At 41.3% G+C, this 144,179-nt stretch overlaps 7 protein-coding genes across 9 annotated transcripts in view; 4 read left to right on the top strand and 3 right to left on the bottom strand.

The window, feature by feature from the left end:
• The window catches only part of LOC124146506 (perlucin-like), a 14,231-nt gene extending 6,174 nt beyond the window's left edge, over positions 1-8,057 (bottom strand). Inside the window, exons 1-2 of the mRNA XM_046516820.2 lie at positions 7,690-8,057; positions 6,364-6,543 (exon numbers count right to left, since the gene is read on the bottom strand). Of these exons, the coding sequence (XP_046372776.2) occupies positions 6,364-6,543; positions 7,690-8,041 (532 nt within the window). The 5' untranslated portion in view covers positions 8,042-8,057. The remainder of the gene's footprint in view (positions 1-6,363; positions 6,544-7,689) is intronic.
• A 37,429-nt stretch (positions 8,058-45,486) lies between these two features.
• Positions 45,487-64,297, bottom strand: LOC124146507 (perlucin-like). Of its 3 annotated transcripts, XM_046516824.2 has the most exons (4): positions 63,787-64,297; positions 53,172-53,269; positions 51,996-52,175; positions 45,487-45,812 (listed from the first exon to the last, which is right to left on the bottom strand). In XM_046516824.2, the coding sequence occupies exons 2-4, from the start codon at positions 53,227-53,229 to the stop codon at positions 45,589-45,591; spliced, it is 462 nt and encodes a 153-aa protein (XP_046372780.1). In that variant the 5' UTR covers positions 53,230-53,269; positions 63,787-64,297; the 3' UTR covers positions 45,487-45,588. The 3 variants fall into 3 exon arrangements, with proteins under 3 accessions (XP_046372780.1, XP_046372779.2, XP_046372777.2); XM_046516823.2 differs by lacking the exon at positions 53,172-53,269; XM_046516821.2 differs by lacking the exon at positions 63,787-64,297 and having other exon boundaries at positions 53,172-53,568.
• Positions 64,298-69,085: 4,788 nt separating this feature from the next.
• Positions 69,086-73,467, top strand: LOC124146508 (universal stress protein in QAH/OAS sulfhydrylase 3'region-like). Its single transcript, XM_048401601.1, has 5 exons — positions 69,086-69,173; positions 69,486-69,668; positions 71,623-71,703; positions 72,357-72,454; positions 72,762-73,467. The coding sequence occupies exons 2-5, from the start codon at positions 69,596-69,598 to the stop codon at positions 72,948-72,950; spliced, it is 441 nt and encodes a 146-aa protein (XP_048257558.1). The 5' UTR covers positions 69,086-69,173; positions 69,486-69,595; the 3' UTR covers positions 72,951-73,467.
• A 5,186-nt stretch (positions 73,468-78,653) lies between these two features.
• LOC124146527 (universal stress protein YxiE-like) lies at positions 78,654-90,188 on the top strand. Its single transcript, XM_046516841.2, has 4 exons — positions 78,654-78,861; positions 82,236-82,316; positions 87,736-87,842; positions 89,504-90,188. The coding sequence occupies exons 1-4, from the start codon at positions 78,795-78,797 to the stop codon at positions 89,714-89,716; spliced, it is 468 nt and encodes a 155-aa protein (XP_046372797.1). The 5' UTR covers positions 78,654-78,794; the 3' UTR covers positions 89,717-90,188.
• A 3,516-nt stretch (positions 90,189-93,704) lies between these two features.
• LOC124146526 (universal stress protein Slr1101-like) lies at positions 93,705-97,537 on the top strand. The gene is made up of 4 exons (XM_046516840.2): positions 93,705-93,871; positions 94,903-94,989; positions 96,544-96,656; positions 97,042-97,537. The coding sequence occupies exons 1-4, from the start codon at positions 93,796-93,798 to the stop codon at positions 97,279-97,281; spliced, it is 516 nt and encodes a 171-aa protein (XP_046372796.2). The 5' UTR covers positions 93,705-93,795; the 3' UTR covers positions 97,282-97,537.
• A 10,506-nt stretch (positions 97,538-108,043) lies between these two features.
• Positions 108,044-119,082, top strand: LOC124146528 (universal stress protein A-like protein). The gene is made up of 4 exons (XM_046516842.2): positions 108,044-108,236; positions 112,694-112,774; positions 115,493-115,599; positions 117,252-119,082. Exons 1-4 carry the CDS (start codon positions 108,161-108,163, stop codon positions 117,468-117,470), a joined length of 483 nt encoding a protein of 160 aa, XP_046372798.1. The 5' UTR covers positions 108,044-108,160; the 3' UTR covers positions 117,471-119,082.
• Positions 119,083-127,416: 8,334 nt separating this feature from the next.
• LOC124146531 (1-deoxyxylulose-5-phosphate synthase YajO-like) lies at positions 127,417-140,637 on the bottom strand. The gene is made up of 8 exons (XM_048401748.1): positions 140,467-140,637; positions 136,185-136,333; positions 135,717-135,858; positions 133,833-134,006; positions 132,524-132,621; positions 131,249-131,406; positions 129,390-129,529; positions 127,417-128,337 (listed from the first exon to the last, which is right to left on the bottom strand). The coding sequence occupies exons 1-8, from the start codon at positions 140,572-140,574 to the stop codon at positions 128,218-128,220; spliced, it is 1,089 nt and encodes a 362-aa protein (XP_048257705.1). The 5' UTR covers positions 140,575-140,637; the 3' UTR covers positions 127,417-128,217.
• Between the last annotated feature and the right edge of the window lie 3,542 nt (positions 140,638-144,179).

Genomic DNA, 144,179 nt, shown 5'->3' with positions numbered 1-144,179 from the left:
ATTTGTTTTAGTTTTCGTGTTGAAATAAATTCATTTTCTCTTGTTAACCGCCGAATGTCGTCCCTGACAACTTTCTTATCAAAGGAATCTAACTTTAATTTCCTATCCTGTTTTGAGATGTCCCCTAAGGGATGTGCAGGGGAGCATGTGTTTTTATGAGAGTTCAAAATCTTAACTACGGTTTGTTTGGGAAGCTGTAAAGCATGAATTGTTCTTTTCATGTACTTTTAAATGTCAAAGAAGGGCGAACGTCTTTCACTTTCAGCCTTAAAAAATTAATATATTTTAACAACGAAACCTTTCGCATCAGCGAAAAGATGCTTGCGCTGAGACATCATGAAATCTAATGCTAACACCGTATTCGTGCGTGCGTGATTCCCGTGCAACCTTTCGAGTTAAGATGATTGGTTCAACTGTGTCATATGGCCCTTTGACGCAGGGGTAGCATTATGTAGATGGATGTTACAATGAATGCTCGTTCCACCCGTGACGAACAGGTCTGGTTGTTGATGAAATATAGTGATAGCTTAATAGACAGATTTTTTATTCATGCACCGATTGTCTTTTAATGTTATATCCAGTTATGTATGACTGTTTAATAATCTCATACCAACTTTGACTGGAGTAGGTCTAATAGTTTTCCAGATATTGTAGTAAACGTCGGAACCTTAAATTACCTTCCAGACTATACCTTGTTTTGACTTTGCAAATCGGAGACGATACTCCAATTCGTGTGCACAAAGAAAGAGATCAGCAAGAAAGGGAGCACAGTAAATGCCTACGGGGATACCTACTTCTTGCCCAGATGTCTTATCCCCAAATTTTACGTAGATGTCTTATCCCCACATTTTACGTAGATGTCATCAATGTGGAAGTCCAGCATTTCACCTATTAATTTCTCAGTGAACTTCAAATGGCATTTGCTTCCATTTTTGACAAGTTGACCTAAACGCCTGAAGATAGATACGTAACTGTATCTATGGTCACCACGTTTTGTAGCAACGCCCCATGGATCAACGAATGCATGAAGTCTTCCCTAGAGTTTGTAAATTGGGATAATGGTGTACCGAGTTTTTGAGAATCCACGTGGTATTAATTCCACACGTCTAAGAAAATATGCCGACTTTGGGACCCGGGTTTGAATAGAATATGTCCCGACCATCTCATTGTTGATCGTAAGAGGCGACCGAATGAGACAGTCTGTTTGCCATGGGCCGCGACACTGTGTCGGCAGAGGAAGGGATATTCTAAATATCTTTCATATTTGTCTCAATCTATTACCTTGCGTAGAGCCCAATGCCCAGAAAGCGGTGGCTCGTGGGCCAATCTGACATCCGAAACCGGTGAGTGAGTGAGTTAAAATTAAACGTCGCATCGGCTTTATTTCAGCCATAACGACGAGACAAAGTTGATATGTTTACAATTGAGACATTAATGCAAAGTTATATTTAAAAACAATTTATGAAACATATTTGAACATAACAATATCATGTATACCACCTGAGGCCACCTCAGTGGGGATCATGGGGACTTACAGTACCTCGGCTTCCTGCATGATACCCGTTTAATTTTACGCTACGTTAACCTCCTGGACAGAGCCTTCGATAATGTCAGTTGATAATAGCATCACACCAAATTTAAATACAAGCATTTAATTATTTACACACATATTTAAAACTTATTATACAGACAAATTTCTTTCAAATACCTAATAATGAGATGCCTGCTGACACGGGAAAAGAGATCTTTCACATTTACGCTTTGATAATGTGAATCCCTTGCGATTGCAAAGTCCACACAGTCAAGCAATATATGCTTGACGGTGAATCCTTTCACCACAAGGGATACACTAAGGAGGTTCGTCCTCATCTGTCTTAAGCAGATATTCGTGGGTAACCCGACTGTTGCCAATACATCGTTGTGCAGAGTTGAGTCCCTTGATCACGCAAGAAACCTATGATTGTAGGTTCGAATTCAGCACTAAACCCGTGCTCGTGGGTTTCACCGAAGAGGAAAACGTCTGAGACCTGCATCACTTCGGGCTTTCATCCCACATTAAGCTGACACGCCGCGATATAACTGGAATACTGTGCCCCCCTCTCCGCGGATACCAGGGATACCTTTGGAGATTGCAAATGGGTTCAAATTGATTAGTTCTTCGTTTGAAGCTTTAATAACCAAGAAAAACAAGATATTCGGATCGAGTACGCGTAGTAGTCTCATCAGATTCAATGTGACGTCTTTTTAAACCAGAGTGTTTGGAAGCCATGTCGAAAGGAAAGTAATTCTGCACCCCTTTTCCCCATATTGTCAACAAGGTCAGTCTTATGCTGCAGCGGATCTCCAAGCTGCAAAGTTGGTATGTTGTTTTGTTGTTTAAATAAGCAAATCAACAGAATCGGAGTGTGTTAAATACCTAGTAGGGTATGCAAGCAAATCATGGAAGGTTGTTTCGTTGTTTAACGCCGCACTCAGCAATATTTCAGCTATATGACGGCGCTCTGTAAATTGGTCTTCAGCAACCCATGCTTGCCGTAAAAGGCGACTATGCTTGTCATAAAAGTCGACTAACGGGAACGGGTGGTCAGGCTCGCTAACTTGCTTGATGCATGTCATCGATCCCAATTGAGTGGAGCGATGCTCATGATATCAATCACTCGATTGTCTGGCTTAGACTCGATTATTTACGACCGCTGTCATATAGGAGGAATATTGCTGAGAGTGGCGTTAAACAACAAACAAACAAACATTATATGTTCCACCTTCCTCAACTGTCCATCAATCAGATCTTCAGACTTTGTACGATCAGCTCCCGAATCCCAGCATCATCAGGGGTTATTTAAGCGGTCACAATCCCCGGGGGAAAGGGGGGGGGGGGGGCAACCCGAAATGTCCCTCCTTCGTGGCATAATGCTATAATTTTTCCTATACCAAAGCCTGGACAGAAACATCCAGATCCATCCAATTACCGTCCAATATCATAAACTAGCTGTAAAGCCATGAAGCGCATGGTCAACAATCGATTAATCTGGTCCTGGGAGACCATTGACCTCCTGAGTGACGTCCAGTGTGGATACCAAAAGAACGGAAGTACCACTGACCATTTGGTTGATTTAGAATCATTTCTTTAAATGTCCCTTGTCAACAAGCAAAATACTGTACCAATCTTTTTAGACCAAAAGAAGGCATATGGTACATCAAGGGAACAGGGTATTTTAAAGATTTGCATGAATTTGGAAAGAGTAGCAAAATTATCTCAGTTCATATCTGAATTTTTTAAAAACAGACAATTTCAAGTACGAATCGGCTCTGATCATTTCGATCAAGATCTGGGCGTCCCTCAAGGCAGTTTCGAAATTTGTTCACCACTTGGAATCAGAATTCCACCACACATCACAGCAGCTTAAATGGATCTAAATATATCACCTTACCGTCTTCTCCTCCCTGGCAGATGGTGAAGCCAGAGGTCGACCTTACTCTCATCCAACTCAAAAAGTCCGAAACAAATCCTTTGGTTTATCAACAAGTATATTATCAGCGAGTATATAGTATATAGCCAATTATGGACAAAATACAATTCTACAGACGGATCCAAGGATGGTACCAAAGTTGCAAGTGCCACTATCATTGGATCCAGAACTGTCTCCTCAAGAATCCTAGATAATAGTTTTGGCCTCAGCAGTAAAAAAATAACTCAACAGCTATGACCTATATTAAACAACAAACCCAATCCAAAAACTTCCCCATTTTCTAAGATTCATTGTGTTTCCTTCAGGCACTTAAAAGTGTCTCCTCAAATCATCCAATAATCCTCGACATTTAAAAAAATTTCATGATCTTTCTACTGGCCAATGTGACATCGTCTTTTGCTGGTTTCCAAGTCATGTAGGCATAACAGGTAACTAAAAAGCCGATACTGCAACTAAAACAGCTTTTGACAAACCGTTATCTCAACTACTTATCCCGTACAGTGATTTCAAACCAACCATCAAGATCTCTTGCAGATGAGGTGGGACCCCCATGTAGGAATCAATAAACTTCACGAATTTAAAGCAACTATCGCTCATACCTACTTGGGTCAAGACATGGCAATGTCGTTTTACGACGATGTCGTATCGTCCACAGTCGGGTTACCCACGAATATCTGCTTAAGACAGATAAGGACGAACCTCCTTAAATTAGTGTATCCCTTGTGATGAAAGCTTCACCATGTTCACCGTTAAGCATATATTGCTTGACTGTGTGAACTTTACAATCGCAAAGGATTCACATTATGAAAGCGTAAATCTGAAAGATCTTTCCCGTGTCAGCAGGCATCTCATCTAAAGTTACTTGAAATAAATTGGTCAGCATAATAAATTTGAAATATATATGTGAATAATTTAATGTTTGTTTTTAAATTTGGTAGGATGATTTTGCCAACTGACATTATCGAAGACTGTCCAGGAGTTTAAAGTACCGTAAAATGATTGTCCCCCGGTACAAGTAATTCCTATCATAACCGATGCAAAAACTATCATCAATCCGTTTTAAAAAGCCAACTCTTTGCTGAGTGTATTTTGATATTGGCTAGTACTGTGCACAACCACCAGAGACCGCCTCCGTGGTCTATTGGTAGAGCGTCCGCCCGGAGAGCGGAAGGTCCGGGGTTCGATCCCCGGCCGCGTCATACCAAAAGACGTTAAAAGATGGTACTTGTTGTTACCCTGTCTGGCGCTCGGCATTAAGGGGATAAAACAAGGACTGGTCGGCTCGGAGTCAGTATACTGTGTCTGAGTGGGGTATTCATGTTAAACTGCGGCATGGTATCTCAGTGAGCTAGCACTATAAATCGGCATCAGTCCGGACTAGTACAAGCAGCCACACAAACACACACACGTACATGCACGTCGCTATATAAGTGCAATAATCTTGGACGCGACGTTAAACCCCTTTTCACCTCACCTCACCTCACAACCACCAGAAGCAAAAGTGATGACGTAAATCCTGACTGGGTATCAAGCGTCCCCATGGTCCCCTAGCTTTCGTTACTGATGTCCAATAGCCTGTGTTTTAAACTCTATTAATGATATTGTTATATAAGTCTGATAAAATTTGTTTTCAAATATACATTTGCATTAATGACTCACTTGTGAAAATATCAACTTGGTCTTGTCGCTATGTGGCTGAAATAATGCCGATGCGACGTTAAATTTTAACTCACTCACTCAAAAATTATGAGAATATGAAGCAAATCATCAGAATCGAGATGTGTTGATTACCTAAGGCTGCGAAGAAGCACATTAACAGAATCGGAGTGTGTTAAATACCTAATGTTGTATGAAAGCAAATCATCAGAATCGAGGTGTGTTAATTGCCTAACGTTGTATTAAAGCAAATCACCAGAAGCAAATAATGATTTTGTACGCGAGAAATTAAGAACACATTTCGAAGGCAATGATCAACAAGAGGACAAAGCTATCGATATCCCTCCCAATGATAAATACTTGTGAATAAATATAATCAGGTTGTTGCACTGGAAACTCGAAAACTATCAATGGCACCAGTTTACCACTAGGTCTGTACATGTGCCAACTGTTGTGAGGATATAATATAGGTTTATCAGAACTGCTCGGGAAGAGACCACTACCGGTATTTCCAGCTGAAGTCAGACCCGTGAAGATTCCGGGGTAGACTAGGTCTTCAGCAACCCATGCTTGCCGTAAAAGGCGACTATTCTTGTCGTAAAAGGCGACTAACGGGATCCGGTGGTCAAGCTCCCTGACTTGGATGATGCATGTCATCGATCCCAATTACGTGGATCGATGCTTATGATGTCAATCACTTGATTGCCTGCTCCAGACACGATTATTTACAGACCCCCGCCATATAGCTGGAACATTGTTGAGTGCGGCGTAAAACAAAAACAAATCAAAGCTGTTGCAATGGAAACTCGAAACAGTTTTTTTTTAAATTCCAAAATACCAAATCCATGCGGACAAACCATTGCGGATATGTACAGTGTATATCTGTTACATGCAAGATTGACAAAACGTGTACATGCATCTTGTATGTGCATCTATGGCATTAAGGTTAGAAATGGTGCGTCACAGTTGGCTGTGCAGTGCTGCGTCCACGAGGCGTGTCAGAACCCTGTGGTCGTGTGTTCGAATCCCTGTTCACCCTGGTTATGATTCAGCACCTTAACCATGTGCATGGATTTCACCAAAGTGGTAAACGCCAAAGACTCGCACTAAACTCAGGCCTTCCTGCAACCTCGTGCCGACACGCCTTGATGTAACCGAAATACTGTTCAAAGCCGCGTTAAACCAAACATGCTCATTCGCTCACAGGGAGGCGTGTAGTGAGTCGCGTAATACTGACCTGTTGATGAGTTGACTTGCTTCCATATGTGGTCTTGCTTGGCCTCAGTGTCAATGACAATGAAGTGATCTCCTCTGGAGTTACAATCAGCCACACCACCGACAAAGGTCTTCTCATTTAATTGTAACTGGTAGCAGATGTTAAGCATTCGGTTGTGGACATAGGTCGAGGGACATCCATCTGAAAAGGACAGGACCTCGTGAATACGGGTTCTTTGCACTAAAGCAGCTCTCACACTTTGCCGGGGTGGTTGCCGAGCTTGTCCGAGCCTAACGCCAATAGGAGTCCAATAGGAGTCTATTAAGAGTTGCATTCGAGCACAACGATCTCGATACGAGCTGTACGAGTTTGGTACCTCTTTGATACGAGGTGGCTGCTAAATAATTCGGCGGGAATTACACTCGTACAGCTCGTGTTAGCTTCGGTCAACTCGGAAATAAATTTTGCATACGATCCTCATAACAGTTCTGTACGAGCACAACGAGGTCGCCAAGAGGATACTACGAGTAGGACGTGTGTGTTACGAGTTTACTAGGAGTTGACTGGCGGCCCGACTGTTTTGACCAGTTCCAAAACTCTCGAAGATTAGTACGAGGTATCCCGAGTTACCCCGAGGTTAGTACGACCTCGCTACGAGCTTCATACCAGTACCCTCGAGTCAGCTCGGGTTCATACTCGGGATGCAACTCGGCAAAGTGTGAGAGCCCAAGAATGTCAGTTTGTTTCAGTGAGTGAGCTAGTGAGTATGGTTTTACGCCGCTTTTAGCAATATTTCAGCAATATTACGACGGGGGACACCAGAAATGGGCTTCACACATTGTACCAATGTTAGGAATCGAACCTGGGTCTTCGGCGTGACGAGCGAACGCTTTAATCACTAGGCTACCCGACCGCCCCCTGTTTATTTCAAAACATGTCCTGGGCCAATTCTCTACATCAACTTCGTATGGGTACTATTCGGCAGACACAACGCTAAATATAGTCTTGTTTGTTTGTTGTTTAATGCCGCGCTCAGTAATATACCAGCTATATGGCGGCGTTCTGTAAATAATCGAGTCTGGACCAGGCGATCCACTGATGTCATTAGCATGGATCTACGCAATTGGGATCGATGACACGCATCAACCAAGTCAGCGCGCCTGACCACCCGAAGTTAGTCGCCTCTTACGACAAGCATAGTCGCCTTTTACGGCAAGAATGACCGTATTTGGGGGAGAAGCATTTCTATGTAAAGTTTCTGATACGAGAAATGGAGATGGTACCTTGACTACAATGGTAGCGTCAATATTTGTTGAGTGTCACCATAAAATCATTAAATATCCTCACCTGCAGCAACACTGTAGTACGCTGTACCCATCTCTTGTTCTCCGTCCTGGGGCGACAGGAACAACACGTCATGAAGCTGACACCGTCGGTGTTGCCTTCTGTAGAACGCAGACACGCAAGCAATGTTCTGGAGACACTGAGTCACACAATTAAATTTGTTTCCAATGTCTTGAACTTCTGATATTATGTTGGTTCTTACGATGACATTTGCGAAGTTTATCCATTTGGTTCCATAAGCAGTTTGAATAACAGGCGATGCGTAGTGGACTACAGACGTAAGAATGAGTATAAATAACATGATTTTCGAACTAAGTCCAAGTAGCAACTGTGTATATGTCACTGCCTGAAGCATCGCAAACGTCAGTGGTTTAAAGAGGCCTCTATGAGTTGACGACCATGTAAGCATCGATTAAATCTGTCGTGTTGATCATGGGTTTAGTATTTATATCCATTGGCAACCAACCGGTTCATGATGAATATGGAATACGCCAATGAGAACGATAATAATATCTTGTCTTATAGATACGTAAATTAATCGATTGTTCGAGTTCGAGTAGCCGCTGTACCACGTGACCTATTTTGGAGCGCTGGCCATCGAGTCCAGAGTTCACATCCTTGAAGGAGGATTAAACCTGCTTGAATTAATACTGAGTGTATTGGAATGTTTGGTAACCTGGTGTTTAACGTTCACTGGTCGTGCAAAATTGTTCGATTCTCAACTTAGGAACATTGTGTCCTCCGTCTTGATATTGCTTGAAGCGACGTATGCGACAGTCCTTAGTGATGCAGAAAAATCAAAAGCTACCCGCAAAATAGACGTTGGGGGTAATTAAAATATGAGCAATGTTCAAAGCACAGCAAGAAAATTCGAAACAGACCCTTCTTCAGGTCGTAAGCGACGCTTTGCTCTGCCTCCATATTAAAGTCCGCCTTGGTCTTTAAAAAGTTGTCTTGATGAATGGGATAGAATTTAGCGGGGGAAAGTAGAAAACAGTAGAAAAACATCTAGTTGATTTCCCGACTTTGGCGACACATCAGAAAAGAAATAATTTGACTCGTTTGTGTTTTCCTATTCATAACACTCATTAACATCATAAATTATGAGTCAAATAATTTGCGGTTATTCAAAGGTAAATGGTTTGGAAAACGGGTGTAGGAATATGTCCATTTTATATCCGTACTTTGACTGCAATTTTATGCTTGTAAGACGGATGGAAAACTGGCATCGGAATTGGACATCAGACTTGGACATCGGACTTGGATATCGGACTTGGACATCGGACTTGGATATCGGACTTGGACATCGGACTTGGACATCGGACTTGGACATCGGACTTGGACATCAGACTTGGACATCAGACTTGGACATCGGACTTGGACATCGGACTTGGACATCAGACTTGGATATCAGACTTGGACATCGGACTTGGACATCGGACTTGGACATCAGACTTGGACATCGGACTTGGACATCGGACTTGGACATCAGACTTGGACATCGGACTTGGACATCAGACTTGGATATCAGACTTGGACATCAGACTTGGACATCGGACTTGGATATCAGACTTGGACATCAGACTTGGACATCGGACTTGGACATCAGACTTGGACATCGGACTTGGGCATCAGACTTGGACATCGGACTTGGATATTGGACTTGGGCATCGGACTTGGACATCAGACTTGGACATCGGACTTGGATATCGGACTTGGACATCAGGCTTGGGCATCGGATTTGGATATCGGATTTGGACATCGGACTTGGATATCGGACTTGGGCATCGGACTTGGATATCGGACTTGGGCATCGGACTTGGACATCGGACTTGGACATCGGACTTGGATATCAGACTTGGACATCGGACTTGGACATCGGACTTGGACATCAGACTTGGACATCGGACTTGGATATCGGACTTGGGCATCGGACTTGGATATCGGATTTGGACATCGGACTTGGATATCGGACTTGGGCATCGGACTTGGATATCGGACTTGGGCATCGGACTTGGGCATCAGACTTGGGCATCACACTTGGATATCGGACTTGGGCATCGGACTTGGATATCGGACTTGGGCATCGGACTTGGATATCGGACTTGGGCATCGGACTTGGGCATCAGACTTGGGCATCACACTTGGATATCGGATTTGGACATCGGACTTGGATATCGGACTTGGACATCGGACTTGGATATCGGACTTGGGCATCGGACTTGGACATCGGACTTGGGCATCAGACTTGGACATCGGACTTGGACATCGGACTTGGGCATCGGACTTGGACATCAGATTTGGACATCAGACTTGGACATCGGACTTGGACATCGGTGACTCAAGAAATGATTCGTATCTATGTACAAGACACCAGTAGATGTACAGTGTCAGCGAAGCACAGCAAACCGAGGAAGTCATAGTTGGGATATTGCTATGTATAGCCCTCATAGTATGTTAGGCCATGATCAGTCTTCCGATATTGGAATGCAAACAAAACAAGAAACGCGACACGGAAATATAAAAGTGTGGTTCAATATCTGAACGCATTCACATCTGAACATAAGAAAGAGCTAACATGATTTTGACATTGCTGTTATAACGCGAACGCTAGGGATCGATATGCTCCGTTCCGCTCGCGGTTTCATTTTTTTTATTTTGGCAAATGATTATATCAAAGAGGAGAACCGCGACACGCAATAACATCGTATAGGCATTACTACGCATTAGGATTATTGATGAACTGTGACTTGATTTATATTTGATAGTCAGGGAATATCGTATTCCAGTCAGCTTAGGATTCGTCCATACAGACCACTCACCAACGTGTTCAATAACGCCAATTCTGTACATCGAAACTCTTTCGGGCAAATCTAGTTCCTTGTTTGAAATGGACCCGTGAAGATCAGGGGTACAATAGGCCTTCAGCAAACAATGCTTGCCGTAAAAGGCGACCACCGTGATCAGGTGGTCAGGCTCGCTGACTTGGTTGAAACATGTCATCGATCCTAATTGCGTGGATCGATGCTCATGATGTCCATGACTGGATTGTCTGGCCCACACTCGATTATTTACCGACTGCCGTCATATAGCTGAGTGCGGCGTAAAACAACAAACCAACCAACCTTGTTTGAAATAAACCTCGCACAACAGTCCAATGATGATTGTATCATAAGATGAAAACCACACACAACATGAAGTGAAAAAATAGCGTTATTGTTTTTTTAAATAATGATTAGCAAACGATAATTCAAAGATTTCAAATTTTAAAAACATGGATATATATTGTATAACATCATGTAGTTTCAAATCAGTTTATTAGTTTCATGAAGTTGATTAAAACAGTCTGTCCAATAGAATGAAATGAACCATGACCACTACTAAGTGTTAAACCATGTATTCCTCTACATACGTAAACTCTACGGTTCGTTGAGGTCTCCAGATCTAAGACGGTGTTCGATTGCTTTGTAAATACTATTTAATGTTAGAATACTCCTGTGGAGATTTGGGGTCAGAATAGGGCTACAAAGATTCATCGACTGCAATTACTTGACTGATTGATTGACTCACCCACTTACTTTTGTAGAGATTTCAATATTTGCTCATGGCACATCGCCTGATGGACTGTGAATTGATCAGGCATGGTTGGAGACCAGTCAGTCGAACGCAAAATCTTACTGTGTCTACTCAGGCATACCTGTTGCCGTCAACGATGACACCTGCGTGTATTCTTGGCAGCCATATTGAAAAACCTATTTGTAACAGTACTCGACTATTTGTATTTAACAAAAATAATAAAATACGCCATAATGCATGGTAGGTGTACTCTTACCGAGGGTGGAGCACGGATGGCTCAGTCGTTTAAGGCGCGACTCGCTATGCAGAGTTGCGTCCATGGGCTATGATTGTGGGTTCGAATCCAGGTTCGCCCCGATTATGTTTCTAGGTTTGTCAGCACCATACCCCTGCTCGTTGGTTTCGCCGAAGCGGTAAACTTCCGAAACCTGCATCACTTCGGGATTCCCTCCCACATTAAACTGACCCGCCTCGATATAACTGGAATAATGTTAAAAGCGGCTTTAAACCTAACTCACTCACTCTCACCGAGTGTGTAGTTCAAGACACAGCATTCGACACTGCATTGTCCTTTAGTTGATGGGCGGCGCGTTTTATCTCACCTCTAATTATAAGAAAATTCTCGCATAGCTTATCATTAACCTTCAATGACTGTGCTACAAATAATAACAATTCAGGACGTAGCCATCATCTAAACCATCTACTTCCCTATCATATATTATTTAGTGTCTGGTATGATTCTGCTATTGACCTTTTTCTTCACGTATGTCCACGCCATCAAAGTATCCAACAAACACGACCCTGTTTATAGTTTCACTGCAGTGAAAACTGGATAATGAGATTCCGGTGAACAAATATTGATGAAAGCCACGTCATGTGTGACTTCCTGTGTGTACTTAGTTCCGTGTTAATAGTTTATGATCGAGGAAAGAATCAACAGGGGGAAATCTTTGAAGATATTCTCAGTCTGCCATAGACGTATCAACAGGCAATGGACGAACACTTCCTTATTGACACTATTTGGGCGTTTCAGCAGGTGTTAGAAGAATTATACTGACAACATTTGGTACAAAGTCAAACAAAAATGCACTTCTCAGCTCTATATAGATGAGGTGAAATGGGGTTTTAAGTCGTTTTCAAGATTGTTGCACCTACACAGCGACGTCCAGGTGCGTGCGTGCGTTCTGCTTGCTCTAGTCCGGACTAATGCCGAGTTTATAGTGCTACCCAACTATACTGACTCCGAGGCGACCAGTCCTTGTTTTAGCCCCTTTATGCCGAACGCCATCTATCAACGTCCTTTGATAAGACGCGGCCGCGGATCGAACCCTGGACCTTCCGTTTACCAATGTATGGATCTTAAATGCATGTAGATACTGCTGTACCGGTGGTCTAGAGTTTAAGTCTTAACATTATACATGATTCTCAAACTTTGTAGATTGATGTTTTCCTTGTATTCTGCACACGCGCCGATTTCAATGGTGTATCAATGACCATTGTATACAGTATTTCAAGCAACCCATGCTTGCCGTAAGAGGCGACTATTCTTGTCGTTGAGGCGACTAATGGGATCGGGTGATCAGGCTCGCTGACTTGGTTGAAGCATGTCATCGTATCAGACTGCTGTCATGCATGTGGCATTTTGCTGAGTGCGGCGTTAAACAACAAAGAAAAAAGCAGTATTAATAATATGGCACTTTTCGTGCATATATTTGTTTTATACCGGATTTGGGCAGGAGGCCTTTGCAAATTAATGAAAGAATGAAAGTATAGTATGAGAGGTAACATTATTAAGGAATGCAACTTCGTTCCACAGTATTTTGATGTATAGAAGGATTTCGAAATACATACAACACTGGGACCCTCTTGATATTCAAAGCTTGTGGACATGTATGATGTTAACCCCACCCCACTAGACCCCACCCCACCCCAAGACCCCACCCCAACTCTGCACAGCGAATCGCGGCGCCTTAGACGACAGGGCCACCCGTGCCCCCAACATAGTACAGTATAAATAATGAAATGAATGGGTATAGTATTGTCCTTTACAACTTTAATAAACACAAGTGTACAAAAAAATACAGGTTAGTCACAAGATCACAAATAAAGTACCAGTTTTGTCATTCGAATAACAAGAAGGTTGTTTGACAGTTACTGAACTTTATCAGATCATCGATGTGCCCGAAGCTGAAGTAAAACTTCAACCTGCAAACACTTGGCAACAGCGAGAGGGATGGTGTGGTACCTCCTCGACTACCATGCTAACTGGTATGGTGACTTAACTTTTGTTGCTTGCGATCAACAGCCTGTTTTTACGTTGTAATGTTATAAAATGGTTATAATTCATAATTCTCTAATGCTATTTTTGAATACAATTTGTGATAATCGAGGAATTGTACTGTCAATCGTTGACATATTATTATAATTATTGTATAATATTTTCTCGACACCATTTTCCGCCGATGTGTCTTTAAATCTTGACTCATTGAACTTCACTTGAGGCCAAATTCTCTTGTTTTGATTTTGCCAATCCGAGAAGAAAGTCCGATTCATATGCACAATGAATCAGATCAGCAAGAAGGGGAGCACGATCGGTGGCCTTAATGGCTGATCCTTAAAATTCACATATGTGTTATCACTTAGCAAGTCGAGCACTTCACACTTTGTTTCCTCGATAAAAATCCAGGTCATATTTATTCTTTGTTTACAAGTTTTCAAGAACCTCCGCAAACAGAGATGTAAGTATATATAAATGGTCACCACGTTCACTAACACATGCCCCATTGACCAAGGAATTATGTTTGTCCTCAAGTTTGTCGTGTGGGATAGTGATTTGACAGAATTACACTTTGTTCTTTATGAGATTGCAAAAAATCAAGGAAATTCTTTGAGTTTTGAGAATGGTATTAATTCCACTTGTGGCAAATATCTTCTGTGAATATAAAGAAAGTCCTTTCTTAATTGCATTAAGGATTCTGATTAATCTTTGAGACGAGCATGAACGTATCTTCAGGTATAAAAGCCAAGACAAAAGTTGATAGTACTAACATACTTGCCTCATAGGAGGCATTATTTGACATGTCACTCACCAAGTTCTTTAATCAAACAATTAATGTTGTGATGCCTACAAAGTGATAGTTATGTTGTTTGAGGCCTTGTCAGCAAGAAGTACGAACATTTCATGTAGGACAGCCAGACAGGGGTTTGTTTTTAGTTTGTGCATTCTACCAAATGCAACGACTTAAACCGATTTTTTGGCGCATGTTTCCATTCTCACTTAAATGTGTTTAACTCAGCGCCATTTTGAAGGATCAGCTGGATATGAAGGATGTCAAATATAAACATATGCCATCAAAGCGTCAAAAGGTATGAGTATGTTGACAATGTGATGAACAGGGGAATAACATGTTGTTTTTGCCCATGTCACACTGATTGGATGTAAAAAAGACCACGATTGTGAAAATAAGTCATCAGAAGACGACGACTCAATTGTAAAACTTGTTGCCGTGAAAACAATAAATATATCAATCCCTAAATAATTCTCCCTAAACCTTGTTGCCATGGAAAGGTAAAAAATAAAAAATTCTAACAATAGCAGAGGGCATCAGCCCCTGATTAATACATGTACAAAGTTTGGATTAAACATCTCTGAATAGGTTCATATTTCTGTTCTGGAAACGACACCTGCCCCCGTGTCAGCTTAGTTTAACTTGTTTCCATGGAAACAGGAACAAAAATCAAATTTTTATTTTCCTTATATAGCAAAAGGCACCACTTCATCCCCTGGTTAATAAATGTACCAAGTTTAGATGAAAATTCTTTCACGGTTTTCAAGTTTTGCTCCGGAAACGCAATACGGACGGATGAACACACAGACGGACGGACGGACGGACAGACAGACCAGGTGATGACCATATCTCTCCGCATTATATGCCAGAGGAATACAATGAAAAGTGCAAGAACGAAGGTGATGGAAACAGCTACCCAAAACACAGTTATCGCAATACATTTTGGAGCATATTGGCTTCAATATCAGTGATACGTATTTCCAGAACATTCCAAAGGGCTTTCCAGTATAAAAAGCAAATGTTAGGTCCCCAGGTGGTATTCAATGCAACAACATAGATATGGCATATGCTACTCATTGACGAAAGTCACTGTTACCTGTCTCATGTTTGTATTAAATAATCAAAGTTCGTGAAAGGTCGCTCTGGCGTGACCCTCAATGGGATGTCCTCAGATCTTTGTTCAGGGGTAGCGAGAACTAAGATCTAATTTTAATGAGATTGATAACAATCAATGTTTGTTTGAAGACATCAAAGAAAGCATACAAGAAAAGCAGATTTCTAATATGCGTAGCCCATTTAATAATTAATCAGTATTAAGAAAGGGGAAAGATCAGATAATAACAGAAATATCGCACTCAGCAGCTGTGTAATTAAGTCGATTCAGTCGATCTATCACTATTACTGTCAAAACGTATGTTCAATAACAAATAAGGAAATGTTTATGTCACTATGCGGATTTATAAAAATGTATCTTATAAAGTAAAAACTACGAAAGATATATCACAACCATCTATTTCAAATGTAGGGGTCTGACAAGGGTGCATCATGTCTCCCACGCTTTTCAAACATATTTATCAATGACCTCCCTTCATACTTCATACTTTAATATAGAGTGAGTAAGTGAGTTATGGTTAACGTCGCTTTTAACAGTATTCCAGTTAAATCACGGCGTGTCAGCTTAATGTGGGAGGAAAGCCCGAAGTGATGCAGGTCTTAGTTGATTACCACTTAGGTGAAACCCACGAGCACGGGCATGGTGCTGACAAACATAGAAACATATTCTGGGCGAACCTGGATTCGAACTCACAATCATAGGTTTCTGGCGTGCCCAAGGGACGCAACTCTGCACAGCGAATCGCGCCTTAGACAACTGGGCCACCCGTGCCCCGCTACTTCAGTTCAGACAATTGTGTATAAATACATCGTCTCAATATATCGCTAAATGTTTGCAGATTGCTAGTTATTTTTTGTTCAAATTCACCTGATATGTTACAAGAACTGCTCGATATTCTCAGTACATTCTGCAAAGACAATAAGCTGAAAGTTATCTCTGATAAATAAAATATAGTGGCTAGCTCGAGGCTAGAAATAATTGTAAAAATATCTGGAAAAAAGTTGCTTGTTACAAATAAATACAATTACTTAGGATTTCATTCAGGTGGTAAGTTCAAGTTCTGTGCAATTTCACTTTCTAAAGGGTGAGGAGCATTCTTCAATCTGCTGTTCCTAATAATGATGGTCCAGAAACCCTAGCGTGTCAATTATTTATAAACATCAATACAACCAGTTGTTTTATACAATAGCTATATTGACTCAATTCTAAATGAAGGCATTGATTCATTTATACCAGACAAAAAGTAAACTTCGATTTTTACCAGCATATTTACTCATCAAAGAATATAATACTAAAAATTGCATTCATTGAAAGTAAAGCAATGGTAAAGAAACGGCACACTTTCCTGGATAAACATAACAATAGCCTATCCTCATTGAGTTCAAAATCAATAATCAATACAATTCAGTCTAAATTCCATACCCTATTCCTTAACTCATTTCGGGATACAAATATTTCTAAAGGTACGAGATATAAACTTACAGAGCATATATACTGAACAACAAAAGTTCCTTTGACATTGAGTAAGAATCCGGGGTAGAGTAGGTCTTCAGCAACCCATGCTTGCCGTAAAAGGCGACTATGCTTGTCGTAAAAGGCGACTAACGGGATCGGGTGGTCAGGCTCGCTGACTTGGTTGAAGCATATCATCGATCCCAATTGCGTGGATCGATGCTCATGATATCAACCCATGGATTGTCTTGTCCAGACTCGATTATTTACAGACAGCCGTCATATAGCTGGAATATTGATGAGTGCGGCGTAAAACAACAAACAAACAAACAAACATTGAATAAGATGTTTTTTACCAAATCTGAAACAATTTCGGTTTGCAACAGATAAAAGACTCCTGTAGGTGTTCAAATGGTTTAATTTGCCATACTGACTTTAGAAAATGCGTGATTTCATAAAAAAAACATGAACATGCCAAAATGTAAATTTACAAATCAATAGCGTGTGTGTTCACCTCTGGTTGCGATGCAAGCAACACATCTTCGTCTCATGGAATGGACCAGGCGTCGCACAAGGTCCTGTGGGATATCTGTCCATATCTGCTGGAGCATGTTTCGAAGTTCCTGGAGTGACTGTGGAACACGTGGATGACGTCGAAGGCGCCGATCCATCTCATCCCACATGTGCTCGATTGGTGAGAGATCAGGTGAGCGAGCCGGCCAGGGGATGACATTCACGTTGTTTTGTTGAAGAGATTCCTGAACAAGTCGAACAATATGAGACCGGGCGTTGTCATGTTGAAAGGTAATGCCTGGGCCATGACGACGCAAAAACGGTAGAACAACATGTATCTCGTCGCGGTAGCGCTGTCCATTGAGATTTCCCTCTACCAATATCAAACGGGTCCTCTGTCTTGCTATAATTCTACCCCATACCACCATAAATGTTTACAAAGGAACCCTTGTATGGCGGAATTGTATAAATCTGAAAGAAATCTGAATGTGCTATATTTGGGATGCAGCATTACAATTGCGTTGGTTTGCTTTTAATAATTATATTATGATTTAAAGGCTGTGAGACGGACTCTCTAAAGTCTAAGGCTGCCTCAAGTCCCTGAATGACATTATTTTCTTCAACCATAATCCTACCTGCAATGCTATATTTGCAAATGAAGCAAGTCTAGATTTCTCTCAGGCTCTGGATCTGAATTTCCCAAATTGCGGTGGATCTTATTCAATTAAACCTGTGATTGTTCTTAAAAAAGTATAAATCGTCATCTTTGCTATAAACTATTGATACATCACAATATACAAATGCTACAATGTCTAACATATCAATCATTATCACAAAATCTATTTAAATTACTGTATAAATTCAAGAAACAATACACGGCGACCTCATGTACACGGAGATAAACATGGAGATGAGTCTCAGGGGATGACCACTAGACTTAGGCTTAGTCTCTGAAAATATATAACTCCATTTAAATTGAAAAGGAGCCCCAGTGAGATGGGAGATCCTGAACCTGAGGAAAACCTAGAGTTGCTTCATTTAGCATTTTTAGGGCCTTTGCATTACAGAAATATCTGAGCTGAAGGGAAAATATTGGTTCAGGGACTGTAAGACAGACTAGATGACCACACGCAACTCAATTCAGTGCTTCTCTATCCAACCCGTCCCAACAAATCCCATTACCCCCTCTGCCCTCCCCTATCCTCATCCCCGACCAGATGTGGTCGTTCCGTCATTAAACAAAGTGACAACAACAACAGGTGACCGATACAGCAAAGATAAGGCCTCGTCATGACAGGTTTAGGAAAAAGGGCAGAGATCTTAGGAGCGCACATGGCGAGCGGTTCTAGGGCCATTGGTCCCTGGACTGTTAGGATGACATCTTCCCAGTTTCTTTAACCCACGGAACATACTTCTCGAATCAGTTAATATTTTTTCAAGCTGTGACCTTGATCCTCATCTGACTTAAGAATGTGCCAAAATGACTTCCTTGAAGGAGATATAGATGATATGATATCTCTGAAATATCCAAGCATATCGTGGTTTCAACAACAAATAAGCACGCACTACGTAGGTCACCGTGACCTACTTTTAATGATTGTTATCCCTTGTCAAACATATGTATTCAAACAATATAATCACTACATGTATAAGATTGTAAACAAGTCCACAGAAATAGGTATTTTAGTGAAAATTCACTGACCTTCACTGTGACCTGTCCTTATAAGTTGGCCGTTAGACATTTTTCTATCTGCTGTTGTAAAGTAGCTTGAGGAAAATCTTCTGAGAATTATACATTTATATGTTAAACGAAAACAGTAAGAATCATGATTATTTTGGAGGGTGTCTTTTTTGTTGTGAAAACTGAGCACACAATTTCAGAAAACTATCCCCCCAAAATATTCTATATTCTATAACTGTTTTTGTTTACTATAATAAAGAAGTGGCAAAACACCTCTAGCTTGTCTGTACTATTTGTTTAGTTGTTTCAACGCGGCATTCGGTATTCAAACCATATGAGGGCAGTCGGGTAGCCTAGTGGTTAAAGCGTTCGCTCGTCACGCCGAAGACCCGGGTTCGATTCCCGACATGGGTACAATGTGTGAAGCCCATTTCTGGTGTCCCCCGCGGTGATATTGCTGGAATATTGCTAAAAGCGGCGTAAAACCATACTCACTCACTCACTCAAACCATATGGTGGCAGCCTGTAAATAATCGATCGAGTCTTAACTACGCAGGCCAGGGATGTACACTGTGAGTAGCGAATTCACACGAGCAACCAATTCCAAGTCACTGTGCTTGACCATCCGATCCATTTAGTCGCCTCTTGCGACATGTCTAGGTTGCTGGGGACCAATTCTAACACGGAGGTAGTGTAGAGTAGATGGATGATTACATTTGCCATGTAACGTTATTGAACATTTCCATTATTCCATTGCAACATTAACCTTTACCTTTCACAATCGAAGTCAATGTTTGTAATAAATATTAAATGATTCTAAATTTTGTTGTGTTTTAGTAAATACATTTGTGCATCTGAACAGTCATTAATGTCAATATTTAATCAATCCTTACCAGTGACAAACAATCAATGCGCATTCTAGCACAATATAATTGGAAAACGGTACCATGTATTGGCACTTGTGTGACTCAAAGATATCAGCCTACGAAGCCGTTCTCTCGCTGCCATCCTTGTGGTGGAACCAAAGATGGAAAGGGAAACAATATCTCTGATGATTACTACAAGTCCAGGGGTCGGGTTAAAGCGTGGGCTCGTCACGCCGAAGACCCAGGTTCGATTCCCGACATGGGTACAATGTGTGAAGCCCATTTCTGGTGTCCCCCGCTGTGATACTGCTGGAATATTGCTAAAAACGGCGTAAAACCATACTCACTCACTCACTCACTACAAGTCCAGGAACTCTTCTGAGATACAGAATGATATATGGTCCCCTGTATGTTGCAATGTGATTGGTTGAAACACTTAGGAAAATAGGACCGGATCCGGAAATGTTTGCGTATAAATAATTTCATGATAACGATCATTTTTTTTCTCAATACCAAATTTCGGCTGGAGCAGCTTAAATTAACGTTTTTTATATTTAAAAAATGTCGTAAGGGGCAGTATTATCACTGGTAATATATCGCAGATTTACTTAAAACTAGTTGGAGAACATGAAATCTGACTACAGCAAACTAAGGTTATAACGAACTCAAAGGGACCACTAATTTTAGTTCGTAATAACCGTAGTTCGTTATAGGCATATAAACAGCATTCATACAACAAATGGTCGGGACTAAAAAATAAGTTCGTTATATCGGTAAGTTCGTTATAAGCGCGTTCGTTATAAGCGTACTTTACTGTATTAGACAATGATACAAAATAGAGATCAGGTTATAGATCGCCAGAAATAAAGTTGGATTGATGACAGTTTTATCCGGCAAGTATAAATAATAAATATACCACGAGTAAAAGCGTTAAAGATCTAAATATACTTGGTAGAGGTATTAGATATTTGGTAACACAATATTCCAATAAATAGTTCAATTGTCATATTTCATCAACATATCATTGACAACAATATATCCTTATTCAACAAATTTGTCTTCAGATCAATATATGTTGTTCATCAACATTCCAGTTCTGTAAAGTCTTTCCAGATCAATAAATTAGCATGGCACTGCCCACGCGCAGAATAAACAAAAACACATCTTATAATGAATGTGTAAATTTACTGTCTGGTTACAATTTAGAACTGTTTCTGGTTTGTTTAAGCAGCATACATCAGATGAAGAATACAATTTAAAAAAAGAAACGCATGGGTGATTGTTTTCATCTATTAATAAGTGCAAACATAGGAGTTACATGGCAATAAGAAACAAAGCGCTGTTACCCATGTTGAGATCACAAAGGTAAGCGGCGGTGTACAACAAATGGCATATGAAGAAAGGTCAAGGAGACGGACAGTAAAGGTTATGACCACCATTAGCGGTAATGGTTGCCTGGCATCGTCTTACCATAGACTGAATCAGATTCCGGATAACATGTCTTGGAATGTTCTGATACTCATCCCGCAAAGCCAAAAACGAAGCTGGTAAGGTCTGCGGCCGGGGATGGCGTCGTCGCACACGTCGATCCAGTTCGTCCCATAAATGTTCAGTTGGGTTGAGATCTGGTGGTCTTGATGGCCAAGGAAAAACCTTGTTGTTCTGGACCAGTGAACATGTGGTTATTCTTGCCCCGATTTTGTTTCTGTTTTTGTCAGCACCATACCAGTGCTCGTAGGTTTTATCGATGTGGTAAACGTCTAAGACCTGCATCACTTAGGGCTTTCCTCTCATATTAAGCTGACACTCCGTGATATAACTGGAATACTGTTAAAAGCGTTATTGATAAAAATTGACGTGGTTGCGTTTGGGCGATTGGTAAACGTGAGTGAGTGAGTTACGCCGCCTTTAGCAATATTCCAGCAATATCACGGCGGGGGACACCAGAAATGGGCTTCACACATTGTACCCATGTCGGGAATTGAACCCGGGTCTTCGGCGTGACGAGCGAACGCTTTCACCACTAGGCTAACCGACCGATTGGTAAACAGTGGCAATGGATTCAAACTTGGAAATGTCTCAAGGTCATAATAATTGTACATATACTCCGAATTCGTCTTAGATACATGAGAAGAACATGGTCTATGCGATTCTTTTGAGTTGTATGTATGTGCAGCAGAACAACTACATGTAATTATACTAAATCAACTAAATATCCGAATTCATAAATTGAAAATTGGGGGCACGACTGACCAGCTCGAATTCCGGTTCAGCCCGATTCTGTTTCTGTTTGTCAGCACAAAAGAACACGTGCTCGTTGGTTTCACAAAAGTGGAAACGTCTAAAACATGATCATTTCGGGCTTTCCTCCCACATAAACCAGACATGCTGTGATATAACTTGAGTACTTATAAAAGGCGCAGTTAAACTCAAGTCACTCAATTTACGTATTATTTGTCGGCCAGATTTATACATATTTACGGTACGGAAACAAACCAACATTCAAATAACTAAGCACCTGTATTGGTGTATGAATATCGTCATCGTTTTCATGTATTTCTAAAGTGGGCATTAAAAGTAAATAATTTTCATACGTGACAAGGATTTCAATGCTTGTGAAATCTTATGTGTGTTTGTTGTTTAACGCCGCACTCAGCAATATCTCAGCTGTGTGACGGCAATCTGTAAATAATCGAGTCCAGACCAGACAACCCAGTGATTGATATCATGAACATCCATCTACGCAATTGGGATAGATGACATGCATCATCCAATATTAAGCAAGTCCATGGCGTTTGACGCCTCTTACAAGCATGAGTTCCTGAGCACACAATGCCATTGAGAAAGTGGTCAAATGTAACAACTGTTATATTTGGTTTTAAAACTTCCGCAGTAAGCACAGATTCCAGTACTTGTATGGGTTACACTGCCAGAGTGAGGCACCTAATCACCAGCACACAAAGTCAGCGATCTAACCCGCTCAGCAATGGAGGCATAAACCAAAATGAAAGTCCGACAACTGGTAGTCTAGATCACGTACTTTGTGTACCCCTCAAGTGTAAAAGTCTCCGTGGTCTAGTGGTAGAACGTCATACAAAAAGACGTTAAAATATGGTACTTGTTGTTACCCTGTCTGGCTAAAACAAGGACTGGTCGGCTCGAAGTCAGTATACTGTGTGAGTGGGGTATTCATGTTAAACTGCGGCATGGTATCTCAGTGAGCTGGCACTATAAATCGGCATCAGTCCGGACTAGTACAAGCAGCCACACACACACACACACACACACTAACACACACACACACTAACACACACACACACACACACTAACACACACACACATGCACGTCGCTATATAAGTGCAATAATCTTGGACGTGACGTTAAACCCAATTTCACCTCACCCAACAGATTCTAGTACTATAAATATGGTCATAACTAAAACTGAAAAATTTACAGAGTTACCATTTATTTTAATTGTACGATAATGTACCTGGTTAAGTACGATACAAGCGTGGATTCGTTAGTTTGTAGCAGTTACGCCAGTGACGAAGTGAGGGTAATTAGTAACACATGGCGAGGAGATACACTCTACTGCGCGCTGACCATTACCACACACCATTGACGTTTCCTGAGTACGTTGCGTACTTGCTAACCCACATTTTATCGATGCACTGCATTGAATTGCTGTCAGTTTTTAACTTAAGAACGGATAAGAGGGAGAATAATATAACGCTTGTGAATATGACGGGAGACTTTCAGAATGCTTAACACACGGGGGACGCTCCCAGTGCGTGCATGGTCACGTGGAAGGGCATATGTTTTACTGAACGCTTTTATGCAAATAAATGACTATACAGTTGCAATATGAACAAATATCACTTGTGAAAAATATTTTTTGTCTAAGATATCAAAGTTTTTTTCCGAAGGTAGTTTCTGGGTTATCAATTCTAATTTTATATGTGGAAAAATGGTGTGTCTTTTCACAGGAAACGTTTGTGTGGAAACGTAAATCCTCACATTTGATTGAATACTATTACAAGCTACAGAATAGTATCGCGAAGACGAACTTTCATTATTTGACAGGAATAAACCTATCGCCTGCGTTGTTTCCAGCTTTTCCTCTCAATGAAACCTGTACGCACTTGTCTTAAAGTTTTCTTTTTGTGAAGATCCGGGGTAGAATAGGTCTTCACCAACCCATGCTTTCCGTAAAAGGCGACTATGCTTGTCGTAAGAGGCGACTAACGGGATCGGGTGGTCAGGCTCGCTGACTTGGTTGATGCCTGTCATCGATCCCAATTGCGTGGATCGATGCTCATGTTGTCAATCACTGGACTGTCTGGTCCAGACTCGATTATTTACAAACCGCCGTCATATAGCTGGCATATTGCTGAGTGCGGCATTAAACAACAAACAAACAAACACTTATAAACTGTGCTCTTGTAACATGCTTTTTTGTAAATGTGTTTTCATTAAAGGTTAAGTTCATGTCGCATGTTGATTGTCATGTCTGATCTTCTCGCTTCATTCATAATAGAAATAAGAACAGTTTATTCTCATCCTTCTCATCCTTCGTTGCATACAAGTAGCGAAACAACAATGGTCATATTTCAACGTCCATGAAATATCGACTGCAGATACCGAATAAGAGCATATACACGTAGCTGAGGGAAATGCGTCATATGTTACACGTCAATCATTTCCACAACAAATGTTCCGAAAATAGACGTCGGAATGAACAAGATGAATCTAACTAATTCACAAAAGTGAATATCGTATTTGCATAGTCCAGCCTTTGAAATTACGGTTCAAGGCATTGAATCTTTTGATAATCAAGACTGTCAATTCAAATTGTATTAATAAATCCTGACCGGAATTATTATCACAGCTAATAATTAATGATATATTATGACGCCGAAAACCTCGCCCTTCGCCTTGCATCACAGCGGTAGCCTTTCTTCCACAGTGACTCCGCACAATTGACAATCGCTACTGAGGCTACGACGAACCCAGGGACTGAAATTCAGTCAATCAGAAGAGATATCGACCCAGCTCAAGTAAATACAAAACGACGTCAGAAAAAAATGTAAATAATCGAATGATCAGTCCAATGACTGACATCATGAATATCGATATAAGCAATTTGGATATGGTGATGCGCAATCAAGCAAGTCGCCATTTAGTCTGGCGACAAGCAAATTACTCTTCAGCCACCGATGCTTGTCGAAAAAGGCGACAATACTTGTCATAAGAGGCGACTAAAGGGTTAAACATAAGTAAATTTAGGTGTGAAATAGATAAAAAGCTGTAGTACACTCTATGTATTTAAATTGTGTTAGGCCCCGTGAAGATACGGAATAGAATAGGGTTTCAGCAACCCATGCTTGCCGTAAAAGACGATAATGCTGGTCGTATGAGGCGACTAACGGAATCGAGTGGTCAGGCTCGCTGACTTGGTTGATGCATGTCATCGATCCCATTTGCATGGATCGATGCTCATGATATTAATCACTGGATTGTCTGGTCCGGACTCGATTATTTACAGACCGCCGTCATTCAGCTGGAATATTGCTGAGTGCGGCGTTAAGCAACAAACACTTAAACGCACCCGGAATCCAGACTAGGGTAATGTGAAAAATAAATCTGAATTGTTGAATTATTATTCTGCGATGGTAATGCTGAAGCATTATTAGATGACGTTGATGACCTTTCTGATGTTAACGATAGGGAACGCCCAAATCAAATAGTGGAGAGTGGTGGCCACCTTGTGACGAGGTGAAATAGCATCACGCATGGGGGTGTCTGTTTTTGGTAATCAGAGGACACACGGTCTTGGAGGTCGGTGAAAGTGGTCTTGTTCATCGATGAAGCTTGTCATGTTCATGCGAGGGAAATTGGAGAAGGCCTTTGTATCGCTTGGTTCTTACTTGTGTACAATCCGCATGCAATGCAGCTGTGGCAAGCTCAAGCATATCGTAATCGGTATCGCTGTTGTGTAAATATGTTGTCAAGCATCACTGCGGTATCTTGAGATTTCGTGAGACCCGAGTTGTATGCAACTCGCCGCCGTGTGAATGCCGAATTGTACACGACTTCAGCTCATGCAACTAATTGCATATAACAAGTTGCAATGTGTGATGCCCCTTTAACCGTAATTCCCACCACACCTAAGCGCGTGATATCAGTCACTGAATTTTTTGGTCCAGCCTCGATTATTTACAAACCGCGGTCATATCGCTGGAATATTGCTGAGTGCGGCGTTAAACAACAAACAAACAAACAAACAAACAAACGTAATTCCCAACATTTAAATGTATACTTTCTTTGAGGTAGTCCTGATATGATATTACTGAACATTAACAATATCGTGCCCAAACAGATAAATACACATTTACATCATTAAAAACAACAAATATGTCTACTTTTGTTTCATTTTGTAGCAGCATAAACTACGGGTCCGTTACACAAGGACGTACAAGTTGTACCGAGAAAGTACCTCAGGCAACAATAGTTATTTCATTTTATCAGGAAGTTATAAACAATTTTACTCCCTAGCAGCAGCGTCCTTGCCAACACGGATCAAAAAGTAAAAAGTGAAAATAAATATACCGATTTCCTCGGGGAAAACAGGAATATATCTTCTGAAACTATTCGAAAATAATGCAAACGGGTATCGATTTACAGAATACGATTATGTAAAGCAGGAAGTACTTAACAAGAATATTGAAAAAAATACTCCAGAAGAAATAACTCAATTCATATGAAAGGATAATCTTCAGATCTGAAGCTGAATGGAATGAAAAGGATGAGAAAGCAACAAAATGCATTTTAAAAACATTGGCTGGTTGGTTTGTTGTTTAACGCCGCACTAAGCAATATTCCACCTATATGACGGCGGTCTGTAAATAATCGAGTCTGGACCAGACAATCCAGTGATTGATATCATGAGCATCGATCCACGCAATTGGGATACGATGCCATGCATCAACCAAGTCAGCGAGCCTGACCACCCGATCCCGCTAGTCTCCTTTTACGACAAGCATAGTTACCTTTTACGTCAAAAATGGTTTGCTGAAGACCTATTCTATCCCGGACATTTTTAAAAAAACAATTATAAGGGGCGTCTCGTCAGCCTTGACGTGCAAACTGTCAACAGGAAGGGTCCTAAATAAAATCGACAAAACCATTTCCATAATGATAGGAAATCTCAGTTTAAAGCACAGTCCATTGTGCGATTCCGACCATATCATTACCATGGGTTTGTGAATCACTATCAAACGGTGACGATACAAGGTGCTTGCGAAAAGGTGAGCATACCTTGCCCCTCCGGTTGCACCCGCCACAAACACATGCATCGGCAAGTCACTTGTTCACCTATAAACTACAGCAACATAAAGTCAAACTAGTGAAGTGCTTCGGTCATCATGATTACGTTCCCTTTGCTGGCATCAAATCCTTCTCGTGTCATGCACTGGTTGCAGAATTTCAAGCAGACACGACCTTGTTTTATTGGCGATAATACATCTATCTGTTTAACGGGACATTAGAACAGAAGAAGCTGCATCTCGCACGAAGTTATCTTGTTGTCTTATTTACAACACCATGGTGGTTATAAAGTTACTATTACTACGTCCGAGAACCTAAAAAGGTGGCATTCACAAGAGGAAATGGCGTGAAAGAAAGATCAATTTAGAGGATAAGTGGTCAGAAAGTGTCATTATATAGTTAAAAAGCGTCATGACCATCTGTCATCTATAGTCCCCGAAAAACCAGTGTCAAGTGTGGAGTATCGCTGTGTTAGAGAGTGATTGATCCGAGTACATATCCTGTACCACGTTACAAACGTGTATTAGATTTCACACGAATACAAATCCAACTGGACATTTTTACTGTGACTGGTACACTCATTCACTCGTCGGGTGTCATGAGAATGTTAAAATTGTAACCGAAAACTTTGTTTAATGCCACGCTCGGCAATATTACAGCCACATGACGATCTGTAAATAATCGACGATGTACCAGACAATCCTGTAATCTACATGGTTATCGTTAAGTGACGTGGTACAGGATATGTAATCAGATCAATCACTCTAACTAAGCAGGGGGCACGGGTGGCCCAGTCGTCTAAGGCGCCGCGATTCGTTGTGCAGAGTTGCGTCCCTTGGGCACGCCAGAAACCTATGATTGTGGGTTCGAATCCCGGTTCGCCCCGATTATGTTTCTAGGTTTGTCAGCACCATACCCGTGCTCGCGGGTGTCACCGAAGTGGTAAACGACTGAGACCTGCATCACTTGGGGCTTTCCTCCCACATTAAGCTGACACGCCGTGATATAACTGGAATACTGTTAAAAGCGGCGTTAAACCCAACTCACTCACTCTAATTAAGCAATACTCAGTTCCGGCGCAGCAACTTCAGTGCCTCTTGCAAGCCCGTGCCTCCCTCAATCAGGTCCTCCCACGGTTATAGTTGCTTCCATTTCGGCTTTTCTTCAGCCTTCGAATCTCGAAGGTCTCACCTTTCCCTGTGGACCCGTTGCCAGAGGATGGTTTACTACATCAGCATGCCTCTCCTGCTTCAACCCTATGCAGTTTTAACACTGCTGATCCGGTTACGGTTTTGATTTGGATTGCAGATAAACTTAAGCTCCCAATTGACCGAGGATATCTCATGATCTTTTGTTGTCCCTTCTGCAAATTCGGCAAATATCAAGCTTCCTACCAGACCGGTTCGAATGGATATGGCTACAAATTTGATCAAGCCTTTAGGTTCCTTCGCCAGATACGCAATCGATCACTGTTTCCCCGCTTTATATTGGCAAATACATACACTCATGGTCTGCTGACTACTGCTCCTGAATTGGATAGTGACTTAGTGACTCTGGCAGCCAAAGGTTCTTTGTCCTGCTCTATAGTGGACGAAAGAGCTCTGGTGCATCTTGGCACTCATTTTCTTTGCTTCCCTTAGTGTCGACCAACCTGTCAGCGACGGAAGCTCTTACTTCAGTTTTTGATCACGCATCTATTCCCGAGGAAGCTTGCGTTCGAGGTGATGTACATGTAGGTCTTATTTAGAACAAAGGTAATGCCCATGTTGGATCTCCTTGCTCATCACGCGGTGTCAGTTACTGCCTCAAGACTTGGTGGTTTCCTTCAGCACTGCTCATGGGATGATCCCTTTAACAGTCGCCTATACCATCAACCTTGGTCAATTCCTTCACTTCTTGCTGGACGCATGTACGACATTGCACATGGATGTTGAGCATGACAACTCTCCAGGTGACGGTTGATCTACTTTGTTTATAATGTAACCAACTTAAAGCAAAAGGACCATAAACGACCTGCCTTCATTCCTACTCAGCTAGATCTTGGGGAGTTGATAGGTCGCAGATCCAATTCTTTTCATGGGCGTAGGCGTAATGCCAAGGTCAACAAGGTATCAAATCTGCCGGACGGACCGTGTCTTCCTCAGGACCAAAAGGGAGCGGCGAAGCTCCCAGACCAGAGATGTGAACCCCATGAGACTTGACTGAGGCTCAGACCGACTGGGGCACTTCCGCCCCCGCCCCGAGGCTCATAGGCGAATGATTGGGTCTATAAGCAAGTAATTAGGCCATCTACCCCGCATTGGGGACTTTTCTCACAATTGCCACAGGTATGCTTCTTGCAAAGAACACCACAAAGTGCCTGGGAACACCTCCCACGTTTCTACTCATCAATCAAATTCCTACAGGTTGGAGGCATCGTCTTCGAATCATACATCGACGTCTGCATTCAGGCCAACAAAGATCCAGTCATGGTTCTACTATAACTCAACTTCACGCACCCTCTTCTTCATCAGTGAGTGATCGAGTATTGTTTTACGCCGCTTTTAGCAATATTACAGCAATATCACGGCGGGGTACACCAGAAATGAGCTTCACACATTGTACCCATGTCAGGAATCGAACCCGGGTCTTCGGCGTGACGAGCGAACGCTTTAACCACTAGGCTACCCGACCGCCCCTCTTCTTCATCAACTCGACTGGCTTGTCAACACCAAAACATCCGAGATGACTCCCACAAAATGGCTTTAGTTTATCGGGTCCTTGTTTGACACACGCCCAGCAAGATGTTCGTGCCCCAAGATCGTTGGGTGAAAATTCAACTCCTCGTTCCATTGGCACTCAGAGTCACTCACTGTGCGTCAATACCTACGTTGGTCTACTGACGTCGGTACATGCCCTCATCAGGAGAGGACAACTTCACCTGCGACTACTTAAGTGTTTTCTCAAGCCCTACCTTCAGAACAAAGATTATTAGGTTCTCATTTCCCTACCGAATCACCTACGGCCACATCTCCAAAGGTGGCTCGTTTCGTCGAAAGTCTGAATGAGTATGACTCTCTTTGTCGACGCCTCGACCATGGGTTGGAGAGTTTTCAGGAGTTACAGGTGGCAGGGCAGTGGTCTTTCAAGGACAACCTTCTTCACATCAACAACTTAGAGTTCAAAGCAGTGATCTTGGCAGTGTCACATTGTGCGACACTTCTTTGAGCTTCCAGCCTGATGATCCAGTCAGGCAAGCTATCCATCGTCTGGTACACAAACAAGATAGGCTCCACCAAGTCGATATAACTACTGTCTCTAGTTCTCAACTTCTTTCAGCTGATTGACTCACTCAGCATCCAAGTGCGAACAAGACACAACTCCGGCGTCTCCAACGTCATAGCCGACTCTTTGTCCTGAACCGACGGTCCGTCTCCCACGAAATGGCGCCTCCATTCAGTGATGTTGCAATGGATTTGCCAGTTATGTCCATGTCCCGACGTCGATCTTTCCACAACCCACTTCAAAACTTAGCTATCCCGGTTTGTATCTTCCATCCCCAATCCTCAGTCTTGGGACTATGATGCATTGGCATTCATGCTTCACAATTCGTCTTATCCATTAGCTCCAGAAGAAGAATGAGTTGTTTGGGGAAACCACGTGTTCAGCGCGTGTTAGTAGATCTGCATGAAAAGCGTGCATGACCCAGATTGTTGGGGGTAAGAATGGCGATGCTAAGGTGTGTTGTTTTTTTAAGCTGGAAACCTATGTTTGAGCAAGACTCCACTAAGGATCTAAAGAAGAATGAGAAATGCATAGTGTGAGATAGGATAAGTATATAGATATACAATGTATTGTAATTTTTTTGTTTTGTGATGCTTTTGTAGATTTGCACAACAAAAAGCTAAGACCAAGAACAAGATGAACCTCCGATACTCTTCACATCGTACGATGGCATAACAGCTTATGACACATTGACAGAATAAGTTGTTCTTGTATAAATTTGTGTTTGGTTATGTTTGGGAAAATCAGGGTGTTGATTCCCCAAACTTGTTTATTACTGAATTTGTATCACGTCTAAAATGTATTTATGAACAGGATTGGCATTCAGCAATTTTCGGAAGCTCTTAAATGTACATGTGTGTATCATTATTCATTATTTAAAATGTCATTTTGTGTTGAACCATATATATCTGCTCTAACTATTGGTAAATTTAAATCGACAATAGCACGTTTTCGTTGCAGTTCGCATTCCTTATATATTGAAACGGGAAGATATAACAATGTACCTAGAAACTTGAGGATTTGTAAATTATGTAATATTGGTTTTGTGGAAAATGAATACCACTTTTTGTTAATTTGCAAAGCCTATGATAATTTAAGACAACAAGATATCCATGAAAAGTTTTATGTCTATCCTACCCTGGATAAATTTAATATGTTAATGTCTGACTCTAACCAAACTACAATTCGAAATACCGCAATGTATTTGTATTATGCCTTTATCTACCGTGAGTCAATAATTAATACTGTGGACCAATATATGTACCATGGGCCGTTGGCCTAAACATGTACGAAATAAAGAAACTTGGACAAAGAAACTTGGACTAAGTGTGCGAGGAGTTTTGATGAGTGTCCAACTCACTCACTCACTCACTCACTCACTCACTCACTCACTCACTCTCCTGTTTTCAGGGACAGGATCACTGGAGTCTTAACTCAGTCAAATTCTCGTGTTCTCCCCGAAGCAACATTTTTACCAGCATGTTTGTTACTTTATATTCTGATTTGATTTTTTTTCATGAAAGAACACGCAGAAGAAAACACTCAGAAAGTAAACTAAATGAAAAGAAATCTTTCATTGATGAAGTGACCCAACTAATCATATGCCTTCTTGCATAAAATACTGTTCTTGAGATAAATGAAAGAGACGTCAATATTTCCCAAAGGATTATTTTTTAGGAATGTTTATCATTCAATTCCAATATAAAATTGTGTCCACGAATTCACTGTAAATTGTGTCTAGGAGTTCAGTGTATCCTCAGTCGCTGTCCAATTTCGGCACACATATATGATTAGCGTAAGTCAAAATGTCTTTATTCCGGGATGTGCTTGACAAGATTTGGTTTGGTTTGTTGTTTTACGCCGCACTCAGCAATATTCCAGCTATATGACGGCGGTCTGTAAATAATCGAGTCTGGACCAGACAATCCAGTGGTTGATATCATGAGCATCGATCCTCGCAATTGGGATCGATGACCGCGCATCAACCAAGTCAGCGAGCCTGACCACCCGATCCCGTTAGTCGCCTTTTACGACAAGCATGGGTTGCTGAAGACCTATTCTTTCCCGGAATTTTCACGGGTCCTGACAAGACTCCATGTCAGTTTCAAAACTTTTGTTTCTGTTATTGCTAATATTAACATTTATTACAACATTAATAGTTTCTCTGAATTTCAGATTTCAAAAGCAACCGTGCTCGTAATGGTCCCCACAGCTGTCGTCCTTGATTGTCGGCGGTCATAACACTGACTGTGAAACTTCACAACCGGTTCTAATGCGTTCATTCTTATATAACTACTAGTATTATAAAAAAATGAACATCTCTTATAATTTTGAAAAAAAGATAATTTCTGAGCATATTTAATGAAGCGTACTAGCTTCCTGTGCATAGGGATACAAGTGTGCGAGGTCCGCCGGTAACATGATAGTGTATCACAGGATACATTGATTGTCTTCATTGGAAACATCACATTGATGGCAGCGGAAATGGATGAAAGGATCAGTGTGAGTGTTTACTGCCAGCATTTACATGAATTATCGGATCATTAGCGATAAAAAAAATGCTTTCCCTGAGAGCTAATTTTACAAAGACACATCTAGTTTTTATATTGCCTACACATATAAAGTCTTATTAACACATCAACTACTAGAATGGCGGACGCCCTGCCATTGAAGGCCTGGATATCTCAGGATATCACTGAAGCGTTTAGCTTGTTCAAATAGAAGATGACATTGTATCTCACAATGAGATCAATCGACAAAAAGAATCAAGCTCCTTATATCTCACGTGCTGTGGAAAATGAGGGTCTCAGACGTTTTAATTCATGGAGTCTGACAAAAGAGCAGCAAAAAGATCCTGATTATATATGTATGGGGCCGTTTCGAAGAGCAACTTGATCTACTACAAAAATTGGAGTGGCTAAACTGAAGCGTCATCATTTCTATCATCGGAAGGAAGAAACAGTGAGAGATTTCGGAATAGGCTGTTGAAGCCAAGCACGGAAATGTGAATTCATTACAACAGAACTCAACGAACCCATTATTGAACAAATCATAGCATCAACACTCTCGCGTGAGTACCAGAATGCACTATTAGACTAAGGATCTCAATATTAATTGGACTAAGCACTTAGGCAGGCCAAATGAAGCCACACAGCAAAGAGTTTAAATAAACAAAAAACTACCAATACAGCAAATACCAACACCAACGTCAGTGTTGTACATAAAAAGACCGACCCGTGAAGATCCGGGGTAGAATAGGTTTTCAGCAACCCATGCTTGTCGTAAAAGGCGACTATGCTTGTCGTAAGAAGCGACTAACGGGATCGGGTGGTCAGGCTCGCTGACTTGGTTGATGCGCGGTCATCGATCCCAATTGCGTGGATCGATGCTTATGATATCAATCACTGGATTGTCTGGTCCAGACTCGATTATTTACAGACCGACGTCATATAGCTGGAATATTGCGTTAAACAACAAACCAACCATCTATAATAAGACCCCGCGTGGCGACCCGGAGCTGATTGTGTCCCCAGCACCCCACTGATTGACTAAACTTGGCAACCCGTTTGCCGTGGGCTGCGCCCGTGATTGAGGACACCGGAGTCAGAAACAGATGATCCTTGCCCTACACACCACTTTACTTCACCTACACGGGTGGTACATGTAGAATGGTCCGGCGCAGTTCTATCAGTCGGCTGATCACGCCGCACACTGCGCACATAATTATTTCTGCACATTTTAATTTGTCACATGTATCGTTTTGGATTTGGTATACTAGTTAGTGATGAAGTAAATTGCCTAGAGCCTTATGCCAGAAGGCGGTGGCACATGGACCATTTGGTGATAGAGACCTCTGAGTTAGTGAGTGAGTGAGTTAAAATTGAACCACATCGGCAGTATTTCAGACATATCGTGACTATAAATAGTTTTGGATTAAGAATAAATAAATTCAGAATACAAAAACAATGTAAACAAAGGAAATAAGCCTTTCGCAGAAATATTTTTTTAAAACTGGCAGGTTACTATGAAACGATATCACTAAACATAACAAGGCAACAAGTGAGCCGGACTCTTTAATACCCACAAATTCAACTCCAACATATTTCACATCATGAAAAAAAACCCAATATTTTCTCAGAAAATCCATTGATCGAAATTAAACTTTGCTATGCTGCTCTCCTATTGATATGGTACCTGAAATTTGAAAATAATCCATAAAAGAGTTTTCATGTTATAGGTCGCACAAATGTTGAAAAATCAAATATTAGTTTAAAGCATAAAAAATCATATTTTTCAGAACATACACATATTAAAATCAAATTTTGCACTGCACATCTTCTCATAGTACAGAAAGTGTTTCTTAAATTTGAAAAAGAATAGTAGTTCTTAAGTTTTAAGTCGCACTAATGTTCAAGTTGAAATGTGAATGCACCTCTTCTACAAGTATGGAAACTGTCCGTTAAATTTGAAAACAATCCGTGTAGTAGTTTGCAAGTTATAGGCCGCACGAATGTTTAAGTAAAAATATAAAGAAGTAAAAAAATGAAAAATGGCTGTGTTTGTTTCAGAAAATTAAAATATTTGAAATAAAACATTGAAACTTTAAAAAAAATTGAAATGATTCTACGTAGTAGTTTTTAGGTCGCACAAAAACATTTCCTCGTAAGATTAAGGATTGACGGAATTCCTTGGTATAACTATATTCGCCAACCTTTAGGGACGGAATTCCTTGGTATAACCTTATTCGCCAACCCTTAAAGGTCGGGGCTACTGAACTTTTTTCATACTTCACTACTTCCGGCTTGAAAGCGAGGCTTGGAGTGTAGAAGTTGAAGGCTGGATAGCACATGATACATATGGCGATGTCAACAAAGCACGCAATCGGGAGAAACTGTGACAATTTCACCATTCCGAAACTAAAACATTTATCTTTGAACATTGAACATTATCCTTATCATTGACAAAATATCCTACTGCTATCTGGTCTCCTTACTGATAAAAGTTGATATTTTAGTGAGTCTTGCCGTTCTTTTGTGATTTCAATTTCAAATATCAATGACCACCTGGTAACGCCCAGTGCAGTTTATGGAAGGTGTACACTTAATACAAAACCTACAGGCATCCTGTAAAGAATAATACATTGTTTACACACCACTCACCCAAACTATTTATATATTTGTTTGAGTCAAGCTGTGAGTTGGCGAGTTTTGTTTGAAATCAACTGGATCTTTTGCGAGTAGAAAATATTGACATTTGACCATATCTAGATAGATGTCAGAAACTAACTAAATTGATATATTGATTTTATTTATCTTATTGTAACTTATTAAAAATTTACAATCATAAATAGATCAGAATGTTGCATCGGTTGTGATTTGGTGTAAATTTACATGGACTCAATTACATTCCAATAAAATATTAAACCTCCAGATTTAGCGCTGCTGTGATTTTGAACAGTAGCTATTTTAGTTGCCAATGTTGATAGATTAGATAGCAAGAGGTGAATTATTTCTGCTGAATTATTACATAAAGGGTATGTATATATGTATAGTGAAACACAGTTTGATCTGCAATTTTGTAAACAATTTGCAACTTATTATTGGCCAGTATATGTTTAATCTATATGTGATCTTTATGTACAGAAACAGATAAATCGTAAACAATCTATAAATATATTTCAAATCTAAGAAGATAGATTGAGATTAATGTAAACAGCTTGTCCACAATTGCATGGAATGTGGTCACCAAGAAATCTCAGAAATCCCCACGTCAACAGTCTGCACCCTTTGTGATCAGCCTCCCCTACTTTGGAACAGTTAGCCACAAAATCCAGAGGCTCTTAAAGAAACAGGCCAACATTGATGTAGTTTTCAAGAGAAGTCATACCATTCAGAACACAATTAAAGCCACAGGGAAACCACCATCCAGCCACAAGCTAGAACCATCAGGAGCAGTGTACCACATTCCATGCAATTGTGGACAAGCTTACATAGGAGAAACATCTAGGCCCCTCAAAACCCGAATAAAAGAACATCAAAGCTCAGTCTCCAAAGATGACTCTAAATCAGCTCTATCAGACCACATCCGTGACAACCCAAACCACAGCATCCAGTGGGAGAGAGTCACAACCCTCGCCACCAACCTCAAAGACTTCAAGATCAGGAAACTACAAGAAGCCATCAACATCAAAAGACTCCAGCCCTCATTCAACCGTGACCAAGGCTATAACATACCCCCGGCGTACCATCAACTCAACAAAGACCCCAATCAGCCATAATCCCGTTGTTTATATTACTGGCTTCATCCTTTGTTTATGGCACTGACTTCACCGATGATTGTCATCACTACCCTTGTGTGTACATAACAGGCTTCTCTACTCCAGTATAACAATATCTACTCTACTGTATAAACATTGCCTTCTACTTGTATATATACTTGCCAACCACACTCTGTAAATCACTTGCTTGATAACGGTGTTAGAACCTACACCGAAACGTCGCCCTTAATTGTAATAAGTTGTTCATCCATAAATTCTTATCCTTACTGAATATGCATTGTTTATACAAAAGCGTAGCAGAAATATTATTACAATCTTATTGAAATATTTATTTCGGGCATTGAGTCCAGAGGGTCAACACAATAAATATCTACACAGTCTGCAGAGTCTCCTCTGTTGATTCCCTTGCTTCGTTGAGAAGATGTATGCTTAAACTGAAGACGTATAGATCTACATACGTCTTACCTGAAACTGAAAACATCTCCGGTGATGGAGGTCTGGCGAAGCATTCTGCTGATAGTGACACACTGGTTACAATGTGCTTCATGTCACATTTCACTGAAATAGGACTAGAAGTGAAAAGCCATATTCACTCACTCACCTGACACATGGCCAATATTTATCAGACTTGTGATTTATGAATGAAACTATTCTACAAAATCGCACTGTTCCATTTGCTTAGAAGCAGAAAAAAACAGTTTCTCCTGTGATTCATTTAGGTGCTTTTGACTGACACAGACATCTTGCCCAAGGACATACCATGTTGAGATTTGAAAAGTCTGAATAACTAAAGTCATTGATACACAAGCATATATTGTGAGAAATAAAGACATTTGGTTTGGTTTGCTTTGTTGACTATGAGGAATACGGATGAATTTAGATAGCTGCATGTCAGGGACTCACTAATGTCCAACCATAAGATTAATCAGACTAATTTTATTGAAACACCAAGCATTTGATTTGCCTGTTCTAGATAAAATAATTTAATTAAATTTTTAGATGGTTTTCAGGTGGCCCAAATTAGAATAATAGTGATTCCTTTAATGTATTGTCAGGTTTTGGAAACAGAGAAAAAATATCAATGTTTAGGGATGATATGTCAGATAGTTATTTCCCTGACCTTTTGTTTGTTTGCTTGTTGTTTTGCGCCGCACTCAGCAATATTCCAGCCATATGACGACTGTCTGTAAATAATCGAGTGGGGACCAGACAATCCAGTGATTAACATCATGAGCTTCGATCCACGCGATTGGGATCGATGACATGCATCAACCCGATCCCCTTAGTCGCCTCAATACTAACAATATACCAGTGCACATGTCAACCCGGAAGTTGGTAGGTAGCAACTCCCATTTTGTCACTGGACATTATGCACCGAAGGGCTTCTGGACCATTATCGTTATCGTTTTTATATAGATACTCAATAAAAAGTTCGATATTTTTATCTTTACTTTTGATGTCACCTGGCGCGATAGGTGCTTTTCAGCGTGACAACGACATTATCAATTCATACCAGCCTGTTTTTGTGTCAGTTTTAGCTTTAATAGGCTATTTTAAGATTTGTATCAATGTCTGGGTAGTTACTGTAAGAATGTTATATTGATTTGAACAGATAACACAGCAGGGACATTGATGAAAACTATCCTTGTTGAAGACATTTTTAGGACTTTTTGTTAGCCAATGTATTCCCTTATAGCATTTTAACTACGCTGTTTTGGTCGCAAATAGCTACAAACTTCCTCATGTGGCGTTAAGAAATAACGCATTCACTCTCCTGTTGAAAATAAGCGACAACAAAACGACTTTTCCAAAATCATAAAACATCATTGATCATAAGTATGTGCTTATGAATCAATATTACAGTGATGAAAATAGTTCGCCAAAGGATGAGCGTATTCTTCCGCACCGTTGGTATTCGTCACAAACACATGCAAAGGTAAATATGAAAAAAAAAACACATTGTAAAAATCAAAGGGAATTGCATCGGACATCATTGTTGTCACCGATGGTCAACGTTTGAGATGTCCTCAACATATTTTAACCTTGGTCAAACAACTTTTGAAAAAGAGTCAAATGACAATCTTGGAAATCGTGGTCGAAGGAGTATGCTAGATTGTACCTCAAAAGTTGTGTTATGTAGACACCAATGGCTTGAGCTGCTGGAATATTACTCGACTTAAAGAGAAAGGGAAAGTTGACGTTCGCTCGTCCCGCCGAAGACCTTGGTTCTGTTCCCGACATGGGTACAATGTGTGAAACCAAATTCTGGTGTCCCCCTCCGTGATATTGCTGGAATATTGCGGCGTAAAACCATACTCACTCACTCTGAAATGAGTCAGTTGCACTGGTATCTTATTTCTGGTTCACGTGGAGAAATCAGTGACAATCTGACCATTTTTGAACGATATCCGATCACTTGTTTTGATTTTGCCAATCCTAGCTGAAATTCAGATTCGTATGCATAAAGATACGAGTTCAGTCAGAAGGGGAGCACAATTGGTGCCCATTCGGATGCCAAATTCTTGCCTCAAAGCCTTATCCTTAAATCCCACATCGATGTTATCAATTAGGTAGTCCGGCATTTCAAAACCTGTTTTCTCGGTAAACTTCAGATGACATTTGCTTTAAGTTTGGAAAATTTGTCCTGAACCTCTGAAGATGGCGATGTAACTATGGTCACCACGTTAAGTAACAAATTCATGGTCATGTTTGTCATTTAACACCAGTCAAATAGCTTCAAGCACTCACGTCAAAGCGCAAACATGATTTAGTCTGAAGACGTACAAATCTAAATACAGTAAAGTACGTTTATAACGAACTGACCGATATAACGAACATATTTTTTAGTCCCGGCCATTTGTTGCATATATGTTGTATATATGCTTATAACGAACTACGGTTATTAGGAACTAGAATAAGTGGTCCCTTTGAGTTCGTTATAGCCGTAGTTCACTGTATGTGGATTCACATCTTCCCGAGGCAAGAGAGTTAACTGACTTTAAAAGACCAGTTTCCACCCTTGCCGAACTAGGCTGGAAGTATGAGCTATGTCCCTTCTAAGCCTCTCCTATGGACCAATCCGATTCCATCACTTGCATTTGATTCAAACAAAATGGCGGCGTTCAGTCAAGACGATCTGATCGATAATCAAGATCTATAGCGTGATAAAATGGGTCTTACATCGCGAAGTGCATCAAATCACACGAGCACTTTGAATAAAAACATGAAAAGATTTGGAAAATATCTGTTGACAACGAGTTGGAGGTGCACATGCTTTGCAAATCCTGCAATCGACCGTAATCTGCACGACAGTTTACGAACCGGATTTCGATTTCGTTGCGAGATTTTGATTGGACTATGCATAGACTCGTTAGTCCTGCCAAAATGTAACGCCATAATACCAGCCTAGTTCGGCAAGGGTGGAAACTGGACTTTTATAGTCAGTTAACTCTCTTGCCTCGGGAAGATGGTGAATTCACTGTCATCAGTTACAGCAATGAGAAATGGCTTCAATCATTCCTAGAAGGATAAGTATCCCCATGGTCTCATTTTTGGCTCATCGGCAATTTGAAAAGCAGGAACATGGTATAAATCAAGCAACAACTACCACGACAGTCAGCTTATAAAGTAAATCAACAACCTAGACAGTGATAAACCAACTACCATCAACTCGTACAGTTTCTGTTTTGTTCAGTATCTCAGAACATATTCATCGCACAAAGTTATGCATTAATATTATTACCAAAATAGCCTAATAAAGCTAAAACTGACACAAAGGTTCTCTAGTATGAATTAATAATGTCGTTTCACGCTGAACTTTTTTTTTTATAGTTTTCGACAAATAACATCAAAGGTAAAGTAAGAAATATAGATCCCATGATCGAGTGTTGTATGTGAAAAACGATAATGGTCCGGAGGATCTTCTGTGCGTGATGTATGTAAGATTTAGTTAAAAATAATTATTAACATTTGTTGAAAACTTGCCTTAATCATGCGTCATGTGCTCGAGATGAATTCACATTTTTTTACTAACCATCGAGAAAATGATGGTTGCTACCTACCAACTTCCGGTTTGGCATGGACAGCGCTTACCCCCTATCTGAATACGATCGGCTATTTCCAGTGAAAATAGGGGCGGTCGGGTAGCCTAGTGGTTAAAGCGTTCGCTCTTCACGCCGAAGACCCGGGTTCGATTCCCGACATGGGTACAATGTGCAAAGCCCATTCCTGGTATCCCCCGCCGTGATATTGCTGCAATATTGCTACAAGCGGCACAAAACCATACTCACCCACTCACCAGTGGAAATAGGCCTCTTGGGTGACTCGTATACAATGTAAGCCGGAACTTTATTTGACCTCTTGACCGTCACGTGATGGAAACATCCTCTCATGCAGACGACAGTAATGAATGGCCTGTCAGAAGTTAAAAAAAACTGCATCTTATGTGGCGAAAGCGGCCGTTTGCATAATTTATGTGACTCAACTTACGTTTACGGTAGTTTTGTTTAGTTATTTACGCTTACTTAGGTCCCGGCCCGGACCCCGACCAATTCACATCAACATTTTGGAACTATATTTTCAAAACGTTGCTGTATACGAGTATATTTGGAATATATTTAGTATCATTTCTTCTAAATAAGTAGCTAAGTACATATAAGACTATTGAAAATTAAACAGATGAATCGTTTACGCGCAGAAAATGTGCATCCGCGATCGTGTTTAGGCGGAAGCCTGTTTACTGATGGGGCAGCAGTCGCCCCATTTCCTTCAGTCACAGCCGAGTCTTCTTTGAGATTACGGAAAGTGACGGAAAGGGACGAGGTTGGCCAAAAGCGCTTACCTCCTGTGTGGTAGTGTGCAGAAGCGATATAGTTCAAAGGTGAAAGCACACTTGGCTGACTTCCTTGTTATACCCGACACTATGTAGACAAGCTTGATGCACCGAGTTGTCACTACCTTATAATATGCTAAAGGATTCTCTTCAGGAACTTTCAGAGAAACTAAGGCAAGGGACAATGAGACACTTTGATTGGACAATTGTTGGGCAAGCATGGCGTGCAGGGAGAAACAAATACATTACGTCGTATCATAGAAAGTTCTAGCTGCAGCAATGGTTAGGCCATGCTTGATGTCACTTCAAGCTTTTAACCATTGGTGGTGTCATTTCGTGCAAACCTTTAATGAATGAAACGAATAATTCTTTAGTTGGGAGCACAATCAAAACTTGGCAGACTAATGCATGTTTAGTTGATGTTTGTGTAAAGGTGTGACTTCGTGGCTTTAACTGAGGTGTTTACTGGCAAAATATGCAAGATCATGATATCAAATACTAAGAAACTCTTATCAGTGTCGGCTGTGGGATGGTGCCAGGCCTGGTAAGTTCTGGCTTCCAAGCAAGCCATGCTGTAGTGAAATGCGACTAAATGGATTGGGTGGTCAGGCTCGGTGACATCACATCACATCCGAAACATAATTTGTGGATGGATGCTCGAGATGTCAGTCACCGGATGTCTGGTCCAAACTAGTATTTACAGACCGCCATCATTTTGCGATAATATTGCGCAGTGCATCAAATGTGTTCTGTTAACATGTTGCCGTCGCTTGACTAACTCCTACGGAAGTCAATACCTGGGCAGAATATGTGGCAGTTAGGCCTAAACAACTCGACAACAGAAGTACTTTTAGACTAAAAGGAAAGTATACGTATCATTTTACAGAAGCTTCGTACAGTATATGTACTTCATTCCCCGTGGGGTTGTCATGTACTGAAGTAATGTACACTTAATATCAAAGCATTGTTTCAGTCCACTTGGGGACACTTCCTCTGTATCTTGATGAGGTGATCTTCACATCCAGTTGTGGCTTCTTCCGTGGAGTTGAGGGTCCCTGTGTTGGATGTCTTGGTTGTGTTCACTTATCTCCTTATGTAGTCTGGGAGGTACTTCTTCCTTACGTTCAATCGGTGCTTCAATCCTACTTACATGTACTTGACCATAAGGATAACCTGACACTATATGATATAAGCAGCTACAGTTACTTAGGTACATGTCAATACATATAACAATACGTCAATACTCCAATTTACATTTCATCGGACCCGTGAAGATCCGGGGTATTATAGGTCTTCAGCAACCTATGCTTGCCGTAAAAGACGACTACGGTTGTCGTAAGAGGAGACTAACGGGATCTGTTGGTCAGGCTCGCTGGCTTGGTTGATGCATGTCATCGATCCCAATTTCGTGGATAGATACTTATGATGTCAATGGATTGTCTGGTCCAGAATCGATTATTTGCAGACTGCCGTCAGTAAGCTGGAATATTGCTGACTACGGCGTTAAACAAGAAACCAACCAACCAACCAACCAACCAACATTTCGCCGAGTAGAACTGATTGTACTTTCATTTTTATTTTGTGAATGGCTTCTCAAACGAATCTAACACCAAACGATATTACCCCAGGGGGTGGGGGTTGCAATTTGCGCGAAGAAGCACGGCGTCTTAATGTGTCCCCATCTGTTATTCACAGACTGTGGTAACGCTTTTAGCAAACAGGAGCAGTGCAGGAACCTCGTCGCCCTGGTCGTCCACGAATCACAAGAGCACAGGATCGACTCATCGTCCCAACGCCAACGCACTGCTAGTGCTCTCAGAATACAGCTTCATAACGTTGCTAACGCTAAAGTTAGTGATCAGATCATTGGGAAAAGGCTTCGAGAGGCAAACTTGAGATCAAGGCATGAAACTATCTGTTTTCGACTTCAGGTGCACAATAGACCTGCACGTTTGATGTGATGTCAGCAGCATCTTCGGTGGAATAGGCACCGGGACAGATGAATCCTGGTTCTGTTTGCAGTTAAATGATGGTGTACCGACATCGTGGTGAGCGTTTTGTTGCTGCTCACGTCAGTGAAAGGCATAGGTTTGGAGGTGGATCAGTAATGATGTTGGGCGGATTCAGTTTCAACCACATAACTCCCCTGTAGCATGTTCAGGGTCATGTGAACGCTCTGCGCTACAGAGACGAGATGTTACAGCCTCTGGTGTTTACAACACTTCCAGTTATTGCTCCACTGGCCAGACTCCCGGACGACAATGCACGTCCACATCGTGCCATTGTTGTCAGGAACTTTCTGCAGCAGAATCGAACTGACAAAATGGACTGGTCAGCTTATTCTCTTGATTTGGCACCAACTAAACATTTCGGGATAACCACCCTAAGCCTGCAAAAGGTGCTCAGTTGTACAATTCTTGTACATCAGACACAGAGGTGGTCACACTCGATATTAACAAACGAACCAGTGTTTCCGCCCTTTGTGAATTTGACAGATGACCCCAGTCCTCTTCAGTGCAGCTTATTGACTTTACCGCTGCCGGGTTTTTTTTGTTCTGACATATCTTTTCTTCATGTAATGGCATGTCTAAAAAAACATTTAATATTATAACACAACGTCAGTCTGGACCCTCGTATGAACAATATACTGATTCTGGCAAATATAATTTACCGTTCTTGAGGATTGAAGATGTATTTGTTGACGTTCATCAGCTGATCAAGACAGTTCCTCACGTGAACAAATTCCATGATACGCGAATCACTTTAAGGTAAATTTACTCACGTGAGGCACTGTCTTCATCAGTTGATGAACGTCTACAAATACAGCTTCAATCCTTATATTGACAGACACATACATAATAACAGAACCATCCTTTGGTACACCAACTTTAATTATTTAAGTGAACTATTTTAACGCGGAGACTTGCTTTTTAACGTGACGTCATTCGTGCCAAACATTCAACGGGAGTTACGTCCCTTTGTTTTACAAAAGACAAGAAATGGCGGCTACGGCAATGTCATTAATTTGAAATAGAAGTTGCACCCAATAAAGCTAGAATTGGAAAGAAATCCTGATCCGGTTGATTCTGAAAATGGATTAATATAAATGTGCTGTGAACATTGGGTGTGTGTTTGAGGCATACTCAGGCTCGATGAGCCGCCGATGACAGAGATTACCGCTTGAGGCGGAGCGGTTTGAAGTCATCCATATTGGCCTATCCGACAGTGTGAAACCTTGTGATTTCTTTCGGTAAGGGGAGCATTCTTGGTGACCAGACATATAATGATCTGTCTGGCTTCAAAGCCTGCATTATTCATAGCCTGAATCGCATGATGATACCGTCCCTATTTGACAGGGCGGTGGGGTAGCCTAGTGGTTAAAGCGTTCGCTCGTCACGCCGAAGATCCGGGATCGATTTCCCACATGGGTTAAATGTGTTCAGTCCATTTCTGATGTCCCCCGCCGTGATATTGCTGGAATATTGCTAAAAGCGGTGTAAACCCATACTCACTCACTCAAATGCGTTTTTCTCACTGAAGCGATAGGTAGACGATGATTTTGGTGAATTCAGTCGGACAGCTCATAAATATCGTTGGGAATACTTAGTGTTAACCTTTTTGAGGTTGCATGATAAGAAAACACATATCGACTTTCACTTGGTTAGCGATGCTCTGATTGGTCGGATGAAAGGTCGTTCTGACGTGTCCCGTAACGGAATGTCCTCCGATCTTTGTTTGAGCGGTAGCGAGAACTACGATCTGACTTTAATGAGACTAACTTGTAGACACAAACGTCATTACATAAAGTCAATAAAACAACATACGGTATGTCTTTTTATTCAGCAGCCATATGTCCACCAAGACTAACAATAGAAAGGAACCATTCAGTTCCACTGCTGATGGACATTGTTTAGGAAGAATATGGTTTCGAATTCAAATGTCTCTCTCACAAATGTAACGTTTTTCTTCAGAACCCTCTTTGTCACTCCACAGAAAGTCCACTTCCGGGTCTGCGACGAGAAAGTTTTTCCCAGAAAAATTCTGTGGGTAACCTGGACCCCATGCAAAGTACGTCATGACACGATCGTCATGGAGCAGCCAACGTCCTTCATTTACCTCATCCGATCCATCGAGGTGAAATTTTCTTGATATGTTATCTGGGGAGATAGAAAGCAATTTGGTCTAAGTTGAACAATGCTACTAGTACTTTCGTTTCAACTTGAGACATCCTGATATATACCTTAAATGCTCTCACGTGACATTCATTAGGATATACCATAATCGATGTTACGAGATAACTGTTAGAATTCTACTAGTCGCATCGGCAATCTCACAGCTATGTAGACGGGGAATTTTTAAATGTATGCAAACCTATGACATATTGGCATGTGAAGGGACAACTGGACATTTTCTTTTCCTACCTTGCCATGGTTTAGAATATTAGTTTGGTTTGGTTTGTTGCTTTAGGCCGCACTCAACAATACTCCAGCTATATGACGGCGGTCTGTAAATAATCGAGTCTGGACCAGACAATCCAGTGATTAATATCCTGAGCATCGAACCACACAATCATGATCGATGACATGCATCAACCAAGTTAGCGAGCCTGACCACCCGATCCCGTTATTCGCCTTTTACGGCAAGCATGGGTTGCTAAAGAACGGTTAAAATGAGTACACAAGAGTCATCAGAAAGATGACATATGCCCCCGGCAGCTGTCTGTAAAGTAACCACAAGTAAATGTGCAATTCTGTATGTAATGAGTCAAGAGTTGAGTGTTCTTGAAGAAGCATACATTGTTTACCCACAAAAGATCAACCATGGTCGCATCCATATGAAATGGAAAGTAAAACAAGTGTGTTTCTGTGGGTTTTTTTTAATGCAAACAAATGACAAATTACAAGAAACAATAACCAAACAAGCGTATTGTCAACGAAGTCGTCTATATCCCCCGCCCATTGTAAAACGTTATGGTCCCAAACCAGGTAACTGACCCAACATTTCTCTTAGCCCATGTAAAAAAAGCTGCAATGGAAATTCTAAAATAAACATTTCTAAAACTCCTTAATATCAAATGGCACCAGTTCAGTATGTGCTTTATATATAGACATGCAATGTTTGACAAGGAAATATTTAACAGTTTATTTGTTATACTCCATAAGTGAACACACCCTATATTAAAACTTAAATCCAACTTGTTGCCATGGAAACGTAAAAAATAAACATTTATAAAATTCCTAAATAGCAAAAGGCACCAGTTCAGTATGTGCCTGGTAGACATGCAAAGTTTTGTAAGAAAGTATTTAACGGTTTTTGTGTTACGCTCGGGAAATGAACACCACCCTTTTGTCGGGTCCATGTAAGTCCATAAAATAAAAATTTATAAAATTCCTAAATAGCAAAAAGCACAACTTCAGTATGTGACTGATAGATTTGCCAAGTTTCGATCAAATACACTGAATTGTTTTCGAGTTCTGCCCCGCAAAAGGAAATGATTACGGACGGACAGACGGACGGACGGACAGACAGACTGGCTGATCGCTATATCCCCCCGCATTATATGCCGGCGGGATAAAAAGGCTGACATTTAGGACGCCATGAACCCGAAGATGATTGTTTTACCATGTCCTTGTACTGTCTTTAACAACATCTTCAAAGAAAATCCGTTCATGTTGAAATATTAGAAACACGCTCACTGAGATCCAAAACAATCACACTTACATTGATACATTTTAACTTTTACTATTCTTTCAGTATTTGTTGTGAATTTATAATCATACCGTCAGGATGCCTTCCAACGTATTATCATACCGTCACGATGCCTTCCAACGTATTATCATACCGTCAGGATGCCTTCCAACGTATTATCATACCGTCAGGATGCCTTCCAACGTATTATCATACCGTCAGGATGCCTTCCAACGTATTATCATACCGTCAGGATGCCTTTCAACGTATTATCATACCGTCAGGAGGTCTTTCAACGTATTATCATACCGACAGGATGCTTTTCAACGTATTATCATACCGTCAGGATGCCTTTCAACGTATTATCATACCGTCAGGATGCCTTCCAACGTATTATCATACCGTCAGGATGCCTTCCAACGTATTATCATACCGTCAGGAGGTCTTTCAACGTATTATCATACCGCCAGGATGCCTTTCAACGTATTATCATACCGTCAGGATGCCTTCCAACGTATTATCATACCGTCAGGATGCCTTCCAACGTATTATCATACCGTCAGGATGCCTTCCAACGTATTATCATACCGTTCGGATGCCTTTCAACGTATTATCATACCGTCAGGATGCCTTCCAACGTATTATCATACCGTCACGATGCCTTCCAACGTATTATCATACCGTCAGGATGCCTTCCAACGTATTATCATACCGTCAGGATGCCTTCCAACGTATTATCATACCGTCAGGATGCCTTTCAACGTATTATCATACCGTCAGGATGCCTTCCAACGTATTATCATACCGTCAGGATGCCTTCCAACGTATTATCATACCGTCAGGAGGTCTTTCAACGTATTATCATACCGTCAGGATGCCTTTCAACGTATTATCATACCGTCAGGATGCCTTTCAACGTATTATCATACCGTCAGGATGCCTTTCAACGTATTATCATACCGTCAGGATGCCTTTCAACGTATTATCATACCGTCAGGATGCCTTTCAACGTATTATCATACCGTCAGGATGCCTTCCAACGTATTATCATACCGTCAGGAGGTCTTTCAACGTATTATCATACCGTCAGGATGCCTTTCAACGTATTATCATACCGTCAGGATGCCTTCCAACGTATTATCATACCGTTAGGATGCCTTCCAACGTATTATCATACCGTCAGGATGCCTTCCAACGTATTATCATACCGTCAGGATGCCTTTCAACGTATTATCATACCGTCAGGAGGCCTTTCAACGTATTATCATACCGTCAGGATGCCTTTCAACGTATTATCATACCGTCAGGATGCCTTCCAACGTATTATCATACCGTCAGGATGCCTTCCAACGTATTATCATACCGTCAGGATGCCTTTCAACGTATTATCATACCGTCAGGATGCCTTCCAACGTATTATCATACCGTCAGGATGCCTTTCAACGTATTATCATACCGTCAGGATGCCTTTCAACGTATTATCATACCGTCAGGAGGCCTTTCAACGTATTATCATACCGTCAGGATGCCTTTCAACATATAATCATACCGTCAGGATGTCTTCCAACGTATTATCATACCGTCAGGATGCCTTCCAACGTATTATCATACCGTTAGGATGCCTTCCAACGTATTATCATACCGTCAGGATGCCTTCCAACGTATTATCATACCGTCAGGATGCCTTTCAACGTATTATCATACCGTCAGGAGGCCTTTCAACGTATTATCATACCGTCAGGATGCCTTTCAACGTATTATCATACCGTCAGGATGCCTTCCAACGTATTATCATACCGTCAGGATGCCTTCCAACGTATTATCATACCGTCAGGAGGCCTTTCAACGTATTATCATACCGTCAGGAGGCCTTTCAACGTATTATCATACCGTCAGGATGCCTTTCAACGTATTATCATACCGTCAGGATGCCTTTCAACGTATTATCATACCGTCAGGATGCCTTTCAACGTATTATCATACCGTCAGGATGCCTTTCAACGTATTATCATACCGTCAGGATGCCTTTCAACGTATTATCATACCGTCAGGATGCCTTCCAACGTATTATCATACCGTCAGGAGGTCTTTCAACGTATTATCATACCGTCAGGATGCCTTTCAACGTATTATCATACCGTCAGGATGCCTTCCAACGTATTATCATACCGTTAGGATGCCTTCCAACGTATTATCATACCGTCAGGATGCCTTCCAACGTATTATCATACCGTCAGGATGCCTTTCAACGTATTATCATACCGTCAGGAGGCCTTTCAACGTATTATCATACCGTCAGGATGCCTTTCAACGTATTATCATACCGTCAGGATGCCTTCCAACGTATTTTCATACCGTCAGGATGCCTTCCAACGTATTATCATACCGTCAGGATGCCTTTCAACGTATTATCATACCGTCAGGAGGCCTTTCAACGTATTATCATACCGTCAGGATGCCTTCCAACGTATTATCATACCGTCAGGATGCCTTCCAACGTATTATCATACCGTCAGGATGCCTTTCAACGTATTATCATACCGTCAGGATGCCTTTCAACGTATTATCATACCGTCAGGAGGCCTTTCAACGTATTATCATACCGTCAGGATGCCTTTCAACATATAATCATACCGTCAGGATGTCTTCCAACGTATTATCATACCGTCAGGATGCCTTCCAACGTATTATCATACCGTTAGGATGCCTTCCAACGTATTATCATACCGTCAGGATGCCTTCCAACGTATTATCATACCGTCAGGATGCCTTTCAACGTATTATCATACCGTCAGGAGGCCTTTCAACGTATTATCATACCGTCAGGATGCCTTTCAACGTATTATCATACCGTCAGGATGCCTTCCAACGTATTATCATACCGTCAGGATGCCTTCCAACGTATTATCATACCGTCAGGATGCCTTTCAACGTATTATCATACCGTCAGGAGGCCTTTCAACGTATTATCATACCGTCAGGATGCCTTTCAACATATAATCATACCGTCAGGATGCCTTTCAACGTATTATCATACCGTCAGGATGCCTTCCAACGTATTATCATACCGTCAGGATGCCTTCCAACGTATTATCATACCGTCAGGATGCCTTTCAACGTATTATCATACCGTCAGGAGGCCTTTCAACGTATTATCATACCGACAGGATGCCTTTCAACGTATTATCATACCGTCAGGATGCCTTCCAACGTATTATCATACCGTCAGGATGCCTTTCAACGTATTATCAAACCGTCAGGATGTCTTTCAACGTATTATCATACCGTCAGGATGCCTTCCAACTTATTATCATACCGTCAGGGGGTCTTTCAACGTATTATCATACCGTCAGGAGGTCTTTCAACGTATAATCATACCGTCAGGATGCCTTTCAACGTATTATCATACCGTCAGGATGCTTTTCAACGTATTATCATACCGTCAGGATGCCTTTCAACGTGGTATTGGTTACTAATCGTATTCTACCAGTTCATAAGGATCGTTAACGTTTTTGCTGACCAAGTATAGAAAGTCAAGTGAGCTCATGTGTGCCGCCTATGGTCAACTCTATTTTGTTATACAATTGGAAGTCCAATGAGGCTGAAACTTTCCAAGAATGGCTCTTGTCATGGTGTCTCTAAATCTGCTCTTAGAAATTTTAAACATGGCGGCTGTGTAAGCCATAATGAAAATATCATTTCTATGTATCATTACGCCGCTTTTCGCAATATTCCAGCAATATCACAGCGGGGGACACCAGAAATGGGCTTCACACATTGTACCCATGTCGGGAATCGAACTAGGGTCTTTGGCGTGACGTGTGAACGCTTTAACCACTAGGCTGCCCGACCGCACCTGACATTTAATATGAAGCAAGTACATGTTGTATATTGTGGCGCATATTTCGATATTTTATCAATCTCTGCGTTTTCTAAATTTTGATTTGAACATATGCAGTTTTCAACAGATCGTTTAGAGATGATACTTTCAATATTTATCCCTTAGTACGCATAAATCCGCACAGACAAGCAAACAGTTCTTGGCCATGATTCTCTGAATAGAAGGGTTACACACTGGAGGATCCTCATCTGTCAATAAATGTTCATGTGTTTATTTGGAGTGGCCGATACGACATCCCCGTACAATGAATGACCTCTTCAAATCCAGACTGACAACCCAAGTAATATAACCAATAGTTAGTGCAATTTCATGTAATCAGTTAATATCTACTTTGGTGACCCACTTCTTTTGCAATAGACCTCTTATGTCACAGATTGAGAGCCCTTGCTACAAAATCAGCCACTGTATAACTGATGATGCAAACAAAATGCAATATCGTCTATTTTCGCCAGAAGCAATATAATCATATATTTTGTTCGTGAAAGGAGATGGTCAATTATATACTTTTCTGACAACACGTTTCGTCTTGACATCTACCTTGTCCATCGAATAATTTATTGTGAGGGTATATCCTGAGGACAAATTATTGTGTTTCCAGATTTATTTAAGTATGTGTATCAGGTCCACGAGGACGGGTGTGTGAAAATCGATAAGAACTACTGCGTTGTATTTATATTAAAGAGTTTCGATGCTGTAGCGTGATGAGAACATTTGCATGGCGTAGAATGAAGACAAGGAGAATTATGCTTACCTGACGAGGAGTTAATTTGCTTCCTGATGTGGTTTTGCTTTTCTGCATTGTCAATGACAATGAAGTGTTCCCCTCTGGAGTTACAGTCAGCCACACCGCTTTGGAAGGTCGTTCCGTTGAGGTGAATCTGGTAGCAGATGTTGAGCATTCTGTACTGGATATAGGTCAAGGGACATCCACCTAAAAAGAACACAAATGGACAGGTTAATGTTTGATATGCAAGAGGGATAAGATGCGATATTTTGAAGTTGTTTTTTTTCGTGTTTTCCCAAAGTTGAACTCTACCGCCACCGCTCAAGAAGATGTTCTCAACAATCCGCTTATGGCAACTGTTGAGAGACACCATAACTGTAGATCGCTTTTATATACAGGAGACAATTTCCTGACAAATAGTAGAATGGATTTGAAGGGCAAGGTTACTCTGACCGCCAAGGGTGCTTGTGAACATGAGTATTGACGACATATAGCTTACATGCATGAATGTCTGTTGTCTGACGCCGCACTCAGCAATATTCCAGCTGTATGATACGATGACATGCATCAACCAAGACAGTGAGCCTGACCATCCGATCCTGTTTGTCGCCTCTTACGACAGCATGTGTTGCTGAAGACCAATTCTAACCCGGATTCTTCACTGGACAGTTTTTAACAATCACCAACGATAAAGTCGAATTAGTTGAATGGCTTTTACATGTCATACAAAGTTGATTCGTGAAGATCCTGGTTAGAATTCGTCTTCAGCTTGTCGTAAGGGCCGATCGTTTCATATTCATTGTGTGTGTGCGCGCGGGGAGGGGAGGGCCTGGGATTCTATCGAAAACAACTGTCCCCGAAATTCTGGAAAATACTTATTTTGCTTCATATTGTTGGCAAAGAAGACATTGTCTGCCAAATAAATTACACAATGTGTTTTTTCGAAAAAACAACATATTAAGGCTCATAGCTATAATAAAACATATCAGGTTTTCCATCTGTTGCTGAAATAATATTGGGTATCAATACAAAACCCTAACATTGATGTCATCGTATCCCAATTGCGTGGATTGATACTCAAGATGTCAATCACTTGACGTCTTGTCCAGATTCGAATAAATTACCGACCACCGTCATAAGGCTGCAGTATTGTTGAGTGTGGCGCTACACAATTAACAAAGAAACAAACGAAAGTATCCTAACCTGTATTAATGCTGTAGTATACTGTACCCATCTCTTGTTCTCCGTCCTGGGACGACATGAACAACACGTCATGGAGCTGACACCGTCGGTATTCGTGTCTGTAGAACACAGACACACAAGCCTCGTTTTGAAGACAAAGACCCAGACAGGTAAATCTGTTTCCAATATTTGAAACTTCAGAGATGATATTGCTTCTAACAATGACGTCTGTGAATGACATCCATTTGGTTCCATAAGCAGTTTCAATAACGCAAGGTGAAGCATAGATGGTTACTGAGATGAGAATGAGTGTGAATAACATATTGTTTACGAAAAAACCCTACGTTAATTGTAAGACCTTGCAGAAGTTGTAGGAGAGTTACTGCCGGAAGCAATGATATTGTCTTGTACTGATAGATCCAGATCCAAAACCTTTTGTGAAAAAGTGGCGCCACCCTGGTTAGGACGATCCCATTTTTTAGACAGGTAGCTTGCGTGATTACACTTTATTATCACTGCTTATATATTCGAAATACTGGTTTTGTATTTTAACAATATCGACATGTACCATGAATTTAATGATACAGGAAAAAACATACCTCCTGCAAATATTGGACCTTACCACTCATTGAAAATTCATGTGGTGGATCATAATGCTCGTCATCCCTACCGTGTATGCAGGTAAGAGAAATCGATTAATTCTAACGTTCTCATAGGTTTGGTATAAATAACCTGTGACAACAAACTGGTTGATGAATATATAATGAGCTAATGGCAACGGTAAAAGTAAGGAGGGGCTGGTCACCCCATCCAGATAAGGAACCGTCGATTTCAGATATTCGGGTTGGGGGGAGGGGGGGGGGGGGGGGGGGGGGGGGTCGTTATCGGAACAATTATTATGTTACAATGTTGCAATTCGTTGCAAAAACTATCTAGGCTAATTGATTTAATTAAAGGTTGTATCTTGATTTGCAGCTAATGTATCTAGTCTCCATCTAAATTCCCGGCCCCAAGATGGAATATCAAATGGCTGAGTCTATTCGAAGGTCAATTATGTGTTACTGGGAACTTATTCTATCCCCGAATCCCCCAGGGAAATGTGTCTATAAATAATAGCAAGTATTCAAAACTACACGAATTACGCTGTCATTACCCTGTCATGCATTGTCACCATCTGTCAAATGACGGTTTGGCGTTTGATCTAAGTATAACAATACCAAACGTACTTCCAACCACCATCAAATACACAACAGATAATACTTAGGTATTAATTTCCTGATTAGATATAATTGATTTTAGATTTTAGTTTTGTCTGTTTTGAGTGATTTAGTTTTAGCCCAATACCTTTTTGACTGCGATGTATGTCCCGGCAGCTAGCGAAGCAGTGTATTTATATAGAGTTTCCCTGTAAGCTGGTGAGATTTCACGGAACAGATATGATAAAAACTTAAACATGTGTTTCCTTCTGAGTGTGCTTTGTTTGATGTAACTGTTAATAATATGGTGCTGAAAGAGATAAGTATTTGTGAGCAAACAGGACGTATGCATTGTTCGTAAATCAGGAATATCCGGTTCTTCAGAGGTATTATTCTCAGTCGGTCATTGACGTATAAACAACAGGCACTTGTAATGGCTCAACACTTCCTTACTAACACTGCTGGGGCGTTACGGTGCAGACACTACAGGTGTAGAGCGTGAAGAGATTTGTTTTGATGTCATAGTATTCGCTTTCACAGGCCAGTCGATGACCCTACTACATGTAGGTGGGCCATGAATAAGGAAAGCGTAGGTGTGAGTACGGACCACATTGGGTGCAAACTCCACTAAAAACCAAAATGCACATGGGAGCTTTTTATTACTATTTTATGTAAGAAGAAAAAAGTTATTACTGTAAAAATATATTATGCATATACATTTACCATATCAATATTAAAAACGTTGTTTATCAAATACCTGGAGAGATTCTTGGTCTTCCTACTTCTGCAAAAGCCATCATCTTTGGCACATAAATACTCATAACCCCCATCAATGATAGGTTCTATTGAGTGTCAAATGCAAGCCCCGGACCACAAAAGCCGCTTGGGACTTGTACCAGAACAAATTTAACAAAACCAAAATTCCTAAGTGAGTGAATTAAGATTTAACGTCTCACAAAATATTCCCAAGTAGCAAAAGGCACCCGTTCATTGCTGGGCTAATTTTTGATCAAGATCATATTGAACGGTCTTTAAATGGTGTTCCAGAACAAAACGTTCTGGAAGGACGTACAAATCGTATACCTAGATTCCTCTCCCACATCGTGGCAACCGATAAATATTGGACATGTCTACTTAAGTTGTCAAGACATTGTGAAGTCAGTGTCGTGCAGGGCACACTCGGTCATCCATGATCATCCGATGTACTAACCAATGTATACTCTGTGAGGAACGGTTCACGTCACAAGCATATTTTGCTTGACTACGTGGATTCGTAATGTAAAGCAGTAAGTGTGTAACATTTGTTTACCCGTCTTAGGAGGCATTTGATTTTTAAGTACTGAAAGAAATCGGTCATTTATCGTGACTATATGTTCACCATTTCATTGTATAAACCTGGAAAAAATAATTAAGCAATCTACTTGCGGCCTAGTGCAAAGTGCGTTCGAGATATTAGTATCCAATGATGTTTATTGCTTATCAGATAATTAATCATGATGAAAAAAAATGTATGAATTGGAACAGTGACATGGTTGGAACCGTGAAGAAAGACCAAAAACATTGTGGAATTTACTATTGTCGCGCAATAAATACTGAAATGCTTCAAACCAGTCTGTATCAACGGATCCTAACCTAAAGTCAGGGGATGCAAGAAAAAGCTATCGTCAATACTTGATGTAACCACCCTGTACACGAACGACGTTTGCTTGAAGTTGAGGCTTTCTAGCCCGTTCCGAATTTCAAAGCTGCAAGAGGTTCACGTACATTTTGGACAGGATGGTCTGTCGAACTAGACAGTTTTAATTGTACCACAGATGTTCTATTGGATTATGATCTGGACTTCCTGTTGGCCAATGACGCAAGCATTCCAGAAAAGTACGGGATCTGTGAGGTCAAGTATTATCATACACAATGACAGGTCCAGTGGCCACCGCATGTTTGTCAAAATGCGGGATAACTGCTGTCTCCAGGAAGTCATGCTTATATCGTTCGATCATAAGAGGCTAATTACATTTTGGAAATGCACTTAAACTGATTCAAATCCTATCTTACAAACAGGTTTCAGTCAGTTACCATTGGAGTCGAAACCTCCACCCGAACAACGCATAAGTATGGTGTGCCACAAGGACCCGTACATGGTCCCATTTTATTTACTAGTTTACCCCTGACCTCGGTAAACGTATCTCATCTACGGGCACTAAGCTGATGAAAACCTTCATGATTCCCGATCTGCCATCATACATGTAGAAGACTGATGAAATCAAATCTTGGAGGACTAAGAACATGCTAAACCTCAATCCTGACAAGATCTTCCTACTTATCTAACCTTATCCCGGTATATCAACCATCTAGATCCCTCCGCTCTGCTGAGAAACATCTCCTTAGTATTCATTTGACTAAACTGACAAGGTCTAGGCAGACGTCATTTGCCTACAATGGTCCAGCTGCATAGAACCGTATCCCATCACATGTGAAAGAAGCAGAAACTCTCAAGACATTCCTGTTCAGACTCTTTTATCAAATCAAAAGGAATGCCAACTGCCACATCTATACTGAACCGCAAAAGAAACGTCACCTTGGATAGATATATGAGAAACCTTATTTGTCGAAACACTGTACACATACTTTGAGACATATTAAAAAGGATTAAACTTGGCAAAACTAATCATCAAGGTTGAAATTAAAGTGGCGAATGTTCTTAAAGTCTCTGAGAAAATGGCCTCAAAAATCAGTATCTCGTGTGTCCGCCATGTGCATTGATGACTGCCGTGCAACGTCGATACATGGAATGGATGAGACGGTTGATGAAGGCCATAGGCACTTAAGCCCACACTCTGAGGAACGCCTGACGCAGTTCAGCTGCAGTTGTCGGCCTTGGTCGGACGTCATTCAGCCGTCTTTGAATCTCGTCCTACAGGTGCTCAATGGGATTTAAATTGGGACTGAGGGCAGACCACTGCATGGTCCTGATGCCATTCTGCTGGAGGAAGTCTCATGTTGCTCTCGCAGTGTGGGCACGGGGGTTATCAAGCTGAAACTCGTGGTTGCGGCGACGTGCCAAATGAGGTATGGCGTATCCGATCTTGGTGGATTTTTATAAGGAAAGAAATGGGTGAACGCACGTGCATTTCAATTTTCAACTCACGTGCATCGGGTTACCATGGCCGTTACCGTGATGCGTTTTGGTGATCGGTTTTATTGTCATCTGCTTCTTCTTTTTATCATCAAATTTCATTTTTCCGGACAAGGTAATGTTAAATTTTAGAAACTGACAAAAATTACCCAGATATCTAAATGACAACTTTACATGCAATGTTACTTGGGATGACGTTTCTCTTGCGGTTCAGTATATTTGTCTTATAGCTATGACCATGTATCAGCAGAGTGTTTCCCTTTTGATGTAGCACTGTGAGCATTAAACTGGTGCATGGAGTTAAGCGCATAACAAATGTACAAAGATCCGTGCGGATTACCCTGCACAGTGAAGTTTACAATTCAATATAACACATCTGTGCCATTTTTTTGTTATCAAATAGACATCCTTTGGCGAGCCTTAATAATGCTGCATCTTATCGCTGGATGTGTGACGTTAACTTTTAACTCACTCACTCTCGCTGACCTTGGCGTGGCATGTCCTTAATTTTTGTTCGGTATATCTGCACTATTTTTGAAATTACAGTGTGGTGACGTCCCTTTTCCTACAAGACATTTTTACATTTTTCCTTCCAATAATTGTTTTAAGTACGCATGGTTCATTTATCTTCAAGACTCACTGTCTGTATAACAAGATGGATGGCTTCAACTTTCCCCTTATGTCGAGCAATATTCCAGCAGCTCCAGCATTTGGTATCTACATTTTCACAAATTTTGAGGTACAATCGAGTATGCCCTTTCTACGGAGATTTCAAAGTGCCTCTTGCTCAAAGGATGATTCATTAAGGTTACAACAACCAAGCCTCAGTAAAGCTTCCAAAAGCTTATATAGGAGATATGTGGTGATATCGGATCCATTTCCAAACTTGATGCATTACAATAATGATATCTGATACATTTCCGGATTTTGACTCGTACAATATGTTCCCCTGTTGATTCAGGTTAACAATTGACTTTCCTTTACATGTGTTTGTAACGGTTGCCAGCGATGAAGCAGGATACGCTGACCCTTTCACGAACAGCTGGCTGATGTTATCGCTATTGGATAGTGATTTATGAACACATTATGGTATTGTCGGCATCGATTAGATTTCGGATACTTATGAATGCATCAGGCCCTGAAGGAGAACACACCCCTCACAGAGGGAAGGTGATCCCGTCTGTGTGCAATAACGTCAGTGAAACCGGATTGAACGTTGTGTACATCGACATGCTAAAAGTATCACCTTAGGTAAAGTGCTCTGAACCTAAACGTCTCCAATTATATATTCTTCAAAAAAAGAAACGCAAAGCCAGATGTGTGTGAGGTAGGGAAATACATTTTATAGAAGGAACCGTACAAGGTATTGAGCCAAAATGTTGTGGAGAGAACACTTGGTGATTGTAGTCATCTCAGTTATCGGTACATAGGAAAAGTCCAAGGTGAAGGTCAGCTACCATCAATAACGGGTTTGTCCCTTGTTGGAATCGATAGCGGCCTGACATATCCTGCCCATGGAAGAGACGAGTATGTGAATCACATCCTTGGAAATGGTAGCCCACTCGTCCTGCAGTGCAAATGGTAACTGCTGCAACGTCTGGGGTTGTTGTTGACGTCGGCGTAGCCGTCTATCCAATTCATCCCACAGGTGCTCTATTGGGTTCGAATCTGGGGATCTGGAGGGCCAGGGGAGAACATCAACGTTGTTATTGTGTAGACAGGCTCTTTTGATCCGTGCTGTATGCGGTCGAGCATTGTCCTGCTGGAAAGCACCGTTGCCGTTGGCTGCAATTAGGAGGACGTGTGGTGGGAGAATTTCGTTGATGTATCGTTGAGCCGTAATATTGCCCTGGATTTGGACCAAACCTGTCCTGCCATGATGAGAGATAGCCGCCCACATCATAACGCTACCCCCACAACACCTGTCCTGTACGAGGTTTCTAGCTTAACGTTTTCCCCCGACGTCTGTAGACCCGTGCTCTTCAATCACCTCGAAGGAGAAGAAATCTTGATTCGTTGCTGAAGTAGACATCTCTCCTTCGCAGTTGAGGCCATACCCTGTGTTGACGACACCAAAGCAGTCAGTCCTTGTTGACGATGTTGTCTCACTATGACGTGTCGAACAGGACGTTTTGCTCATGGACCTGCTGCTCTTAAATGGTTTCGTACGGTCTGATCGGATATTCTGCGCAGTACGGGTATTTGGGATGCGGTTGAGGTGGCTGTGGTCGTCCTATAAGGTAGGTGGCACAGTCAAAAGTAGTGATCTTGGGCGGGGATAGTTACTTTTGGCCGTCCCGACCTCGGTCGATCCCGTGTTGACCTATGCTGTTGAAACTGATCCCATAGCCTTGTGATGGTCCTGGGCGCTACATTGAAAACCCTGGCTACAGCTGATCGGGATTCCCCTGCCTGCAAGCGGCCTATGACGTTGTTTCTTTGTACTTCTGGTAATCTTGGCAATGTTGTTGAACTGTCACTGTTCGACTGACGCAGATGCCAGGCAATCAAAAACCCTGCACTTTAATACCGTTCATAGTATAGTGCTGCTGCACGTGCAGAACGTCCAGCTCTATGGCCCTTTTGTTAATGCACTGGGTGCGTTTTTTCCTAATCGTACGTGTTTCCCGATTAATGGTTAGCATGTCCTTGTCATCATTTTGATACGGGGAATTTCTCACTGACACTAGTACTATAACACATTAAACCTCTTCATTTGCACCTCTTGGTCCGCTAATTTTGCTTTTACGGCCAAAAATATCCGTATTGAGTTTCCTTTTGTAAAGAGTATATTAGGAATAGACAATTAAATATTCTGGATTAGGTAAGTCATTGATTATCGCCTTTATTAAAGTTTTGTTATGTGAAACCCGGGAAACAATTTATATTTAAAGTACTTTCTTGGACTGACATATTCCTTCCAAATGGTCCCCACTTTATGATCATTATAAATCCAAAGTACATTACAACTAGAATTTTACAACTTTGGATACCAGAACAATGGTTAAGTTAATGGCTGACCGTTGCCAACAACCACGTTTGCAGGGTGATGACTTCACGAAAAGTTGATGGTGGCCTAAATCCCGTATTTACTGGTATTAGACAGACTTTTGATCGCATTGATTTGATCAAATCGGGTGAGTATGTGAACTGGTCTGGGTTTTTTATCCTGAATATGTGATAGGTGCTCGTTGTTTCACTGTCCTTTCTGTCCTAGATGTATATTTCTTTCTCGTCAATATATGGGTGTAAATCGATAATGCCGATGTGTAACTTTCAACTTGCTGACTCAACGCACCAGAGACCCGGTTGATGATCATCCAGTCATCCTCCACGTCTGTCAAACACAGCGCACTCGCTCACCCATACATGATGATTTCGGTAACAATGGAAGCCGACGCTTTCATTTAAGAATATATTACCTTTGAAAAAGAAATAACCTGTCTTGATAAATCGTTCACCATTAACATTCAACTCGCCTGTAGAAGCACCATCCAATATGTGCATTAGTGCTGTACAGTTTTACTGTACTGGTATTTCTTTCATGAACACAAATTTTAACATTGTTTCCAAACAGATTCATTCTTTCCACAAAAATGTCATTTATTTCTTATTTTTTTCACAATTTCAACATGTCATATACATCTAGAGTTGCATTGATCCTTCTCTCGTATGACCTTTCAGCATGAACTCACTTTTTTATCTATCAGCTTTTCACATGATTTCAACCGTGAAGTTCTTTCTCCTTCTTCCCCTTTAATGATTATCTGTCTTCTATTCTCGCTGCTTTGCTATTTCGCACATCATTAGCTGTCAATTAGAACTTCCTCATAGCTATCAAAGAAGACTTAAATTGTCATTAGGCATGTTTACCATAAAACCTGTCTTGCAGTAGAAATCGCAGGCCTTTGATAGATTGTGTATTTTTACGCGCAACGCGACTTGTCTACTATCACTCTTTACACAAAGCAACAGCCTCTCTGTACTGGGTTGAATTTCAAAATGATGGTATACATGTTTCCACAACAGAAGCAGACAAATACGCGCTCTCAAAGCTGTGATCCACCATACTTCCAGCATGCTTTAGTCTGAGTAATGGCCCATTAAAAATGAAAGTAGAAAACAGAAAACAAACTGAGGGTCTCAGGGGGCATGGCTGTTTTGTTGGAAAAAGGGAGTTTTTCCTCTGGTTGAACTCAAATAAAGACTGCGTTGTGATACAAAAATAAACTGATTCTCCTTTTTTTCACAGAAAGAGCGTACAAATTTGTTTAAAAGCAGTGACCACAAAGACATCTTTTTTAGACTGAATCAAAATTTAACGTCACCTTGGCATCATTCAACCATATGGGATGGGGAATAGGACTTCTGCTAGAGGCGACTAACGGAATCAGGTGGTCAGGCTCACTGACTTGGTTGATGCATGTTACCGTATCCCAAATGGTGCATTGATACTCATGACGTCAATCACTGGATTGTCTCGTCCAGACTAAATTATTTACAGACCGCCGTCATGCAGACGGAATATTGCTGAGTGCGGCGTTATTAAACAACAAACAACCAAACAAACGAATCAACCATACAGCGACTCCTGTTTCGAAGCAGCCACACACAAGTCGCAGTGTGAAGTATACGTGTTCGCAGTGAAACCCCATTTCACTTCATCTGTAATGTTGCCATGAAAAGTATTTCATTTACATCAAAGCCTGTAAGCTTAAAGGGTAAGGTAGGAAGGTGACGTGAACATAATGTTTCAACTCAAGTAAAACCAAAGCGGTTCTATGCTCAATCAATATTTCATTAATCTTTTGTATAGTATCAACATATGTCTATTGTAAAAACTGATTAACATCTTGGAATTACTTTCTCATCATCAAGACAGCAAGTGGCCATGACACATAGATTGTTGCATAAGATCAACTGAAGCGATATGAGGAAGCTAAAATATATAAAAAATGGACATACCCTGAACCTTATATATTTCTTACAACATGAATTAGATTAAATATTGAATATGCCTGCGCAGTATGGGATGGTTGTTCGCAGCAGTAATGTCAAAAACCTCAATAGAAATTTGCTGGAATTGTTTAGGTCTTCCACAGTATACGCTGTTAAAGAATAAATATTATGAGACTATGATTGGCAAAGACAAACGATAACCGTAAATTGGGTTTGTTTTATAGTCTTACTTCTTCATAAGGGGCGGTCGGATAGCTTAGTGGTTAAAGCGTTCGCTCGTCACGCCGAAGTCCCGGGTTTGATTCCCGACATGGGTACAATGTGTGAAGCCCATTTCTGGTGCCCCCCGCCGTGATATTGCTGGAATATTGCTAAAAGCGGCGTAAGACCATACTCACTCACTCACTCACTCACTTCTGCATAAAAAAACATTCAGGACATGCTTCCTGATATTGGTTACGCCAATAAGACGGATAATTTACGAAATTGTCACAAAAGTATGCCAATAGTCACTAGAACAAACAATTCGAAGATTATCATCCATCCACTTAAAAAATGTTGAATACCTTTCCAACTTCAAGATAAATCTTAAAATATGTACAACGACTTTCGTTTTACTTGTATATTACCATACAAAATATACGATTAATCACTCAAAATAAAAGTTAGTTATATACTGAAACTGCCAATGCCACTAATGTAAATTTAGATACAAGATAATCAGGGCTCTCATCAATATCTTCCAAATCGATTCTAAGGATATCTAACTGGGACTTTACATCAGCATTATCAGACTGTTGTCCATTGAAAGTGACATTCAGTCTCCTCTTTTCAGTAATTTGTTTGCTTGATTTCTGACAATAACTCGCTGCTGTTTTCTAGTCTACTGAGTCTTGCAGTCGTGACCGAAATCGGCTAAAAGTCTCGCATCTAGAGTCAAGTTCATCATACAAGATAACAAGTAAGCAGTGAAATGCGCTGAATGTCATAGTGTACGTTTCAAAGTTTGTAGTTCAATATATAGCTCTTGGAATCAATAGATGTGATTCAAACATCCCCTGAGAATTAGTTTACTTAATGAGGTGAGGTGAGGTGACATGGAATTCAATGTCGCTAAAGTGCTAGGTATTGATATCTTACTCAGGCGCTTGAACTTAATGCCAAACATAGGATGAAAGACTCAAGGTCGTAGATGTTATAGTTCGGTGGAGTAGCTAAATGGGTAAACCGTTTGCTCGTGACGCTGACAGCCCAGGTTAATTGTATGTTATAAAGATGAGAAGGAAGGTTAATATAATTTGTGAGACTAAGAATATTGTGGAAGAGGCTACACGAAGAGCTTTGGTACCTTTTTGCTGCAGGGCTTTAATAATTGCTGTGTGTTCTTCCTCCATACGTCTGTGGTTAAGGTGGACCTTGTACGTATAATCTGCCGGCTTGGGGTGAAGGCAACAACCCGGCCGCCCAGCTGTCCCTTGACTTATGTTGGCAATCCGTCGGTTATATTTATTTTTCGCATGGTCTCGATGGCGCGGACGTTGTTGGCTCCGCGCCATTAGAGCTGAGGAAACATGGCCGACCATACGATGGTGGCAGCTGGGCAGAGCAGGCAGATATGTCGCAGATCTTAATATATAGAGTTGAATAAATGCTTGGAGGTCACCTGACACAGGTCGTTTGACGCAAGTTTTATGATAATGTACGACCTGCATGGGCCCCTCTCCGCTAGAAGCTGGCCAATCCACCCCTTGAGTTCTTCCCATCTGAGACCTCCCCTGGCTGACCATACCACTCCCCTGTCAAGGCCGAGGTTGCTGCGCTGAGGCCCAAGATAGCTGCGCAGCCTGGCACCCAACGATCCAGGCTGGCCCTGTAACCCATAAAGCAGAGTGATGTAAGTATTATCTGAGCAGTTGAACTATTCGGATGTAAGTTTTGTATGCAGCTGATGTCCACTGCCCAACTGCTGAAAGTGCTGTGGCTGGATACCCTGTAAAACAACTGTTGTCGCCAATCCGATACGGAAGGAATGTAAAGAATAAAGATTAGATTAGCAATAAAGGTCTTTTTCAGCACCGCCGGCAACTGAAATTTTGTGAAAGGTGAAGAGTTTGCATGTATATATAAATATCCACTTGTTGCTGGCCATACTGTCAAGAAAGATGCCAGGACTTGGACTGGGCATAGTATGGACTGATGAGCGGCCTGGATAGAGATGCGAGTGTCGCAACATTGCTGATCCGTCTTAGATTTTCTTCAGACAACCTCAGTGTAAGATAGGTCGCTGGCAAAGGACAGATCGAATAACAGAAATGCCCTCTGTGCTGTGTCCTAAATCTGTCACTACTTCGCTTACTCTGCAAAAGCCAAAGATAACGGGTATGCTGAAGAGAAATGAAGTGACTGATGATGATGATGATTATGATGATGATGATGATGATGATGTGCCACTACATGTGATGTCACGTTTTCATTCATCCCCACGTATTCATCGTGTCAACCAGCTGCGCATAGCGGTAACTCCGTCCGCCGTTCTCCCAGGTTCACATACGCCTTACTTTTACTTTGTCCGCAGTCAGCACGATAGGTATTTAACACTTGTCACATATATATTTACTTTATTCTAACTCGGTGTTAATCAGTATCAGACATTATTAGAAAAATTGATAAAAACAATGTCACATTTTTATTACACTGATGATGATAATGCTAAAAATAAATCCACAACTATAACCATAACCACACAGTAAATACATGTTTTTTTGTTCGGTTTGTTGTTTTACGTCGCACTCAGCAATATTCCAGCTATTTAATAGTCGAGTCTGGACCAGACAATCCAGGGATTGACATCATGAACATCGATCCACGCAACTGGGATACGATGACATCAGGCTGCCACGCCATGATATTGCTAAAATAATGTTCAAAGCAGCGTTAAAACAAATTCGCTCATTCCAAGGGTTTAACGAGGCCTGTCAACTTACGATAAAAAATCGAAAATGACAAAAGCCACCAAGTGCTCGTGAGTCGGCGCTGTAAGAGACAACGTGCTGGCGAGATAAATAAAAACACACTTAACCACATATCAATCGATTTTGACGCATAGTGGCTTGTTGGAAAGCCCTCGAAAATCTAAGACATCTAATAAAAATCCGGCAGGTGTATAATGGGTGGTTAGGGACCTACAGCTGGTATCTACACTTCTTGAAGGGTCTACCGCATGTTTTGTTTGTCTGTTGTTTAACGCCGCACTCAGCAATATTCCAGCTATATGACGGCGGTCTGTGTAAATAATCGAGTCCGGACCAGACAATCCAGTGATTGATATCACGAGCGTCGATCCACGCAAATGGGATCGATGACATACATCAACCAAGTCAGCGAGACTGACCACCCGATCCCGTTAGTCGCCTCTTACGATAAGCATAGTCGCCTTTTACGGCAAGCATGGGTTGCTGAAGACCTATTCTATCCCGGATCTTCACGTGTCTCTTCCGCATGTGCATGGTCGGATCTAGGGTGTTCACTTCAGTATACTTGGACAGACAGACAGACAGACAAATGTATTCGGTACTTCAGGCCACCGGCCCATCTTACAATGGAAATATACTGTATATATATTTGCATACTTGGGACAGCACATACATGTACCCCTTTTCAGGGTTATACTAAGTTCCAATCGTTTTGGTCACTAACAAGGGTTCTAAAAGGCCTGTTTATTTATGAAAACTTGCAAATTAGCACTTTTCCAAAGAAACAAGATACACGTAGGTTGGGATTGTAAATTCAATTTGCTGGCGAGATCAGGCGTAACTCCAGCCTTTGGTGTCTAAATTTCACATTAACGTTTGAGATACAATCGAGCATGCCTTTTCTACTAATAATTCAAGTAAGGGACACATGCTCTAAAGTTGTTTGAGGGGTAGTCGGGTAGCCAAGAGGTTAAAGCGTTCGCTCTTCACGCCAAGGACCCGGGTTCGATTCCCGACATGGGTACAATGTGTGAAGCCCTTTTCTGGTGTCCCCCGCCGTGATATTGCTGGAATACTGCTAAAAGCGGCGTAAAACCATACTCACTCACTCACCGCTGTGTCGCCCTGCATGATACAGCTGAAAAAAACGTTCGTCGCACGACTCCGGATATGAAACGCAAGTTACGCTGTAATTCGTATGGGACTACCTCGAGCATGTTTATCAATCACCTAAATATTCTAAGCCCATGTTGATAAATGTATACTTATCAAAAGAAGTTAAGAATCACCTGATTCTTTCATATTACTGTAGTTTATCTCTCATGTCATGACAGATTTACTTTACCATTATGAAAGAATCGGGTGATTCTTAACTTCTTTTGAGTAGTATATTACGAACAAACACAGCCCTGGTCAAGAAAAGACTTATTTTAACAAAAAGCTACTCCATCACACGTACGTCCAATGTGTAGAATAACACACAGAATATATCACAGATATCCACGTTCATCGACGAATAAATCTAGCCTTGCTGTTAGTAAATATGTCATTGTTATTCCATGTAATTGTTTTCCCATGTCGCCGTGACGTTTCTTTGGTGCGGGCTTCCGTATTTGGAATCCCGCTGGCGACACAGGCTTTTTGTGAAACTGTTCTATCATCAAGGTTAGTGAAAGTTCCCGTTTTTTGCCAAATGGTGTTCAAGTTCAACTGTCAGTTCAGTTGTTGTTTCCGTTATGGACACAATATATATTAAGAACGCTTCACTCAATTAACGATGACGCACGTAAGCGTTTAGAGTTACCTCCCTTACATCGCTTCGCAATCATTTACAGTGTTTCGACACGGTCATCGAACGTCCATCTGTTAATTATTTATGCTTGCCCAGTTGATTAGCTGGACTTAGCCGGTTGCCCCTAGTAACAGCTCCAAAAAGACTTAAGCGCCCGTAGGTTACTTGGGTTGTATACTCCCCAGGGAGTTGAGAATGATAACTGGCCTGCCGCCGGATCCAATGATTGGAGAACAAATAAATTGCATTTGAGCAGATACGTCTGGATAAGTTCGCTATATAAATGTATAATATAATAATAACTTAATAATAATACGTTGCATGACTGATGATGTTGCGTAAAGCTAGATTCACTGCCGCTTCATCATTATGTGGTATATGATACTACATGTTTACGGATGTGTTTTTAAGTTGCTAAATTATCATTTTTGTTTGTTGTCTTGGTTACACACAACCAAATGTTTTCCCATAGACTTCTATAGTAACGTTATATTTCTTTCAAAAATAATTGAGCATCCAACAGCTATTACCTGTAGGTGTGTGTACAGTTGGGCCTTAGAGCAGCAACGAAAACAAAACAAATGACTTGCTCAGCCAGCTCCTTTTCCCGAGTACAGGAAGCTACACAACCCACCACCAGTTCCGCACTAAATGTCACCTACTTGAAAATATCTGTGGTCACATTCAGCATAAGTCATCATGTTGAAAAAGACAGTTCTAAATATAGAGAAACATGGTTTAATTTTAATCACTGGATGGATTGTACATTTAAAAGACATAAAAAAGACACGATATAATCCAATCCCAGCCTGCAGATATATCTCGATCTGCACTTAAGGCTGGTTCTGAGTGAGTGTAGTAGAACCTCTAACGCCGCACTCAGCAAAATTCCAGCTTCATGGCGTCGGCCTATAAATAATCGAATCTGGGCCTGACGATCCAGGGATTGTTATTGTCAACAACGCTCCATGCCGTCGAGTAACGATGACATGCTATCTGATCCTTGCCACTCGATCCAATAATGTGCTGCTGCTGATCGTTGTTAAAGTTGTCAATCACTGGTTTGTCTGGTCCTGTCATACACATAAAGATGTAACATTGCTGTCTTCGGCGTAACACATATTTTCCACGTTTAGTCCCACGTTACATATTTCGAAAACACTATTTGGTATTGGGCAATTCACTTTACTCGCCTTTTTATGCATTATTGAACGACCTTTTTTTCTGAAAATATACTTTACCTCATGTTTTAACAATATTGTTCTCCAAATATGCTGGTGCGCTGATAGATCAATAATTAATACGAAGTTCTTCTCTAACTGTTATGTCAGGTCCTCTCCCCCGAGAACATTAAATGTTTGGTCTCTTTTTAAACAGGGACGGGTATTTTATTTGTTTTAAGTAATCCGGGTTCGGAAAGTCTAAAAATAACGCGTTGTGTTATACTTCGGGAGAAAACATATATGGAAGCAAAAGGAAATTTCCGTCACAAATTATTTGTTGTTTTTGTTGGGTTCTTTGTTTAACGCCACACTCAGCAATATTCCAGCTATATGACGGCGGTCTGTAAATAATCGAGTCTGGACCAGACAATCCAGGGTTTGATATCATTAGCATCGGGGCGGTCGGGTAGCCTAGTGGTTAAAGCGTTCGCTCGTCACGCTGAAGACCCGGGCTCGAATCCCGACATGGGTACAATGTGTGGAGCCCATTTCTGGTGTTCCCCGCCGTGATGTTGCTGGAATATTGCTAAAAGCGGCGTAAAACCATACTCACTCACTCACTCACTATCATGAGCATCGATCCACACAATTGGGATACGATGACATGCATGAACCAAGTCAGCGACCGTGATAACCCGATCCCGTTAGTCGCCGCTTAAAGCTGGATAAGTTTGAAAGCACTGAATCACTCACACAGAACAGGATACTAGGCCTCCTTCCACAAGGCGACCTCAACCGTACGCCTCTTGTAAGTCTGTGTTAAAGTATTTAATGATTTACGATCGTCGTAGCGCTGACATTGCTTTGTGGAACGGGGCCCAGGGATGTTACCATGAGCGACATTCACAATCCAGAGTCGCTTCAGCTCATTTGCATGACGATCACGACATGCACGGGCACAATAGCATGACATTCTCCATCGGTAACGCAATGAGGTTGAGGTGTACTGTTAACGTATCAGTCATGTTACGCATGTGAGTGATAGCCTGCCTGACACGATTGATTGCAACATAGCTTTGGAGCAAGCATTAACATAAGATGTTATCTGGTTGCCCTTCAGACTGACCTCTAACCCCTCGGTTTACCTGCACAGCGCCATCTGGCAGGCCACAAAGTGGACAACTGACCATTCGGTAAACAAACAAGGACCTGTCTTTTCCGATCGAAGACATGGCGGAATCGGAAGTCAGAAATGTCGTGATCGCAATGGACGGAAGTGATATCGCGCTTCGTGCTTTTGATTGTGAGTATCAATACTGTTGAATCAAAAACATAACTTGATGTTGAATTAAGTAAGTGATTATGGTTTTGCTTGTGGCAAAAGTCCAACAATATCACGGCGGGGGGCACCGAAATGACCTTCACACATTGTACCCATGTGGAGAACAGAACCCGGGCCTTCGGCGTGACGATCGAACGCTTTAACCACAAGGCTACCCCACGGCCCCTGATATTGAAGAAAACTGATATATTCCAATATTAAAGAGCAGGAAAGTGTAGCACGTACAGGGGCCTTGACTGTTAAGATGTTTCCATCGAAGAATGATGCGAGGTTCTGGTGCATCAGCGCGTTGAAAATGTTAATAATTATGTTTTTGCACGTATTTAAACAAAGGTGTATAGACATTGAAAAACAAGTCTGTAATGGTAATCTTCAAAGTTCTCAAAACTTCAGTGGTGTTTGTCCGAAAATAATTTCCACAATTATAGTTTTGTTAGGTATATTGATGTAGAAATATTTGAAATAAATACTGTTACATTTTGCTGCTCTTGACACAGCCCGTCGTAGGAACTGGCAGATATCACACACCTAGCATGAAATCCTATGTCATTTCTGTATTATGCACTCCGTTGAAGACGAATTCCATTTCTGCATTCTATACAGGGGTATGAACAAGTATTGTTCCAAAATATTGCTATGTGACAAACCGATTGTTTTCATTTAAAAAGTAGCATTATTAAGAAGTTTGCATAATTTGTATTGTTTACTCGGGAAAAGGGAAATGATGTTCTTAAGGATGTTCCAGTTACATATAAACTTGGAAGTATAATCAAATTCCTCATCTATGCACTGTATGAATACAATATCAATATGGTATCTGTACATACAGCGCTCTTGTCACGCGACGTGTGATAATGCTGTATAATAGGTCGAGGACTGTACGTGAATAAGATGCAGTCATCAACTCTGTTATCATGCCTTGTGGTATGCTACCTTGAGTGCGTGTGTACGATGCAGAGAACGTGTATGTGTTATCATGGGTGTGCAAGTGATACAATGGTCGAGTATATGATATAACTGACATGTACATTATACAATGGGAATGTATAGGAGATCTCATGGACGAGAACGTTATACGATGAACCCCTGAAGATCTGAGTTAGAATGCGTCTTCAGCAACCCATGCTTGCCGTAAAAGGCGACTATGCTTGTCGTAAGCGGCGATTAACGGGATCGGGTGGTTGATTCATGTCATCGTGTCCCAATTGCGTGGATCGATGTTCATGATATCAATCACTGGATTGTTTGGTCCAGATTCGATTATTTATCAGACCGCCGTCATATAGCTGGAATATAGCTAAGTGCGGCGTAAAACAACAAACAAACAAACTATAGGAATTATTTACAGTACATGCTACTGTAAACGATGGATCCTTTTTAGATGATACGTATACGACGGACGAGTATAGGATGCGAAAAATAATGTATTATATATAATACGACCGACGAGTATGTGATATAGGGCGTATATTTATGACACAATGGGTGAGTATATGATACGATAGACAAGTATATGATATACGATGAACGAGTAGTTTTGGGAACGTCAAACTCTTATAACTTTTGACTATAACTCTCATTTCATTCAACTAGCATATACCATATCCACGATTATCACATTCATCATACCCGTGAAGATCCGGGGTAGAACAGGTCTTCAGCAACCCATGCTTGCCGTATGCGGCGACTAACAGGATCGGGTGGTCAGGCTCGCTGACTTGGTTGATGCATGTCATCACATCCCGATTGCGTGGATTGATACTCATAAGTCAGTCACTGGATTGTCTGATCCAGACTCGATTATTTACAGACCTCCGTCATATAGCTGGAATATTGCTGAGTGCAAACAAACAAACAAACATTAATCATTCAATGAATGGCTGTGATACGTTTAATACTGACATTTTATCTCCAGGGTACGTCAAAGAGATTCACAGACGTCACGACCACGTGATATTTGTCCACTGCCCCGAGTACAGGGCAACACTACAGTCAGGTCAGTGCCAGATGAACATACGCGACCGAGCCAGTCAGTGATTGAGTAATTGCAGTTTACAGCATGGTCGGCATATCTTATTGGCTTGCGTGCGCGCGCTTTTGCTTGTCCGAACAAAGTTTGGTTTTGTAGTGCTAGCTCACTGAGGTACCATACTGCTGTTACCCAAGTCGGACACCTTTTCGGGCAGACGCTCTATCCACTAGACCACGGAGGCGATCAGCAGCTGTGTTTTAAAGATGAACCTGACCTCTGTTAGTGTTGCTGTTAGTGTCCTCTGTTAGTTTAGTTTAGATGGTTGGTTGGTTGTTGTTTAACGCCGCACTCAGCAAGAATCCAGCTAAATGACGGCGGTCTGCAAATAATCAAGTCGAGACCAGACAATCCAGTGATTGATATCATAAGCATCGATCTACGCAATTGGGATACGATGACATGCATCAACCAAGTCAGCGAGCCTGACCACCCTATCACGTTAGTCGCCTCTTACGACAAGCATGGTTTGCTGAAGACCTATTCTACCCCGGATCTTCACGGGTATTGTTGAGATGGACCCCGACCTCTGTTAGTGTAGCTGTTGAGATGGACCCTGCCACCTGTTAGTGTAGTTTATCACTTGTATCTGACTAAACTCCGTGTTCGGCCTGTTTCAGCAATGGTGGAGTCTGAGCTTGCATCCCTGTTGGCGGAGGAAGCTAAGCGAATCAAGTCCATGGTAGCTGAACTCGGGGATAAGCTAAAGAAAGCCAAGGTACCTTACGGCCCAATGCTGTTTTGGGACTCCCATCTTTAACGTCAAATATAAATAGTTCATCGTTTAAAATTAGTGCATTTTCAAGCTTGACGGATATTGCTAAAGTGAACACTCCTGAAGCTTAGGGTCGGCGATAATTTCCAACGAATATGTTGAATTAAAAGTATTGTAGCTTTTTCCTGCATTAAAATCCGGCAAAGTAGCTGAAAGGGGCTGAAACTATGATCCGTCACTCATGTGATTTGAAGTGTTGAAAACCAATCTCCTGCATTGAAAATATCATCATGAGTGATCTCCCTTTCAGATTGGCGGGAAAGTGAAGTGCGTGTATGGGACACCAGGGGAGGTAATCGTGGAGGAGGAGAAGGCGGATCTCATCATCACAGGGACTCGCGGGTTGGGGTCGATACGGCGGACATTTTTAGGCAGCGTCAGTGACTACGTCGTACATCACAGTAACGTCCCCGTACTCATCTGCCGTCACCAGGACTAGAGAAGACTTCATTTCCTGGCGCAGTACCACACATTAGCATACTCAGTCCGCTTGGAATATGTGACGTTCATTTGTGGCATCCCAGGCTAAACTGCCGGGCTAAAGAAAGTATACACTGAAAATTGGATTAATCCACAAACTTTTCAAACGTTATCAAAACGCTACTAGGCTGAAAACAGTCGCTGAAACACTACACACTTAAGGTCCAAAACAAACTACAAACCCGTATTAACGACATCAACATCGAATAACCATTATCGTTTATTTCATTTTTAGCCACCATCAAGCATGGGTGTACTTTCTTTTGCCCGGTAATGTATATAAGCTGCCGCAGTGTTTATACCCTCATAACCTTTCTAAAACATACACCAATCCCCTCCTCCCTGTTATCGCTGTAGGGGCCACGGGTGGCCCAACCGTCTAAGGCGACGCGATTCGCTGTGCAGAGTTGCGTCCCTTGAGCACACCAGAAACCTATGATTGTGGGTTCGAATCCCGGTTCGCCCCGATTATGTTTCTAGGTACCATACTCGTGCTCGTGGGTTTCACCGAAGTGGTAAACGTCTGAGACCTGCACCACTTCGGACTTTCCACCCACATTAACCTGCCACGCCGCGATATAACTGGAATAATGTTAAAAGCGACGTTAAACACAACTCACTCACTGTTATCCCTGTAAATAACTTCAGCGGGGTAGGGGTTGGGGTGACAATGTATTAAAATCAGATCTACATTTCCATGAGGTCTGGGGCGGGGTACATGTAGGTGGGGTGCACAAACCTAATTTAGCGTTTCGCGCATGCATTATACTACTGCAACAAAGCTCTGTTATCACTACAGCTGCTCTACCGGATGGTGACCGGGTCAGCTGTTATGTAATTCTATTGCCAGATGACATTAAAGTATGGAGATAAATCTTGACTGTGAATGACCTCATTATATCCCCTACCATGAGTAGTTCAGTCTACACTTGTCAGCTGTATCCGTCCGACCTCGTAAATGTATGCCACCCTTGTTATAACCTTGTATTATACACTCATGAAATATAGCATGTAAGAGACACCCGGTTGGTCTCTTGAAATGTTGATAGCCATGTTGAAGGATGTATTCTTGTCTATTTCTTATCGTTCTCATATATCAGTTCTGAATAAATCATTACGTTATGACAAAGTAAATATATCTGTTTTGTTTGTTTTAACTTACGATTCGAATATACGTAATCCACATTCAGAGAGTATGTGTCAAAATCTGAATTCGAAACGAAAAACGTTCGTGGAAACTAAGAAAACACTGACCTAACTGCGGTAACATTTACATCCTAATTTCCAACCACGAAACAAACTTGTATGCCGTCAGTGGACAGTTCTGTAATTAAAACTTGATCGGACTAAAGGCAGTAAGATAAACTGGAGCGGCCACAGAAAGCACGCGAGTGAGGCACCAGAGGCACAATAACATATAAGCGCATATCCAAGGTTACATTTAAGTACATAAAGATACGCATATGCAGAAAAAACAGACTTTGAAGACGTATAGATACACATGCCACTTACATTCTTGAAACCCCTTGGCCAGTCTAGATCAAAGGTATTTAAAAACAATTCAACATGCTGTTTTCATGGGTATATACTAATAATGAAAAATCAGAAGAAACACTTAGATACACATGAAGTTCTTTTAAACTGCAGAAGAAACAGGTAAAACTACATTAAGTAAACATGAGAAAAAGCAGAGACACACGTATGGTAGAGTAGATGTCCAGACGAAGATTAACACAGGATCCGTGAAGATCCGGGGTAGAATAGGTCTTCAGCAACCCATGCTTGCCGTTACAGGCGACGAACGGGAACGGGTGGTCAGGCTCGCTGACTTGCTTAATGCATGTCACCGTATCCCAAATGCGTGGATCGATGCTCATGATGTCAATCACTGGATTGTCTGGTCCAGACTCGATTATTTACAGACCGCCGTCATATATTTTCAGAAAGTGTGATCCCAAATATAACATTTGTTACATTTGACCTCTCTCTAAATGACATTGTGTGTTCATAGCTTTCGGCCGTGGGAGCCGTGCCAATTTACACTTGTCAGAGGGGTACACGAAGTACGTGATGTAGACTACCAGTTGACGGATTTTCATTCAGCTGGAATTTTGGTTAGTGCGGCGTTAAACAACAAACAAACTAACAAAATTAACACAGATGTGCATAAGAACACGGATAAAGAGCTTCGCAGAGGGAAAGCATATTATGCACAAGGGAAAGGACAGAGATAAGGGTTGGGAAAGCACGAATATTAGCATGTAGGATAATAATTTAGGCGAAGCACTGAGATAGATTATGGGAAGCACACTGCGTATGTACGTGTTTCTTCATGAAATGTACCTACCTATTTCTTCTTATACGTATCTTCGTGTAATTTCTTGCGACGTATCTACTTGTTTCGTAATGTGTACATCTACATTTTTCTTGTTTCTTCTTGTGCGTATCTACCCGTGACATATCTACGTCAGTATCACAGAGGGAAAGCATAAGCATCAGGAAAACAAGAAGATTAGCGTGTAATAATATATAATTAACGTGAAGCACTGAACTCGAACTAGGAATAGTAAAAATACAGTGCGTATCTACGTGTTTCGTCTTGTGATGCATCTACGTGTTTCTTCTTGTGATGTATCTTCGTGTGGTGTATCTACGTGTTTCTTCTTGTGATGTATCTACGTGTTTCTTCTTGTGATGTATCTACGTGTTTCCTCTTGTGATGTATCTACGTGTTTCTTCTTGTGATGTATCTACGTGTTTCTTCTTGTGATGTATCTACGTGTTTCTTCTTGTGATGTATCTACGTGTTTCTTCGTGTGGTGTATCTACGTGTTTCTTCTTGTGATGTATCTACGTGTTTCTTCTTGTGATGTATCTACGTGTTTCTTCTTGTGATGTATCTACGTGTTTCATCTTGTGATGTATCTACGTGTTTCTTCTTGTGATGTTTCTACGTTTCTTCTTGAAATGTATCTACGTGTTTCTTCTTGAGATGTATCTACGTGTTTCTTCTTGTGATGTATCTACGTGTTTCTTCTTGTGATGTATCTACGTGTTTCTTCTTGTAATGTATCTACGTGTTTCTTCTTGTGATGTATCTACGTGTTTCATCTTGTGATGTATCTACGTGTTTCTTCTTGTGATGTTTCTACGTTTCTTCTTGAAATGTGTCTACGTGTTTCTTCTTGTGATGTATCTACGTGTTTCTTCTAGAGATGTATCTACGTGTTTCTTCTTGAGATTTATCTACGTGTTTCTTCTTGTGATGTATCTACGTGTTTCTTCTTGAGATGTATCTACGTGTTTCTTCTTGTGATGTATCTACGTGTTTCTTCTTGTAATGTATCTACGTGTTTCTTCTTGTGATGTTTCTACGTTTCTTCTTGAGATGTATCTACGTGTTTCTTCTTGTGATGTATCTACGTGTTTCTTCTTGCGATGTATCTACGTGTTTCTTCTTGTAATGTATCTACGTATTTCTTCTTGTGATGTATCTACGTGTTTCTTTTTGTTGCTATCGACGGCTTTTTCTCATCTGCGCGTTACATATCCGAGCTTAATGGTAATATTATTGACTTCTTTGTCTTCCTTACAACCGAACAACACAGCACACGTGACTATCCTGTACGTCACGTGACCAGCACACGTGTCATGTGGAAGATCCAGGTATCATGTGACCACCGTAGACGTCTCCGTCCAATAAATATTCGACACGATATTTCATTTCTTGAGAATCAGGTTATTCACAGTCACAGATATGGGCGACATATGGTATTCACAGCTATCAGATTTCTTCTACGCCGGGGACCCTAAATATACACGGTCAAGGTCACCTGATGCAAGGACTTAGAAGAGCGGTGTGGTAGCATTGTGGTTAAAGCGTTCGGTCGTCGCGACAATGGCATGGGTTCGATTCTCCACATGGGAACAATGCGTGAAGCCGTTTGTCCGCGCAGTAATATTACTGGAATATTCCCAAAAGCGGATTTAAAACTATATTCACTCACTCATACAATGTAGACAATCTCATAGATAATGCGGGGGCACGGGTGGCCCTGTCGTTAAGGCCCCGTGATTTGCTGAGCAGAGTTCCGTCCCTTGGGCACACCAGAAACCTATGATTGTGGGTTCGAATCCAGGTTCGCCCCGATTATGTTTCTTGGTTTGTTTGGCACCATACCCGTGCTCGTGGGTTTCACCGAAGTGGTAAACGTATGAGACCTGCAATACTTCGGGCTTTCCTCCCACATTAAGCTGGAAAACTGGTAAAAGCGGCGTTATACCCAACTCACTCACTCACTCATAGACAATGCATACCGTTTTATTACTAACATTCTGTCCACTCACTTTTGCGCCACGAATAGCTGCATGATTGTTAATGCGGCGTTAAGCATTCACTATAGACATGTATCAACTTACGGTCTCTGGACTTCCTGGTGTAAGAGTGTGGAAAAGCAACGCAATGGATTCGTATCATGGTAGCATGTCTCTTCCAGAAAACAACAACAGACCCCAGGGAAATTAATTGTTTTGTAAAGATGTAATGTGTATGTTTACGACCTTTTGGCATTAGGTTATATATGTCTGTACAGAGTGGAAGGTATTTAACACTTGTCACATATATCTTTACTGTATTCTTACAGGGTCTCAGCAGTCTCAGACATTATTAGTGAAATTAAAATTGAAATAAAAACATCTCTAATTCCACAACTGTAAACATAAAATATATACATGATATTGTGATGAAGATGATGATGATGATAATGATAATGATGATGAAGATGATGATGATGATGATGATGATGTGCCACTACATGTGATGTCCCGTTTTCATTCATCCCCACGTATTCTTCATGTCAACTAGCTGCGCATAGCGGTAACTCCGTCCGCAGTTCTCGTTCACATACGCCTTACTTTTACTTTGTCCGCAGTCAGCACGATAGGTATTCAACACTTGTCACATATATCTTTACTTTATTCTAACACGGTGATAATCGGTCTCTAAAAACAATGTCATATTTCTATTACTATGATGATACTATATTACTACCATAAATATAAAAATAATAAACGCAAGAATGCTCGTGGTGATGACAACGACGACGATGATGATGATTAAGAAGAAGATGATGATATGCCACTACACGTATTCATTCATCCCCACGAAATTAGCATACGTAGCTACGCACCAGCGGTAATTTTATCTCCGTCCACCGTTCTCCCAGGTTTACTTTGTCCGCAGTCAGCACGATATCTTATTTCAGCGCCGGGGACATTGTGAGGGTCACATAAATTAATACCGCGATCTCCTCGCCTCACACGTACTTCTCCGCCTGTGGTTGGGGCATGGTCATTTTCCTGCTATCCCTGGATTCCCCGGGACCATCGGCTATGCAAACACACCTGACACCCCCATCCCGCGCTAGGAGTATTCATGTCGAGTTTAATACAATACGGACAAGTCGATTAACCATCTGAACATCAACGCCGGTAATGTCGAATTACCAGGTTCCAGTGAAATCAATTCTTTTATTCGAATTTGACCTATCATAAGAAAGGTTGCATGAATTATACCCTATATGTAGAAAAGTCAACCCAAGAGCTGTCATAACATGACCATATAACGACATTACATAATATCACTCAGACCATAAACAAATGGCCAGTGACAAGTTCAAACCGCTTATCAACATTGCTCCGAGGAGTGAGCGCCATATCTCTCAGAAGGTGACCTGTAACCTGCAACCTCTGACCTCGTATCTCAGCCCTCTCAGAAATATTGTAGATTCTACTTTAAACCAGCATGACTTCACCACGGAATGTCGTCCTTGCAATGGATGGGAGCGACCATTCCACGTACGCATTTGATTGTAAGTAATGACATGTTTCTATGCACGTATATTCAAGCCCGTGTTATAATGCGGGAAGATGAAACAGTGTATAAAGTCAACATGTGCGTGTTAGTAGACACAGCTGTGTGTAACACAACACAGACTGTCCTTGTACTCTTCACCTTACCGTGCAATAGATATCAAAGCATTGCGTTAAAACAAAGCGATCGGGCACTTTTATCATTTTCATCGACTGTCACTTTTATTATTTTCATCGACTTTTCATTTTCAGGCTTATAATGCCCAACCATATTACAAACTGTCTATTTTGAAAAATCTAGAAGAATGCATTTGGCAATTATATACGTAACATCTGTGGCAATTATATACTTAACATCTGTGACTCACCCGTTTGTATTGATCATCAGTTGAAATAGTTTGAATGTACGAGCGAGCCTGACATACGAGGGGCGTTCAGTAAGTTTTACATCTTCAATATAAGACCAAGTCGCAGAATATCTTTTGCACTTTTATTTTTCAATATAATCTCCATTCACCTCAATACACTTATTCCATTTGTCCTTCAAGCTTTTAATACCACTTTTATAGAAATCCGCAGATTGGCCCTCTAACCATGCCTCTGTAGCAGCCTTTGTAGGGCAGATTTCATTTGCCGGAAAAGGAAATAGTCACCGGGGGCTAAGTCTGGGCTGTAGGGCGGGTTATTTAACTGACGTGTATTTAACGGATTTCTATAAAAGTGGTATTAAAAGCTTGAATGACAAATAGAATAAGTGTACTGAGGTGAATGGAGATTATATTGAAAAATAAAAGACTTTAGTGCAAAAGATATTCTGCGACTTAGTCTTATATTGAAGTTGCAAACACTATTGAACGCCCCTCGTATGTGATGGACTTTAGTGTTAAGCCCATTTCCGATAATCTTCCAAGTGCGAATACATCCCACACTTGTATCCTTTCACGTCGAGTATATTTAAAAAAAATATCAGATCTGTTCTTACATAGGTGTCGGATGCTCTCGGTAAGGCAACGCATGGTTACCCTCTTTCCGAACACCTGGTGTCATCACTGATTTTCAGTGATCCATTCTTTTAATATTCAACACTGTTTTACCTCTCACGCCCAATGGAGTCTGTTTCGTCGGATAATCGAGACTGGTTATTCTCTGGCGTTGACGTTTTATATATTTGTTTGTTGTAAAATGCCGCCCTCAGCAGTATTCCAGCTGTAGGACGGTGATCTATATGTAAGTAAAACGAGCTTAGGTCAGACAATCCAGTGATTGATATCCTGAGCAACGTCACGCGGGTACTTGACACACAATCAACCATGTCACCAAGCCTGGTCGCCCGATTCATTGAGTCGTGTCGTGCAGTGGACACGGGGTGCTTGGGGCCTGCTTAACCCGGAGACCGGACCACCCGGGGTTTATTCTTACGGAAGACGACAGTAACGAGATCCATCACATAAAAGCATTAACACAACTTATATTCTTGTTTGTTGTTTAACGCCGCACTCTGCAATATTCCGGCTATATAACGGCGGTCTGTCAATAATCGAATCTGGACCAGAAAATCCAGTGATTGACATCATGAGCATCGATCCACGCAATTTGGATCTATGTCATGCACCAACCAGGTCAGCGAGCCTGACTACCCGATCCCGTTAGTCGCCTCTTACGACAAGCATAGTCGCATTTTAGGGCAAGCATGGATCTTCACGGGTCAACACAACTTAAAGTACATGTGGACTTAACAATTCGAAAACCGGGTCATGTTCAAGCGACATACACACTTATCTCTGAACATGTCCCTGAAAACAGATCATGTGTTATCTGAGTGACCCTAGACGTGGGATACGTGTCATAATAAAAAAGATAAGCGTGCACACTGCGAATGTATATGAATAACAGCCTCGTCAACAAGTGGACTCTCAAGCCAACCTTGTAAGAGTGAAGTCTGTAATATCACGGGGTACTCACACAAGTATAGTGCGTGGAGGGGTGACCTGGACTCACGCTCATAATAAGTGGTTATACCCCATATATTTAAACTGTTGAGTAAACATGTTCCCGACCAAGAAGAAGAAAATAATAAATTATATATATATATATATAATATATGAAAGTCTGATCCACTGATAAGCCTTTGTTTAATTACATGTATACTCTAACAACAAAGCTGTCTACATGTCTTGGCGTTATCGTGAACCGTTTCAAGAGATGTGTGGTTCAAAATCTGCGACCTATGTATCTTATCATTGCTGGTCATGTAATGTGAACAGCACATACATGCAGATTACATATTGGGTACATAGCATCCACAATTTGCGAGGTAGCCCTCTTTTCACACCCACGTGAGCCCATTAATCAGCCATACCCCGATCCTCTCTGAGTGACCTAGTCGTCTAAAACGCCGCAGTCCTTTGTTTATCCGGGTTAGTGTAGGTCTTCAGCAACCCATGCTTACACTATCAGGCGACTATGCTTGTCGTAAGAGGCGACTATCTGGATCGGGTGGTCAGGCTCGCTGACTTGGCTGATGCATGATATCGTATCTCAACTGCGCAGATCGATGCTCATGATGCTAGTCACTGGGTTGTCTTGTCCAGACTCGATTATTTACAGACCGCCGTCATATAACTGGAATATTGCAGAGTGTGGCGTTAAACAACAAACTTAAGAAAGAAACAAAGCAATCCCTCTCACCTATGGTCCTGGGTTTGAATCCCAGTTCGTCCTGATTATGCTGCCAGGTGTGTCCACACCATTCCCGTGCTCTTGGGTTTCAGCAAAGTGGTAAACGTCTAAACATTGCATCACTTCGGACATTCGTGACACATCGTGCTTAAACGGCATTAATTACCATGTCTGTCCCTTGTATCCAGTACGCGTATTGCTATTGACTTCCTCGTCTGCCCATTGCTTAGATGTTTGAAAAAAACAACACAATTCAAATACAATTTTGAAATGTTAGTTATTTTCATGGCGGTGTTAAAAATGCATTTTTGTTTCGTTATTAAAGCTATTTTTAAAACTGCTTCACTAAATACAACTCACAGAATTTTTTATTGAAAACATCGCCTTGAAGGGGTACTAGACTCGGGGGAATTAATAGCTTTCTTTTCAGTTGTTAAATTATAGTTATAAAATATAATAAAAGGAGCAAAGGGACTTCATCTTCAGCCTGATACCGCAGTAATCGAGAATTGCCAAGTATCATAGACTTGCATGGGCTTTATTGGATATATCTGTTTCAGGGTATGTAAGACAGACTAACGAGGACCCTAATTACGCAGGAGCAATGTTCAGTTTAGCTCGTCACGCACTGCATTGTCTGGATAGCTATCAGACTGAGGAAGTCCCCCTTAAACTAATATATGTCTGATTTCAGGGTATATGAAGAACATCCATAAGACCAATGATCACGTGATTATTGTCCACTGTCCGGAGTACCACGCCATCATGCAAGCACGTGAGTATTCATCTTACAACCCGGAGGTCACATGCCGGTCATTGTGTTAGTCATCAATTGTTTATTACTCAATTATGCAAGGGATTACTCTTGATATGCCCTAACTCCAGCTTCACCATGCCACTCTTGTTATTAGCATGGGGGCCGTGCGAACAATACAGTGTTGTTGTTGGGCTGTTGTTTTACGCCGCACTCAGCAAATTTACAGATATTTGACGGCGGTCTGTAAATAATCGAGTCTGGACTAGACAATCCAGTGATTGACTTCATAAGCATCGATCCACGCCATTGGGATCTATGACATGCTTCAACCAAGTCAGCGAGCCTGACCATCCGATCCCGTTAGTCGCCTCTTACGACAAACATAGTCGCCTTTTACGGCAAGCATGGGTTGCTGAAGATACATTCTACCCCGGATCTTCACGGGTCGTGAAGGATACAACAAGGCTGGTACCAAAGCGATATATCAAATAAGAATTTAACAGGGATTGGCGTTATATATTTCATTTAAATACACCTACCGTTTCATATGTTCAAAATTCACCAATCAAGATACACAGTTTACGTAATAGTACTCACGGGAAAGACAGTACAATAGTGAGTATAACCTGGGGTTGAGGTAAGGTGAATTGAGGTTTAACGTCACGTCCAAGATCATTGCACTTATGTGTGCCTGCACGTGCTATCCCACTGAGATACCATGCCACAGTACCATATTTTAACATCATTTTGGTATGACGCGGCCGGGGATCGAACCTCATACCATCCGCTCTCCGGGCGGACACTCTACCACTAGACGACAAAAGATGAGAAGATGTGGATACTGTTCGTGCGCCTATTCTTGGTGCGATATTTATATCCTTCAAATACGGAGCTGGGTGTACAACATTTTGGAAAAGGCGGGAGGGTGCACTTAAAAGACAGAAAAGATAGGCTAAGCTCATAAATAGGGAAACGATTTGCGTTTGTTAGCCCGAAGTTCATCAAATAATTGTTATATTTGTTGAAAACAAGTCACCAAAAGTTCTCTTCACACGTGTATTGTTGTCTACTGGGGACATGGGTGGCCCATTTGTCAAAAGTCGGTCTCCAAGACCCTACAGAATAAATTAAAAAAGGAGTCCAACTCAAGTCTAGAACGATTTGGCAAGTCTAGATTGCCTCAGCTCTAAGACTTAAGGATTGTTCTGGGCTCTATATGAATTTCATTTATATATTTAGATGATATAGATTTTTTAAAATAGGACAACTGTATTTCTGGGAGTAATTATCAGCCTAAGTCTTCTAACGCGTCGCAAATCACTGTGCAGAGTTGCGTCCCTTGGGTACGCGAGAAACCTATGACTGGCAGGGTTCGAAATTCTTGAGTTTCCCTAAAGTGGTAAACGTCTGAGACCTGCATCATTTCGGGCTTTCCTCCCACATTGAGCTGACATGCCGTGATATAACTGCAATACTTTCCAAAGCGGCCTTAAACCCAACTCATTGACTCACTATACACATCAACATATGCCTCCGCCCCCCCCCCCCCCCCCCCACCGAATCTGCGTGTGAAGATTTGTACATGAGGTTATTATTAAGAGTAGTTACACAACGCATCTGGGGGCCGTGATATGAACTTTTAGTTATATAACTCTCTGACACAATAGGCCTTAACGATACGCTGTCATGGGCAGGGCATTTTGTGGCAATAAATATTGGCTTCTAGATCTCATGATATCATGTAGTACCATGTGACCAGTGAACAAGGGAAGCTGTGCGACAATCCTACTGTATTAAGTGTGTTTGGGAAGGTCATTATCGTGATTATATAAGTTAAATCGCGGCGTGTCAGCAAAACGTGGGAGAAAGTCCCACAATGACGCATGTCGTTGACCTTTACGTATGGGTATGATGATCCAGGATCACAATCGGGGTGAAGTTAAACTTCGCAATCACGACGAGGTCACACAAAGGGACACAATTAAGTTTGACATAGGTTAGACATAATTTAGTTTGTCTTAATTTTGACATAATATCGATGAACACGCACTTGTTGAAGACCATAACACAGTGAAATAGTGTTGCCCCGTGAAGGTGCTGGTTAGAATTAGGTTTTTTTAGCAACACATCCTTGTCTAAAGAGCGAGTAACGGGACCGGGTGGTCAGGCTAACTGACTTGGTTGATGCTTGTCATCGAACCCAAATTGCGTAGGTGGATGCTCGTTGCGTTAATCACTGGATTGTCTGGTCCAGACTCGATTATTTACAAACTGTTTGATTGGCATTCTAGAAGTTGGCAAATACGTAAGAACAAACGTCCGACTCTATGGAAAACCACTTCTGATGTAGAAGTTTCGATGTAGATTCTTACACTGTCATCAAGCCTGACAACGGTGTAAGAATCTACATGGAAACGACGCTATATGCAAAAAAAAAAAGTAGAAGTTGATATCCATGAAGTTGAACGTTTTTCTTACTCGATTACTTACAGACCGTCGTCATCTAGCTGGAATAGTGTTGAGTGCGGCGTTAAACAACAAACAAACAAATGCTGAGTGAGATGTACCTCACTCACACATTAACCAACTCGCTTACTCCGTGATTCACTCGTTTACCCAGTGACTCACTCACTTACTCTGCAAGGCCCACTGTCAGATTCAGATTCTTTATTTAAGAAATAAACGACGACTGGGGTATGTTTATCGTACAATAAATAACTGCAGGGAGAATTTACGTTTTGTTTGTTTAATCAGATTGGTTCGAAAGGGCAGAATAACGGAATATCACCAAACTTCAATCCCTTGCATTACTACTATACTTATTAGAGCTGAAATGAAACAGAAATTCAAATTGTCAAACAAAGAAAATAATTAAGCTGGGGTAAGAGTATTCGGTGTCAGGGCAGTCATCACTTGTTTGTAAACATAACGGTGAGTACGTCAGCTGCGAGTTCAAATCGAAGCGTGTTTGTGGCCCCCTAACATAGTGGGGAACTTTGACTGGTGGCAGTGATAGTATAAATATAAATAGCGTCGTCCGATTTACGTCATCAAGATGCGAGCGAATTAATGTGAGCGAGTTTGGCTTTACGCCGCTTTTAGCAATACTCCAGTAATATCACGACGGGGGGACAACAGAAATGGGTTTCACACTTTACTCATATGGGGAATCGAACCCGGGTCATCGGCGTGACAAGCGAACGCTTTAACCACTAGACTACCCAACCACCATTGCCACCCTTTGTTCGAATGTCCAGGAGTTGCGTCCCTTGCGTACGCCAGAAACCTATGATTGTGGATTCGAATCCCAGTTCGCCCCGAATAATGTTTCTAGGTTTGTCAGCACCATACCCGTGCTCGTGGGTTTCACCGAAGTGGTAAACGACTGAGACCTGCATCACTTCGGGCTTTCCTCCCACATTAAGCTATATGATATGACTGGAATACACTCGCTCGAATGTCCAAAATGACGTAATGATAGAACAATGTTTTTGTTGAAATAAACCACACTTCGTTCTTCATTGTTCTTGACAATTTATCGCGTAGCTACCTTATATTTCTCCAAAGACCACGGACGGTGGTCCATGGCGTGAGTCAGATACATCAGCTAATTTGCAAGCTGAGAACCTGGTGCAACAGCTGGCTGATAGGAGATAGGCAATTGATAATTGAGTACCAACATTTACATGATGTTCAGTCCTTGTCTTAACTAGTCCACGTGTCTGTGTCAATATATATCTGCATATGGATATAGTCGAACACTGATGCATAGTCAATTAATCGACATTTGAATAATTTTGTAAAGAAATATCACAAATTAGCGTGGCATCCATTTCAATCCACAACGGAGTTGTAGATTATACGCCAACAGCCGGTGTTACCGTTCTTCTGATCCCCAATGCAGCTGAGTGTACAGGAATTGTGTACTCGGGGTTCGAAATCTGACGATGCGGTAAAGGACACTTATAGTCTATATATGGTCTGATATATGACAGCTACGCGATAAATCACAAAGAACAATGAAGAACGAAGCGTGGTTTATTTCACGATAAAACATTGTTCTATCATGACGTCATTTCTGTAGATTCGAATATGCCCCCGCAACTTGATGACGTCGTAAATTGGTCGCCGTTATTTATGAGAGGGAGGTATCTAGTGAGTTGTTCCCCGTAGATGGAGCAAGACAACGTAGATTCACGGAATGGCCGAACAATCGCACCGAAAAGTGTGAGAGATATAACAATGGGTATTTGGAGAAAAAGGTACAGATTATCGACGTACAGTTTGTGAGAATATGCGGGGAAGACCAAATTTAATCACCCTGTTCATAAAATGGACTTGTCCGACATTGCCGAGGTCGGATTCTTAACAGGGAGTCATCATTGTTTAAATACGGGTAAATATTTTTAACGCTTGTACATTTTATTAACACCATTAAAGAGGGCATACATGATATTGATGTCTTATATTAGAAATAAACGACTCGATCGTGGTCGTTGTTTTTCGTCCAACAAAATACTGCAGGGAGCTCGAGAATAAACCACTCGGGGCTGCACCCCTCATGGTTTATTCTCCCTGTAGTGTTTTATTGGACGATAAACAACTTCCACTCGTCGTGTATGTGTTAATAACCAGCGCTTAATTTAGGGAGAAAGCCAAATTAACGCAGGTCCACGTTTACTACTTTTGTGAAACTGATAAGAAGGGGTATAATGCAGGTCCTGGTTGCTAAGGGACACAACTCTACGCAAAGAGTTGCGACATCTGTGATGTTCAAACTCCAAGCACTTTACTTACCAATGTTGAAGCTGCATAATTGGCATTATGTGCAGTCCTGCTGATTACAATGTTTCGCATGTCTTCGTGTGTCTTCGTGGTTCAATCCCCTGTCCCCGGCACACCAAAAGACGTATTAAATAACATCATAATACTTGGTGTTACCTACCTGGCAATCGGTATTAAGGTGCTAAAACAAGGACCAGTCGACTCGGAGGCATTGAGTGAGTGAGTTGGGTTTAGCGCTTCTTTTAATAGTATTCCAGTTATATCGCGGCGTGTCAGCTTAATGTGGGAGGAAAGACCGAAGTGATGCAGGTATCAGAACTTTACCACTTCTGTGAAACCCACGAGCACGGGTATGGTGCTGACAAACCTAGATACATAATCGGGGCGAACCGGCATTCAAACCCACAATCATAGGTTTCTGGCGTGCCCAAGGGACGCAACTCTGCACAGCGAATCGCGGTGCCTTAGATCACTGGGCCACCCGTGCCATCTCGGAGGCATTGACTGCGGCAAGGTATCTCAGTGGGCAAGCACCATATTACCGACATAAATCTCTTAACACACTCGTTAATGCACGCCGCTGTGTAGATAATCTTGAGAGCGACGTTACTACACATATCACCTCTCCTCATGTGTTTGTTAATGCTTGCAGCGATGGTGTTGGCCGACGTCACGGCAGTGACAGAGATCATTGCGGAGGAGGAAACAAAGATCAAAGTGCTGCTCAACGACCTTGGGGAGAAGCTCAGGAACGCTGGGGTAGGCAAATCATCATGCAATGATAGACAAGAAGGCAACGAAGTTACCATACCCGTCGCACCTCATGTGTTTGATTGTGTGTATATTTGTTTGTCCTGTTGTTTAATACTGGATAAGATCCAGACTGGCATCTCTTCACGTCGACGATATTTTCTACTTGTTTGCTTGCTATCTTTTTGTTTGTTTTAAATGCCGCACTCCGAATATATTATTATTCCAGCTATATGAAGGCGGTCTGCAAATAATCGAGTCTGAACCTGACAATAGAGTGAACGACATCATGAACATCAATCCACGAAAATGGATACGATGACATGCAATCAACCAAGTCACCGAGCCAGACCACCCGATCCATTTTGCCACCTCTTACGAGTACCATATAGGTTGCTTGGGTCCTGCTTAACTGGAATCCCTACGGGCGGTGAACGGGCCAGAATAAATCTCCAGCACCCATTGCTGGTCATAACAGGCGAACAAAAGAGGGGTCGGTGGTCACCCGCTCTTATTCGACTGATTGCATATCGCCATTTACCGTTGACTGGGGACGCTGGTCATGCTTTTAGTCTCTGGTTTGCCTGGTAGAGGCTAGATTTAAGGGCGGGTTCACACGAAATTAGGATATATTTCTTGTACTTGTTCAACATGAAAAGTATTTACCTAGTAGTTTCATTGTCAAAACAATACAAACATCACAAGTAACTAATTTATTTTTTGCATTTAGTCGGGTCATATTTTTCACATTTACTGAGTGTTCGGTTCCCATAATAAACACACCATGGCTTATGTCCCTTGCAATATGACGTCATTGGTGCCAATTGATAAAGGAATGACGTCATAAGACTTATTAGACCCGTTTCACGTGGTGTAGGTAAAGGTGTGTGATTCTAGCGTCTCAGATGCGCAGCCTACTGTTATGTTCGGTGTTATGCGGGTCTTCATTTCGTTTCCACTTCGTGTTTATCGCGGCTCGTGTTGGTTCATAAGCTATGGTTTTACGATTTCTTGATGGGTCAAGGGAACTACTTGGAATCAGTCAATGTATGCCATGTTGTCTCATCATAAAGTGGTACTTGATATCTTTTGCGTTGTGACCAGACAAGGACCCAGTACATCATAACCCAAGGGGGGATAACTCTGTCCTAGTTATATCGGAAAACGAATGCTTCATTTCGGCGTAACATTTTTACACTTATTTTGTGCTGTTTCCTACTTCCAATGTGAGAAAAATGAGTGTATATTTAAAAACATTGATATGAACTTATTCTAAAAATTGTTTCAAATAAGAAAGAAAGTGCGTTTTGTGTGTACACCTCCCTTTGAAATAAAGGCCGCTGTAATGGGCCTACAAGTGGAATACTGGGATATATTGTATGTCTGTCTGTGATGTAGCTGGAATTTGGGGATTAACTGTCTGTCCTTGTGCTCGCTCTTGATGAAACAGTAATACCGGGGCGGTAAAACATAATGCGGTGTACATAATATGAGACTGGATCAAGCAAAGCATTGTCTGATATGGCATAAACAACGATCCATGACCCTGGGTCACAATGGCACACCATCAGTCAGCCAATTGAGTATCGGGATAGCGGGAAGATTTCCTGTCCAGATCACGACTGACTATGATAATACGATTAATAAAACGTTTTTAATCTCCCTTTCAGATTGGCGGGAAAGTGAAGAGCGTGAGCGGCCGACCAGGGGAGGTGGTGGTGCGGGTTGCCGAGGAAGAGGGCGCGAGTCTCATTATAACAGGCACTCGGGGCAACGGCACCATTCGCCGCACCCTCATGGGTAGCGTCAGCGACTACATCATACATCACAGCCACATCCCTGTGCTCGTGTGTCGTCGGAAGGATCATTCCCACGAACACTAGGTCAAGGCCCTACTCAGTTGCGTCTATCAGCATCCGGGTATCATGGGTCGTCGGCTAGGATATGCTCTGACTGGCGACAAGGATATCCGGATGATCAATCTGGTCCATGGTTTTCTATACAAAAACAAGAGCCATCGTGTCTGTAGGTGGGGGTCTTAAGACATTCAAGACGATTGGAGCGTCGTTAAGTGAAGTAGATGATGTTATGCCAGAGAGAAACGTTGGGAAATCTCGGGAAAATCTCGACGATCTGGCTTCCATTTGTCCGTGTGGTATAGATAGACGTTGTAATTGTGTTCACCAACCAACAGATCGATAACGTTTGAGTAAGCAGACAAATTGGAGTTTGGACGACTTGAATCAAATTTCCTGGGACAGCAAAGGCGTTCAAACATAACTCTGTTGACTGTAATTACAAAGTCTATCCCTAGGCTTGCACAGGGTCTTGACCATGAAACAGCCCCCCCCCCCCCCCCCAAAAAAAAAGACACCAAAGTCGTTGTTGTGGAAGAAATAGGACTGGAGCACAATACATACTCATATAATACAATACAATAAGGACGTGTATAACTCCAAACAATAATGTATTGAAGTCTGCTATGCGTCATTGACCTTTACTACAATAATGAGTCTGTCTGCCTGTATACATAAGGGAACATGTTTCAATGCATCAGATGAATATACGCTTCTGTGTTCGTTATAAATGTTGCATAACACACACACACACACACACACACACACACACATCCAATGGTCGGCCCCTTAGATAGTTCAGTAATCGGGTACGTTACCATGCCATGACATACCGTGTTCCGTTATTTTTTCCCATCGGTGTAAATTGCATAATCGGAGTCGATTGTACCACTAAATTGTAGTAGATCGACGTTTCATTGATTTATATTGTTTGACACACATGCCATTGTAATAGTTCGTCTATATATTCATCCTTAATTAATTATACCCAGCTTGTGTAAATGGATATCAGAGAGACACATATAATAATATATTTCACAAGCAGAAGAAACAAAAACAAACATTGAAAATTATTTAAGCCCCTTGATACTCATCCACATAGAAAATAAAACGTTAGTTCATGACTTGATTTTCTTTTCTTTGCTGTTCACTTCTGTCATCAACGTATAAAACAAGCAAGTCGGAGCCCTGTCTCAGAAGTTCTTGCCAGTCATTCCGAGGCGTGTCAGATTGACGTGAGGGGTAAAGCCCAGTGACGCCAGTCTTTGACGTTTAACACTTGGGTGAAAACGACGGGCATGCGCATTGTCGTCAAACCAAGAATCGTTATCAGGGAAACGAAGGGACGCAACTGTGCACCGCAGCAAGCAAAATGTGTGTCGTAAGTGGCGTTAAAAAATAAACAAACAAACAGTTGTCCAGCGGGGTGGAATCCCCTGTGCTCAGTTGTTTGTAACTTTGCTGTTTGACGCCCCACTCAGCAATATTCCAGGTGTACCAGACAATCGAGGCGGGATGTCATACACATACAGAATAATTGCTGTCTTCGGCGTAACACATGTTTTCAACGTTTAGTCCAACGTTACATATACATGGCAATCCGGGGTTGATATCATGAGCATAGATCCACGCAATTGGGATAAGATGACAACCACGAGCCTGCCTGACCACCTGGTTCCGTTAGTCCCCTGTTACGGCAGGCATGGGTTGCTGAAGAACTATTCTAACCCGGATGTTAACGGGCCCTTGACAACTGGGCCACCCGCGTCCTTGGACATACCCTGGTTGGTCAGGCGGTCCTCTGAAATGGCGCTTAAAACTCAACTGAACTCAACCCAACTGAAACCTGACTCCCACGGGTCGGCCCGTTGAATCGATATGCTGATATCGACTCGTCTGAGTGATTAATCGAATTCGACAAAAGGGACAAATCGGCCGCTCGAACCTGCATCGATTGTGTCGCGAGTGTAAGAGGTTGCAAATCGATTTTTCGATATTCGTTACACCGAACATGTTGTACACTGTATTGTATTGAAATTGGCCTGTCGTTACGCGTACCGACTCCCATGTGAGTCGCGCTTAAATATAAAGCACAGCATGGAAAAAATCCGGACCCAGAATTTTCAAGGTGCGTTTTGTTTGATTAAGAGTGAAAAACATATTGAACAAATATCCGAATATTACAAAGACGCGTGATATGACCGACATAATGATTGAAAAGGCTCAAAACCAAGCCAAGCATATACACTCACTAACAGCTAACCCGCCGTGCTGAATGAAATACTGCTCAACATGGCGCCTGAGCCATCTCACCGACTGCAACCGAAGCCGCCGTGATATAACTGAATACTGCTCAGAACGGCGATTAATCAACCCACTAAAAATAGACTCCGGGTAATAACTGAAGTACTGAACAAAAAACAGCTCACTCACTCAATGAGTGAAAGCAAGCCATGGTCACGGTTCAATAACGTTCTATATGTATAACCTGTCTAGTTAGTGTACTTTTTTGTATTGAGTTAATCACCTTCCATATGGACCCTCGTTGACCCCTAATGTGTCAGGTCACGTGTCATCATCTCCCACTGTTCAGACGTGTACATGTCGGTATTTCGAGCACGGTGCAGAGCGGTATATAACATGTATGCGTGATAGTGTCAGTACATGTATAATGCATTACAGATACTTGCTTATCTTCTCATTTTATATTCTCTCCCAACTCATGTTTATCAATTTCTCTGGAGAGAATAATTAGTATTTGAACAAATTCAAAATGTCAAAAAAACTTTGTGTCCGATCGATCGGGAACCTGCATCGGTAACATGGCATTCGACAATATACACAAACACACGACATTTGTACAGCTGCGTGCCATAGCTTGTGCACAGTTGAGTACAACAATTAAATATTTATATTTTTGTATTTATACCGTAAATACCGATGAAGAAGAGGTCGTAGGTGTAGTAACAGTAGATGGCTTTGTTGTAGGCGTAGCATCACTGTAGCGATGGACGTTGTAGTAACGAAGCAGTGGGAGTTTGATTTTAAACGCCGCACTCAGCAAAATTTGACTGATAAGATAGTAGTCCGTAAATAATCGAGTCTGGATCAGACAATCCAGTGATTAACATCATGAGCGTCGATCCATGTAATTGGGATACGATGACGTGCGAGTCTGACCACCCGATCCCGTTAGTCGCCCCTTTCGACACGCATAGTCGCCTTCTACGACAAACATGAGTTGCTGAAAACCTATTCTAACCCGGATCTTCAAGGATAAGTACCCGTGAAGATCCGGGTTAGAATTGACGTGTACGGCGTTAAACAACTTACAGCAGCAATACCAGTAGCATTAGCTAAATGTAGTGGTGTTGGATTTTTGATATTTGATATTTGAGTAACAATCCACGGCGTCGGGGTACGATGCCATGCTACCAATCACGTCGCCGCCACACATAATGCGACCATAACAAGTTATGAAAAAAAATAATATATTAATTAAAAGCAGTAGGCCTAGACTTAGTGTGGTGGCTTTAGTTGATGTAGTGAAAGTGAGTGAGTTAAAATTGAACGTCGCATCAGCATTATTTCAGCCATATACATAGCGACGAGTGAAATGTGCTGTAGAAATATTCGCGACGCATTTTTCACCATTTAGGAGAGTATTTTAATGGGTTTCGATATAAATCATCAAATATTAATTACCAGGTTAGGTCATCTGTAGCAACAACAAAATGGTACACGATGGCAAATATGATGTCCTTGCATGATAACTTGACTTCATAATAATCCCAAACATTAATCGTACCAATTACACAATCTAATTTAAGAATAGTTTAAACTACATATTATCATTACGTCTGTACGAACCGATCATGCTAAAAGTAACCTTTATCAATGTATAAACTGTCTACTGAATCAAAGATACGTATGTAGATAGTCAGCAAGAATTATCACTACACGATACAGATTTATTCGATAAAGAACGGTAACTGTGACCGCTGACCTTTTTAATGAAACCGACCTATTTTCGCGCAGTAATCGTTGCGAATTTGCCTGACGGCGCAATATCCACAGAGAATCTTGTTTTCCGCGAGACAGGGAAGATGGCAGAAGCTTTACACGAAAGAACAGTGGTCGTTGCTATGGATGGGAGTCATTTCGCAGCGTATGCCTTCGAATGTAAGTTAGAATATTTTTTCTGATAATTTCACTTATCGATCGTTCCTGCGTCAGTCAATGGGCAGCGTGTTGCCTCACACTGCTCTTGAATTCAAGCAATAATATGGTACGAAGAATGCTTTATGGTAATTTATAAATTAGAAAAGATATAGGTCTACATCTTCTGTCGGCGTCATCCGTTTTGATAACCAGTCAATCCAGAAGCAATAGCAATAACTGCCGTTCAGTTTTGTTTTGCTCGTGAGGTCAAGGACGCTATACCGGTGATATGACAATTTTCTCCCCGAGATATGTGATATTTGTTAACGCGCAAGTTAGTTGCATGGTAATATGTACGGCTTTTGATAGGGATAACAGTTTCAATCATGACTCTTTGTGAACAAAACTGGAAACGGATCCGATATTAGAAGCTATAGCTGTAGATTTATTTTAGAATTATGCATGCCTAAATATATTAATTTTTAATAGCATCTCTATACCCCGATTTGAATAAAAATTATATTTACGGACAAACTATGTAGGTCTATAATGAATCAGACTAATCACCAAGTGCATACTAATGGCCCTATATTATTATTACGCTGTTCTTTGGATCGATCAATGTGCGCCAACATTTCAGCGTCAGCTCAAAAGGGATATGTTCACAGCAAGCGGGCATGCTGTCGTGTCTTGTACATGTCAAATTGATGTAATGACGACACAGATGGCTGTAACGCTTCATAAGATCCATGTTACCCATAAATCTTTGATAAATTCCATCGACTTGCTCACTTCAGCGAACTGCCTTCTAACACTTGGCTTATTCGTGGTAGTTTTTCCCACTTATTGTTTCAGAATACTTCTACCAGACCTAAATCAATAAATTATTATCTTCCAGTCACATACATGTACAACATGCATTAATACACGTGTGACCTGAGCCATTACCCAGGGCCCCTCGTTGCTGATATCCAAGGAGGGCGTTGATTTAATACAATAATTTAATTGCGGATTTATGTTTTATTAGTAAAGTCAAAATCTTTATTATGCAGGGTACATGGAGAATGCTCACCGGAAGACGGATCACGTGATTTTCGTCCACACCCCTGAATTCCAAAGCGCCTTTACTACATCTTCAAGTAAGTCCAAAGCATAACATAGTACTTTACAAGTATTGACGCACCGTATTATCTCCAATAGACACCGGTATTGCATTAGTTGACGGGTCTCAAATGGACGCCAGGTCAAAATCAAATTTGAAGACGAGAGGTCCGCCTCTACGAAACGCCTCGTAAAAACGTATGAATAATCCCCATTTAGAACCATTTAATGACTAGCCCCTATAACACCATACATCTTCCCGAGGCAAGGGAGTTAACTGACTACAAAAGTCCAGTTTCCACCCTTGCCGAACAAGGCTGGAATTCCTGGGCTCGATCGTAGCGCCACCAGTGGCTATTACGAGCTATGTCCCTTATATGCCTCTCCTATGTACAATCCGATTCCACCTAACGTATCATTTTGTTTCAAACAAAACGGCGGCGCCCAGTCAAGACGATCTGATAGATAATAAAGATCTATCTTGTGATAAAACGGGTCTTACATCGCGAAGTGCATCAAATCACGCGAACACCTTAATTAAAAACATCAAAAGATTAGGTAAATATCTGTTGACAACGAGTTGGCGGTGCACATGCTTTGCAAATCCTGCAATCGACCGAAATCTGCACGACAGTTTACGAACCGGATTTCGATTTCGTTGAGCTATTTTGATTGGACTATGCATTGACTCGTTAGTCCAGCCCAAATGTAACTCCATAATACCAGCCTAGTTCGGCAAGGGTGGAAACTGGACTTTTGTAGTCAGTTAACTCCCTTGCCTCGGGAAGATGAGCATTAGGAAAAAGAGACGGCTTCATGAATAAACCCTGGACCCTTCTTATGAAACACGCCGGGGTCGTATATTAGAGTAAATGTTGACAAACCATGGCCATTTAAATGATACTGGAATAAAGTAATAATTGATTTATATAGCGCCTAGTTTCCATAGTAAGGTCCTCAACGGCGCTGTACCTGCACGAGAGAGAATATTTGCAAAACAGGTAAACTGACACTTCAGTGCTGGTGATCGTGGATCGCTGCGATCGCACATTATGTCAACCACTGCGCATGCAGTGAAACGTGATAATGTAACAATCAAGCAGAAAGCGACCTTTAATAGATGCGGCTTCCTGTCTTGGGGACTGCTATTGAGAATAAAGAGTGTCCTGCTAGAAAGGGAGGGGGATACTAGTATTATTCCTGTAGAGTTGCAGCGAATGTGCCCTACCTTTGCCTTCCTCTGTTGATCCAGTTCAGGACATTTTCTATTTTGTGGCGATGAGCGTACTGAAAAGAATATCAAACCATGATGTTTGCGACATGTATGTCCGTTGACACCAGAGTAATTTGTTGATGTGAAAATCACACACATATTACAACTGACGGATACTACGTGTTGAAAGCTACTGCCTTAAACGAATTCAGCTATGAATTCGCGTGCGAGTATCAAGATGTATGAACAGGTGCAGGATCTTGTAGTTATTGACAAGCCAAAACTGACCACAGGTTACCCTAGAATATCCATAAGAGGTGCGGCATATTATGTGTATGTACTTTGTAAATGCACGTTACACGTGGCTTCCTGTTTCCAGATCCGGAGTTTGTGGATCCCACGAGCAACTTGGTGATGGACATGTATCGAGCTGAGGAAAAGAAGGCCAGGGAACTCATTCAGAGTCTTAGGCAGCGGCTGAAGGATGCTGGGGTAAGGGGGCTTGGATGGAGAGGAAGGACTGGGGCTAGATGGAGAAGGTTTGAGAGTGATTTTCCAGTGTCTGGTCTGTGTTTTTAGTGAGACACACGAGCAGATTCTAATTTGGAGACACGACATTTCAACAATCATGTGAAGGAGTTAGAAGCTGTAGAAAATCGAGGTTGGGTGAGGAAAAGCCGGGACTTATTTAAAGGAAGAAAGCTAGAATATAGTTACTACGATTCAGGCAGACGCCGGGTAGTTGAAACCAGGCAGAGTGGTCAGTTGGGGATAGGAGACTGGCAACTCACGAAACACGACATTCAGCTGAATGTGTACCGATATATGGTATTGATATTTCATGTTATGCTTGACTTTTATTTACTTTGATTTACAGGTTAGCGGGAAGGTCAGATGTGAATCGGGCTTCCCGGGCCACGCGATCGTGAAGGTTGCAGAGGAGGAGAAAGCGGCGTTCATTGTAACTGGATGTCGCGGACAGGGAACCGTCCGACGGACATTAATGGGTAGCGTCAGCGATTACATCGTCCACCACTCGCATGTGCCAGTTGTCGTGTGCCGTCACAAAGGCCACTATACCAAACACGACTTTCATAGCCATCACAAGAAGAACTGAGGAGGAGACGACAGAATGTTTTCAACATCGAAGCACGCACATCGAATTGGAATGTTCACCGCAGGCGTTCTTGCACAGTCACCTTCACAGTCCATCTGGAGGTCATCCTCGATTATGCAGTGTATGTCAAAAGCTTGTTTGTTGTTTAACGCCGCACTCAGCAATATTCCAGCTATATGACGGCGGTCTGTAAATAATCGGGTTTGGACCAGACAATCCAGTGATTGATATCATGAGCATCGACCCACGCTATACTGATTCGATGACATGCATCAACCAAGTCAGCGAGCCTGCCCACCCGATCCCGTTAGTCACCTCTTACCACAAGCATAGTCGCCTCTTACTTCAAGCATGGGTTGCTGAAGACCTATTATCTACCCAGTATGTCAAACGCAGAATGGAGACATACTACACTAGATGATCGAGGATGCTTTGTCGTAGACTTGGTTATTTGTTAAACTAGTCGACGCTTTATTCAAGGTTACTTTCTGAAGTTAGTCCAAGCGTGTGTTATGGATAATGTACTAGTATGATAATGTTATTTGTATAATACAACCTATCTGTGTGAAGATCTGGCATCCCTTCCATTGGAGGTTGCGACAGGTGAACTTTCAGCCAATCGGCATTGAGGCTTCTGCATTCTTGGTACGAGAGAGCGATGCTTTAAGACCAAAATATTTCTGTGTCTCTAACATGAAGTTAAGCGGCCCAAAAAAAGGCCGTGGCATTCTGATGTTGAGGACATTTTTATACACCCGGTCGTTTCTGAGCGCCATGGCATCTATAGTAGAGAGTACCATCGAAGGCATGTATGCTCTGTGTGGGTTTCTTTGTTAAAACATTTCCGAATCGAGGTGATAAGTAAATTAAACCGAATCATTTTAGAAATCTGACATCCGATTGGCTCAATAACCCATATATCCTTCGTTTCGATTAGGCGGTCAAAATTAGCTCCGGGGTCATCTGACGCGACCTTCTGTGGAGATGTATCATATCGGAGCAAAAGATCTGATTTTAGTTAGATTATTTATGAATATAATATTCCTTGAACCAAGCACTGGAAATTGAGCGTCTCTGAATGCATCTGCAGCAAGACGAAAACTTGTTTTCCGTTGTTGTGATCTAGGTTTATGTACTTGGTTGAAGCACTGTTTTTGTAGACGTGTCGGCTTCCTTCAACTTAAGGAATTATTTATTACGAGCGTTTGCTTTTTCGGATTTCCTGACTTTCAGACCGTTATCTTTTCATGACACATCATGTGCTCTACCCTTCTACCCTTTCCGGAAACCGATACCCACCTTTTGGTGATAGAGGGCATTTCTGGATCCACCGTGGTTCGCATGTCTCTTCCAAATACTGATACTTAGAGTTGGGTGGTCCTTCTTCTACACCCTTCACCCTCTTTAAGCACTGAATATATTCTTGTCTTGATTGACTAAATGTTATTCGCGAACGCATATGCTTCTGTAGTTCACAGGACTACGTGTATATTTCAAGTGATGCAATATTAGCAATATTATACATTCCTGTACATTATATATATATATATATATATATATATATATATATATATCCCGAAGTTACGTGCATCTTTTGGAAATATCTAGAAGACATAGACTTCATTTTGAATAATGTCTAAATTATTTCATATGGAAATACATCTTTGGTGGTCCATTTTTTTTCAAGTGAGTATATCGAAACGGTTCCTTTTATGGAAATGTTACATGTTTGTTCATTCCTTTTAAAATATTTTTTCATAATTGTGTGTGCTTTGTGAGTTTATGTTTTTAAATGTGTTGTGTTTTCGCTATCATTTCTTATCGTTAAGAACACGTTTCCATGTAGTAACTGAAGCGTAGGCTCCTTTTGATTTGAGCCATCTAAAAATCAACGGTTACCGAATGAAAGTAGTTCTATAACCAATGTAATCAGGTTAACTAACCAATTGTAGGCTCACGACCTCGTGCCAGCAACGGCGCTGACTGGTTTCTCAGATTGTTGAACTACCCTATACGAGGTCATTTAGCCAGTGTGATCACGCGCTACTTATATCAACCATCGAAATAGCATCAACATGACAATTGCCAATAACGTCATGGTTACCGTACGACCACGCTTCGAAACCGTCGTTTAGCAGAACAATCCTCTGGTGAGCCAGGGACGTAATTTTTAAACATTTGCTCATATCTTATTTACACCACGTAGTTGTTTTATTACGAATTTATCCCCTAATAGGTCTGACTTGAACGACTGCCATATGGAGTGTATCACTGTTTTACCTATGTTATTGTTCACGTATACACATTTTAATGAATAAAATTGTAAAACTCAGCTTCGTGTGTATCATTGCGTCAATTGGAGAAAATTTAAGGGGCTCTCCAAGTGTTAGCTCGTCCGATTCATTCATGACTCTACCCAAAGAGTCAATATTGACCAAAAATACATGTTATTGTAAGTAAGAATTTATTTAATATTTATCACATTTAGATGATATTTTAAATGGTGATGTACGAATGTCCTTTCTGAAAGATATATTCTGCACACACACACATCACTTTTTCTTTAGTTTACTTGTCTTTAGCTCTTCAATAGGTGATGAAGACCTTATTGATATTTTTTTATTTTTTTTATACTATGAGGTAACGTACGAACATGATAATAAGCATAATAACATATTTGTCTTTATCCCGTGACCTGACAAAAGTGACTTTTTCACTCGCGACGTGCTACTTATCTAAGTATCAATAGATAATGAGAGATGGTGTCGGTGAGATAGACATGTTACTTGGCAGGATAAACCAGATTACACATTAAACGCTTTTGTTATTCCAGCAATATCATGACGAGGGCGTTCGTTCAAGCATTTGGTGAATCGAACACAGATCTTGGGTGTAAAATCGATCACTACAGAAGTCTGTCTCACAGTTCCTAAACCGTATTATTTTCCCTTCCCCCAGTCCTTTCTGTCACGGAAGACAGGGTGGCCCAGGCGTCTTAGGCGCCGCGATTCGCTGCGCAGAGTTGCGTCCCTTGGGCACGCCCCCAAACCTATGGTTCTGTGTTCGAATCGCCCCAATCATGTTTCTAGGTTTGTCAGCACCATACCCATGCTCGTGGGTTTTACCAAAGTGGTAAACCTCTGAGACCTGCATCACTCCTGGCTTTCCTCCCACATAAAGCTGACACGCCGCGATATAACTGGAATACTGTTAAAAGTGACGTTAACCCCAACTCACACACTTTCTGTCATGTAAAAGCCCTAAATGGAGAAAGTCAAGATTTTACTCAGGTTGTTCTGAATCTCCCTTTTCACTGGGATTCCTTTTCAGTTTAAATGGAGTTATTTGTTTCTATCAAAGTAAAGTTTTTATAGACTTAGCGTTAGTCCACTCACTAACATTAGTATATACATATATGTACGTTAAAAAATGTGCTTTTCACTATGCCGACCTATATCGCCGGTGTTCAAAACAGCCGTTACATCGGTTATGCACAAACATGAAGGTGTTCCATTATCTTCGGCGTACCTCCAAGAATAGTCTGTCTTACAGACCCTGATACAAATATATATCAAATACAGCCCATGCAGTCCTCCACGTGCGTCGCGGCAGAGAAGACAGCACGCTCCGTTTCCGTGACCTTCCTCTAAATCAGGCCGCGGCAATAAATGACAATAACATGGCGGTTACGTATAACAGTAATTTACGGTGGGATATTGTAACATTATAATCATCACCGAACGACTTCAACTGAATAATGGTATTTGCTAATTTTGTTTTTCTTGCATAAATCTGCGCGAGGTTACGTGACCAATGGGTGCGTTTCAAGGTCACGGCGAAACATATGCATGTGTGTAAACTGATACACTTACAGTGATATAGGAGTTATATACACAATCAGATGTAGATGTACCAACCTCCACATGCACACATACCTATATCATGGGGGTGGGGTGGTATGCGAACTGGTGTTATAAAGGGACGGGTGCGTGGCCAGAGAGACCTGAACAAATTATCACTGTATTGAAAACAATTGCGCACATTCTCTGTGTACAACCAGTTGCTTGCAGGGTTTTTAACACCGGTTAAGGTCACACACATACAATTGTACCGTGTTTGTGGGTTACTAGAAACTTGTGAAGGTCTCAGAGTTATAAATTTAGACTTTCTTCCTACGATTACTCTCCTAAATAAAAATACGTTTTAACAAATAAAATTGCTTAATTGTCTCTAATATTTTATAGAAAGGAGCCCATGAAATACTGCTGGAATCTAGACTTCCCAAGGTTTGTATTGCATTGAGTTAATAAAAATCATTCACCCTTACGTGCGATTCATCCCAGTCCGACTTATGAAACTCAATCGACGGACAAGCATTTCGTAATTAGACTAGACATTTTAACAAACTGAAATAACAGAACTTAAACATCTTTCACAAACGAGGTAAATGAATTGAGAAACAAGACATTATTTCTCTGGTCTAACAAGGGGCGGTCGGGTAGCCTAGTGGTAAAGCGTTCGCTCGTCACGCTGAAGACCGGGGTTCAATTCCCGACATGGGTACAACGTGTGGAGCCCATTTCTGGTGTTCCCCGCCGTGATATTGCTGGAATACTGCTAAAAGCGGCGTAAAACCATACTCACTCACTCTGGTCTAACAAACATGTCTTTTTAACTCTGCTCTATGCTGCTGCAAACCCCGCTGACGTACGCTAGCTTGTTCAATGAATGATTTTGGTATTCGCCGCTTACCACAATTCCAGCCATATCATGGTCGGGGGACACCAGCAGGATGGGACTGTATTTATGTAGTAGCTAAACATATACATTATGTACAGCTCTCATTTGTGTAATCGAAACTTTGTCTTCGACATGAAAGCCGACGTTTTCCGCACCAGGTGATACACGCACACGCACCAAGGTACTCATCACATACAGTTGAAATAGCTACAAGTTTTTACGTCGTTCTTGTCATTTTAGCCATATGTCACAAAAGCGTTCATTGCAAGCATTTGGGAATAGTACACGGGTCTTTGGTGTAAATTCGAACACTACAGAAGTCTGTCACAGTTCCTAAACCATATTATTTTACCTTCCGCCCAGCCCTTTCTGTAATGTAAAACCCCTATAGGGCAAGTCAAGATTTTCCTCAGGTTCGTTCTGAATCTCCCATTTCACCGGGGCTCTTTTTCATTTCAAATAGAGTTATTTGTTTCTATCAAAATTGTGTTTAAGACTAAGCGTTAGTCCACTAACTACTATTAGTATATATGCATGCACGTTAAAAAAATGAGCTTTTCAGTTTGCCGACCCACATCGCCGTTGTTCAAAACAGCCGTTACACCGGCTATACACAAACACGAAGGTGGTGCATTATCTACGGGTACCTCCAAGCAGTGTCAACAAACTGCGGTCCTCTACGTGCGTCGCGGCAGAGAAGACAGGCGATGTTTACACACTGACCTGAATGTTACTGCAAGGTCGACAATATGTACGGTGATTTACACCGAAACACAAGTGATAACAATGGGTGAGTCAGTATGGCTTACGCCGCCTTTAGCAATACTCCAGCAATATCACGGCGGGAGACACAAGAAATGTGCTTCAAACTTCTCAAAACACATCTGTGACGTCATTCTATTGTTCGAACGCTCCATTATTTTTCTTGAACTGATATTTGAATAAATTTCCATTTGGAATGGACGGAACTATTTTTCACATTTGACAAGTGAATAATTTCATTTCTTTTCCGAAAACATGTGTCGCTAGCGGGTTTCGAACCTGCATCGTTTCATTGCCGAACGTGTAATTGTCAACCTCAGCTACAGCGGCACATGAAGGTATGATGTGAAATTAACAAGTTAATATTTTCATAATTTTGCATAATGCTAAAAAGCAAGAGCCGTGTACCATGCATTGTAAATGTCAGCTCGCGACGGAGCTTGGCGCACGTGCAACAGCGGCAGAGAACGCATTCCTCGTGCATCACACAAGGGCGACTCACACAGTATAAATACAGTCTGCAAGGAGTTCTGGTTTATTTTTCAAATATCTTCCACAACAGAATATTTTGTCAAAGTGTAAAAGTAGGGATGAGTCTTTCGTAGGGGAATATCCTCGTAACTCAGACATTCCCCTCTACGTAGTCAGTCTTACAGACCCTGATACAAATATATATCAAATACAGCCCATGCAAGTCTATAATGTTTGGCAAGTCTAGATCACTGCAGTATCTGAAAATGAAGAGAGTCACTGGGGCTCCTTTTTATTATATTTTTATTAAGATAACTAAACAACTGGTTTTTTATGTACGATATGTTCATTTCAGAGACTAGATTTTAGTCTACCCTCTACGTACCCATGTGGGGAATCGAACATTCTTAGGCGTAACGAGCGAACACTTCAAACACCAGGCTACCCCATCGCCTAATAAATGCAAATAAGAAGTAAATTAAAGGTCTTAAATGTCTGTCCCCACGGAAATTGGGGGTAATGACAGATTGCTAACAACCGATATTATGCTTGTTATGTGGTAAGAGGCGGCTAAATGGATCAGGTGGTCGGGCGTGGCACGACACTCTAACGGCCTGCGTGAGACTTATCTCCTATATCAATTATTGGTTTGTGTGGTCAGATTATTTCCAAGCCGTCGCCATATAGCTGGAATATTGGCGTTTAAAAAAGCCCCTACAGATCTTACCTACAGTGTTTCAGTGGCATAAATCTTGCTGAATGTGTGCCTACTGTACTTGCAGTGTTTCTTTATAGTTGCAAGGGGCGATAGAGCAGCCAAGTATACATGTAATACTATGTATCTTCTTGTCCCCCAAGCGCTGACGATATCCAAGGCCACGTGTTGTATTAGGGTCTTCGCATGGAGGCGACTTTTTAATTTTACGTATTCGCATTAAGGTGAATCGTGGTGCACTTTGAAGGTTTGAAAATAACATATTTTGCTTGTGTTTATTTAAGGGATTATGACTGAGGGGGGCGGTGTGAAAAACTTACCTCCGCTCACCGATGTTAGCTGCATGTCCAAAACTTGAACCATGTTCATTTAGAACTGATTACTAATGATTACTGAACTTCCTTTACATTAATATACGTAATAAAAACATTAAGGTATTGCTTAAGAAAGAGATTTCTGCCCAAGCTCCGAGGTTGCGGCTAACTGTGTGGTGGTGGTTGCATGTATACACTCGGCAAGATAAAGGCAGAAGAGGTTTATTGAACTGGAGATACAGGATGCACTACGAAACTTTTAAAAAGAACCTTAAGAAAAGTCACCTTCATACCTACTTCAAATTATCTGCATACACTTGAGACAATCGCAAGTAAGTGGGTTCTCTCATGTGGTTGCCATGGATACCAAGCTTTGAAAAGATGGTTCCAGCAAGATTAGGACACGCTGATGTTGGGGAAAATAGCGCAACAAGTTCAAGCAGGTTCATACTATCCACGGACGGCGCACCAGCGTTTTTGCCAATTTGTAAGTTACTCCGTGGCTGGTCAAAGTCAGTGCATCCATTGGTTCGGCCTTCGAGTCGGAAGCACGGGTAGCGCAGTCGTCTATGGAGCCGCAATATATGTTGTCGACAGTAACATACAGGTCAGTGTGTAAACATCGCTTTTCTTCTCTGCCGAGACGCACGTAGAGGACCACAGTTTGTTGACACTGCTTGGAGGTACGCCGTAGAAACCTAGGATTGTGGGTTCGAATCCCGGTTCGCCCCGATTATGTTTCTATAGGTTTGTCTTCACCATACCCGTGCTCGTGGGTTTCACTTCTAAGACCTGCATCACTTCGGAGTACTGTCCTCACACAATAAGCTGACATGCCGCGATATAACTGGAATATTGTTAGAAGCGGCGCTAAACCCAACTCACGAAACCGCATTATCGGTGGTTCGAGAAGGGAGCTAACTCCGTTTGCCTAATCGAAAGTTCGAGGTGGGCCCACATTCGAAACTAAACGCACTTGTTGTGAGAATATATACTACGTAAACAAACCCGCATAACGAACTCATAATTTGTCTATTTAAAATAAGTATTATGACTTATAATTGGATTAAAATGTACAAATAAGATGGCAATACAGCAGAACTCACTTCTACGAACATCGCCAAACTAGGTCGTTGGGTTATTAATATTCATGAGTTAGGCCTATTCCTTTTATGGAACAAGTTCTCGGAAACGTCTGAGGCTTGTATCATGTCCGAGATCAATTCAAGTGTAGACATATGTTCAGGCTTATATCGCCACCAACACTTATGATTAGATTGGTGTGTTATACTGGAAAAGGTAGAATGAGTGGTATTGCCTCTGTAATTTTAATTTGAAGTAGATTTAAGTTTCTTGCTTGGTAGCTATTTTCGTAAAACTAGTGTGGTCAGCTATGACGCAGTTATTCAAACTTCAAAGACTTTTGTGCCTTTTATGGAATTAATGTCACACGAAATGATTTATAAAGATATTTCCCATCAATATTACAAAATATGAATAATATAAAATGTCACATAATGACAAACGTGAGCCCAATAGCCTAAATGACTTCGTCAACCTCATGAAACCCAGCGATTTAAAAATGTGGGCCCACCTGTTTCGATCACTATAAGACGGGAACAATGTGGGCCCACATTTTAGAAAATGGTTATAAGTAAGCAAAGCTAATGAAGCTAGCGATTTTTTAATGTGGTCCCTCCTTTTGCAATCACTATGACGGAAGAACGTCTACCCACTAGGCGATATACAAATGTGGGCCCACTTGTTTCGATCACCATATATGACGGGAACATTGTGGGCCCACATTTGAGAAAATGATTATCAATATTTAAGTAGAATTTCGCGATGAATAAATGTGGTCCCTCCTGTTGCAATCAATATGACGGAAGAACGTCTGCCCACATTTGGGGATTGATTATCAGAACTAACGAAACAACCTAACGAAGCTAGGCGAAATACAAATGTGGGCCCACTTGTTTCGATCACCATAGATGACGGGAAAAATGTGGGCCCACATTTTAGAAAATGGTTATCACCACTAAACCAATCTTAGAAGATGTACTGATGGAAACATAAATATATAATGCATTCAAACATTTAATTACCTTACGTTTTACCTTAGGGATAAGCTGGGCATTTAATAGCTGGACCAACAACGTGCAGCGTGGGTGACGCCATTTCTCGCAAATACGAAAACAACGGAGATAGCTCCCGTTTGAAATTAGAGTGACCTCCCTTTCCCAATATGAACCACTGATAATGCGGTTTCACTCACTCACTCGGCTATCGAGTCAAGGCCAAGAGGCTTGAAGAACTCCAAAGAAGGGTCATTTTCTTGAGGCGGACTACTTCAAAGTGATCCCCTCCACTTAACTATAACAACGACCTTTGCACTTGTATTTGTACACATATATCTTCTCCCCTGGCACTGACTGACGAAGCTTAAAGGGGAAGTGTACACGCAAAAATCACTTTCTTTCTTTTTCTAAACAAAACGCAATTTTAGAATTAATTAGTATCTGTGTTTGAAAATATACACTCATTTTTTTCACAGTGAACGTAGGAAGCTCACAATAGTGTGAAAATGATATGCCGTTATGAGGCCTTCGTTTTTCGAGCTAAACAGGCCTGAGTTATCCCCCTTAGATTATGACGTAATTGGTGCCAATTCAACTGGGTCCCTGTCTATTCTCAACGCAAAAGATATCAAGTACCAGTTTGCGGTAAAACAACATGGCCTACGACACACTCCGGCGCAGTGGTGACTCAGCATAACACTATGCTGGCTGGCATCTGAGACGCTAGAATCACACACCTGACCTACACCACGTGAAGCGGCTCTAACAAAGTATGATGACGTCATAATGTTTATCAATTGGCACCAATGACGTCATATTGCAAGGGGCATAAGCCATGGTGTTTTTGTTGTGGAAATAGAACACTTGATAAATGTGAAAAATATAAATCGTTTTAATGCGAAAAATATGTTAATTAATTGTGATATTTTTATATTTTTGTCTATGACACTTCTATGTTAACACTTTTAATGTGGAAAAAGTACAAGAAAAATAGGTTCATTTCCGTGTGAACTTGCCCTTTAAGTTGGCATGCAGGTTACTGCTTAAGAAGGTTATATCACACGTCGTCCGAAAGCTAAATTATTGCGGCGCGCGCGGCGTAAAACAACAATGTAAACAGTAATTATACAGCACATGCAGCGTGTTAGCTAAATGTTGAAGGAACGTAGAAGTGATGCAGATCTCAGACGTTTACCACTTTGGAGAACCCAAAAGCAAGGGTGTGGTGCTATCAAACCAAGAAACATAATCAAGGCGAATCCAGGATTCGAACACATATATATATAGGTTCATTTTCGGCACTGCAGTGCATGCATGCCGAATTGCGGCGCCTTGTCTCGACGACTGTTAAAAGTAATGTTTTAGCGAGTGCTTATATCTGGTGTACATATGTATTTTTATTAGTGTTTCTAAACGGGAGTCTATTTTGCTCATCATTTTCGGATTAATATCTCTCCCTTCTATAACGACAAACGAGCTGAAGTAAAACGAATCGCGATCACGAACGTGCGCTATAACGAGGTGATGGTAAAAACGAGCTCGTGGATAACTGTTCGGTGACCAGTAGATCTATCCGAAAACAAAATATGCACAACAATTTGTTAGATGCATGTACGCATAACTACACTCTGTTATTTCCAGTAAATTGGTATTCAGCGCCACGCGAAGTGAACTCTGAACTTTGTCACGAGTGACCTCGCATTCGAGAAAGCTCGAAGGGACAGGACAGAAGGCAAATTGTTGGTGCAGCAGACAGCTCGCGGTTTCACTCGAAGAAAGTTGACATACAGATCTGAAAAATGGCAGAAGCAGATTCAGATAGAACTGTCGTCATCGCTATGGACGGGAGCAAACACTCCGACGAAGCATTTCAATGTAAGTAGCAGCGTGCACTTCAGCTACGGACTGTGACGATTTCAGTGTAGTTATTGTTCGCCATGTAAAAATGTCAGGCTAACCATCTTTCACCATCTACGCGGCGTCCATTGTGCGCTAGATAGATCTACACGTATAAATTGTCGTGTTGAATAGAAACTATCTTTGCAAATATCGATTTGCCAACGTAGACCACTATATTAATTATTGAAAATTGTGATTCGAAGTAGGTGTGCCGGTGCTGAGGTAAAATGTTCCCTATGAAATAACGTATTTGTCACGCATTCAGTCACTGATCGTTCCGTGAGGTATATCACCAGCTGATCACTGGTGATTGTGTACCTTCAAGAAGCACCACAATCTTTTTTATTTGTATGAGCATCTTAGGTACATAATAATAGATTTGGGAAATAAAGAATGTGTCTGCATGGTCACAGCATATATCCTATGCTAGTAAGCACTAGCTAAAATGAGGATCAGGAGGCCACAATGTGTAACATGTTGTGTTTATTTGTTGTTTAACACCTCACTCAGCAATGTTTCAGCTATATGATGGCGGTCTGTAAATAATCGAGTCTGAACCAGACAATCCGGTGATTGACAATAGAATCGATCTACGCAATTGCATCAGGATGACATGCATCATCCAAGTCAGCGAGTCTGACCACCCGATCCCGATCCTGATCCCGATCCCAATCCCATTAGTCATCTCTTACGACAAGTATAGTTGTCTTTTACAGCAAGCATGGGTCGCTGAAGAGCCATTCTAAGCGGGGTCTTCATGGGTATAACATGCTGTTATCTTGCCTGGTTTGTTGCCAACTAGAAGTCCTGTCCCTGACAGACATAGTCAGAAGCTGGTGTACAATACCTGGAATAGATCTGGTATAAAACATTTACTCATTCCAGTCAATCATGTGAAAACCACACCTTAAAACTACTAAGGTCAGTCCTGATAAGCACAATCACAAGAATTTGAAGGTGTGATTGAAACAGTGAAATTGTATGCCTTTCTTACAATCATATATCCCTCTCTTTATACTGAAAGAAAAAAAGTTACGGTTCTAGGGTCAGGATCATGAAATATTTTTATATGTGAAACATCATTTTATGTGCTCAGTCTTGACTACAAAAAATATTCCCGCCAATATTCATGATCCCTAACCTTTTTTTTACAATTTATTTACTAAAGGGACGTTGATGTTTGTTTTTTGTTTAACACCGCACTCAACAATATTCCAGCTATATGACAGCGGTCTGTAAAATAATCAAGTCTGGACCAGACAATCCAGTGATTGACATCATGAGCATCGATCCATGCAATAGGGATCAATGACATGTATCAACCAATTCAGCGAGCCTGACCACCCGATCGCGTTAGTCGCCTTTTACGACAAGCATAGTCGCGTTTTACGGCAAGTATATGGGTTGCTGAAGACCTATTCTACCCGGTTCGATTCCCGACATGGGAACAATGTGTGAAACCCATTTCTGGTGTTCCCCGCCGTGATATTGCTGGAATATTGCTAAAAGAAGTGTAAAACCATACTCACTCACTCACAATATTGTCCTTTGGGGGCAATTTGCTTGGACAGTAAATGTATATTTGGTGCATAAAAATGATAAGAACTGTACTTGTATCAATAGCTTGAAACATATTTTGTGTTCATTTGTAGTTTAGATATTTTGCAATAACAGTTGTTCTGAATTTACATTTGAAAAAAACATGCACTACAAAGGTGACAGTATGGCACAACAACCACAATAAGACGTATTCATTTTATATTTTTGAATTGCCTGAAAAGGCACATCATCTTTTATCTTTTATCTCTTTGCTCTTTATTTTCAATGCCATGCTTGCATCAAAGCAAAATAAACATAAAACAAACAGGGTTGTGAGTATCCACTGGGACTGAAAAATATTGTCTTCATGTGGCCTTAGAATGATAATTTACCTTTGATGTATTCAGAAAGAGATGAAAAATAATAATGATAATATTGAAATTAAGAATGTGAGATTAATTTTCAGTTAGTCTCTTCCGTGTGAATGCATTCATAAAGCCTGAATTTAATGCATGCCACATCTAAATGATGTGCAGAATATTATAGTGGCATATAGACTGGTCCCTATTAAGGGAAATAGGATTAAATCAGATCCTAAAATACAGAAACAACAGCTACTTAGCCATAATTACTTTTCTCCTTGTTCAATTGTTCAGTGTATTTCTAAAGTAAGTTAAAATGCTTGTAAAAATTTCAGCATTGGCATAAGGAGAAAACAATGCATTAAGTTTGCTTCATTATTCTTACTTCTTACTTATAAGAAACCAAACAAGCACTAACTATTCTACAAAAATAATAAATCTGTGTAACAGAGAGGGATGTTTGATTGTTTAAATGACATATAATTTCATTGTTTTTATCAAACCTTTAGATTTCTGTGGCACAATGAAGTAAGAAGTAGCCATTTACATATTTTTAGAGATGGAGATTTAAAAACAACATCCTACCTTCAGGTGTAATGGGGATACAAATCTGTAAACCATGTCACTAAACAGGTCTGGCTTAAAGTGTGATGTACATATTGTAGAGAGAGGACAGAGTGGAATAAGGGGCCTTTTTTGACCAACAGGATCTGTGTAATTTAAGAATACAGCAACTTTAGAAATTGTTATGAAAATTATCAGATGTGTTCATGTGAATGAGAATTAGACATTGTTCATTTCAACAATTGGTATGTTTGGGACAAATGACAAGAAGAAATGAGTAGGTGAGGCTTAAAAGGGTAAAAAAGGCTGACTTTAGAGGTTTTCATGAAGTGTTTTCTGATATTTGAACATAAACAAGTCTTTGACCCAGGTTGGTTTTCAAAGCTAATTTAGATACAATCAGTACAAACATATATAATAAAAGTCATCTTATTTACAGAGTTGCTAATTCTCAGATTTTCATTTGAAGCTCAAAATATATACTCTTTTTTTACTTGTTTTAGCTATGCTTCTGTAAGACTTACAAGTGTAAAAAAGAAAAAAGGCTAGCTGTCAGCTATTGTCTGATAATTTTCGATAACAATATTTCAACATTTTCCTGAAACTTTAAAATTTTACATTTCCAATGGTCCAAAAAGGGTCCTTATAATACTTCATCCTTTCTCTTGAATCAGTTGCATACTCTAGCGAAAGATAATGCTTATTGAGCAGGTGGTAAATAAATGAATATGATGAATAACGAATGAGAACAGTTTCTATTGTAAATTGCACTGTTATAACTTCCCATGTAACTTGTCTTGACCCACATGTACATTGTCAGATCCTCGAAGATGTATTGTGTGGCCCCACTTCCTGGTCTGCTTGACTGACAGAGGTTGATGTCAGAGGAAGCTTGACAGATGTCATGTACATTAGCCAAGCAAGATTAATGTCATTTCAAGTTTATTTCATTACAAGATTATTCCACGACAAGTTTATTACATTTCAGGTACATTTCATAACATAGTTATTTCATTACAGTACGAGACCTTACACTAGTTACAGGTCTAAGGGAGAAAAACAAACCAAATGATAATTATTTGTTTGTCCTATTTGATTGGCATGGGTTGAAATTCTAAAACTCTGAAATGTATCAGGGTTTGAGTGAATGTGAAATAGAGCTTCTTCCTTAAAGTGGCCCAGTCATCTAAAGCACTGCAGTTCGCTGGTAAGAGTTGCGTCCCTTGCATGCCAGAAATCTCTGATTGTCGGTTTGAATCCTGGTTTGCCCCGATTATTTTTCTATACCCTTGCTCATGGGTTTCGCAAAAGTGGTAAACATTTGGATCACTTTGGGCTTTCCTCCAACATTAATCTGACACGCCTTGATAAAATTTGAATACTGTTGAAAGAGGAATTAAACCCAACCGACTCACCTCACTCACTCACTCACTCACTCACTCACTCACTCATTCATTCATATGTGCATGAAAATTATGAGTGGACTCGAATAAAATCAGTGAGAATCCCACTGGATGCATATAAGTATGAATGTTGGAATGACTAAAACTTATTAAATTGAAGTATGTACGTAAGATCTTATTTTATTCAACAGATGTATACAGTTGCGGGTAATCAAGCACTAGCCGAGTCTTACCCGAGTCCATATGTTTGGGCCTGTTGAAGCCTTACAGTAGGGAATAAGGGCAATCGATGTTTGGACAGTCATTGTCAGATTTTCACCCTATCACTGTTTTGATTCAAACGAGGAATCAGCCATCTATAATAAGCATAAGGCATCACATATACATTGTATGATGGAGAGTTCCCACAACTGGCAAATAAATAGACCAAGGTAAATCCCTGCTGTATCTCAAAAGCAAAGCCTTAAGGACAATTTCATGAAGGCTTTTATTAGAAATGTTCTTCTTAGTTCTAAAGCACAGTCTGAGATAGATGTATGAAACTATGATTGTTTTGTCATTTCAGGGTATATGAAGAATATTTACAGAAAGAAGGACCATGTGATCTTTGTGCATTGCCCAGAGTACCACACAATTATACAGTCACGTACGTATCATCTTTGACTACTTTAAGCATGAACACATTGCATATTTAACATATCATTGTCTGTGACATTTATTCTCCACACGTTTTCTGTACCCTAGTCGCTGATACAGTGTAGTCAATGTTTCACTGAAACTTAGGTGGTGGTGACACGTTTATGTATATTGTGTTTAAAGCAATTTATTATCTTTTTTTTAATACTGGTACTGGTATGTGCACAGCTGGTGACATATGATTGAAGACATAGAGTTGTCCATTGTTTGCTCAGCTGGTCACAGTATCACGTTTTGTCCAACATCCCATTCATTCTCTGTGTATGTCTGTCCTTTCAATTTTAGCTCACCTGACTGAGAGTGAATAAGCTTTGTTTTGGCACATTGTTTGTCATCCAGTTGTCTGTCAGTCATTAACTTTAGCATTTTCCACATCTCTTCTGAAACTACAAGGACTGCATGTAGCTGAAACTTTGAATATATTATCACAGCTATATTATCTCGTAAAAGTGCTCACAGAATTCCAGTCCAATTTTGGCCAGCCATTTCTGCATGTATTATAATGAAACAGCAAGTACAATATTTCAAATTAAATAATACATTTTTGGCATATTATGACCTTTGATCCAGCTATGACATTTGACCTTATTCTAGTGTTTCTGCATCTGCTGAAACCACAAGGCCCATAAAGCTGAAACTTTGTTTGAATGATTTTAGTTATGGTGCCTCTAAGAAGTGCTCACAGGATTTTGATCTGATGATAAACATGCCACAATGACAGCCATATTTAGTTGGGCCTAACATGCATATGTTCCATTTTGGGCAATATTATTATCCCCTGTCACAAAGGGGGGCTGGGGATATAGAAACAGAGTTTGTCTGTCCATCTTTCTTTCTGTCCCTCCGATTCTCAATGGGGACACGTTTTCAAAAAACAATTTAATTAGAGAAATAAAATTTTACACATGGATGTTATTGGTCATGATCTCAAATGAGTTCAAAAATTGGTGTCCTAGATTAATTTTGACAGAGTTGTGGCCCTTGCTTCATGCTTTTCAACTTGGTGCAGACTGCATGAAATAGGGACACATTTTCTAAGAAAAATATTTTAGTTAGAGCAACGACATTTTGCACACTGAAGTTACTGGTCATGAACTCATATGAGTTCGAAAACTGGTGTCACATTTAATCGTTTGTTCTGATGACATAAAGCAACCCTAGTGCTAGTGCCTATCTGTTCTTAAGGCTTTATAGGACTCTTTTTTAATAGTTTATGTATTTACTACTGTATGAACAAACAAAATTCTAATGTGCCCCATGGCGGGGGGATAGTGATAACGTTTTCTTGTTCATTTTGACTTTGATTCAACCTTTTCAGCATAATAAATAGGTAGTTTGTATCACAAAAGTGAAAATATTGTCCAGGGCAATGAAAATTTCAGGGTGGTGCTAAAAGGAAAATTCATGTCAGACCCCAAACTAGCCTGACACCAAATTATCTAAATGCATGCACGTCACTTTTATATGAGTGAAATAATCTTGTGTCAAGTCTTGGCGGAGAAGGTGACTCTAATGGTCACAGGTACACTTGGTATGAGCAGATCCAGCATCATAATCCCCAGCGACTACATTATTAGTCCCGTTCCGTCCGTCTGAGCTTTTGTACGGCCCATAAGTTTTTAACCATGCACCCTAGCTTCACCAAACTTGCTACACACATTGACCACAATGAGTACTTGTGCCTTTTGCTAGTTTGAAGATTCTGAACTTTAAAATTTTTGCCGTTTCCATGGAAACATTAGAAACGTAAACTTTTAGGGTGGGTGTTTTGTACGGCCCATATCTTTTTAACCATGCACCCTAGCTTCACCAAACTTGCTACACACATTTACCACATTGAGTGCTTGTGCCTTTTGCTAGTTTGAAGATTCTGAATTTTTTATTTTTGCCGTTTCTATGGAATCATGGTGAAACATAAATTTTGGGTAGAGTTTTTGTACGATCCATGTTTACAATATTATGTATCCTAGATTCAGCAAACTTGCTACATTAACCACTATGATTGTTTTTTTATCTTTTATAAGATTCTGAAAGTTTTCTCTTTTGCTGTTTTCATGGAAACATGATGGAATTTAGACATTTTTATGACTGGTTTTGTATAGCTAATATATTTTCCAAAATTGTTTCCACACATGTAGATCATCATAAGTATCTGTGCTTTGTGTTAGTTTGAATTTATGAATTCTTTACCATATCTGTTAAGGCTAGATGGAAATTATTCATTTATTGATTTTCTTATATGATATTGTTCCATTTTTTATGTGTTTTTATATCAAAATGTTTTGGTCCTTTTGATAATTCTTCTTATTTAACTCCTCAATCAAATTTTTATTCAAAGGTGTTCATTGTGATCTACTTCCTCGTAGTGAACACTGGTAACATGGGAGATTTGGTTGGGGGGGGGAGGGGGTCAATTGTCACTGGAACTCAATCTTAGTTTTTAAAACATTGAAGTTAAAATCAGTTAGAAATATGTAATATTTCTTTAATTAACAAACTATTTACTATTTGTTGTTGACCAGCGGAGATAATGGGGGTATGTGAGCTTTGCTCACTTCTTTCTTGTTCACCATGCACATCCCTGTCCTTGTATGTCAGATAAAGTCATCCCATGACAAGTTTTATGATGGTTTTTTATGGTACTATCCAAGTTTGTTGTCATCTTCAGCGATGGTGATGGCGGATGTGACTGTACTGACTGACCTGTACAGGGACGAGGAGAGGAAGGTGAAGGAGTTCCTTGAAACCCTGGGGCAGAAGCTGAAGGATGCTGGGGTGAGTGCTGGGGAGTTGGGAGGGGAATTAAGACAATGAGGGATAAGGTGAGGGAAGGGTAGTGTGCAGGGGTGGGTGGGGAGAGGTGGTGTGTGGGGGTGGGTGGGGAGAGGTGGTGGGTGGGAAGAGGTAGTGGGTGGGTGGGGAGAGGTGGTGGGTGGGAAGAGGTAGTGTGTGGGGGTGGAGAGGTGGTGTGTGGGGCTGGGTGGGGAGAGGTGGTGTGAGGGGGTGTGTGGGAAGAGGTAGTGTGTGGGGGTGGGGGTGGAGAGGTAGTCTGTGGGGGTGGGTGGGGAGAGGTAGTCTGTGGGGGTGGATGGGGAGAGGTAGTGTTGGGGTGGGTGGGGAGAGGTAGTGTGTGGGTGTGGGTGGGGAGAGGTAGTCTGTGGGGGTGGGTGGGAAGAGGAAGTCTTTGGGGGTGGGTGGGGAGAGGTAGTGTGTGGGGGTGGGTGGGGAGGGGAATTAAGACACCGAAGGATGAGGGATAAGGTGAGGGAAGGGTAGTGTGCAGGGAAAGGAAGGGAGGGGTAGTGGGTGGGGAGGGGAATTAAGAAACTGAAAGATGAGGGATAAGGTTAGGAAAGGATAGTGGAAGGGGAGGAGAGGGGAATAATAAGGTTCCCCCAGATATCCTAGGAAAAAGCCTTAAGGAGGAATTAAGATAACCCCTGCAAAGAAACTGAAGGATGATTTAGGGATAAGGTTAGGGATGGGTAGTGTGTGTGGATGGGTTGGGAAGGAATATGTGCCCCTTTGGATGAAACTTGTGGTGACCTTGTTTTCAGGGAAACTTAATGATAACAGAAACTGGGGGTTAGTGTAGATCAATCACTGGCATTGGGCTATCATGAAACCATCTCAGAGTCTTTGCCTGGGGAGCATCCTGTGTTCATACTACTGGGGACATTCAGTGTATGTTAAAGCTGAAAGGATGCTGGGGTGAGAACTGTTAGTGAGGGGTTGGGCGAGGAATTAGGGTGCTCCTTTGGAAGAAACTTAAAGGATAGTGGGGTGAGTGAGTGAATATTGTTTTATGCTGCTTTTAGCAATATTCCAGCAACATCACTGCGGGGGACACCAGAAATGGGCTTCACACATTGTACCCATGTGGGGAATCCAACCCCACCCATAACCCGGGTGAAACTGTAAGGATGCTGGAATGACAACTGTAAGGGAGGGGTTGGGTGGATGTGTGTGAGTGTGTGTGTGTGTGTGTGGGGGGGGGGGGGGGGCTTGGGAGTGCCCCTAGGGAAGACACTGAATACTGGTGTGAAATCAGGTTAGGAAGGGGGAAGGGACTATGAGTCTATGAGCCTTTTTTTAAGAAAAACACATTGGTACAATGTATTTTTTGTCGCAGCCAATTCTTTTTATTTTCAACAGTCTGAAGCAAAACTACTTTTTTGAAGAATTTTTAGGGACAATATGTTTGTTTTTCGATACAATCCCAGACCCCTGAGAATATCAAGTGGGAATTTCAGTGGGAAATAGAAAATACTTGTTGTTTTGTTTATAGTCTTTTATGAACTTATGATTTGAAACCTGATCTCATCTTTGATATCCAACCATCATTATATCACCACAACTCGACCTCCACATATAAATAAATTGACATAGTATAGAGAAGAGTAGTAAATATTGCAGTTAACTTTCAGATCGGAGGTAGAATTAAGAGTGTCGGAGGCAGCCCTGGGGAGGTCGTGTGTCAAGTCGCAGATGAGGAGAAGGCGAGTCTCATTGTGACAGGTACACGCGGTATGGGGCAGATCAGACGTACATTTGTGGGCAGCGTCAGTGACTACATCATTCACCATGCACATGTACCTGTCGTTGTATGTCGGCTGAAGGGCGCCCATGACAAACATGACCATTAACAGCTCCACTGCCTGAAGTTGAAGCCTCCAGTAGAGACTGACGTCATCAGTTGATACCGTACATGGACTCAGTTATCAAACACATTGTGGCCTTAAAGCAAACTCCATGCTGTTTTGTGTTACCCTGATAGTGATCAACTGGAGAAAGTGATTCTTCATATTAATTGGTTCTGCTTGATAAATAATCATGGAGCTGTAAAAATTATTGAAAATATTTGCCTTATTCTTCCAAATAGCATTTTAAGTTTAAGCCATCCTTTAGTTTACATTAAATTTACATACATTTGCAAAGAGTTGAATATTTGAACCTTTTGTGATTCATTTGAGACCACACAAACATAATTCTAGGCTTAAGTTGGTTTTGGTCACATGACAGTGTTGAATGTCTCAAGATATGTCTCCAAATTAGGGCATAATGTCATAAACAAATGCCTGTCAAACCTTTTACCTTTAATCACTTTTCAGAAGTGTTAAGGACAAGATGTAATGACTTGTTAACTTCACATCAATTGTGTTCATGTACATCTCTTTATTATTCAGCAGGTAATACTAAATCAGAGATACAGTATTATCAGCATAGAAGGTGTGAGATTTTGTTTAATAACTTGACTTGAAAACATTCCTGGACCAGACCAAATTTCGATGAATGCAATTTTCACATATTAATCAGAATTTTCATGTAGTTTAGTTCAATTTTATTTGGTTCCTCTATGCTCGTACTTACTTCCTGTCTCAACAGGTTGCTCAACGTAAAATCAAAAAGATCTCATATTCAAGTATTAAGGTTTTTGGTGTCCTTTTATTATTACTCATATAATCAAGTCATTTACTCTCTCTCAATTACTCCATTTGAACTTACATAACAGAAGTGGATGTGCCTGGTTTGTTTGTTTGTTTGTTGTGTAACGCCGCACTCAGCAATATTCAAGCTATATGATAGCGGTCTGTAAATAATCGAGTCTGGACCAGACAATGCAGTGTTTGACAACATGAGCATCGATCATCACAATTGGGATCGATGACATGCTTCAATCAAGTCAGCGAGTCTGACCAACCGATCCCTTTAGTCGCCTCTTACGACAAACATAGTCACCTATTACGGATGTGCATGGTACGTAGGTGCATGAATATTTTAGCCCACTAGACAAATGCTAGTGAAATGTGACTCAGACTAGCTATTCTGTAATTGTGTTTTCAAGGTGGGTAGCAAATCAAGAGAGATATTTGCCAGAATGTGTCTTGTCGCTCCAGCCCTTTAGTATTTGCTTGGATAATCATGCACCTTGTTAATATTACAAATGAGGACCAAAACAATTTGTTCATCAGAAGATAAACTTGTTATATTAGGAAAAGGTTTTGTTTATACTGCCAGACCAATACTGTTGACCAGACAAATCAACAAATGAATAACAACTAGTGGACATTTTATTGGAAATGTTTGTGAAATGTTATATTCTGATAAACAGGTTATTGATTTGCAGTTAACATGTTTAAGTGCCAGTTCAATTGGGACAGCTGTTCATTTTAATGAATATCAATTATCAAAATTGTTATTGTATGCGGTGGCCTATGATAATCAGAAGTCATTGATTAAACTGTTTGCAGGAACAGATACATTGTTGTGTTTTATTTACATACACGTATCTTCTGAACATGTCAATATCATATTCTACAAACGTTCTACATACATGTATCTATATGGCTAAAGACTGCCTCCATAGTCGAGTGGATAGAGCATCTGATTTGAGCGCTGAATGTCGGTGGTTCCACAAGATGTTAAAAGATGGTACTTGTTGTTACCCTGCCTGGCAAATGGTATGATGGGGATAGAACAAGTACTGGTTGGCTCGGAATCAGTTTACTGTGTTGTGAGTGGGGTATCCATGTTGAAGCGCGGCATACACAACATTATTTGTTTGTTTGTTGTTTAATGCCGCACTCGGCAATATTAAACCCCACTGACCTCACCTACATGGACACAACTAACTTTTTGTTCCAACACAATTCAATATTGCTCTCATCACAATACATTTAAATGAAATACTAGCAGCTATCTGTAATATGTAAGTGTGAAATAGTTGAATATCCAGTTTTATTTACCACATGACCATTGCAGAAGATCTGTACAAGTAAGAGTTTCATACATACACTGACCTCTATAAAAGTAAAGGTGAATGTCCTGGCATGTGATAGGCGACCCTTAAAGGTCAATACCACTATATAGTTATGAAATAACCTTACAAACAGCTTTTGATCACTTTGGCTTTTTTTTAAGAACAATCACAAAGCTAGGTATATAATTCTTCTCAGGCAAGTTCCCTGGATTTTGATTGACTTCTTTGACAGGTCAATGTCACAGTGCATAAAGGCAATTAAGTATTTGTAATTAAAATCAGATATTTTATTCAATATGATAGATACCTGCCTGAAAATCGCAAACACACACACACACACCGTAAGAAGATGATTTTTTGTTCAATCAGCCAATCAATGTCAAGTCTTGTAAATACAGACCAGCATTTCTAATTTATCTCTCTTGAAAATAAACTTATGTAGTCATTTCTGAGGGTAAATTATGATGGAGCATTGTGTATTTTTTCATTCAACCTGTCATTTCTGAGGATCAGCGTGCCTACACCTTAAAAGGAGTACCATCAAAGGAATATTATGTTCTCTGTGTTATAATTTGACTTATTTACCACGGAAATATGGTAAAGAAATTAATGGAGACAATTGTTTTAGAAATCTGAAATTTGTTCTGATAATTTGTCATTAGATTGGACTTTGAATTTTATGCAGCTTCAATGCAGGAACTGTTTGTACTTTGTATATAATATCTGAAGTGCAGCTTCACCAGTACAATTCCTGGTCAAGTATCTCAGCCTGTGTTTAAATAAGCCCTTCTGGTAATTGAGGTTATACAAAATTAACAACTTGCCCTACTGCACGCTACCTGTCAATTTAGGTCATTATTGATTCAACGCACCATCAGGAATATATTGCAGATGCCCAACCACCACTCACACACACACACACTCCCAATAGAACATTATCTCAATATCCTAATTCTCAAATAGCCTAATGTCTGTTATATGTTTTGCCTGGTGAATGACTGGTTTACAACAATGGACATGTTAGGTCCTTTACTTTCACCTTCATATATCGCAGTGAAGAAGAATGTCACTTCAACAACTTTGTGAGTCATGGATAATATATATAAGCATGACATCATACATGCACTCAGCTAGCTTGTAGATCACTGTGTGATCAAGGCTATGTTTATTGTTAAAAAAGAACAAGCTTCACCCTGTCTACTCCCCAGGAAGAGACCTGTGAAGATCGGGGTAGAATAGGTCTTCAGTAACCCATGCTTGCCGTAAAAGGCGACTATGCTTGTCGTAAAAGGCGACTAACGTGGTCTGGTGGTCAGGCTTGCTGACTTGATTGATACATGGCATCGGTCCCAATTGTGTGGATCGATGCTCATGATATTAATCACTGGATTGTCTAGTCCAGACTCGATTATTTACAGACTGCCGTCATATAGCTGGAATATTGCTGAGTGCGGCTTTAAAAAAACAACCAACCAACCAACCCCAGGTAGAATAACATCAAGTCTCTGAAATGAACATATTTTACAGATAAAAATACGGAAGAAAATTTATGGATGTCAACCTTTTTATTATGAGGAAATCATCTGTTGGCTTCCCTTGTTAGTTTCCACCCCTTGTTTGTTTCCACCTTTTGTTATCTTATCAATTTTGTTGTCCTTACATGTACATATATATGCTCTCTGCCTCATGGTATTCACTCACCTGATGAAGGAGTAAGCATGTACTCCAAAACATTTTGTTCCTCATAATAAAGAACTTGACATCCATAAATTCTCGTCCTTATTCACTTCTAAATGGCTTCAAAGACCAGATAAAAATAGTTCTTACATTACAGTTATGAAATATAATAAAAAGGAGCCAAGAGACTCTCTTCATTTTCAGATACTGCAGTATTCTAAACTTGCCAAATATTGTAGACTTGCATAGGCTGTATTGGATATATTTGTTTTAGGGTCTGTATGACGACTACTCCCCAGGGTGTGTTATATGATGCAAGGATGGCTTGATTGGACAGTTACCCCTTTCCAATTTGCTGGGCTGTGCTTTTATTTATTGGTCGGGTAGCATGCCCTTCAAGATTATTTGTTTGTGTACTATATCTGTAAAAACTATCCCGCCCCCTTATGAAAATGCACTTTCATACAAATGTGACATTTGCCAAGTATATTGATAAGATTTGTTTGTTGTTAGACGCCGCACTCAGCACTATTCCAGCTATATGATGGCTGTCTGTAAATAATCGATTCTGGACCAGACAATCAAGTGATTGACATCATGAGCATCAATCCACACAATTGAGATCGATGACATGCATCAACCAAGTCAGCGAGCCTGACCAGTCCATACCCTCAGTAGCCTGTTAAAAGCATAGTCACCTGTTGTAGCAAGCATGGGTTGCTTATATATTGATTAGAAATGAAATGGTATGAAATTTGATTTTGAGGGTTGATAGTTAGGATATTTCCACCACCACAGTCTCACGTGATCATGTATTAAGGAATATTTTGATAAACTTGAACTTATATGAATTTCAACAACTTGTTTTTTTATTTGGAAGAAGAATTTAGGGCTTATGTCATTTCAACATCCCTTCAGGTAACAGACGCATCTGAATCTAGGAAAAAACATACACCAAGATGTTATTTATGTTTACATTGAAGAGAGATAAAGATACAAGCGAAGAAATTCAGACAATTTCTGTTCTGTACATATCCAGCTAAAGCGATGATTTGATTACATGGGATTCAATAATTACATTGCAAATAACAGCCTATAGCAGAGTCAGTAAGTACATTAGACATAATAAAGCTATGGAATACGATTATACCGATATGACTATCTTATTGACTTTATCGATTTGATGGGACCTCTCCTTGGTAATAGCAAGCCATGCTTGTCTTGCCCATATAAAGGAACACTTGAGTCAGTTGATCCTATTGCCCTGTTACCATGGTTACAATATTTACCTTACGGAGGATTCTTAACCCAAATTGGAGAGCGTCAACACAACTCTTGTTGTTTATCGGCCATGTTCCACACACCTCACAATCGGAAGTGACGTGTCTCAACAACGTATAAAAGGGTAAAACATCAAAGCCGTCTACCAAAGGGAAAATACTATCGACATACCAATCAGCTTCCATCTGCTGTGATATTTACTAATGCCCAATCAATCTTCTATGCATCACCAAGTAGATTGATGTAACGGAACCCGACAAGATCCTGGTGCTAAACCAACGAACATGACCTGACCTGTGCCTGAATAAAACTGAATAGTCGTGTTTGTTTTTGCAGACAACTTGAACGCGCAGATCTTTCTAAATCACTCAGGAAGAAGAACGCAGTATTAACGATATTTTGATAGTCGGAAAACGTTTTCAGCGTCCTGTCCTAAGGACACTCGATGAACGTGTCAAAAGATTTCTACCGGGACTATATGGTTATATCCTCTTAGACGGCATATCGACTTTATGGCGTCCAAGTCATCGATGTTCCATTGTCTCCGCACTGACTTCTGTGACAGGCAGACCTAGATTGTATTCACATCATTTCCAAGAAGTCTGTCAAGAGATTTTCCGTATTTGTTTGTTTATTTGTTGTTTACCGCCACACTCAGCAATATTCCAGCTATATGACGGCGGTCGGTAAATAATCACGTAGATATCATGAGAATCGATCTACGCAATTGGGATACGAAGACATGCATTAACCAAGTCAGCGAGCCTGACCAGCCGATCCAGTTAGCCGACTCGTACGACAAGCATAGTCGCCTTTTACGGGAAGCATGGGTGGCTGAAGACCTATTCTACCCCGGATCTTCACTGGTATTTTTACCGACACGTGAACACAGATGGGAACTAACAGGCTTCCAGACGACCTCGGCTAACACAACAACTGCCTTTATACGGTAACTGGGGTGTCATTGGGTGTGGACAGCACCCGCAACTCATTCTTACACTTCACCATGAATGCGGAAGGTTATACTTTCCCCGTTACTCGGAACATTCTGACCAGCAAAATACACCCCTATATCTACTGACCACATTCTTCACAGGGAAAGTCCGGCATAACAATGTTTTCTCAGACTGGAGCCCGAGTGACCACGGACAGTTGTAGTGTGTAACCATGTCCAGGCACCTTGGTCGTCTAGGTATACTAAGATATAAGGATAAACATTAAATCCTAGTGATTTTATAGGCGCTTGTCCTGCCACACATGCATTCCATTTGTGGCTGAAGCAAGAACAAACATTAATACACAGGTTAATGTTAATGTTCAATATCGGTACGGGAACTGACCGGACACAAAATGATGCGTCCTATACCAGTTATTTGGGGGTTTTCATTCCACATCACATATCATTTTGAAAGAGAATGAAAATCTGACCCGTTTCTCTGGACAGTTTTTGAAAGAGGTTTGTTGACAATATATTGTGTACACAAAATAATCTGATAACTTAAGTGATAGAGTTCTTACAAAAAATAAAGTTCATTTAATTTCAGTTAACACGGACTATTTGGTTTGGGGTATTCGGTCAACACATGTTAAAGTGAGTAAGTATGGTTTTACGCCGCTTTAAGCAATATTCTAGCAATATCACGGCGGGGGACACCAGAAATGGGCTTCACACATGTCGGGAATCGAACCCGGGTCTTCGGCGTGACGAGAGAACGCTTTAACCACGAGGCTACCCGGCCTCACCAACAACACATATTATTATACACTTAAAATAAAAGTGCCCTAAGCATCTGCTAAGACAGAGTTTATAAAAGTAAAGCACAATAAATAGTTTCTGCTATTTGTCCGACCTATGTCGAATGACGGCACATTTCACCGAAGAAGAAGCTGTTGGAAGAAGCTGAATCAACTGGGGTGTCAAAGTTTATATAATATTTCAGATATTGCATCAACGTTCATGTTACGACCATACATGTACGTTTATATATTGTTCGGAATATAGGTTCGAGCGCCGTAATCAGTAATTGAGTATATGCGAAATACACAGATATGGCTAAATTAGTGAAAAGGCACATTTCACAAGTTCGAATCCGTGACTCGACGTGATCTATTTCATCATATATTGTATTGTTTGTATCTACATTTACGAAATTCAGCATGGGTCAAAGACTTGCTCATGTTCAAATATTTGATAACGCCCCCTGAAAACATCTAAAATCAACCTTTTTTTGTCAGTTTTTATCCTTATCTATGCATTTAGTATTGTCATAAGTCCCATCTCATCGCGATATGATTAAAATGTTTGCTCCCGCATAAGTCCCAAACATACAATTGTTGAAATGAACAACAAAGTCTAGTTTTAGTTTGTTTGTTGTTTAATGCCGCACTCAGCAATATTCCAGCTATATGATGGCGGTCTGTAAATAATCGAGTCTGGAGCAGACAATCCAGTGATTGATATCATGAGCATCGGTACATGCAACTGGGATACGATGACATGCATCAACCAAGTTAGCGAGCTATTGGTTGCTGAAGACCTATGCTACCCCGGATCATTACGGGTGACAAAGTCTAGTTCTCGTTCATGAACACATCTAATAAGTTTCGTAACAATTTCTAAAAGTTTTGCTCTGTTGTTAAATTTTGCTGACCCTGTAGGCCCCAAAGGGTCCTTCATCTCACCTCGCTCTTTCTAATACTATATTACGACATGAGACACCAAGGCTGGGTTTCTCAGATAGTACACCTCTGGGCAATCGAACCTCGGTTTTGGCGTGAAGATCTCTAACATCTAGGCTACTTAACCGCATTTTCGTTATTATGTGATTTAAGTAAAGCGACAAAGACATTTCCATAATCACAAGAAATCTCCATTCTGCGATTCCGACGATATCATGAGCGGGTCTTTAAATATCAAATTCTGCTTAAAATTCCTGCACCAAATTCTGCTTCAAATCCATGCAACCAGCTTGAAATTGTTTGGTCAGAAATCTTACAAGTTTGGGGCCGCTGCACATTGGAACCAACTGTCACTAGAACTGAGCCTATCATCGATCCTTCCATGCATCATTCATTGGACTAAAAACACACCTGTTCCAGAAATACGACGGCCATACATCAGTTGTGTTCTTCATATCATGCATCGGGTTTATCAACTCCGTAGCGCTATGAGCACCAAATGTGAATGGAATTTGGCGCAATACAAATTAAAGTATAAACAATGACTGTCCGCGTGTCCCCCATTGATACTCACGGGCTGTTGTTAAACTATTGCAATGTCATGGTACCGTGAGGTGTAGTGACATTGAGTTTAAAGTTGTGTTCAAAATGATTATACTCATAGAGCGTGTGTGTGACTTTACTAGTCCGGACTTATGCCAGTTTATAGTGCCATATACTGAGGTACCATGTCGCAGTTAAACATGGATACTAGGGCTGGGACGGGTAACTCGGGTACTCGGGTCGGGTGGGTACTCAGTAGGACCAGGGTACCCACAGTACTACCTGGACCCGTGGGTAGTCACGTGATATATTGTTTCATGACAAAAATTCACTATAACTACATTGTTACAGAAGTCACTAATGTTCGCATTTCTTCATGACTATGAACACGTTCCTTCTGGCTTATGTATGTTTGAACATAGCTATAACTTCAGTCAACTTCAGTGCATGCATGACCACATCGTTTTATACGTGTATCTAAATACATTTTGCCAGGGCTACTGTCAAACTATTGCAAATCGGACATTTTGTACCCATCTCTTGACACCAACATCGGGTACCCGGGTAGGGTCGGGCAATAGGGGTGTGGGTACCTGGGTAGTAAATTTGGACTCGCCCCAGCTTGATTATTAAATCAATGATTATCTCACAAGTAAGCCAAGAACCCATTTGAAAACGTTTGTAATGTTTTGGTCAAATCCAATTTTTAAGTGTATACTTTTTTTGCACGGCAGTTTATATGGTCATAAACAGGTTGCATAAATAAAAATCCTGCGCTTACCTAAACGTTAATTTTAAATTTAACGTTTCCGTGAAAAACACAGCAAGGCAAAATATCATTGATAGCCTTCTAGCTTCTTCACAATGAACGTAACGAATTCGAACTTTACTTTGAAAAAGTACGTTTATAGTAGCGCGTAAGCATAGTAGAAACAGCAACAATAGGTGTATTGACTTTTGACGTATCGGTTTGAAATGTATTCTTACCAGTTTGTTGGCATTAATTTGACCTGCATCGAGGCTGTTGCTGAATACTCGTCACGTCTGCTTCCAATCATGGAGTCTAGAACTAACGCGCACTAAAAACTCGTGCAACGGAAGTGAGATCTGATTGGTTAAACCCTTTGTCGTGACGCCACGTGACCGTGGTGGCGAACACCTGCGTGAAATTTACAACGCTTCGTACCTGATTTGACATGTTTATGTAAGTCCAAAACGACGACGCAGCTTCAAAGAGGAAAATGCGCCACGACCTTGCGCCTATTTAGGGACTAATTAGTGAGTGGATTAGTTGAGTTTAACGCCGCTTTGTACAGTTTTTCGGTTATATATGTTGTTTATGAATTGGAGCAACTCTGAGGTAGGATGAATATATCACATAACCATAAACAAGGCTGGACTGTTGACGTCAGTACTTTATTGGGGGCGGTCGGGTTGCCTAGCCTAGTGGTTAAAGCGTTCGCTCTTCACGCCGAAGACCGGGGTTCGATTCCCAACATGGTTACAATGTGTGAAGCCCATTTCTGGTGTCGCCCGCCGTGATATTGCTGGAATATTGCTAAAAGCGGCGTAAAACAATACTCACTCACACAGTCAGTACTTTATTGTGTGGTAATACAGTCAGATAACATTATTACATACATGAATTTCGGTAACATCTTACAAAATATATATTATTCAATGCTGATATAAAAGTACATGTGAAAGACATTGAGACGAATCACCGGAAAAACATATGGCCCCATTTGCCAAACAGACCAACAAGTTCATACATGTTATTGACTGAACATATGACTTTGAATTTAACGGTTGTTAATTGTCAGATTTCACTGCTGTGGGTGCAAATATTTCTTTAGTTGGCACATGCTAAGAGCATAATATGTCTACTAAACGTTTTCAATCTTAAGATATAATTTTACCTCAACATCTGTCATATAACATATTACTAACAATATAATGATATTTTATGTTTCCGGAGTAAGCATATGCCAATAACATAATACGTTAAATCTTAAGAAAGAGTTGCGGCCGGGTAGCTTAGTGGTTAAAGCGTTCGCTCGTCACGCCGAAGACCCTGGTTCGATTCCCGACATGGGTACGATGTGTGAAGCTCATTTCTGATGTCCCCCGCTGGAATTGCTGGAATATTGCTAAAAGCGGCGTAAAAACATACTCACTCACTCAATCTCTTAAGAGAGATATATTACTGAACACGTGTCTTCGCATGCGTAGCACGTGGTTATATTTGTAAACGTTTCGATAAAAGTTTCTGAATGTATAAACTACCAGCCTATGCACACAATTAATCAGCTACCGAAAGCAAATGCACCATGCTTTGGCTAAATATTTATTCCAAGGAAATCGCTTCGTCAGTATGTTATGCCACACTGTCCCGGGGCACAGTACAAGACCAGCTGGGTGGTATCTGTCTGCTTGGCATGCTTGTGCTGTGATCAGTTTGTGTTGGAGACGAGATACGATGACTGGAAGGGATTACGCCGAGACTTGTTATGTTTCCACAAGTCAAAGGGATACACCTGTCTGGGTTCAGACACTTCGTCCAGTCGTGCCATCTGAAATGTATGGGGATCCTATCATTTATCGACCTGCATACCTATCTATTGAAGTTAAATTATTTACAAATGACGTGTAACCTATTCCGAGTGGCCCATATGTTTGACAGTTTCGTAACCAGTTGTTTATGATATAGTCACTAGCAGCCACTAACAAACCTTGGTGGTTAACTTCACATCTGGTTATTATATAGTTGGGATCGCACAATGCAGCAGAGATGTCTTATCGTCACTTGACTCATCATCACTTTATCCTTTCAGCTCATCGTTACCCTTCTCCTCGTGGTAAAACACACATGTGGAACTGAAGCAGGAACGCTTAACAATAAGACCCTGATTTTCATCAAGCCTCTAGCAGCCTCCAGTTTGTCATCCATCTAGCACAGACTCACCTCCTCTGAAGTCAGCGCCCAGCCACTAGCAGCCCCCATGTTGTCATCCATCTGTCACAGATTCACCTCCTCTGAAGACAGCGTCCAACCACTAGCAGCCCCCATGTTGTCATCAATTTGTCACAGACTCACCTCCTCCGAAGTCAGCATCCAGCCACCAGCATCTCCTAGGATGTCATCCATCTGTTACAGACTTATCTCCTCCGAAGTCGGCGTCCAGCCACTAGCAGCCCCCATGTTGTCATCCATCTATCACAGACTCACCTCCTCTGAAGTCAGCGCCCAGCCACTAGCAGCCCCCATGTTGTCATCCATCTGTCACAGACTCACCTCCTCTGAAGACAGCGTCCAGCCACTAGCAGCTCCAAGGTTGTCACCCATCTATCACAGACTCACCTCCTCTGATGACAGCGTCCAGCCACTAGCAGCTCCAAGGTTGTCACCCAGCTGTCACAGACTCACCTCCTCTGATGACAGCGTCCAGCCACTAGCAGCCTCCAGGTTGTCATCCATCTATCACAGACTCACCTCCTCTGATGACAGCGTCCAGCCACTAGCAGCTCCAAGGTTGTCACCCATCTATCACAGACTCACCTCCTCTGATGACAGCGTCCAGCCACTAGCAGCTCCAAGGTTGTCATCCATCTGTCAAAGACTCACCTCCTCTGAAGACAGCGTCCAGCCACTAGCAGCTCCCAGGTTGTCATCCAGCTGTGACAGAGTCGTGGCTCCGATGATCACTGATGGAACAACATCCTTCTGTAGCAGCCAGCGCAGTGACACCTGGGCCATGGATTTACCTGTGGGAGGAGACAATGTACTTTGACATCAAAACTAAGTTCACCAAGACGGTTCTTTGTCCGACAAATGTCTTCACGTATCTCGCCACTATGCCAACCTTGTCTCACCTCTAGGATCATCTTGCATAACACCACCATGCCCATCTTGTAACTCAGCGCCATTTCTACTGGTACGTATGCCAGGCACTAAGCATACCTTTTGTTCATCTGTTATACCTATCATGTTTACGTCACTACCATGCCCTTCCTTTGTTCATCTGCTATACCTATCATGTTTATGTCACTACCATGCCCGTCCTTTGTTCATCTGCTATACCTATCATGTTTATGTCACTACAATGCCCATCCTTTGTTCATCTGCTATATCTTTCATGTCTATGTCACTACCATGCCCATCCTTTGTTCATCTGCTATACCTATCATGTTTATGTCACTACAATGCCCATCCTTTGTTCATCTGCTATATCTTTCATGTCTATGTCACTACCATGCCCATCCTTAGTTCATCTGCTATACCTATCATGTTTATGTCACTACAATGCCCATCCTTTGTTCATCTGCTATACCTATCATGTTTATGTCACTACCATGCCCATCCTTTGTTCATCTGTTATACCTATCATGTTTACGTCACAACAATGCCCGTCCTTTGTTCATCTGCTATACCTATCATGTTTATGTCACTACCATGCCCGTCCTTTGTTCATCTGCTATACCTATCATGTTTATGTCACTACCATGCCCGTCCTTTGTTCATCTGCTATACCTATCATGTTTATGTCACTACAATGCCCATCCTTTGTTCATCTGCTATATCTTTCATGTCTATGTCACTACCATGCCCATCCTTAGTTCATCTGCTATACCTATCATGTTTATGTCACTACAATGCCCATCCTTTGTTCATCTGCAATATCTTTCATGTCTATGTCACTACCATGCCCATCCTTAGTTCATCTGCTATACCTATCATGTTTATGTCACTACAATGCCCATCCTTTGTTCATCTGCTATATCTTTCATGTCTATGTCACTACCATGCCCATCCTTAGTTCATCTGCTATACCTATCATGTTTATGTCACTACAATGCCCATCCTTTGTTCATCTGCTATATCTTTCATGTCTATGTCACTACCATGCCCGTCCTTAGTTCATCTGCTATACCTATCATGTTTATGTCACTACAATGCCCATCCTTTGTTCATCTGCTACACCCATCATGTATTTCACTACCATGCCCATCCTTTGTTCATCATCTGTGTACATGTTTATGTCACTACAATGCCCATCCTTTGTTCATCTGCTATACCTATCGTGTTTATGTCACTACAATGCCCATCCTTTGTTCATCTGCTATACCTATCATGTTTATGTCACTACAATGCCCATCCTTTGTTCATCTGCTACACCCATCATGTATTTCACTACCATGCCCATCCTTTGTTCATCATCTGTGTACATGTTTATGTCACTACAATGCCCATCCTTTGTTCATCTGCTATACCTATCGTGTTAATGTCACTACAATGCCCATCCTTTGTTTATCTGCTACACCCATCGTGTTTATGTCACTACCATGCCCACCCTTTGTTCATCATCTCTGTACATGTTTATGTCACTACAATTCCCATCCTTTGTTTATCTGCTATACCTATCATGTACATATCAGTTCCACGCCAACCATCTTTCCCCCACTCTGCCTGACCCATGTTACTACCGTGTGTGTTGGCGATGTCCCGCACTGCATCCATGATGGCCCACATCTGATCATTCTCCTGCACAGTGTTCCAGCTGCCGGCGTCCTTTTCTCTCCTCCAACCAAGGCGTCCTGTCGTCGGGGGAGACTCTCTTGTGTACTTCCCAGAAAGAAGGCCTCTGTTCAAGAAATAGTGGACATTTTAATGTAACTGCCAGAGTCATATAAAACAGTAGTATACATACACACTCCCCAAAGATGTAGGGCATCATGAGACATATAGTTATGATCGGTCAGAAGATAGAAATTTATCTTTGATAAATGACAGCCAAAAACTAACACCCCAACACACACTAAACATTGCATCTGGGCCATGCAATTCCTCCGTGTACGTCGGTAGGGGATCATTTTTTATTTTAACATTTCAGCAAAGTATTGTGGATTTTTATTATCCACAGTTACACGTAGCGACGTGATGAACGCTGAAGGGCTATTGGCATGCTTCAAATGGAAGAGTCCTGCGAGTGGTGGCCAATATGTTCATTGCGTCAGTCTGAGATTTTCAGACTTAGGATAATGTTTCTGCTGACACAAAATGTTAATGATCCACCCCGCATAGGGCGCTTTAGGTAATCAACACAAGTCCAGGATTAATTAATCAGAAGTCAGACTATATGAAAATCGAGTCCAAACAGCTATTCAAATCGCTGTTCAGTTTCGCCAGGCCACCGGATGTCAAGGTACTGACCAGACGATTAGAAATCCTCTGCAGGCACCTAATCTGCATGCTCGGCGACCACTTGTTGTACCGCCGTTTACAAATCGACACATTCTAGGCAGACACAAATGGTGTTTACAGCGTAGAAACTGGTGGAATCTTTTTATGTTTTCAGATGAGACCAGGTCCACTCTGGTGGGTGTGTATGTAATGATATGGGGCGGGATCACTATGATTGCCAGAACGCCACTGCATATTGTCCATGGAAGGTCACAGGACATACTGGCTCCACCAGTTGTGCCGTTAGCGTCATACTGGGTTTTTTTCTTTTAAGACGATAACGCTCGTGTCCACAGTGCACGTATCGTATTTGACATTGTCCAGCAGCAGAACATCACCAGACTCCAGAGGTCAGTCATGAGTCCTGACTCATTCCACATAGAGCACATCTGGGACATGATCGAGGGACGTGTACGCCGACGTCAAAGGGCACCCACTACGTCAGCCGAACTTACTCTAACATAAACTTACGATAATCATAATCACGCTAACGGGAAGAGACCCTTGATCCAACTCACCCCTTTAGAGGGCTCCAAGGCAGCACCCCTAATCCCTCCGTCTTGCACACCTGGAAGGGTTCGAACTCTGACTCCCGACACACCAGGCTGTACTGTTGCTGGAAAATAATAGTGAATATGATGCTATACCATTAATTCAGTTCAATCTGTAATGTTCTACCCGTAAGCTGATGAAGGGGTTCCAGCTATAATGTCCTACCTGTAAGCTGATGAAGGGGTTCCAGCTATAATGTCCAACCTGTAAGCTGATGGAGGTATTCCAGCTATAATGTCCTACCTGTAAGCTGATGAAGGTATTCCAGCTATAATGTCCAACCTGTAAGCTGATGGAGGTATTCCAGCTATAATGTCCTACCTGTAAGCTGATGAAGGGGTTCCAGCTATAATGTCCAACCTGTAAGCTGATGGAGGTATTCCAGCTATAATGTCCTACCTGTAAGCTGATGAAGGTATTCCAGCTATAATGTCCAACCTGTAAGCTGATGGAGGTATTCCAGCTATAATGTCCAACCTGTAAGCTGATGGAGGTATTCCAGCTATAATGTCCTACCTGTAAGCTGATGAAGGTATTCCAGCTATAATGTCCTACCTGTAAGCTGATGGAGGTATTCCAGCTATAATGTCCTACCTGTAAGCTGATGGAGGTATTCCAGCTATAATGTCCTACCTGTAAGCTGATGGAGGTATTCCAGCTATAATGTCCTACCTGTAAGCTTATGAGGGGTTCTGTCTGTGGTGTCCTACCTGTAAGCTGATGAAGGGGTTCCAGCTATAATGTCCTACCTGTAAGCTGATGGAGGTATTCCAGCTATAATGTCCAACCTGTAAGCTGATGGAGGTATTCTAGCTATAATGTCCTACCTGTAAGCTGATGAAGGTATTCCAGCTATAATGTCCTACCTGTAAGCTGATGGAGGTTTTCCAGCTATAATGTCCTACCTGTAAGCTGATGGAGGTATTCCAGCTATAATGTCCTACCTGTAAGCTGATGGAGGTATTCCAGCTATAATGTCCTACCTGTAAGCTGATGAAGGGGTTCCAGCTATAATGTCCAACCTGTAAGCTGATGGAGGTATTCCAGCTATAATGTCCTACCTGTAAGCTGATGGAGGTATTCCAGCTATAATGTCCTACCTGTAAGCTGATGGAGGTATTCCAGCTATAATGTCCTACCTGTAAGCTTATGAGGGGTTCTGTCTGTGGTGTCCTACCTGTAAGCTGATGAAGGGGTTCCAGCTATAATGTCCTACCTGTAAGCTGATGAAGCAGTACCTGTAAGTTTAAGAGGGTTCCGTCTGTGGTGTCCTACCTGTAAGCTGATGAAGGGGTTCATGCCCAGCTTCTCAGTAGTACAGGCTATCTTCTGTAGCTGCCAACCCAACACGTTGCTGGCACCGACGTAGCGCACCTTCCCACATCGAACCAGGTCATCAAATGTGCGGAGAGTTTCTTCAATAGGAGTGCCATCATCCCATTTGTGCATCTGGAGCACAATTTCACTTTGCACATTTAGTAACTTTTCTTTACCATAGAAACATATCCCAACCAAAATACCATAACAACCCTCAAATAAAGTCAGATTCAATTAAAGGCCAGGGCACATTTACTAAAAGTAATCTTTATTCCAGCACATTGTGATGAGCACAAATTCAAATCAAATCAAGTGTATGTTTTCAACTGAAGTCGTTGCAGCAGAAACACTAACGTCGCAAAAAGCGATTCAGTTGGTCACAAGATTCATTCACGGAAGTCAGCACTACTACTGTTACAGATCCACACACTACTGGTACAGATCCATATACTAGAAGCACGGATCCACACACTACTGGCACAGATCCATACACTACAGGCACAGATCCACAAACTACAGGTACAGATCCGCACACTACAGGCACAGATCCACACACTACAGGCACAGACCCACACACTACTGGTACAGATCCACACACTACTGCTACAGATCCACACACTACAGGCACAGATCCACACACTACTGGTACAGATCCACACACTACAGACACAGATCCACACATTACCGGCACAGATCCACACACTACAGGTACAGATCCGCACACTATTGGCACAGATCCACACACTACAGGCACAGATCCACACACTACTGGTACAGATCCACACACTACTGGTACAGATCCACACACTACTGGTACAGATCCACACACTACAGGCACAGATCCACACATTACCGGCACAGATCCACACACTACTGGTACAGATCAACACACTACTGGTACAGATCCGCACACTATTGGCACAGATCCACACACTACAGGCACAGATCCACACACTACAGGCACAGATCCACACACTACCGGCACAGACCCACACACTACTGGTACAGATCCACACACTACTGCTACAGATCCACACACTACAGGCACAGATCCACACACTACTGGTACAGATCCACACACTACAGGTACAGATTCACACACTACAGGCACAGATCCACACATTACCGGCACAGATCCACACACTACTGGCACAGATCCACACACTACAGGTACAGATCCGCACACTTTTGGCACAGATCCACACACTACAGGCACAGATCCACACACTACTGGTACAGATCCACACATTACAGGCACATATCCACACACTACTGGTACAGATCCACACACTACAGTCACAGATCCACACATTACCGGCACATATCCGCACACTACTGGTACAGATCCACACACTACATGCACAGATCTACGCACTACTGGCACAGATCCACACACTACTGGCACAGACCCACACACTACTTGCACAGATCCACACACTAAAAGCACAGACCCACACACTACTGGCGCGTATCCGCACACTACAGGCACAGATCCACACACTACTGGTACAGACCCACACACTACTGGTACAGATCCACACACTACAGGCACAGATCCACACACTACTGGCACAGATCCACACACTACAGGCACAGATCCACACACTACTGGCACAGATCCACACACTACTGGCACAGATCCACACACTACTGGCACAGATCCACACACTACTGGCACAGATCCACACACTACAGGCACAGATCCACACACTACTGGCACGGATCCATACACTACTGGCACAGATCCACACACTACTGGCACAGATCCACACACTTCACAGTACTCACCTGGTACAGATCCACACAATACTGGCACAGATCCACACACTACACAGTACTCACCTGGTACAGATCCACGTAATCTGTCTGCAGTCTCTCAAGACTGTTCTTGATGCTCTGGACAATATGGCGGCGACTCAGACCTACCCCATATGGCATGTTTCCTCTCACCTTTGTTGCAACAACAACTTGATCACGTGATTGTCTGAAACCGTAGGCAATAGTTTAAATGTCGGAAAGAAAGAAATGTTTGCAAATACGTCATAGTGTCAGAAAAAACGGAAATTGGTGCATTATACTACCAGTCTCCGTTGATGCAAATTAAATCCTGTCGCGGTATTTGGCACTTCCGGTGGATGTAGGTGAAATCCCTTGCTGGTATTCCTATCGTGGTATAATAGTGTTGTGTTTGTCACTCACTCACTCACGCAAATAATCCTTTCTAGATATGCTGCAAAAGGTTGTGGGTGGTCTGGTGACTTCGCTTATTTCATCTCTAATATCAGTGATAGGAGTTTTATAATAACATACTTTGTGAGCCAGGATCCAATGAACTTCTCAGACACTCCTTGTGAGTAAACGTCGGCGGTGTCGAGGAAGTTGCCTCCCCATTGGACGTAGCGGTCAAGCACCTGGTGGGAGTATTCCTCTGTGGCCTGACCGGGTCGGCTGCCCTGCAACTGATCAAGTGATGTTTTTTATGCGATCGCCAGGAATGACCCAGAATGTGTCCATTACGCATACATTCAAAGAATGGACGCAGAACAATCATCTATTGCATCCCGAGGGACGCTCAATAATATTCATTGTACAAAATTTCTTAAAAGAAATATAAAGGTCCAGTAATTAAAGTAATTATGAAATCTTACAGTACAGTACACTCCACCGTTTCATTACATTACAGGACCTTCATACAGTAAACTACGGTTATAGCGAACGCGCTTATAACGAACTGACGGATATAACGAACTTGCTTTTTTGGTCCCGACTATTTGCTGTAGTTATGCTGTGTATATGCTTATAACGAACTACGGTTATCACGAACTAAAATTAGTAGTCCCTTTGAATTCGTTATAACCGTACTTTACTGTATTTCTGTAAGAACCCTTGAAATTAATAATTGGGAGTCTCCTGGATCCCTCGTTTTGTAAGCCTACGTAAAACCCCTTATAGATTAATTTTATCACGAGACGTCAGAATATGTAGATGATAGTTGTGTCTTAAGAATGCCAATATACAATCTAATGTCACACTTTACCGCGGTGGGGCATCCGTGTAAGAATATAGGCCCTCAGCAAGCTACGATATTCGGATATGCCAACAATGGATCCGACGTCCAGGTTCTTGCTGTATTCGTACGACGGTGCGGATGGTTGCTCATTATAACAACCTCTGGATTGTCTGGTTCGGTCTCGATTAAAGACTGTCGTCATATACCTGAGACAGTGTTCGATGTAAACATCAAGTAAACAAACAACATGAAACACTATGAACTAGAGAACAATTGATGACTAGGATTGTCATGTCACTGAAGCCTCTACCACTAGAGTTTCGTCTTATACATGGAAGGTATACTTAATGTCTACATCAATCATCAACTACACTGATGCCAATACCTTGAGCCTCCACTACTAATGTTTCCCCTTATACATGGAAAAATTACCAAATGGCTACAGCTATCATCAACTACACTGATGCCAATACCTTGAGCCTCCACTACTAATGTTCCCCCTTATACATGGAAGGGATACCAAATGACAACAGCAATCATCAACTACACTGATGCCAATACCTTGAGCCTCTACTACTAATGTTCCCCCTTATACATGGAAGGGATACCTAATGGCTACAGCTATCATCAACTACACTGATGCCAATACCTTGAGCCTCCACTACTTATGGTTCCCCTTATACATGGAAGGGATACCAAATGACAACAGCAAGCATTAACTACACTGATGCCAATACCTTGAGCCTCCATTACTAATGTTTCCCCTTATACATGGAAGGGATACCTAATGGCTACAGCAATCATCAACTACACTTATGCCAATACCTTGAGCCTCCACTACTAATGTTCCCCCTTATACATGGAAGGGACACCTAATGGCTACAGCAATCATCAACTACACTGATGCCAATACCTTGAGCCTCCATTACTAATGTTCCCCCTTATACATGGAAGGGATACCTAATGGCTACAGCAATCATCAACTACACTGATGCCAATACCTTGAGCCTCCACTAATAATGTTCAGCCTTATACATGGAAGGGATACCTATTGGCTACAGCAATCATCAACTACACTGATGCCAATACCTTGAGCCTCCACTACTAATGTTCCCCCTTATACATGGAAGGGATACCTAATGGCTACAGTAATCATCAATTACACTTATGCCAATACCTTGAGCCTCCACTACTAATGTTCCCCCTTATACATGGAAGGGATACCTAATGGCTACAGCTATCATCAACTACACTGATGCCAATACCTTGAGCCTCCACTAATAATGTTCAGCCTTATACATGGAAGGGATACCTAATGGCTACAGCAATCATCAACTACACTGATGCCAATACCTTGAGCCTCCACTAATAATGTTCAGCCTTATACATGGAAGGGATACCTAATGGCTACAGCAATCATCAACTACACTGATGCCAATACCTTGAGCCTCCACTACTAATGGTTCCCCTTATACATGGAAGGGATACCAAATGACAACAGCAAGCATTAACTACACTGATGCCAATACCTTGAGCCTCCATTACTAATGTTTCCCCTTATACATGGAAGGGATACCTAATGGCTACAGCAATCATCAACTACACTTATGCCAATACCTTGAGCCTCCACTACTAATGTTCCCCCTTATACATGGAAGGGATACCTAATGGCTACAGCAATCATCAACTACACTTATGCCAATACCTTGAGCCTCCACTACTAATGTTCCCCCTTATACATGGAAGGGATACCTAATGGCTACAGCAATCATCAACTACACTGATGCCAATACCTTGAGCCTCCACTACTAATGGTTCCACTTATACATGGAAGGGATACCAAATGACAACAGCAAGCATTAACTACACTGATGCCAATACCTTGAGCCTCCACTAATAATGTTCCCCCTTATACATGGAAGGGATACCCAATAGCTACAGCAAGCATTAACTACACTGATGCCAATACCTTGAGCCTCCACTACTAATGGTTCCCCTTATACATGGAAGGGATACCCGATAGCTACAGCAAGCATTAACTACACTGATGCCAATACCTTGATCACATGATATCTGGAGTGAATGGCAATATAGTGAGTCATGGAATTTCTCTCTCGGCGATGCATAAAAATACTTTCTAGGCTACAAAATCGCCGGACGTAATGTAAATATTGTCCGTAAATATAAGGAAGCATGTTTTGAATGATATTTGTGTCCTGAAGCGTTAATTACTCCATCAGTATCCAGGCAACAACACTTCATTGTTTATGATCGCCTCTCTGCTCTGGGGACCGCCTCCGTGGTCTAATGGTAGAGCGTCCGCCCGGAGAGCGGAAGGTCCGGGGTTCGATTCCCGGCCGCGCCATACCAAAAGACGTAAAAAGATAGTACTTGTTGTTACCCTGTCTGGCGCTCGGCATTAAGGGGCTAAAACAAGGACTGGTCAGCTGGGAGTCAGTATACTGTGTCTGAGTGGGGTATTCATGTTAAACTACGACATGGTATCTCAGTGTGCTAGCACTATAAATCGGCATCAGTCCGGACTAGTACAAGCAGCCAAACACACATACACGTGCATGTACGTCGCTATATAAGTGCAGTAATCTTGGACGCGACGTTAAACCCCATTACATCACCTCACCTCACCTCACCTCACCTCACCTCACCTCTCTGATCTGGTGGATAGAGCCGTCGCTCGGTGAGTGGAAGGTCGGCAGTTCGATCCCCTGACCCCGTCATACCAAAACTTACTGAAAGATTGTACTTGCTGTTAACTGTCTTGCGCTCAGCATTATGGGGATAAAACAAGGACTGGTCGGAGTATACTGTATCTGATTGGGTATTCATGTCAGACTGCGACATATCACCTCACCTTGTTCACGGTCATACATTCACGTGTACATGTTTGTGAGCGTTTATCAGTTTTCTGGCCGTGTATATAACAATTGCACACAGCCCGGCTTAGGGACCGACCTTTTGATATTCTTGGGGTCTGGGATTTCTGGGATAAATAAATGCTTCTCTAATATTTTTGAAAATATAATTTACTTCAGACTGTAAAAAAAGAAAACGAAATGGGCTGCCACAATATTTACGTTGATACAAGATGTTTTTCTTTAAAGAAGTCATGGTTTAAAAAGACCTATACATGTATTTGGTTTTGTAGCATTATTTGTGGTTTTGTACAACAAACATTCGTTGTAACGTAATGCAGAGTCAGTGTCACCGAATACGTCGGTGTATATCATGAAGCATGCACTATATTACTGATATACATCAAGGTCAGTCCCGTGCATATTGATAGCATCACGTATGTATTTCAAGGTCAACGTATCACCAGATAGCACATACGTAATTTCAATTTAGTTCAACGATGGGGTTGGTTTAATCCGTTGAACGTCTCTATTATACATACTAATATCAATAATCTCCCCTCAAAATGAAAACTATAAACATTTTCTTTTCATATCACGTTTGGCTATGTGAAAGTGCACAACACACGAGCCGTGACACCGCTTACCACACACTCCCTCAGACCCTAAGAAAGAGACGCATTTGTCGTTCTTGCATTACCAAACTCACCCCAGCATTGCCAAACGTCACCGTGCCGAGACATATGTTGGCCACCTTCAGTCCAGACCTCCCTAAGAAGTTGTAGGAAAGTTTACTCTCCTCTGGTACAGCTGCCATCTTTGTTGTAGGGCGAGTAACGTCGACACCAGCAGGATACTCGTTTGCAATCTATCGGTAACTGTCAGCTGATGGATGTGACCTTAGGTTTGCAATCCTGAGTGTTGATCTGCGCTGTGAAAAGGCCAGGAAGGTTCTGAAGAAACTATTTGTTTGTTTGTTTGTTTGTTTTGGCTCAACGCCGCACTCAGCTATAAGACAGTGATCTGTAAATAATCAATTCTGGACCAGAATATCCAGTGATAGACATCATGAGCATCGATCTAGGCAATTTGGATACGATGACATGCATCAATCAAGGCAGAGAGTCTGACCATGCGAACCCGTTAGTTATGGGTTGCTGAAGACCTATTCTTTACACGGATCCTGAAGAAATTAAGTAAATACAGGAATGAGTGAGTGGGTTGGGTTGAATGCAACTTTGAACAGGATTCCAGTTAATTTACGGTGTGTCAGCTTGATGTTGGAAGAAAGCCTAGGTGATGCAGGCCTCAGACATTTACCACTTTGAGGTCGTCCCACTGCAGAATTGATACCTCTTATCTTTAATTTCGAACAGAGTGCTCTAACAGAATCAGAATCAAGCATCCTTCAATGTCATGGTACAATGAATAATAAATATTTGGGTGTGTTATTGACTCAAATGCGAACAGTAAGTAAGATGACGTTTGACCTGGCAGTATGGGCAAAATGATCTTTGATTTATGTCCAATCTGTTACGTCCCAAGGGGTTTTTAAACACGCACTGTATCTAAATTGTTTTACTCACAAATGCAAGTATCCTACTGTACGGGTCGTAAAACCGTAAAAAGACGTTTCATTTCCTTCGTGAACCACTGAACATGCCTATGGACCCTGTGAAGGTCCGGGTTAGAACTGATTTACAGCAATCCATGATTGTGTTAAAGAGGCGACTAACAGGATCGGGTGGTCAGGCTCGCTGAGTTGGTTGATACATGTAATCGTATCCCAGTTGCGTACGTCGACACTCATGATGTCAGTCATTGAATTGTCTGGTCCAGACTGGATTATTTCAGACCGTCGTCATAAAGCTGGAATATTGCTCAGTGTGGCGTTAAACAACAAGCAAATAAAACATGTCCATGGGCCGGAGGCCTAACAATAAAACCCTTTTGACTTGACAATGGTGAGGATTCTTCCTGTCCATTAGGAGATTAACCTGTTTGTTTTTTTGTTTTTTTTAAAAATTGCTGTTGCTTGGAACAACAGGGAATTGGAAATACATTACTCATGCAATGTAATGTTACTTCGTTGTACTCTTTGTACTCATTGTAAATTGTATTCATACCACGTTTGCACGTGTACATACAATGGACTCACACCTGCATTGGGACCATCTCCCCAGCTGGTTTTCTTAGTACAATAACGTCAACGCACACCAATGCTAATAGTAGCAATGGATATTTGTGATGCTATAATCCACACGTTGAAGCATGCTCAAAGCGCTACAATGTACCAATGTATGGACAAAATATGTGGAGGAATGGATAGACTGTCGATTGATGAGAACCACAGTTTTGCCCCAATGACACATATAAAATGTAATTAAACACACTACTAGCCTCCTTGTGAGACGAGAGTCGATAACACTGTGATTCCTATCCTCCTTGACAGGCGGGAGGTGACATTTACTAATGACACTTTTTTCTTACTAGCCCAGTGCTGTAGTTATCGGACTACTTTAAACGATGTCTCTGCCTCTCTGCATCATTATCACTCCAGGAAACATTGTTGTGAAAGCAACTATTCAGCAGGTGTCTCACATATGTGTCACAGGGAGATCACTGTTATACGTAGATGGTGAATAGTATGGCAAAACTATGGAATGCTGTAAGGGCCATTCTCTCATTCTCCTGATCCCGACTTTTGGAAACAAGCTCAAAATACCAAGTGTCCAAGAATGCGCGATCGCGAGAATGGGAGAATGTCCCTTACAGTATTCCATACAAAACATATGATGTATAATGTGTGGCATCCCTACAAGTTTTGCTTGTTGTCTTGTTCCAGTGCAATGAATGTGAACACACAAAACAAATACAGATATTGTCATAATTACAAAGTTTAATTTTAGGATATGAAAATACAAGAACTTAATCCGACAGTTTAACATAAATCAAAGTTGTCACTGGACGTTCATAGCATCAGTGAATAATCTGACTAGGAATGTAAGGGAACCTTAGTTTTCATCTTGTCTTCGTGCAGCCAAATTTGTATATCATAATATTAACATCATGGATATAATATAAGGGTAACGCTATTTTTCAGGGCATTATCATTTGCAGAAGACCGAGGTCTTCCATTAACAGCCCAACAAAGGAGGGCAGTTGAAAAGACAGAGAGCTTCTGCAAATGATAGTGCCCTGAAAAGTAGTGATACCGTTATTATAGCTAAAATGGATGGAATTTGTTATCAAATAAAAAGAAACAACAATATCGGTTTTGAAACATTTACTGCAATTAACACAAATGTCACTGACCCACTTTTGACAAATATGGAAACGTCATAGAACAAACCAGATGACGTCACTATTGAACGTGACGTCACATATTCCTACCCTATAACGTCACATAACAATGTGCGTGATAATGGCCCGTCGTCAAGCAATATGAGGACATTATGAAGTTACAGTGGCCCGCTGATTTCTGATAACATGCGGGCGGTTTAATGATAATTCTATCCATTTTAGCTATACTGAACAATAAAAGTTCCTGTGACATTGAATAAGATTTAATGCAAAGTTATGTTTTTTTTACCAAATCTGAAACAATTTCCGTTTGCAACAGATAAAAGACTCCTGTAAGTGTTCAAATGGTTTAATTTGCCATACTGACTTCAGAAAATGCGTGATTTCATAAAAAAAACCATGAACATGCCAAAATGTCAATTTACAAATCAATAGCGTGTGTGTCAACCTCTGGTTGCGATGCAAGCAACACATCTTCGTCTCATGGAATGGACAAGGCGTTGCACACAGTCCTGTAGGATATATGTCCATATCTGCTGGAGCATGTTTCGAAGTTCCAGGACTGTCTGTGGAACACGTGGTTGACGCTGAAGCCGCCAACCCATCTCAACCCACATGTGCTCGATTGGTGAGAGATCAGGGGAGCGAGACAGCCTGGGGATGACATTCACAACAGGGCCGATGATCTCGTCGTGGTAGCGCTGTCCATTGAGATTTCCCTCTACAACTATCAAACCACACCCATCTTTATACCCATTCTTGGGTAGTGAAATGCATGGGGCTTGCATAAAAGTCAACTTTTGCATGGAATGCATGCTTTTCTGTAGCAGTTGCGATTTTGTGACTTGATTCCATACATGTTCTACAATATTGAAAACCAAAATTAACTTGTTTGAAAAATATACCAAAATATTGGTGTCACAGGAACTTTTGTTGTTGAGTATATGTTGGCATGCTCCAAGTGCGGCAAAAGTTGCGCTTCAAACTCAAGTTCCACTGATTTGGGTATTGAATCACATGCATTAGTCAGAAAACTGTTTTGGGTCTTGTTTGGCCGATTGATTCTCATCCATTTTGTGACAATATTTGGGGTTAGGACCCAACGTGTCGAACTTTCAG

This window comes from Haliotis rufescens, unplaced genomic scaffold, assembly GCF_023055435.1.
Source record: "Haliotis rufescens isolate VD_foot unplaced genomic scaffold, xgHalRufe1.0.p SCAF_23, whole genome shotgun sequence".
Taxonomy (NCBI): Eukaryota; Metazoa; Mollusca; class Gastropoda; order Lepetellida; family Haliotidae; genus Haliotis; species Haliotis rufescens.
Note: the sequence above shows the minus strand (reverse complement) of the source record. Positions and strands in the feature narration are given on the sequence as shown.

Coding starts and splice junctions, on each gene's coding strand:
- LOC124146507 (XM_046516823.2), bottom strand. CDS start 64,225: ATGGTCAGCCAGGGGAGGTCTCAGATGGGAAGAACTCAAGGGGTGGAT. Junction 52,176..63,786: donor TAAAGCCCTGCAGCAAAAAG/GTACCAAAGCTC, acceptor TGTTCTTTTTAG/GTGGATGTCCCTTGACCTAT. Junction 45,813..51,995: donor GCAAATTAACTCCTCGTCAG/GTAAGCATAATT, acceptor CTATCTCCCCAG/ATAACATATCAAGAAAATTT.
- LOC124146508 (XM_048401601.1), top strand. CDS start 69,596: ATGGCGGAATCGGAAGTCAGAAATGTCGTGATCGCAATGGACGGAAGT. Junction 69,669..71,622: donor CGCGCTTCGTGCTTTTGATT/GTGAGTATCAAT, acceptor TTTTATCTCCAG/GGTACGTCAAAGAGATTCAC. Junction 72,455..72,761: donor ATAAGCTAAAGAAAGCCAAG/GTACCTTACGGC, acceptor TCTCCCTTTCAG/ATTGGCGGGAAAGTGAAGTG.
- LOC124146527 (XM_046516841.2), top strand. CDS start 78,795: ATGACTTCACCACGGAATGTCGTCCTTGCAATGGATGGGAGCGACCAT. Junction 78,862..82,235: donor TTCCACGTACGCATTTGATT/GTAAGTAATGAC, acceptor GTCTGATTTCAG/GGTATATGAAGAACATCCAT. Junction 87,843..89,503: donor AGAAGCTCAGGAACGCTGGG/GTAGGCAAATCA, acceptor TCTCCCTTTCAG/ATTGGCGGGAAAGTGAAGAG.
- LOC124146526 (XM_046516840.2), top strand. CDS start 93,796: ATGGCAGAAGCTTTACACGAAAGAACAGTGGTCGTTGCTATGGATGGG. Junction 93,872..94,902: donor CGCAGCGTATGCCTTCGAAT/GTAAGTTAGAAT, acceptor TTTATTATGCAG/GGTACATGGAGAATGCTCAC. Junction 94,990..96,543: donor CGCCTTTACTACATCTTCAA/GTAAGTCCAAAG, acceptor TCCTGTTTCCAG/ATCCGGAGTTTGTGGATCCC.
- LOC124146528 (XM_046516842.2), top strand. CDS start 108,161: ATGGCAGAAGCAGATTCAGATAGAACTGTCGTCATCGCTATGGACGGG. Junction 112,775..115,492: donor CCACACAATTATACAGTCAC/GTACGTATCATC, acceptor TGTCATCTTCAG/CGATGGTGATGGCGGATGTG. Junction 115,600..117,251: donor AGAAGCTGAAGGATGCTGGG/GTGAGTGCTGGG, acceptor GTTAACTTTCAG/ATCGGAGGTAGAATTAAGAG.
- LOC124146531 (XM_048401748.1), bottom strand. CDS start 140,574: ATGGCAGCTGTACCAGAGGAGAGTAAACTTTCCTACAACTTCTTAGGG. Junction 136,334..140,466: donor TGACGTTTGGCAATGCTGGG/GTGAGTTTGGTA, acceptor TCACTTGATCAG/TTGCAGGGCAGCCGACCCGG. Junction 132,622..133,832: donor ACCCCTTCATCAGCTTACAG/GTAGGACACCAC, acceptor ATTATTTTCCAG/CAACAGTACAGCCTGGTGTG.